Source organism: Pimephales promelas, chromosome 11 (assembly GCF_988280905.1).
Source record: "Pimephales promelas chromosome 11, fPimPro1.hap1.1, whole genome shotgun sequence".
NCBI classification, from domain to species: Eukaryota; Metazoa; Chordata; class Actinopteri; order Cypriniformes; family Leuciscidae; genus Pimephales; species Pimephales promelas.
Genome location: NC_142779.1, coordinates 37,184,446 through 37,307,308, shown reverse-complemented (window position 1 = coordinate 37,307,308; position 122,863 = coordinate 37,184,446). Strand labels below are relative to the sequence as shown.

The 122,863-nt window shown below is 44.5% G+C and overlaps 3 protein-coding genes and 4 long non-coding RNA genes across 13 annotated transcripts in view; all 7 read right to left on the bottom strand.

The window, feature by feature from the left end:
- Positions 1–4,416: 4,416 nt before the first annotated feature.
- Positions 4,417–9,346, bottom strand: LOC148977264 (uncharacterized). Its single transcript, XR_016145625.1, has 3 exons — positions 8,488–9,346; positions 8,296–8,347; positions 4,417–8,194 (listed from the first exon to the last, which is right to left on the bottom strand). It is a non-coding gene; the product is annotated as an uncharacterized LOC148977264 (long non-coding RNA).
- A 25-nt stretch (positions 9,347–9,371) lies between these two features.
- Positions 9,372–10,413, bottom strand: LOC148977263 (uncharacterized). The gene is made up of 3 exons (XR_016145626.1): positions 10,221–10,413; positions 9,975–10,158; positions 9,372–9,847 (listed from the first exon to the last, which is right to left on the bottom strand). It is a non-coding gene; the product is annotated as an uncharacterized LOC148977263 (long non-coding RNA).
- A 1,390-nt stretch (positions 10,414–11,803) lies between these two features.
- Positions 11,804–12,287, bottom strand: LOC148977262 (uncharacterized). The gene is made up of 3 exons (XR_016145661.1): positions 12,154–12,287; positions 12,008–12,056; positions 11,804–11,911 (listed from the first exon to the last, which is right to left on the bottom strand). It is a non-coding gene; the product is annotated as an uncharacterized LOC148977262 (long non-coding RNA).
- Positions 12,288–14,267: 1,980 nt separating this feature from the next.
- On the bottom strand, positions 14,268–14,761 carry LOC120486172 (uncharacterized). Its single transcript, XR_005624133.2, has 3 exons — positions 14,618–14,761; positions 14,472–14,520; positions 14,268–14,375 (listed from the first exon to the last, which is right to left on the bottom strand). It is a non-coding gene; the product is annotated as an uncharacterized LOC120486172 (long non-coding RNA).
- A 25,628-nt stretch (positions 14,762–40,389) lies between these two features.
- LOC120471986 (von Willebrand factor A domain-containing protein 5A) lies at positions 40,390–80,783 on the bottom strand. Of its 6 annotated transcripts, none has more exons than XM_089117392.1 (23): positions 80,659–80,783; positions 80,241–80,292; positions 75,549–75,751; positions 70,953–71,175; positions 56,632–56,792; positions 56,429–56,543; positions 54,714–54,889; positions 54,451–54,539; positions 54,221–54,365; positions 54,061–54,140; positions 53,859–53,973; positions 53,621–53,779; positions 53,095–53,198; positions 49,641–49,858; positions 48,826–48,873; positions 45,028–45,069; positions 44,849–44,893; positions 44,669–44,710; positions 44,522–44,551; positions 44,346–44,393; positions 40,947–41,083; positions 40,747–40,870; positions 40,390–40,575 (listed from the first exon to the last, which is right to left on the bottom strand). In XM_089117392.1, the coding sequence occupies exons 2-23, from the start codon at positions 80,281–80,283 to the stop codon at positions 40,496–40,498; spliced, it is 2,427 nt and encodes an 808-aa protein (XP_088973518.1). In that variant the 5' UTR covers positions 80,284–80,292; positions 80,659–80,783; the 3' UTR covers positions 40,390–40,495. The 6 variants fall into 6 exon arrangements, with proteins under 6 accessions (XP_088973518.1, XP_088973517.1, XP_088973521.1 ...); XM_089117391.1 differs by having other exon boundaries at positions 80,596–80,723; XM_089117395.1 differs by having other exon boundaries at positions 44,678–44,710; positions 80,596–80,723.
- A 2,578-nt stretch (positions 80,784–83,361) lies between these two features.
- On the bottom strand, positions 83,362–116,491 carry LOC148977261 (TFIIA-alpha and beta-like factor). Its single transcript, XM_089117390.1, has 9 exons — positions 116,210–116,491; positions 112,743–112,844; positions 112,480–112,600; positions 109,456–109,502; positions 109,075–109,168; positions 104,514–104,995; positions 96,736–96,897; positions 90,660–90,749; positions 83,362–84,052 (listed from the first exon to the last, which is right to left on the bottom strand). Exons 1-9 carry the CDS (start codon positions 116,231–116,233, stop codon positions 83,945–83,947), a joined length of 1,230 nt encoding a protein of 409 aa, XP_088973516.1. The 5' UTR covers positions 116,234–116,491; the 3' UTR covers positions 83,362–83,944.
- Positions 116,492–117,319: 828 nt separating this feature from the next.
- Positions 117,320–122,863, bottom strand: part of ston1 (stonin 1) — an 11,405-nt gene continuing 5,861 nt past the window's right edge. For both annotated transcript variants that reach the window (XM_039679307.2, XM_039679306.2), the window contains exons 3-4: positions 121,116–121,318; positions 117,320–118,097 (exon numbers count right to left, since the gene is read on the bottom strand). In XM_039679307.2, coding sequence (XP_039535241.2) covers positions 118,032–118,097; positions 121,116–121,318 — 269 coding nt within the window. In that variant the 3' untranslated portion in view covers positions 117,320–118,031. The remainder of the gene's footprint in view (positions 118,098–121,115; positions 121,319–122,863) is intronic.

Here is a 122,863-nt window from a genome sequence, read left to right as displayed (position 1 = left end):
ACTTGCATACAAAGCTTTACAAGATAAGAAGGGGCAAACAATGGCATAAAAGGTAACAGATAATGTAAGAAACAAGTTAAAACATATTTATTAACAATAAAAACAATGCTTTAAAAATAAAGAACACAATTAAACCCAGAACAAAATTTTCAAAAAGTAACTTTTCAAAAAGTAACTTTACAAAAAGTAACTTTACAAAAAGTAACTTTACAAAAAGTAACTTTTCAAAAAGTAACTTTTCAAAAAGTAACTTTTCAAAAAGTAACTTTTCAAAAAGTAACTTTTCAAAAAGTAACTTTTCAAAAAGTAACTTTTCAAAAAGTAACTTTTCAAAAAGTAACTTTTCAAAAAGTAACTTTTCAAAAAGTAACTTTTCAAAAAGTAACTTTTCAAAAAGTAACTTTTCAAAAAGTAACTTTTCAAAAAGTAACTTTTCAAAAAGTAACTTTTCAAAAAGTAACTTTTCAAAAAGTAACTTTTCAAAAAGTAACTTTTCAAAAAGTAACTTTCCAAAAAGTAACTTTCCAAAAAGTAACTTTTCAAAAAGTAACTTTCCAAAAAGTAACTTTTCAAAAAGTAACTTTCCAAAAAGTAACTTTCCAAAAAGTAACTTTCCAAAAAGTAACTTTCCAAAAAGTAACTTTCCAAAAAGTAACTTTCCAAAAAGTAACTTTCCAAAAAGTAACTTTCCAAAAAGTAACTTTCCAAAAAGTAACTTTCCAAAAAGTAACTTTCCAAAAAGTAACTTTCCAAAAAGTAACTTTCCAAAAAGTAACTTTCCAAAAAGTAACTTTCCAAAAAGTAACTTTCCAAAAAGTAACTTTCCAAAAAGTAACTTTCCAAAAAGTAACTTTCCAAAAAGTAACTTTCCAAAAAGTAACTTTTCAAAAAGTAACTTTTCAAAAAGTAACTTTTCAAAAAGTAACTTTTCAAAAAGTAACTTTTCAAAAAGTAACTTTTCAAAAAGTAACTTTCCAAAAAGTAACTTTCCAAAAAGTAACTTTTCAAAAAGTAACTTTTCAAAAAGTAACTTTTCAAAAAGTAACTTTCCCACCAAAATAAAAAAAAACATTAAAAGTCAAATCAAAATCAAAAGCATAAATACAAAATAAAATATAAAATAAACACATTAAGTCAATCAACAGCATAAAAATAAAAAGGAGCATTTAGTTACAACTAAACTTACAAAGGAAATAGAATTATACAAAGGAAACAGAAATATACAACAGTACTAGAAGAAATCAAAAGAAATTGAAACAGTATTAAATAAGAGACAGAGGATGATTGACATTTTGATATGGAGCTTGAGAGAGCTGTGACCAAGGGAGGTGCTGACAGAGGGAACCACCACAGAGGAGATAATGGAGGGAATAGGGAGGCAGAACATGGCAGGAAGCCCCAACAAGGTCACCAGGATGTAGGGCCGTAGCACAGTCAATAAAAGGATAGGTGGACCTTTGGTAAATGGACCAAGCAGAACCCGGGGGACAACAAAATGAGATGGAGCCATTAGAGATGAGGATTTAGGCAGAGCTGAAGACCCAAGACAAACCACTGCACTGCAGGGCAGAGGCAGAACCACAGAGGTTGAAGGAATAAGGCAAGACCCCCGATACAGCTTGAGGGATAACTGCCCATGGTGGAACAGATAGGTCGACAGAGTGAAAGTTAAGTCCGGGGCTTGGCACAAAGACAGAGGATCAACACCTAGGCGGAGCTGGTAATCTGGAATACAAAGGTTGACCCAAGGTGCAATGAAGGATGAGCCAAAAGGCTGCAAGGAGCCAGCGGACACAGGCCCCATTAAATAGATGACATGGGTAGAGGAGGCGGGAGGAGCATCAATGAGAGGCTTCATGCTGAGTGAGAAGGACATCAGACTGGACTGTTTAAACAGCTGGAGGGACCGGCCAACACAGGATAATGGGTTATAAAAAAAAAAAAGATTATAACCCGACAAGTACTTTACAGTCATTTTGAAAATGTTTAAAAACTAAAATGAAAAACAACACAAAGTGTAACAAAATACAAGACAAGTTTACAACTTTCATACAAAGCTTTACAATATAAGAAGGGGGCAAACAATGGCATAAAAGGTAACAGATAATGTAAGAAACAAGTTAAAAGGTATTTATTAACAATAAAAACAATGCTTTAAAATAAAGATCTAAATATAAAATAAATGCAAAGACAGACAAAAGGGTCATAAAATAGAAATTCAAATGGAACAAGAGGAGAAACCATAGTTTGTCTGTCCCTTTTTTAATTAAGATAAATACAAGATTAGTACAATGTAACTAAAACACTTAAGAAAAAAAAAGTGTCTGCACGGGAGGCATCCCTATATATTGCGTGGGAGGCATCCCTATATATTGTAGCTTAAGTGACTTTGATTTGCACCTGCAGTTGATGTACTTCAGTGGGTGGGTCTTGTCCAAGGTTGATTTTTCACCCTGCACCTCATGAGTCTAACACAAGTCCCACCCACCCAAGTCCAGCAGCTGAACACTTGAAAAGAAAGATCTCCAGTTTTCCAGAAGTTCATGAAAATGAATCAAGTACCCAGAAAACTCAACCATCCCATCGGGGGGAACAAAATTCAAACAGGCTGAATGAAATAGCAGCATCAGGCACAAATAAAAATCAGCACAAGAACATAGAGATGAATCAAAGCAGAAAAATGGTGTAGTAAGACAGCCACTAATGCTAACATACAGAAGGCAGTCAGAATATAAACAGGCACATACATTTACAAAACACACAAACAGTAAAGGCAAACCTTTTATAAAGTACATTTAAATACAAAATACAACTGTTCCAGAAAAATAGGAACGGGCATAAAAATGGTCAATGGGACTGGGCCATAAAACAGCACAATGGCTTACAAGGCAAGGAGCATAAATTAAAGATATATAGAAAACATTCATCATAAAAAGCCAATAAAACTAAAATAGGCTAAGGGAAAATGCAAAGACAAGAGCATTGAGGGTTCAAATGCAAAGGCAAGAGATCAAAATACAAAAGATGGGAAAAACGCACAAATACAAAAAGTGCCATTGAGACCATGAGAAGGACATAAGTGCAGAGACAAAATTTAAGGAGCATTAAGGCATAAAGGGTATTACAAATTTAATCTAACACCACAAGGAACAGGTGATGTAAAAACCATCACTACAACAGGGCACAAAAAAGGGACTTAACTGGCAGAGGCATAAAAGGCAAACAGCAGAAATACAAACACTAAAGGGCAATAAGAAGAAGAATCTGAGACATGCAGCTTTTATGCTTCACAACTTTATTTTGTTCTGTCTTAGAATAGCTTAGACAAGACCATTAAGGGCACAGAACAAAGTTTAAATAGAAGTTAGTACATAAAATACTGTACAAAAGGAAAAAAGACAGACTGATTGAAATATAGAGGGCATAAAAAAATCCTAAAATAAAAAACCTAAAATGTGCTGAAATACAAAAAACAAGGTTAAACAATACAAAGTAGCAAAAATAAGTCAAGTGGACAAAGCTGCTTTAGGGATGGGCTGTAGAGCCAAAACACAGTCAATAAAAGGATAGGGGGGACCTTTGGTGAATGTGCCAGTTACAACTCGGTGGACAACCAACTCAGATGGAGCCATTAGAGATGGGGACCTGGGCAGAGACAAGACCACTGCACTGCAGGGCAATAACTGCCCATGGAGGACCTGATAGAGCATCAACCTAACTTTCACTCTGTCGACCTGTCTTGGGCCTCAGATTACCAGCTCCGCCACAAGTCTGGGGCTTGGCACAAAGGTGGACTCAATGTGTAAAGGGTAAATGAAGGATGAACCAAAGAGCTGAAAGTAGCCAACAAACACAGGCCACATTAACTAGATGACACAGGTAGAGCAGGGGGGGGAGGAGCAGCATCAATGAGAGGCTGAGTGTGAAGGACATCAGACTGGATTGCCTATCCTGTGTTGGCCAGTCCCTCCAGCTGTTTAATGGGAACACAAAATAAACCAAAACAGATTATAAACCTCACAAAAACTTGAAGCAATTTTGAAAATGCAAAAAAAGTTACGATTCACAAAATTATTCCAAAATTAAATTCCAAACGATTCCAAATTACACAATATGGGCACAAGTAAAGTCATAAAAGAGTAGAAACACGGTTTATGGTCCATATTTGTTTCCATGTTCTGTTTAAAGCCTTTTGTTAACCCAAGTAAAAAAACAAACAAAAAAAAACAAAGAAATTAAAACAAAATCAAGTGCAACAAAATACAAAAAAGTAAGTTTACAACTTCAATACAAAGCTTTACAATATAAGAAAGGAAAACAATAGCATATAAGAAAGGCAAACAATAACATAAAAAGCAGACAGAAAATGTTAAAAACCAGTGAAAGATATATAATTTAAAAAATGCATTTATGGTATATTTAGGTTTTTAATTTTATTGTTTATGTTATTTAAGACAAAAGGGTCATAAAATAGAAAGGGATAATAAAAGGACAAAATTGATCTTAAATGGAACAAGAGGCGAAACCATAAATACAAAAATTACATTTAGTACAATATAAATAAAAACAAAAAAAAACTGAAAAAAGAAATTGTCTTTGTGAGTGGGATACACCCCTATATATTGTAGCTCAAGTAACTTTGATTTGCACCTGCAGTTGATTGATGAGGTGAAGGGTTGAAATCAACCCTGGACAAGTCAGTCTAACACAAGTCAAGATCCACAAGTCCTTTGACGAGTCTCTTGTCTTTACAAGTCCCACCCACCCAATTCCAACGGTTGAACACTTAAAAAGAAAATTAATTTTCATTAACTTCTGTTAATGTGGAGAACTAAGTACCCCATGAACCCGATAGCCATACCATCAGGGGAAGAACAAAATTCAAACAGGCTGAATGAAATCGCGCATGAAATACAAGTGATCACAACAACAGATGAACCAAAGCAGAAAATTGGCATAAGACAGCCACTAATGCAAACATACAAAAGACAGTAAGAGAATAAAAACAAGTGCATAATTATGCAAAAAGTACAGACAAACCATTTGACGCAGTTCCTTTCAATACAAAATAGAACAGGGTAAAGCCTTTTTATGCCCATTCCCATTTTTCTAAAAGCGTTCAATGTCCCTGTCCCATTGACTAAGACAAGGAGCATTAATAAAAGATGGAAGACATTAAATCAAACAAAAAAATAGGCTTAGGAAAAAAAATGGAAAGACAAGAAAAAGGAATGAAATTAATACAAAAGATGGGAAAAATGCACCTATACAAAAAGTGCCATTGTGACAATAAAAAAAAATCTTAAATACATGAGGTTAAGGCATAAATACAACAGCAGCAGTTTCAGGACTGTGTTGTATAAAGCAAATTACTTGTACAGATTTATAAAAGTATAAATAATAAAAGGCATTAATGTAGTGAAGATTTGCAGTGACTGTACATACAAGAATGCCATGTTCCTTCTCAGAAAGCCCACAGTCTCTCTCTGAACAGTAACATTTAAGAAGTTGGAGATATTTAATAATTTAATTTAATTAACCTAAAACTACAATGCATTAAAATGACCGTACAGTTAATGCATTTTTTTGTTAGTTTCAAACCATTTATGTATAGAAGAAAATGATTGCCTGTTGTATTCCCTTACATTTGTAAATGTAATACATTCAATCAACAGCATAAATACAAAACATTTCTACAAAAGGGAAAAAATGAGCGTGAAGCAATGGGGGAAAAAAATAGGGACTTTTTACAAAAGTGTAAAAATACAAAATTTTAAAGACAATATAAAAAAAACCCACAAGAAATAATGAACAAAGGCCATCATTTGACAATCAAACTTAAATGAGGGATTCGAACAGGATACTAGAACAAATCAATATAAATGATGAAAAGGAACACAAAGGCTAAAATTAAGTGGCATAAAGAGACTTTTAAACTATTTTGAGAAGCACTATACAACTAAAATTGACTAAAACAAATAGGACAAGAGCATATTTACAAGCAGTTTAAAGGGAAAGGTAACAGAGGTATGGAAGTATTAAAAGATTAAATAAATGCAAAGAATAGCAAACCAAAAGCACAATATCATCAGTGCAAATAGACCAGACATAAAAATGGTCATAACACAAAATGAGTATTAAGAAGGGGGAAAGGGGCTTAAAAATGGTATAAGTGTCCAAGCCATGAATACAAAAGCAAATGGTGTCAAATCAATTTCATGACATTAATAAATTCTCTTTTTTTAAAAAATGCTCCTGTGCTACAGAGACAATAGAAGGCATTATCCACAAAAGTCAAGACCCACACAAGTCAAACACAAGTCAAGACCCACACAAGTCAAACACAAGTCAAGACCCACAAGTCAAGACCCACACAAGTCAAGATCAACACAATTCAAACACAAGTCAGGATCCACACAAGTCAAACACAAGTCAGGATTTACAAAAGTCAAGACCCACACAAGTCAAACAAGTCAAGATCCACTCAAGTCAAACACAAGTCAAGATCAACACAAGTCAACACAAGTGAAGATCCACTCAAGTCAAACACAAGTCAAGACCCACAAGTCAAGATCAACACAAGTCAAACAAGTCAAGATCCACTCAAGTCAAACACAACTCAAGACCCACACAAGTCAAGATCAACACAAGTCAAACACAAGTCAGGATCCACAAGTCAAGATCCACACAAGTCAACACAAGTCAGGATCCACACAAGTCAAACGCAAGTCAGGATCCACACAAGTCAAACACAAGTCAAGATCAACACAAGTCAACACAAGTGAAGATCCACTCAAGTCAAACACAAGTCAAGACCCACAAGTCAAGATCAACACAAGTCAGGATCCACACAAGTCAAGATCAACACAAGTCAAACAAGTCACGATCCACTCAAGTCAAACACAACTCAAGACCCACACAAGTCAAGATCAACACAAGTCAAACACAAGTCAGGATCCACACAAGTCAAACACAAGTCAGGATCCACACAAGTCAAACACAAGTCAGGATCCACAAGTCAAGATCCACACAAGTCAAGATCCACACAAGTCAAACACAAGTCAAGACACACAAGTCAAACACAAGTCAAGACACACAAGTCAAACACAAGTCAAGACCCACACAAGTGAAACAAGTCAAGATCCACTCAAGTCAAACACAAGTCAGGATCCACACAAGTCAAACACAAGTCAGGATCCACACAAGTCAAACACAAGTAAAGATCAACACAAGTCAAACAAGTCAAGATCCACACAAGTCAAACACAAGTCAGGATCCACACAAGTCAAACCCCATCAGCATAAAATAGTCAATTGGACAGGAACATAGAACAGCATAATTACTAACAATTAAAATAGCATAAATGAAAGATGGAAGACATTTAATCATAAACAAAAAACAACGGGCTTAGAAAAACAATTGGTTTAGAAAAAAAAAAGCAATGAAATAAAATAAATGCAAACGATAGGAAAATGCACAAATATAAAATTGTAGATTTTGAAAAAGTACATGTCACAGGGTGACAAAATCCAACTTTGTCCCTAACAAAGCGGGAACTAATGTTCGCCGTGATTGCCTCCCGCCGGACCCAAAAAAAAGGAACACCGGGTTAGTTCCAGGGTAGCGCAAAAATCCCCAAAAATGGGGTTATCAGCCAAACGTCGCTGGCAGCTGTGCATGGGGAGTAAAGCTTCGCGATTGGGACACGTTGCGATTAGAGGAGTATAAAAGGAGGAAGTACAGACCAAACGGGGCATTGTTTTGGGAGAAGTGCTCTCAGAGAAAGTGTGAGCCGTGGTGAAGAGGAAGTGGGGCCGGCGAACGGGCACGGTGCTGTGAGTTGGGAGAAAGAGCAGGCTGATTCAATGAGAAGGAGGTAACCATGGGACAGAAGATCATTTGTGAGAGATCATGAGTAGTCCAAATCAATTTCCATCCTCCTCTCGTGTCTGTGGGACCTCTTGATGTGAATGCCAGTTCAGAAGAAGGGCGACGGCCATATATGAGTATTTCCCACTGAGTGCTGAATTGTTGAGTTGAAGGGATGTGATGCACTGTTTGCTGTGTGAAGTGTTAACCTAAACCCCTGGATGTCCACGTCTTACCGGAGTTTTCCATCACATTCTGACTGCATAAGAAGAGGCTAACATTGCTGTACTTCACAGACCATTGAGTGTATTTATCTGGCAGCCCACTGTGAAGAGAGACACGTGGTGAATGCTTAACTGACTGCTTTGCAGTGAAACCTCCAGCCGCAAGTTCTCTGTCTGTCACTTAAAGAAGAGGATTACGTACCTGTCTGCTTTGCAGTGAAGCTCCCCCGCTGCAAGCTCTGTGTCTGTTGGCCCTGCAAGTGAATTCAAGTTTGTTTGTATAGTCCTTTCACAATACTTGTTTCAAAGCAGCTTTACAGAAAGTGCATTACAGGAAAGTACATGGAAAATTACATTTAGTTAATCATGTTATATTAAGGGCATAACATATCACCAGCATTGAGTCATCTCTCCACAGGCATCGAGTCATCTTTCACAGGTGTTGAGTCGTCTCTTCATAGGCATTTAGTCTTCTCATCGCAGGTGTTGGGACATCTGAAGTCTCCATGAGAGGCTGGATACAAACTGGAGCTGACGAACGCCATTTTTCTCGGGACAAGCGTCCCGAGATAACGGCAGAAAACAGATGGGAAATAATTAGCATAGCTGATGTTCATAATGATTTCCATTACACAGGAGTAGATGTTAAACAACTCTCCACAACCCAACCATACGCGCCAACCCGTTTGACTAAGGCTGTCGAGCCCCACTGTCGCGGTAATGCGTTTCATTGGCAACGGTTCCGTATGGCATACCGCCTACCGCAATAACACAATATCTGCCCAACCACCCATCATTCACACAATACACACAGGAAAAGTAATGACTGTAAATACTATGCAACCTATACAAGTAACCTACAGACTCTTCAAGTTTTAAAGTATTAAAAGCATTCGACCTGATTCAGTCTTTAGTCTAGTTTTAAACTTTGACAGCGAGTCAGAGCGTCAAACCATATTGGGAGGATATTCCAGAGTTTGAGCGTAAATAATTTAAGTTTGAGCCCAACTTTTATTTCTGGAATATTTACATTAATAAATAACTAATGTTAATTACAAGCAATTGTTTAGCAGTGTCGTTAATAATCCTTAAGCAAGAACTGACCACAGAGAAGTCATCTTAACAAATTGTAAGTACCATTCGAACGCTTATAATTTAGGGCAGATTTGACTTATTCGACCTAACCTGAGGATAAAAAATAATAATGTTAAAGGTGTTAAAATTAAAGCGCACACACACCGTAAAACACGGCGCACAACGTGGGGCTTTAACTGTTCAATTCTGGCCAGTAATTGAACAGTTAAGTGCCTTCTAAATAGCATGTCTGTGGATATCCATAAGTATTAAAAATGTATTTTCTTTTTTTGGGAAAAAAAAGAATCAAATAGAAGACGACTAGACAAATAATCTTTTCTAGATTAGTATCTTTTTTTCGACTAAGTTTAACACCCAAAACAGGTTAGATGTGCACATAAGAAATAAGTTGAAGGGTGATTGAAAGTCTAATAAGTCTATTCCAAAGAGGCTAAGCTATGGCAGCAAAAGCCCAGGAAAAATCCAGCATGACTTTTATACAACCATGTACATGGGGTGATTCTCGTATATTAGGATGGCAAAAGATAGCCTTACAGACAGAGACATCAGTCCAAGAGATGGAACCAGGAGAAACATTCCTTTCAAAGGAGCGACTTTGACTTACTAGTCATTAGGTGTGTAACGTCTTGGAGATGTCAGACAGAACAGCCGCTCCGATTCTGCTGAGGTGAAGCATAATAGAGCCTAGGTCTCTCCCAGAACAGATTCCAATTATTTACAAAGAGCAGTTTCTGTTCATTACACAATGACATTAATAATTAAATTAGTGCAAATAGACTACTGAACCTTTCCTGTCCTTGTCTGTAAGAGGGAAGCAGTTCAGACACGATGATCGTTGCTTCAGGCGATGTGTTGCGTACCATCTCGATCAGGCTCCTGTAGTCCTTCAGAACCTCAGCCTGATGTCGTTCGCTCCCACGTTCAGCACAACAGATCCGACGCGCTCATCACCGTTCAGGATCTCGGAAACCTGTGCAGCAACATCAAGAACATGAGCACCAGGAAAGCAGTGAGTGCGCACCTTATCCTTACCTGAGGTAGCACGGACATGACGGATAATGGATGTGCCCATGATCACGGTGGCGTCGCGTTCCGACTCGAGAAGAGTGGCGAAGCAGTTCCGGGCGGCGGAGAGGTTCTAGCTCTGGTCCTGGCTCACGTCTTCCGCTGTGTGATCCAGGGTGTTGTGTCGGTGCCGGACTGAATGAAGCCAGAGATGATCGCGTCCTCCTGGGCAAAGAAACACATGAAGTAGACGAAGTCAGAGTCAAAGAGCAACTAACCACTGACTTGTGAACATCGGCGTGTGATGTTTCAAGCGCTGACCGCCGATCCAGCAGCTCACAGGCAGAGTCGTCTCTCCACAGGCGTTGAGTCGTCTCTCCACAGGCGTCACTAAACAAGGAATAGACAGTTTCAATATAATGTTCCACACTAAGCATATCAATTACGTTTGGACAACAAAGACTGTGATTTGGACTTTGACTTACTATTTATTAGGTGTATGCAAATAATCTACTGAACCTTTCCTGTCCTTGTCTGTACGTGGGAAGCGGCCCAGACACGATGATCGTTGCTTCAGGCGATGTGTTGCATACCGTCTCCATCAGGCTCCTGTAGAACTTCTTCAGAACCTCAGCCTGATGTCGTTCACTCCCACGTGCAGTACAGCAGCTCCGACAAACTGAAGTTGACGAACGCCATTTTTCTCGGGACAAGCGTCCCGAGATAACAGCAGAAAACAGATGGGAAATAATTAGCATAGCTGATGTCCATAATGATTTCCCTTACACAGGAGTAATTTCAGAGTTTGAGCATAAAGAATTTAAGTTTGAGCCTAACTTTTCTTTCTGGAATATTTACATTAATAAATAACTAATGCTAATTACAAGTAATCATCTAGCAGTGTTGTTAATAAACCTTAAGCAAGAACTGACAACAGAGAAGTCATCTGAACAATTGTAAATACCAATCAAATGCTAATGATTTAGGGCAGATTTGACTAATTCGACCTAACCTGAGGATAATAAATAATAAGGTTAAAAGGTGTTAAGTTTAAAGCGCACACCGTAAAACATGGCACCCAGCGGGGGGCTTTAACTGTTCAATTCTGGCCAGTAATTGAACAGTTAAGCACCAGCTAAATAGCATGTGCATGGATGTGCTTAAGGATTAGAAATATATTTTCTTTTTTAAAGATAAATCAATTAGAAGACGACTAATGAAACTTAGTCAAAAAAAAAAAATCTAGAAAAGATTATTTAAAGAAGACCCAGAAAGGGATAGATGTGCAAGGCTCGTTGCTTCAGGCGATGTGTTGCGTACCGTCTCGATCAGGCTCCTTTAGTCCTTCTTTAGAACCTCAGCCTGATGTAGTTCGCTCCCACGTTCAGCACAACAGCTGCGACACGCTCATCACCGTTCAGGATCTCGGGAACCTGTGCAGCAATATCAAGAACATGAGCACCAGGAAAGCAGCGAGTGCGCACCTTATCCTTACCTGAGGTAGCACGGACATGACGGACCATGGACGTGCCCATGATCACGGTGGCGTTGCGTTCCGACTCACCAAGAGGGGAGAAGCAGTTCCGGGTCGAGATCTCCAAGACCGGGAGGGGCGGCGGAGAGGTTCTAGCTCTGGTACTGGCTCGTGTCTTCCGCTGTGTGATCCATGGTGTTGTGTCGGTGCCGGAGTGAATGAAGCCAGAGATGATCACGTCCTCCTGGGCAGAGAAACGCATGGAGTAGATGAACTCAGAGTCAAAGAGTAACCAACCACTGACTTTTGAGCATCGGCATGTAATGTTTCAAGTGCTGACCGCTGATCCAGCAGCTCACAGCCATCGAGTCGTCTCTCCACAGGAGTCACTAAACAAGGAACAGACAAAGTTTCAATAGAATGTTCCACACTAAGCATATCAATTAAGTTTGGACAACAAAAACTGTGATTTGGACTTTGACTTACTAGTCATGTCTGTAAGTGGGAAGCAGTGCAGACACGATCGTTGCTTCAGGTGATGTGTTGCGTCTCGATCAGGCTCCTGTAGTCCTTCTTTAGAACCTCAGCCTGATGTCGTTCGCTCCCACGTTCAGCACAACAGCTCCGATGCGCACATCACCGTTCAGGAGCTCAGGAACCTGTGCAGCAACATCAAGAACATGAGCACCAGGAAAGCAGTGAGTGCGCACCTTATCCTTACCTGAGGTAGCACAGACATGACGGACCATGGACGTGCCCATGATCACGGTCGCGTCGCGTTCCAACTAGCGAAGAGGGGAGAAGCGGTTCCGGGTCGAGATCTCCAAGACCGGGAGGGGCGACGGAGAGGTTCTTGCTCGTTGATTCGCTCCCACGTTCAGCACAACAGCTCCGACACGCTCATCACCGTTCAGGATCTCAGGAACCTGTGCAGCAACATCAAGAACATGAGCACCAGGAAAGCAGTGAGTGCGCACCTTATCCTTACCTGAGGTAGCACAGACATGACGGACCATGGACGTGCCCATGATCACGGTGGCGTCGCGTTCCGGCTCGCTAAGAGGGGAGAAGCGGTTCCGGGTCGAGATCTCCAAGACCGGGAGGGGCGGCGGAGAGGTTCTTGCTCTGGTCTTGGCTCGTGTCTTCCGCTGTACGATCCATGGTGTTGTGTCGGTGCCGAAGTGAATGAAGCCAGAGATGATCGCGTCCTCCTGGGCAGAGAAACGCATGGAGATGGAGTAGACAAAGTGAGTTAAAGAGTAACCAACCACTGACTTGTGAGCATCGGCGTGTGATGTTTCAAGCGCTGACCGCCGATCCAGCAGCTCACAGGCAGAGTCGTCTCTCCACAGGCGTTGAGTCGTCTCTCCACAGGCGTCACTAAACAAGGAATAGACAGTTTCAATATAATGTTCCACACTAAGCATATCAATTACGTTTGGACAACAAAGACTGTGATTTGGACTTTGACTTACTATTTATTAGGTGTGTGCAAATAATCTACTGAACCTTTCCTGTCCTTGTCTGTACGTGGGAAGCGGCCCAGACACGATGATCGTTGCTTCAGGCGATGTGTTGCATACCGTCTCCATCAGGCTCCTGTAGAACTTCTTCAGAACCTCAGCCTGATGTCGTTCACTCCCACGTGCAGTACAGCAGCTCCGACAAACTGAAGTTGACGAACGCCATTTTTCTCAGGACAAGCGTCCCGAGATAACAGCAGAAAACAGATGGGAAATAATTAGCATAGCTGATGTCCATAATGATTTCCCTTACACAGGAGTAATTTCAGAGTTTGAGCATAAAGAATTTAAGTTTGAGCCTAACTTTTCTTTCTGGAATATTTACATTAATAAATAACTAATGCTAATTACAAGTAATCATCTAGCAGTGTTGTTAATAAACCTTAAGCAAGAACTGACCACAGAGAAGTCATCTGAACAATTGTAAATACCAATCGAATGCTAATGATTTAGGGCAGATTTGACTAATTCGACCTAACCTGAGGATAATAAATAATAAGGTTAAAAGGTGTTAAGTTTAAAGCGCACACCGTAAAACATGGCACCCAGCGGGGGGCTTTAACTGTTCAATTCTGGCCAGTAATTGAACAGTTAAGCGCCAGCTAAATAGCATGTGCATGGATGTGCTTAAGGATTAGAAATATATTTTCTTTTTTAAAGATAAATCAATTAGAAGACGACTAATGAAACTTAGTCAAAAAAAAAAAATCTAGAAAAGATTATTTAAAGAAGACCCAGAAAGGGATAGATGTGCAAGGCTCGTTGCTTCAGGCGATGTGTTGCGTACCGTCTCGATCAGGCTCCTTTAGTCCTTCTTTAGAACCTCAGCCTGATGTAGTTCGCTCCCACGTTCAGCACAACAGCTGCGACACGCTCATCACCGTTCAGGATCTCGGGAACCTGTGCAGCAATATCAAGAACATGAGCACCAGGAAAGCAGCGAGTGCGCACCTTATCCTTACCTGAGGTAGCACGGACATGACGGACCATGGACGTGCCCATGATCACGGTGGCGTTGCGTTCCGACTCACCAAGAGGGGAGAAGCAGTTCCGGGTCGAGATCTCCAAGACCGGGAGGGGCGGCGGAGAGGTTCTAGCTCTGGTACTGGCTCGTGTCTTCCGCTGTGTGATCCATGGTGTTGTGTCGGTGCCGGAGTGAATGAAGCCAGAGATGATCACGTCCTCCTGGGCAGAGAAACGCATGGAGTAGATGAACTCAGAGTCAAAGAGTAACCAACCACTGACTTTTGAGCATCGGCATGTAATGTTTCAAGTGCTGACCGCTGATCCAGCAGCTCACAGCCATCGAGTCGTCTCTCCACAGGAGTCACTAAACAAGGAACAGACAAAGTTTCAATATAATTTTCCACACTAAGCATATCAATTAAGTTTGGACAACAAAAACTGTGATTTGGACTTTGACTTACTAGTCATGTCTGTAAGTGGGAAGCAGTGCAGACACGATCGTTGCTTCAGGTGATGTGTTGCGTCTCGATCAGGCTCCTGTAGTCCTTCTTTAGAACCTCAGCCTGATGTCGTTCGCTCCCACGTTCAGCACAACAGCTCCGATGCGCACATCACCGTTCAGGAGCTCAGGAACCTGTGCAGCAACATCAAGAACATGAGCACCAGGAAAGCAGTGAGTGCGCACCTTATCCTTACCTGAGGTAGCACAGACATGACGGACCATGGATGTGCCCATGATCACGGTGGCGTCGCGTTCCAACTAGCGAAGAGGGGAGAAGTGGTTCCGGGTCGAGATCTCCAAGACCGGGAGGGGCGACGGAGAGGTTCTTGCTCGTTGATTCGCTCCCACGTTCAGCACAACAGCTCCGACACGCTCATCACCGTTCAGGATCTCAGGAACCTGTGCAGCAACATCAAGAACATGAGCACCAGGAAAGCAGTGAGTGCGAACCTTATCCTTACCTGAGGTAGCACAGACATGACGGACCATGGACGTGCCCATGATCACGGTGGCGTCGCGTTCCGGCTCGCTAAGAGGGGAGAAGCGGTTCCGGGTCGAGATCTCCAAGACCGGGAGGGGCGGCGGAGAGGTTCTTGCTCTGGTCTTGGCTCGTGTCTTCCGCTGTACGATCCATGGTGTTGTGTCGGTGCCGAAGTGAATGAAGCCAGAGATGATCGCGTCCTCCTGGGCAGAGAAACGCATGGAGATGGAGTAGACAAAGTGAGTTAAAGAGTAACCAACCACTGACTTGTGAGCATCGGCGTGTGATGTTTCAAGCGCTAACCGCCAATCCAGCAGCTCACAGGCAGAGTCGTCTCTCCACAGGCATCGAGTAGTCTGTCCACAGGAGTCACTAAACAAGGAATAGACAGTTTCAAGATAATGTTCCACACTAAGCATATCAATTAAGTTTGGACAACAAAGACTGTGATTTGGACTTTGACTTACTATTTATTAGGTGTGTGCAAATAATCTACTGAACCTTTCCTGTCCTTGTCTGTACGTGGGGAAGCAGCCCAGACACGATGATCGTAGCTTCAGGCGATGTGTTGCGCACCATCTCGATCAGGCTCCTGTAGAACTTCTTCAGAACCTCAGCCTGATGTCGTTCGCTCCCACGTTCAGCACAACAGCTGCGACGCGCTCATCACCTTTCAGGATCTCGGGAACCTGTGCAGCAACATCAAAAACATGAGCACCAGGAAAGCAGTGAGTGCGCACCTTATCCTTACCTGAGGTAGCACGGACATGACTGACCATGGACGTGCCCATGATCACAGTGGCGTCGCGTTCCGGCTCACTAAGAGGGGAGAAGCGGTTCCGGGTCGAGATCTCCAAGACCGGGAGGGGCGGCGGAGAGGTTCTTGCTCTGGTCCTGGCTCTGGCTCGTGTCTTCCGCTGTGTGATCCATGGTGTTGTGTCGGTGCCGAAGTGAATGATGCCAGAGATGATCGCGTCCTCCTGGGCAGAGAAACGCATGGAGATGGAGTAGACAAAGTGAGTCAAAGAATAACTAACCACTGACTTGTGAGCATCGGCGAGTGATGTTTCAAGCGCTGACCGCCAATCCAGCAGCTCACAGGCAGAGTCGTCTCTCCACAGGAGTCACTTAACGAGGAATAGACACAGTTTCAAGATAATGTTCCACACTAAGCATATCAATTAAGTTTGGACAACAAAGACTGTGATTTGGACTTTGACATACTATTTATTAGGTGTGTGCAAATAATCTACTGAACCTTTCCTGTCCTTGTCTGTACGTGGGAAGCGGCCCAGACACAATGATAGTAGCTTCAGGTGTTGTGTACCATCTCGATCAGGCTCCTGTAGAACTTCTTCAGAACCTCAGCCTGATGTCGTTCACTCCCACGTGCAGTACAGCAGCTCCAACAAACTGGAGTTGACGAACGCCATTTTTCTCGGGACAAGCGTCCCGAGATAACAGCGGAAAACAGATGGGAAATAATTAGCATAGCTGATTTCCATAATGATTTCCCTTACACAGGAGTAGATTCCAGAGTTTGAGCATGAGGAATTTAAATTTGAGCCTAACTTTTATTTCTGGAATATTTACATTAATAAATAAATAATGCTAATTACAAGTAATCGTCTAGCAGTGTTAATAAACCTTAAGCGAGAACTGACCACAGAGAAGTCATCTGAACAATTGTAAATACCAATCGAATGCTAATGATCTAGGGCAGATTTGACTTATTTGACCTAACCTGAGGATAATAAATAATAAGGTTAAAAGGTGTTAAGATTAAAGCACACACCGTAAAACATGGTGCCCAGCGTGGGGCTTTAACTGTTCAATTCTGGCCAGTAATTGAACAGTTAAACGCCAGCTAAATAGCATGTGTGTGGATGTGCTTAAAGATTAGATATTTATTTTCTTTTTTAAAGATAAATCAATTAGAAGACGACTAGTGAAACTTAGTCGAAAAAAAAATCTAGAAAAGATTATTTAAAGAAGACCCAGAAAGGGTTAGATGTGCAAGGCTCGTTGCTTCAGGCGATGTGATGCGTACCGTCTCGATCAGGCTCCTGTAGTCCTTCAGAACCTCAGCCTGATGCCGTTCACACCCACGTTCAGCACAACAGTTCCGCCGCGCTCATCACCGTTCAGGATCTCAGGAACCTGTGCAGCAACATCAATAACATGAGCACCAGGAAAGCAGTGAGTGCGCACCTTATCCTTACCCGAGTTAGCGCGGACATGACGGACCATTGGCGTGCCGATGACCACGGCGTCGTCGCGTTCCGACTCGCAAAGAGGGGAGAAGCAGTTCCGGGTCGATATCTCCAAGACCGGGAGGGGCGGCGGAGAGGTTCTTGCTCTGGTCCTGGCTCGTGTCTTCCGCTGTATGATCCATGGTGTTGTGTCAGTGCCGGAGTGAATGAAGCCAGAGATGATCGCGTCCTCCTGGGCAGAGAAAAGCATGGAGATGGAGTAGACAAAGTGAGTCAGAGTAACTAACCACTGACTTGTGAGCATCGGCGAGTGATGTTTCAAGCGCTGACCGCCAATCCAGCAGCTCACAGGCAGAGTCGTCTCTCCACAGGCATCGAGTATTCTGTCCAAAGGAGTCACTAAACAAGGAATAGACAGTTTCAAGATAATGTTCCACACTAAGCATATCAATTAAGTTTGGACAACAAAGACTGTGATTTGGACTTTGACTTACTATTTATTAGGTGTGTGCAAATAATCTACTGAACCTTTCCTGTCCTTGTCTGTACGTGGGAAGCGGCCCAGACACGATGATCGTTGCTTCAGGCGATGTGTTGCGTACCGTCTCGATCAGGCTCCTGTAGAACTTCTTCAGAACCTCAGCCTGATGTCGTTCACTCCCACGTGCAGTACAGCAGCTCCGACAAACTGGAGTTGAGGAACGCCATTTTTCTTGGGACAAGCGACCCGAGATAACAGCAGAAAACAGATGGGAAATAATTAGCATAGCTGATGTCCATAATGATTTCCCTTACACAGGAGTAGATTCCAGAGTTTGAGCATAAAGAATTTAAGTTTAAGCCTAACTTTTCTTTCTGGAATATTTACATTAATAAATAACTAATGCTAATTACAAGTAATTGTCTAGCAGTGTTAATAAACTTTAAGCAAGAACTGACCACAGAGAAGTCATCTGAACAATTGCAAATACCAATCGAATGCTAATGATCTAGGGCAGATTTGACTTATTCGACCTAACCTGAGGATAATAAATAATAAGGTTAAAAGGTGTTAAGATTAAAGCACACACCGTAAAACATGGTGCCCAGCGTGGGGCTTTAACTGTTCAATTCTGGCCAGTAATTGAACAGTTAAGCGCCTACTAAATAGCGTGTGCATGGATATGCTTAAGGATTAGAAATTTATTTTCTTTTTTAAAGATAAATCAATTAGAAGACGACTAGTGAAACTTAGTCGGAAAAAAAAATCTAGAAAAGATTTAAAGAAGACACAGAAAGGGTTAGATGTGTAAGGCTCGTTGCTTCAGGCGATGTGTTGCGTAGCGTCTCGATCAGGCTCCTGTAGTCCTTCTTCAGAACCTCAGCCTGATGTCGTTCGCTCCCATGATCAGCACAACTGCTCTGACGCGCTCATCACCGTTCAGGATCTCAGGAACCTGTGCAGCAACATCAAGAACATGAGCACCAGGAAAGCAGTGAGTGCGCAGTGGATAAGTGGATAAGCCTTACCTGAGGTAGCACAGACATGACGGACCATGGACAAGCCCATGATCACGGTGGCGTCGCGTTCCGGCTCGCTAAGAGGGGAGAAGCAGTTCCGGGTCGATATCTCCAAGACCGAGAGGGGCGGCAGAGAGGTTCTAGCTCTGGTCCTGGCTCGTGTCTTCCACAGTATGATCCATGGTGTTGTGTCGGTGCCAGAGTGAATGAAGCCAGAGATGATCGCGTACTCCTGGGCAAAGAAACGCATGGAGTAGATCAAGTCAGAGTCAAAAAGCAACTAACCACTGACTTGTGAGCATCGGCATGTGATGTTTCAAGCGCTGACCGCCGATCCAGCAGCTCACAGGCAGAGTCGTCTCTCCACAGGCGTCACTAAATGAGGAAGACACAGTTTCAAGATAATGTTCCACACCAAGCATATCAATTAAGTTTGGACAACAAAGACTGTGATTTGGACTTTGACTTATTATTTATTAGGTGTGTGCAAATAATCTACTGAACCTTTCCTGTCCTTGTCTGTACGTGGGAAGCGGCCCAGACACAATGATCGTTGCTTCAGGCGATGTGTTGTGTACCGTCTCGATCAGGCTCCTGTAGAACTTCTTCAGAACCTCAGCCTGATGTCGTTCACTCCCACGTGCAGTACAGCAGCTCCGACAAACTGAAGTTGACGAACGCCATTTTTCTCGGGACAATCGTCCCGAGATAACAGCAGAAAACAGATGGGAAATAATTAGCATAGCTGATGTCCATAATGATTTCCCTTACACAGGAGTAGATTCCAGAGTTTGAGCATGAGGAATTTAAATTTAAGCCTAACTTTTATTTCTGGAATATTTACATTAATAAATAACTAATGCTAATTACAAGTAATCGTCTAGCAGTGTTAATAAACCTTAAGCAAGAATTGACCACAGAAAAGTCATCTGAACAATTGTAAATACCATTCGAATGCTTATGATTTAGGACAGATTTGACTTACTCGACCTAACCTGAGGATAATAAATAAGGTTAAAAGGTGTTAAGTTTAAAGCGCACACCGTAAAACATGGTGCCCAGCGTGGGGCTTTAACTGTTCAATTCTGGCCAGTAATTGAACAGTTAAACGCCTACTAAATAGCGTGTGCGTGGATATGCTTAAGGATTAGAAATTTATTTTCTTTTTTAAAGATAAATCAATTAGAAGACGACTAGTGAAACTTAGTCGGAAAAAAAAATCTAGAAAAGATTTAAAGAAGACACAGAAAGGGTTAGATGTGTAAGGCTCGTTGCTTCAGGCGATGTGTTGCGTAGCGTCTCGATCAGGCTCCTGTAGTCCTCCTTCAGAACCTCAGCCTGATGTCGTTCGCTCCCATGATCAGCACAACTGCTCTGACGCGCTCATCACCGTTCAGGATCTCAGGAACCTGTGCAGCAACATCAAGAACATGAGCACCAGGAAAGCAGTGAGTGCGCAGTGGATAAGTGGATAAGCCTTACCTGAGGTAGCACAGACATGACGGACCATGGACATGCCCATGATCACGGTGGCGTCGCGTTCCGGCTCGCTAAGAGGGGAGAAGCGGTTCCGGGTCGAGATCTCCGAGACCGGGAGAGACTGAGAGGTTTTTGCTCTGGTCCTTGATTGTGTCTTCCACAGTATGATCCATGGTGTTGTGTCGGTGCCAGAGTGAATGAAGCCAGAGATGATCGCGTACTCCTGGGCAAAGAAACGCATGGAGTAGATCAAGTCAGAGTCAAAGAGCAACTAACCACTGACTTGTGAGCATCGGCATGTGATGTTTCAAGCGCTGACCGCCGATCCAGCAGCTCACAGGCAGAGTCGTCTCTCCACAGGCGTCACTAAATGAGGAAGACACAGTTTCAAGATAATGTTCCACACCAAGCATATCAATTAAGTTTGGACAACAAAGACTGTGATTTGGACTTTGACTTATTATTTATTAGGTGTGTGCAAATAATCTACGGAACCTTTCCTGTCCTTGTCTGTACGTGGGAAGCGGCCCAGACACGATGATCGTTGCTTCAGGCGATGTGTTGTGTACCATCTCGATCAGGCTCCTGTAGAACTTCTTCAGAACCTCAGCCTGATGTCGTTCACTCCCACGTGCAGTACAGCAGCTCCGACAAACTGGAGTTGACGAACGCCATTTTTCTCGGGACAAGCGTCCCGAGATAACAGCAGAAAACAGATGGGAAATAATTAGCATAGCTGATGTCCATAATGATTTCCCTTACACAGGAGCAGATTCCAGAGTTTGAGCATGAGTAATTTAAATTTGAGCCTAACTTTTATTTCTGGAATATTTACATTAATAAATAACTAATGCTAATTACAAGTAATCGTCTAACAGTGTTAATAAACCCTACGCAAAAACTGACCACAGAGAAGTCATCTGAACAATCGCAAATACCAATCGAAAGCTTATGATTTAGGGCAGATTTGACTTACTCGACCTAACCTGAGGATAATAAATAAGGTTAAAAGGTGTTAAGATTAAAGCACACATCGTAAAACATGGCGCCCAGCGTGGGGCTTTAACTGTTCAATTCTGGCCAGTAATTGAACAGTTAAGCACCTACTAAATAGCGTGTGCATGGACATGCTTAAGGATTAGAAATGTATTTTCTTTTTTAAAGATAAATCAATTAGAAGACGACTAGTGAAACTTAGTCGGAAAAAAAAAATCTAGAAAAGATTATTTAAAGAAGACACAGAAAGGGTTAGATGTGCAAGGCTCGTTGCTTCAGGCGATGTGTTGCGTACCGTCTCGATCAGGCTCCTGTAGTCCTTCTTCAGAACCTCAGCCTGATGTCGTTCGCTCCCACGTTCAGCACAACAGCTCAGACGCGCTCATCACCGTTCAGGATCTCGGGAACCTGTGCAGCAACATCAATAACATGAGCACCAGGAAAGCAGTGAGTGCGCACCTTATCCTTACCTGAGGTAGCACGGACATGACTGACCATGGACGTGCCCATGATCACAGTGGCGTCGCGTTCCGGCTCACTAAGAGGGGAGAAGCGGTTCCGGGTCGAGATCTCCAAGACCGGGAGGGGCGGCGGAGAGGTTCTTGCTCTGGTCCTGGCTCTGGCTCGTGTCTTCCGCTGTATGATCCATGGTGTTGTGTCGGTGCCGAAGTGAATGATGCCAGAGATGATCGCGTCCTCCTGGGCAGAGAAACGCATGGAGATGGAGTAGACAAAGTGAGTCAAAGAATAACTAACCACTGACTTGTGAGCATCGGCGAGTGATGTTTCAAGCGCTGACCGCCAATCCAGCAGCTCACAGGCAGAGTCGTCTCTCCACAGGAGTCACTTAACGAGGAATAGACACAGTTTCAAGATAATGTTCCACACTAAGCATATCAATTAAGTTTGGACAACAAAGACTGTGATTTGGACTTTGACATACTATTTATTAGGTGTGTGCAAATAATCTACTGAACCTTTCCTGTCCTTGTCTGTACGTGGGAAGCGGCCCAGACACAATGATCGTTGCTTCAGGCGATGTGTTGGGTACCGTCTCGATCAGGCTCCTGTAGAACTTCTTCAGAACCTCAGCCTGATGTCGTTCACTCCCACGTGCAGTACAGCAGCTCCAACAAACTGGAGTTGACGAACGCCATTTTTCTCGGGACAAGCGTCCCGAGATAACAGCAGAAAACAGATGGGAAATAATTAGCATAGCTGATTTCGATAATGATTTCCCTTACACAGGAGTAGATTCCAGAGTTTGAGCATGAGGAATTTAAATTTGAGCCTAACTTTTATTTCTGGAATATTTACATTAATAAATAAGTAATGCTAATTACAAGTAATCTTCTAGCAGTGTTAATAAACCTTAAGCGAGAACTGACCACAGAGAAGTCATCTGAACAATTGTAAATACCAATCGAATGCTAATGATCTAGGGCAGATTTGACTTATTCGACCTAACCTGAGGATAATAAATAATAAGGTTAAAAGGTGTTAAGATTAAAGCACACCGTAAAACATGGCGCCCAGCGTGGGGCTTTAACTGTTCAATTCTGGCCAGTAATTGAACAGTTAAACGCCAGCTAAATAGCGTGTGTGTGGATGTGCTTAAAGATTAGAAATGTATTTTCTTTTTTAAAGATAAATCAATTAGAAGACGACTAGTGAAACTTAGTCGAAAAAAAAATCTAGAAAAGATTATTTAAAGAAGACCCAGAAAGGGTTAGATGTGCAAGGCTCGTTGCTTCAGGCGATGTGATGCGTACCGTCTCGATCAGGCTCCTGTAGTCCTTCAGAACCTCAGCCTGATGTCGTTCGCTCAAAAGTTCAGCACAACAGTTCCGCCGCGCTCATCACCGTTCAGGATCTCAGGAACCTGTGCAGCAACATCAAGAACATGAGCACCAGGAAAGCAGTGAGTGCGCACCTTATCCTTACCCGAGTTGGCACGGACATGACGGACCAGTGGCGTGCCGATGACCACGGCGTCGTCGCGTTCCGACTCGCAAAGAGGGGAGAAGCAGTTCCGGGTCGATCTCCAAGACCGGGAGGGGCGGCGGAGAGGTTCTTGCTCTGGTCCTGGCTCTGGCTCGTGTCTTCCGCTGTATGATCCATGGTGTTGTGTCGGTGCCGAAGTGAATGAAGCCAGAGATGATCGCGTCCTCCTGGGCAGAGAAACGCATGGAGATGGAGTAGACAAAGTGAGTCAAAGAGTAACTAACCACTGACTTGTGAGCATCGGTGTGTGATGTTTCAAGCGCTGACCGCCAATCCAGCAGCTCACAGGCAGAGTCGTCTCTCCACAGGCATCGAGTATTCTGTCCAAAGGAGTCACTAAACAAGGAATAGACACAGTTTCAAGATAATGTTCCACACTAAGCATATCAATTAAGTTTGGACAACAAAGACTGTGATTTGGACTTTGACTTACTATTTATTAGGTGTGTGCAAATAATCTACTGAACCTTTCCCGTCCTTGTCTGTACGTGGGAAGCAGCCCAGACACAATGATCGTAGCTTCAGGTGTTGTGTCAAGTACCATCTCGATCAGGCTCCTGTAGAAATTCTTCAGAACCTCAGCCTGATGTCGTTCACTCCCACGTGCAGTACAGCAGCTCCGACAAACTGGAGTTGGCGAACGCCATTTTTCTTGGGACAAGCGTCCCGAGATAACAGATGGGAAATAATTAGCATAGCTGATGTCCATAATGATTTCCCTTACACAGGAGTAGATTCCAGAGTTTGAGCATAAAGAATTTAAGTTTAAGCCTAACTTTTCTTTCTGGAATATTTACATTAATAAATAACTAATGCTAATTACAAGTAATTGTCTAGCAGTGTTAATAAACTTTAAGCAAGAACTGACCACAGAGAAGTCATCTGAACAATTGTAAATACCAATCGAATGCTAATGATCTAGGGCAGATTTGACTTATTCGACCTAACCTGAGGATAATAAATAATAAGGTTAAAAGGTGTTAAGATTAAAGCACACACCGTAAAACATGGTGCCCAGCGTGGGGCTTTAACTGTTCAATTCTGGCCAGTAATTGAACAGTTAAGCGCCAGCTAAATAGCGTGTGCGTGGATGTGCTTAAGGATTAGAAATTTATTTTCTTTTTTAAAGATAAATCAATTAGAAGACGACTAGTGAAACTTAGTCGAAAAAAAAAATCTAGAAAAGATTATTTAAAGAAGACTCAGAAAGGGTTAGATGTGCAAGGCTCGTTGCTTCAGGCGATGTGTTGCATACCGTCTCGATCAGGCTCCTGTAGTCCTTCTTCAGAACCTCAGCCTGATGTCGTTCGCTCCCACGTTCAGCACAACAGCTCCGATGCGCTCATCACCGTTCAGGATCTCAGGAACCTGTGCAGCAACATCAAGAACATGAGCACCAAGAAAGCAGTGAGTGCGCACCTTATCCTTACCTGAGGTAGCACAGACATGACGGACCATGGACGTGCCCATGATCATGGTGGCGTCACGTTCCGACTCGCAAAGAGGGGAGAAGCAGTTCCGGGTCGATATCTCCAAGACCGGGAGGGGCGGCAGAGAGGTTCTAGCTCTGGTCCTGGCTCGTGTCTTCCGCTGTGTGATCCATGGTGTTGTGTCGGTGCTCGACTGAATGAAGCCAGAGATGATCGCGTCCTCCTGGGCAGAGAAACGCATGAAGTAGACGAAGTCAGAGTCAAAGAGTACCTAACCACTGACTTGTGAGCATCGGCTTGTGATGTTTCAAGCGCTGACCGCCGATCCAGCAGCTCACAGGCAGAGTCGTCTCTCCACAGGCGTCACTAAACAAGGAAGACACAGTTTCAATATAATGTTCGACACCAAGCATATCAATTAAGTTTGGACAACAAAGACTGTGATTTGGACTTTGACTTACTATTTATTAGGTGTGTGCAAATAATCTACTGAACCTTTTCTGTCCTTGTCTGTAAGTGGGAAGCGGCCCAGACACGATGATCGTTGCTTCAGGCGAAGTGTTGCATACCGTCTCGATCAGGCTCCTGTAGAACTTCTTCAGAACCTCAGCCTGATGTCGTTCACTCCCACGTGCAGTACAGCAGCTCCGACAAACTGAAGTTGACGAACGCCATTTTTCTCGGGACAATCGTCCCGAGATAACAGCAGAAAACAGATGGGAAATAATTAGCATAGCTGATGTCCATAATGATTTCCCTTACACAGGAGTAGATTCCAGAGTTTGAGCATGAGGAATTTAAATTTAAGCCTAACTTTTATTTCTGGAATATTTACATTAATAAATAACTAATGCTAATTACAAGTAATCGTCTAGCAGTGTTAATAAACCTTAAGCAAGAATTGACCACAGAGAAGTCATCTGAACAATTGTAAATACCATTCGAATGCTTATGATTTAGGACAGATTTGACTTACTCGACCTAACCTGAGGATAATAAATAATAAGGTTAAAAGGTGTTAAGATTAAAGCACACACCGTAAAACATGGCGCCCAGCGTGGGGCTTTAACTGTTCAATTCTGGCCAGTAATTGAACAGTTAAACGCCTACTAAATAGCGTGTGCATGGATATGCTTAAGGATTAGAAATTTATTTTCTTTTTTAAAGATAAATCAATTAGAAGACGACTAGTGAAACTTAGTCGGAAAAAAAAATCTAGAAAAGATTTAAAGAAGACACAGAAAGGGTTAGATGTGTAAGGCTCGTTGCTTCAGGCGATGTGTTGCGTAGCGTCTCGATCAGGCTCCTGTAGTCCTTCAGAACCTCAGCCTGATGTCGTTCGCTCCCATGATCAGCACAACTGCTCTGACGCGCTCATCACCGTTCAGGATCTCAGGAACCTGTGCAGCAACATCAAGAACATGAGCACCAGGAAAGCAGTGAGTGCGCAGTGGATAAGTGGATAAGCCTTACCTGAGGTAGCACAGACATGACGGACCATGGACAAGCCCATGATCACGGTGGCGTCGCGTTCCGGCTCGCTAAGAGGGGAGAAGCGGTTCCGGGTCGAGATCTCCAAGACCGGGAGCGACTGAGAGGTTTTTGCTCTGGTCCTTGATTGTGTCTTCCACAGTATGATCCATGGTGTTGTGTCGGTGCCAGAGTGAATGAAGCCAGAGATGATCGCGTACTCCTGGGCAAAGAAACGCATGGAGTAGATCAAGTCAGAGTCAAAGAGTAACTAACCACTGACTTGTGAGCATCGGCATGTGATGTTTCAAGCGCTGACCGCTGATCCAGCAGCTCACAGGCAGACTCGTCTCTCCACAGGAGTCACTAAATGAGGAAGACACAGTTTCAAGATAATGTTCCACACCAAGCATATCAATTAAGTTTGGACAACAAAGACTGATTTGGACTTTGACTTACTATTTATTAGGTGTGTGCAAATAATCTACGGAACCTTTCCTGTCCTTGTCTGTACGTGGGAAGCGGCCCAGACACAATGATCGTTGCTTCAGGCGATGTGTTGTGTACCATCTCGATCAGGCTCCTGTAGAACTTCTTCAGAACCTCAGCCTGATGTCGTTCACTCCCACGTGCAGTACAGCAGCTCCGACAAACTGGAGTTGACGAACGCCATTTTTCTCGGGACAAGCGTCCCGAGATAACAGCAGAAAACAGATGGGAAATAATTAGCATAGCTGATTTCGATAATGATTTTTCTTACACAGGAGTAGATTCCAGAGTTTGAGCATGAGTAATTTAAATTTGAGCCTAACTTTTATTTCTGGAATATTTACATTAATAAATAACTAATGCTAATTACAAGTAATCGTCTAACAGTGTTAATAAACCTTAAGCGAGAACTGACCACAGAGAAGTCATCTGAACAATCGTAAATACCAATCGAAAGCTTATGATTTAGGGCAGATTTGACTTACTCGACCTAACCTGAGGATAATAAATAATAAGGTTAAAAGGTGTTAAGATTAAAGCACACACCGTAAAACATGACGCCCAGCGTGGGGCTTTAACTGTTCAATTCTGGCCAGTAATTGAACAGTTAAGCACCTACTAAATAGCGTGTGCATGGACATGCTTAAGGATTAGAAATTTATTTTCTTTTTTAAAGATAAATCAATTAGAAGACGACTAGTGAAACTTAGTCGGAAAAAAAAAATCTAGAAAAGATTATTTAAAGAAGACACAGAAAGGGTTAGATGTGCAAGGCTCGTTGCTTCAGGCGATGTGTTGCGTACCGTCTCGATCAGGCTCCTTTAGTCCTTCAGAACCTCAGCCTGATGTCGTTCGCTCCCACGTTCAGCACAACAGCTGCAACGCGCTCATCACCGTTCAGGATCTCGGGAACCTGTGCAGCAACATCAAGAACATGAGCACCAGAAAAGCAGTGAGTGCGCACCTTATCCTTACCTGAGGTAGCACGGACATGACTGACCATGGACGTGCCCATGATCACAGTGGCGTCGCGTTCCGGCTCACTAAGAGGGGAGAAGCGGTTCCGGGTCGATATCTCCAAGACCGAGAGGGGCGGCGGAGAGGTTCTAGCTCTGGTCTTGGCTCGTGTCTTCCGCTGTATGATCCATGGTGTTGTGTCGGTGCCGAAGTGAATGATGCCAGAGATGATCGCGTCCTCCTGGGCAGAGAAACGCATGGAGATGGAGTAGACAAAGTGAGTCAAAGAATAACTAACCACTGACTTGTGAGCATCGGCGAGTGATGTTTCAAGCGCTGACCGCCAACCCAGCAGCTCACAGGCAGAGTCGTCTCTCCACAGGCAGAGTCGTCTCTCCACAGGCGTCACTAAACGAGGAAGACACAGTTTCAAGATAATGTTCCACACTAAGCATATCAATTAAGTTTGGACAACAAAGACTGTGATTTGGACTTTGACATACTATTTATTAGGTGTGTGCAAATAATCTACGGAACCTTTCCTGTCCTTGTCTGTACATGGGAAGCGGTCCAGACACGATGATCGTTGCTTCAGGCGATGTGTTGCATACCGTCTCGATCAGGCTCCTGTAGAACTTCTTCAGAACCTCAGCCTGATGTCGTTCACTCCCACGTGCAGTACAGCAGCTCCGACAAACTGAAGTTGACGAACGCCATTTTTCTCGGGACAAGCGTCCCGAGATAACAGCAGAAAACAGATGGGAAATAATTAGCATAGCTGATTTCGATAATGATTTCCCTTACACAGGAGTAGATTCCAGAGTTTGAGCATAAAGAATTTAAGTTTAAGCCTAACTTTTCTTTCTGGAATATTTACATTAATAAATAAGTAATGCTAATTACAAGTAATCGTCTAGCAGTGTTAATAAACCTTAAGCAAGAATTGACCACAGAGAAGTCATCTGAACAATTGTAAATACCAATCGAATGCTAATGATCTAGGGCAGATTTGACTTACTCGACCTAACCTGAGGATAATAAATAATAAGGTTAAAAGGTGTTAAGATTAAAGCGCACACCGTAAAACATGGTGCCCAGCGTGGGGCTTTAACTGTTCAATTCTGGCCAGTAATTGAACAGTTAAACGCCAGCTAAATAGCATGTGTGTGGATGTGCTTAAGGATTAGATATTTATTTTCTTTTTTAAAGATAAATCAATTAGAAGACGACTAGTGAAACTTAGTCGGAAAAAAAAAATCTAGAAAAGATTATTTAAAGAAGACCCAGAAAGGGTTAGATGTGCAAGGCTCGTTGCTTCAGGCGATGTGATGCGTACAGTCTCGATCAGGCTCCTGTAGTCCTTCAGAACCTCAGCCTGATGTCATTCGCTCCCACGTTCAGCACAAGAGCTCCGATGCGCTCATCACCGTTCAGGATCTCAGGAACCTGTGCAGCAACATCAAGAACATGAGCACCAGGAAAGCAGTGAGTGCGCAGTGGATAAGTGGATAAGCCTTACCTGAGGTAGCACAGACATGACGGACCATGGACAAGCCCATGATCACGGTGGCGTCGCGTTCCGGCTCGCTAAGAGGGGAGAAGCGGTTCCGGGTCGAGATCTCCAAGACCGGGAGCGACTGAGAGGTTTTTGCTCTGGTCCTTGATTGTGTCTTCCACAGTATGATCCATGGTGTTGTGTCGGTGCCAGAGTGAATGAAGCCAGAGATGATCGCGTACTCCTGGGCAAAGAAACGCATGGAGTAGATCAAGTCAGAGTCAAAGAGTAACTAACCACTGACTTGTGAGCATCGGCATGTGATGTTTCAAGCGCTGACCGCTGATCCAGCAGCTCACAGGCAGACTCGTCTCTCCACAGGAGTCACTAAATGAGGAAGACACAGTTTCAAGATAATGTTCCACACCAAGCATATCAATTAAGTTTGGACAACAAAGACTGATTTGGACTTTGACTTACTATTTATTAGGTGTGTGCAAATAATCTACGGAACCTTTCCTGTCCTTGTCTGTACGTGGGAAGCGGCCCAGACACAATGATCGTTGCTTCAGGCGATGTGTTGTGTACCATCTCGATCAGGCTCCTGTAGAACTTCTTCAGAACCTCAGCCTGATGTCGTTCACTCCCACGTGCAGTACAGCAGCTCCGACAAACTGGAGTTGACGAACGCCATTTTTCTCGGGACAAGCGTCCCGAGATAACAGCAGAAAACAGATGGGAAATAATTAGCATAGCTGATTTCGATAATGATTTTTCTTACACAGGAGTAGATTCCAGAGTTTGAGCATGAGTAATTTAAATTTGAGCCTAACTTTTATTTCTGGAATATTTACATTAATAAATAACTAATGCTAATTACAAGTAATCGTCTAACAGTGTTAATAAACCTTAAGCGAGAACTGACCACAGAGAAGTCATCTGAACAATCGTAAATACCAATCGAAAGCTTATGATTTAGGGCAGATTTGACTTACTCGACCTAACCTGAGGATAATAAATAATAAGGTTAAAAGGTGTTAAGATTAAAGCACACACCGTAAAACATGACGCCCAGCGTGGGGCTTTAACTGTTCAATTCTGGCCAGTAATTGAACAGTTAAGCACCTACTAAATAGCGTGTGCATGGACATGCTTAAGGATTAGAAATTTATTTTCTTTTTTAAAGATAAATCAATTAGAAGACGACTAGTGAAACTTAGTCGGAAAAAAAAAATCTAGAAAAGATTATTTAAAGAAGACACAGAAAGGGTTAGATGTGCAAGGCTCGTTGCTTCAGGCGATGTGTTGCGTACCGTCTCGATCAGGCTCCTTTAGTCCTTCAGAACCTCAGCCTGATGTCGTTCGCTCCCACGTTCAGCACAACAGCTGCAACGCGCTCATCACCGTTCAGGATCTCGGGAACCTGTGCAGCAACATCAAGAACATGAGCACCAGAAAAGCAGTGAGTGCGCACCTTATCCTTACCTGAGGTAGCACGGACATGACTGACCATGGACGTGCCCATGATCACAGTGGCGTCGCGTTCCGGCTCACTAAGAGGGGAGAAGCGGTTCCGGGTCGATATCTCCAAGACCGAGAGGGGCGGCGGAGAGGTTCTAGCTCTGGTCTTGGCTCGTGTCTTCCGCTGTATGATCCATGGTGTTGTGTCGGTGCCGAAGTGAATGAAGCCAGAGATGATCGCCTCTTCCTGGGCAGAGAAACACTTGGAGTAGATGAACTCATAGTCAAATAGTAACAAATAGAATTTCAGCCCATAAAAATACAAGCCCTAACAATACAATGCCTGCACTTTTTTTGTTTTACAATTAGTGTAATTAAGCCAGCTTCTTTGTTTCACACACATTTGTCAATAGTCTTCTTCTCTACATAAATTAGGAAGTACAATAGGCAATGTAATAAATCAAGTCAATTCACATAGGGCTGTGTAATCTAATCCAATCTAGGGCTGTGAAATGATAAATCATGATTAATTGCATCCAAAATAAAAGTTTGTTTACCTAATAGGGTTAAAACAGTGTGAGGTGCAAAAGAAAAGGTTTAAGAGAACATGAAGTGCAGAGAAGAGCACATGGAAAGAAGAATAAGTCTCACGTCTCCACACAAGGAGGGCTTCAGAAGATATGCAGAGGATCTGCTAATACTCCATTTAAGAGCATGTGGAGGTCCTGAGAAACACTTACAACGGACAAGCATTTAAACAGCAAATTACAAAGTATAGTATTGATTATGTTGGCAAAAGAGGCAATTTAACAAATTGACATTAACAAGCGGTCATCGGTGACCATGTCATTCTTTGAGTTATTTAGGGTGCACATTGATGAATGGATCTCACCTGAACTTCACCGCTCACTACATGTGGTGACCCTCTGTATCTGAAATCTGACTCACTCAGGTGCCTTTATATCCCTAAACAGCTCCTGCAAAAACACAAATCATCAGATCACACACACATGCAGTACTCGTTCCAATCAAGAGCTCATTGGAGCAAAAATCATCAAATTAAGTTAATTCATTAGAGCAACGGAGGGCATTTCAGGAATACAGGTGTTTAAAAAACAAAGAACAGATTGTAAATGGATCGTTGGACATAAAATAAACACACGAACGATCCGATCTTAGCGATAGAGTTCACATCAGACTCATTTATATCTCAGATCTACAGAGGAAACAGAACAGTTAACATGATACACCAAATTAAAGAAACAATAATAATTTTTAAAAAAATCCAAAAAAATCAATGTGAAAGCAGATTAAATCCATATTAAGTGAATGACAGTCAATAAAAGATGTGCCCATAAATGTCACTTACAAAATGGTGGATTTATTAAAGCGCCCGACGATGGAGAAAACTACAGGAGACATCAATAGACCAGTGAACAGACGAATCCATGAGGAGAACCACACACATCAACTAGAACTTAAAGTAATGCAAATCAACGACCAGGGAGAAACAGAGGGCTTAAATACACAGAGAACAGATCAAGGAAACGAGACACAGCTGGGGTAAATTAACCCAACCACAGTAACCATAGTAACTAACTGGGAGAGAACGAAGAACTGACTAGTTCATGAGGTTCAGCTGTGTTGGGTTAATGAAGACGGTGAAACTGGGATCAAGGAGTGGCACAATTTGATGAAAACCTAAAAATGTTTCAGTATGCCTTGGTTTACAATCACTACATTTGTACTGCATTAAAAGTTTCAAAAATGAAAATACAAATATACAGAAAGGGTAGAGACCTATAAGACCAATTAAGTACAAGTGAAGAATAACCAACAATAAAAATAATTGTCTTACCTTCAGTTCAGTTCAGTTCAGTTCAGTTCAGTTCAGTTCAGTTCAGTTCAGTTCAGTTCAGTCCAGTTCAGTCCAGTCCAGTCCAGTCCAGTCCAGTCCAGTCTTCCCTCTCCAAACTACATCCCAGACTGGAAATCCTGCAGGTTCATCCTGTGGGCCTTTATAATTATGGGCAAAACCACTGACAGGAACACAAACAACAAGGAATTCAATTCAACAAAGAACCAAATCTCAATATAATAAACTTTCTGTACATGGCCTAATTCACAAATTATTATTTAAAAAAAACATGAATATGTTTCCTCATTGAAAAACTGTTACATTTTTATACAAACATTCCCCTTCATCTTCTACACTTGGTTTCTCCCAGTTCCCAACATGCACCTCAGCACAGATATAAAAGCTCATTCCCGGAGCTGTTCTGGTTTTTCTAGCAAGCTGTCGCATTTGACGGGTTTCTCTGTTAATTAAACTGTGCACAGTAAAACATGCTGTAGCAAAACTCATCTGACTCTACAAGGATTGTGTTCAAGTTGAAATTGAGAAAGATCCATAACCTGATTTATGTAAAAAGGTTAGGAGTATTTTTATCTACTATAGTCAGGATGATGTGACAATGTCTCCAGATCTGCTCGTCTGTCATGAGCTTTATCTGCCAGGATTCATAGAAAGATGAAAGATGGGTTGGAGATTTCTTTTAATTAAATGTTTAGATAAATGGATGTTTGATCATGTATCAGTTTAAGTCCATAGTGTGTTTTGGATGAACTATAACATAGAAAGCATTAAACATATCTTGTTGAGCAGCTGATAAGTTTCCCTGTAGCCCTTTCCCTGTAGTCCTCCGACCTTACAACAACATTGGGGAGTTTTTGTTATTCACAGCATTCAAGCACTTCGCATGTGATGCTTGGGTAAAAAAATTGGGAACAACTGTAAGTCTCGTTTTTATAGATCTTTTTATTTGTATTTGTAGATCTGAACCTTCACAGATATTGATATCACCACCATCCAGCAGGTAACTGATCAAATAAAGAGGGCAATAAATCAGTCAATAAATGGTCAGTTACCCGCTGAATGGCAGTAATATAAGTCCGTAGGAGGGCAACAGGACCGCTACCTCCGTCTTTGTGTGAGGAGGAGCAGGAGATGACCTCTAGCAGGCCACAAATGTGCATGTGTCTGCTCAAACGGTCAGAAACAGACTCCATGAGGGTGGTATGAGGGCCCGACGTCCATGGGATGTTTGGCATTATCCAAAGAACACCGAGATTGGCAAGATTAGTAAATTCGGCACTGGCACCCTGTGCTCTTCACAGATGAAAGCATGTTTACACTGAGCACATGTGACAGACGTGACGGAGTCTGGAGATGCCGTGGAGTCCAGGTCTGAGAGGAGATCCCTCAGGAGACCATCCGCCACCTCATCAGGAGCATGCCCAGGCATTGTAGGGATGTCATACAGGCACGTGGAGGCCACACACACTACTGAGCCTCATTTTGACTTGTTTTAAGGCAGTGTTTTCCAACCCTGTTCCTGGCGGCACACCAACACAGCACGTATTCTTTGTCTCCCTTATCAAACACACCTGATTCAACTCATCAGCTCATAATCAGATGGGTTAATGAGCTGATGAGTTGAATCAGGTGTGTTTGATTAGGGAGACAAAGAATACGCGCAGTTTTGGTGTGCCGCCAGGAACAGGGCTGGGAAACACTGTTTTAAGGACATTACATCAAAGTTGGATCAGCCTGTAGTGTGGTTTTCCACTTTAATTTGGAGCTTGAATCCAAATCTCCATGGGTTGATAAATTAGATTTCCATTGATAATTTTTGTGTGATTTTGTTTTCAGCACATGGAGGGTCTCATGAGGGCAAGAGGAGATTCACAATACCTCGGAGATGTTTTGTGCTCACTAAACAGCCATGTTTACTCAAATTTGAAAACACCCGCAGCACTGATCTCCGTGATGCTCAATTCTTCTTCTTCATCTTCTTGACAAATCTTCTCCCGTGGCCCCCTGGGATAGAAAAGTATTCGTTGATGGATGCTTCAGAATCTGGGCAGAAGCATTAGGTCATGCAGAAACTTCTCGCCTACTCTTTATGAATATTGATGTATCAAACATACTACACTCAAAAAAAATTATATGTTGGCTTTAAATAATTTTAATTTGTCAACAGGTTCCACATAACTGGATTACGTTAAACAAACATAATTGTTCATGTAACTTCAACATAATAGAATTATGTAATTTTAAAATACGCAATTTAAGTAGTCTCAACGTGAATTTTTAAAGGCTTCCTGACATGATTCAAATGCATTTTATTATATTCATTCATCCATTTATATTTCATTTGATTCAGTGACATTTTATTAAATTTATAGACTTTAGCTAGCTATTTGTTAGCAGAAGCACATGTTAGCATCTTAAATGCTAAGATATACATGGTCCTTCATTCAAAGCAATTGAACATAATGAAATCAGTCGACAGCCAAACAAAATGCTCCACTCTTCTCCACAATGGTAACCCACTGTAATTTAAATGGTTTAATAATTCCAATGTAATTTAACATTAAACACTATTACACACTATCAAGTCTTCCCCTTTTCTAAATTTCTCAAAAAAAACATAAAATATCACTTAATTTTAACATTTATTTTCTCTTAATTCAACCATATGCAAAGCATGCTGGGAACTAAAAGCACTGCCCAGTTTCAGTTAAGGCAACACAAACGGATTAAGTAAACTTAAGTTGTTCGTAGATTTAAGCAGATTGAACACAATAAAATTAAGTTCGGGCAAAATGGCAGTCGACTCGCACTATACTGCCACCCTCTGGATGTACAATTTTTTACTTAACATAAATCATTTGTGTTTAGACAACACATTAGGATTTTGTACTGTCAGGTTGAGACACAATTACATACTGTAGACATTAATAGAAAAAACATGTAAAGTCAAAAAACACAATTATTATAAGTAAACTATATATAAATATATTATGTAAAGTGCACAACCTCCCTAGTTCATTTTTTGAGTGTACTAGGTAATAGGCTTATCCTCCTGAGACCCAGATTTTTTATTTATTTAGTTTTTTCATGTCATCACATTGTTGAGAGCATAATAAACAAAATGGTAAAAAAAAAAAAAAAAAAAAAACATTTTTGTAAAATTATATTCATATGTTATACTATATCCTCTGTAGTGGACACCAGGACTCAGTTGTAAAAACAATTAAATTGCATACAATTATATCTGTAGGCAAAAACAATGTGATTTTTTTTCAATCACCAATACATTTTGGGGTTTCAGGATTTTTTTAACCCAAATTTTGTATAAAGATGATTCTCAACTATGTTATGAAAGATAAAATGGAATTAATTGATACACCATTTTACTTTATGCAATATGTGGGTGAAATTAGCATGAATTAATATTCCCATTCAATGCAATGTATCTTTACACTGTATATAATTTCCACATTAATGTTTTCTTGGAGCAACATTTAATGAAAAAAGAAGTGTAAGAATTGGAGTAATAATGAGCAACATTTTAATAATAATATCTTATATGTCATACGAATATTGATGTGTAATTTATTTACATATTCACTTGTTATGTCTCCCAGAATGCCTGATAAACATGATTTATGTCCTGATACAGTGGACAACATGTATGAAATCAATGCCCTGTTCTGTAACGGAAAGTCAATTTTTCATTTGAATACTCATAACATTTTCCTGAGATGTTGGTTGATGAAACACAATTTGAAAAGTACTTAGATTTAAATCATAATTACAATATATTATCATATTTCTATAAGAGTGCTACATTTCATCACTAAATTAATGTTAGACATTTTTAAAGACCAAGGAGAAGTTGTTTTCATGGTGAACCTCCGAACATTTGGTATCTCTGTGTTGCCCTGAATGTGCTCTTTACAGGACATCCAGAAAAAAAATGTGACATGCATGGTGTCAGAGAAATACACTAAAATATAATGTCCTCTACAGTGGACAAAAGTCTATTCCTGGGTCCCAGGAGGATATTCGAACGCACTATAGGTATACACACGACCGAATCTAGCAGGAGGTGGAGTGGTCCCTGTAATAACAGACCGGCATGCATCTAATAAACTATTCATTGAAGAACATTGTGCAAATTTTCTGCAATGGTAGCCGCAAACTTCACATTCTTTCTAACATCCAGTGTGTAGTCGATCCTAATAAGTAGCCTACTCTCTGTCATAGTTGTACACACAACAGCTTTCTTCTTCCATGAGGGGTTTTGGCGTCACACATTTGTTTCGAGGCGGACTGATAAAGAACGCGACACACACGTCTCCCAGACATCCTGTAGAATTCAGCCAATCAGATCGCGACTTCGAAACTCCTGAAGTGTTTACAGAAAAGTGTGCTATATAGATAAGATGTTCAGCTAATGGTCTGTGGCCATGACGTCTGAGGCCGAGACTAGTTTAGACCCGACTGAAGTAGGAGTAAATTAGTTCCTCCAAAAGGACTTCCTTGAATTAAAATCATTCCTAGTTCCTGTGGTGCGAACACGCCTAAATCCAGGAACTTCCCACAAATAGGAACTATGAAAATGGTTCTCTGGTGCAAAAAAAGCCCTTATATGCTTCCTTAATTTAGCACACCGTTATCTGTTTACCTGCAACGTCTGTCAGTGCAGCGCGTTTCCTCACTCAAGTCACGTCACATTTATTTATATAGCACTTTTTTACAATAGATTGTTTCAGAGCAGCTTAACAGAAATAACAGAAAAATAACGCAATAAAGTTTGTTTCCAGAAGAAAATAGTGTCGTAGTCCAGCTTAAATAAGTTCAGTTTTGCTATAATAGTTATTAATTTAGTTCATTTTTATATATATGTGTATATATATATATATATATATATATATATATAGCCACTCTGGACAAAACTGTGATGTTATCGTCCAGCTCAGTTCAGTTCTCTTATAATGGTGTCAATGCAGGACATCAATATTTTTGTTGAATATTAAATGTAATGTCGCCAATTAAGCAAGTCAAGCCAATGGCAACAAAGGTGAAAAAAAGGAGTCAAAGGCAACAGTGAAACTCCATCAGGTGGCAGGATGGAGAAAATACCTTTGGAGAACCCAGGCTCTGTCGGTTCCAGACTTCTGGAAGCATCTCTTCAGTAGCTTAGTCGGTATAGGATCTAACATACATGTTGTTGATTAAGATGATTTAACGAGTTTAGACAATTCTCTCTTTCCTATAGCAATGAAGAAATCTAATGTTTCCTGAGGGAGACTACAATACACTCCCTGGTGCGATACTTAAGTAGACGATTGCATAGTTTTAATATTTTCTCTAATATTTTCAATCTTGTAAGTAAAGAAGTTCATAAAGTCATTACTGCTGTGCTGCTTGAAAACTTCAGAAGTTAATTTAGTTACTGTATCAAATAAAAACCTAGGATTTTGTAAAGAGCATGTGGATATTGTTTTGCTCAACATGAACATGTGAAACAATAAAAACACGATAACCATATGCTGACTCGAGTGTACATATGTTCTGTACGATAACTGCACAGTCTGCTTTATTAGCTTTTTTCCCTGTTGCCGCTGCTTGCGCTTAAATACTTTTGTTCTTTATATTTTTTGTTAACACATTTTATTTAATGTTTTCAACTAAAAGAAAACACGTTAGGGTTAAGACATGTTATGTCGTAAAACTGACCGTAAAGGGATAGTTCACTTTGAAATTAATTTTTGATATGTTTTATCTTACCTCAAGGGCATCCAAGATGTAGGTGTCTTTGTTTCCACAGTATTTTCTATTTTGACATTTTTCAGTCAAACCGTTGTTGTCTGTCAGTCATATAATGGAGGTCTATGGTCACCACCTCAAAGAGCAGCACAGAGAAGTCCACATTAAACATGATTCAATGACTCGTAAATGTAAGTACACACTAATGGCCTAAGACACGAAACGAGCGGTTTGTGTGAGGAAAACCAACAGTATTTATATCGTTTTTACCTTGTGTCATCACAGTCACGTTTAAGTGATCTGAACCAGTCGTCCAATGTCCAACTGAACCGAACTGAATCATGTTCACTGTTCCGCCGGAAGTGATCGCTTGCGTGTGACGTCACTCATTGTTTACACAGAGATTTCGGAAGTTTTACCTTTCACAGTGAAGATCTAAACATATTTAGATATACAGGAAAGGCCATCAATGTGTACTTACATTTACGAGTCATTAAATCATGTTTAATTTGGACTTCTCTGTGCTGCTCTTTTAGAAAATCCCCATAGACTTCCATTATATGACTGATAGACAACAACGGTTTGACTGAAAAATGTCAAAATTGAAAATACTGTGGAAACAAAGACACCTACATCTTGGATGCCCTTGAGGTAAGATAAAACATATCAAACATTCATTTCAAAGTGAACTATCCCTTTAAGACATAACGTCAGCTGATTCAGATTTTGAAGATCATTTCATTTCTGGACTTTCTCAAGAGTTTTGTGTTGGCGTTTTTTCTGCTATGTAGCAAGACACTGCCTTAGCTGAGCCCAGGTTACCGTTCTCTTTCAGCTCTCCTCCTTTCTTACCATCTGAGTCATTTCTATCAGCATAGTCATGAGCAGAACGCTTAACCTCTTTCCTGAGTAAAGCTTTTACCCAAGCTCACAATTCATATTTAATCTGGGAACATTTCTCAGTATATGCATTTCTGTAAAATGCATAGACAAAGGATTAAAATGATCATCATTGGAAGATAAATATTCTTAATTGTAATGCACTCAAAATATCAGCCAGATAATTATGGCTAGGGAAGAAAAACTTTAATAAAATAGTTTGGCAAAGACACACTGACACAATCTGCTCACACACAGCAGAATAATGGATTCTTGATCACACAGAATCATGATAGTGAGTTCAAAACACAAAGTACCATAATGCCTGGTTCAGATTACACGATTTTTTTAGTTTTTTACTATAGTCACTGTCAGATTATGTGATTTTGACTCCTATAAACTTGTTAGGGTTAGGGTGGACAAGAAACATGTCAGGCTACACGTTCCTTCCTGACCAGTCATCGTGTGCCGTCTTTAGTAATAATAATAATAATAATAATAATAATTCATTACATTTATATAGCGCCTTTCTGGACACTCAAAGCGCTTCACATAGAGGGGGGGGGGGTCTCCTCAACCACCACCAATGTGCAGCTCCACCTGGATGAGGCGACGGCAGACGACGCGCGTGATGTCATCGAGAAGGCGAAACTAGCGAGTGACTTCCGGAAACGAACATAAACAAACACTGGATGAAGAGGAGAGTGTTGTATTGGCTGTCCTGTGTTCAGAAAGAAGTAAAAAAAGAAAGAAAACCCGACGATGGACACGTTCCTGGATTGCTCGAAGAGGACAGTATGGGCTGTCAATCCTCCAAAGAACTTGAGGTAAAATATTGTTTTCTTATATATTTTTTACTTTTAGTTTAAACGTTAGCACCATTGTCTCTCTTTTGTTTCGCCATTTTTGAAAGTTGTGTAAGGAAAAGCTTCTGTGCTCCTATAGGTCAACCTATTGGTCAACCATGTGACTGAACCCATCGTGGACGACGGTTAAAAAAATAAAACATGCTAGTCTTTTTGTCGTGATGGATCGCAGATGCGACGTTGGTTGTCGCGTGTGCGATGCCATACGAGATGATATGATCGAATCTTGCGTCCCGACGCATGTTGTCGTTTACGAATCCCCACGACACCATTCGTCAAACAGATCGTGCTAAAATGGTGTAATCTGAACAGGCATAAGATGATATATATTTATAATCATATTTAAAGCAACAACATTCATTTAGGATAGACACTAAAGCTAAGATGAAATAAATCTGTTAGTTTTATTCTTTAAAAATATTAAACACAGGAGTGTGTGTGTTTTATGATAAAGAGCGAGTCATTTGTTTTCTGACAGCACAAGTTTCTTCAGTCTTCAGATTTCCAAAGCGTCTTCAGTCACATGACCTCCCAACAAGAGGTTCCCGTCACACACACACTGAGACAGGCCGTCCGCTGAAACACACACACACACACACACACTCAATCAACACTCACCTAAACATGTACAGCACTGACTGGATCTGTCAATCTTTGTAAAGTACTTTAACTACTGTTTCGTCAACACAACATCACCGCATGAACGAACGAACGAATGAACGAACGAACGAATGAATATTGTCTCACGTTTCTGAGAGCGGATCCACGCCGCCGCCTTCATGGCCACAAACTGCCACTCGACCTGGTCCTCTGACCTACAGGTGTGCAACCAGATCAGAGCCAGAACCGTGGCCCACACTGACCCGTCCACCTGGAACACACAACCTCACGTCACACACCGAACCAATCATGACGTATCTGAGGATATGACGTATCATGTGCCCCACCTGTGCTGGTCTGCGATTCGCCAGCTCGTCCTCAGTCTTCCCAAACACATCAGCGAGTGCCGCTTTGAGTTCCCAGTGTCCCGAAGCCTTCTGGAGAGACACCAGCTGGAGCAACGGGTCCGCCGGGGGCAAGGGCTCTGATGAACACACACACACACACACAGTTTAGGGCTCTGATGAACACACACACAGTTTAGGGCTCTGATGAACACACACACACACACACAGTTTAGGGCTCTGATGAACACACACACAGTTTAGGGCTCTGATGAACACACACACACAGTTTAGGGCTCTGATGAACACACACACACACAGTTTAGGGCTCTGATGAACACACACACACAGTTTAGGGCTCTGATGAACACACACACACACAGTTTAGGGCTCTGATGAACACACACACACACAGTTTAGGGCTCTGATGAACACACACACACAGTTTAGGGCTCTGATGAACACACACACACACAGTTTAGGGCTCTGATGAACACACACACACACAGTTTAGGGCTCTGATGAACACACACACAGTTTAGGGCTCTGATGAACACACACACACACACAGTTTAGGGCTCTGATGAACACACACACACACACACACACTGTCTCTCTCTCACACACTCTATGCTGTCTGATTAGAGTAATGTTGGTAACACTTTACGGTAAGGGTACATGAATTATCATAAATTCATGTATAAATTAATGCATCAATTATGCATTCATTCATGCATTAATATCTCTTGAATCATCAGGAACTAACACAAGTTCAACATTTTTCATTCATGACTTCATGAATGAACAACACCTTAATTAAAACATTAACTAAGACGAGCACATCATCATGAATAATGATTTATTACCCATGATCATGATGTTTTCTTTGTTCACAGTTATGCCACCATTAATAGCACATTGTTCATCAGTGTTTCAAAGGACCTAGTCACCACTTTAGTTAAGGGGCCACACACATGATGAAGTCATTAATAGATAATGCTTAGTTAATGAGGACCACTGTATTGGACAGACACCATAATAGACCAATCACAGCTCATAGCACACACATTCTGTAAATCAAATACAGTGGTCCTTAATTAACTAAGCATTATCTATTAATGACTTCATCATGTGTGTGGCCCCTTAACTAAAGTGGTGACTAGGTCCTTTGAAACACTGATGAACAATGTGCTATTAATGGTGGCATAACTGTGAACAAAGAAAACATCATGATCATGCGTAATAAATCATTATTCATGATGATGTGCTCGTCTTAGTTAATGTTTTAATTAAGGTGTTGTTCATTCATGAAGTCATGAATAAAAAATGTTGAACTTGTGTTAGTTCCTGATGATTCAAGAGATATTAATGCATGAATGAATGCATAATTGATGCATTAATTTATACATGAATTCATGATAATTCATGTACCCTTACCGTAAAGTGTTACCGTAATGTTTTCTGAATCTGAGCCGCAGTGTTGTAGTACTCGAGACTCGGACTCGGTCTCGAGACCATATTTTAATGGTCTTGGTCTTGTCATGGACTCGTGTGCATTTGGACTCGGAATTGACTCGTACTCGAACATTTTTTTTAGGACTCGGACTTATTCCCGAGTCCACTCGAGTTCAATTCAAAATATTTTTAATGATTATTAGCCTAATGTATGTTAATAAAATATTTCTTTAAATTGATTGACATGCCCAGTGATTGGTGATTTTCTAGTGCGCAACTGCGCATGACAAAATGTAAGAAAATTACTTTTAACACCACCTCCTATGTGGCCTTTTTACCCTAAACTGATCATATTTTTAAACTCTAAGTAAATTCAGTAAAAAAAAAAAAGGATTTCTCTAAGTAAATAAAAGTAAATTAGATAATCAACCCTCACTGGACTCGGTCTCGACTCGGACTCGAGTGAGGTGGTCTAGACCAGTCATTCCCAAAGTCGGGGTCCCGACCCACACGTGGGTCGCGGGAGATTTTGTCTGGGTCGCCAAGTCGAGCACTATTTTTCAGTGTGTTGTAGGCTACTCTCTAGATATGGGCTACTCAATTGGCGGCCCGCGGGCCAAGTGCGGCCCGCCAATCATCTCCATACGGCCGAGGGCACCCCAACCTCCCTCTCCTCCTATTTTCTGGTGGTGCCGCGCGGCTAAATTTGGTTAGATATGCGCGTGGACGCAGTGGCGCGTGCAGCTGGATGACTATACGCACGCACTGTGTGTGTACCATGAGCACTCCGACTGACCTGAGAGAAAAGTTTACAGTCCGAATATTTCAGCAGTTTTTATGTGTGTCCCGTATTTCTGTCGACTGAACCAGCGATAATAATCATTCGTTGGTTTGATTATTTCCTTTCCATGAATTGGCCATTGGCCAAACGCGCGTGCATAACGGTCTGAAACGATTCGGATTTGTTCACCTGAAGCGGTTTCTCGGTAAGTAACAACAAATAGAGAACAAAATAGCGCTGGTTTCAGTCGTTTCACTAGTTTACTTTGAACTAGGCAGCACGGCCCAGTGGATAACGGAACGCAAAGCTTAAAGGAGTTGCGTTTACTCCCGGTCCCGGACACTATTATTAAACAACGTTGCGCGACATCCTTTAAGAAGCGTCGGACACGTACTCCTCTCTCTTACAAACCACACATCACTCAATGATTTTAACTAGTTTTAAATCGGATGAAACAGTCTTAACATTCCCAACACTACTGATGAGAAAAATAGAAGAAACATGAATAAAGTTAGAAGACTAAATGCCCTAATCACCCCCCTTACAAACATTTACCATGTAATAGCCTGAATGTAATAATTTACCATGGTTTGGGCATAAATGTGGAATATTTATATTGAATGCTATGTTATAGTCATTTATATTGCCTTAGATTTATTAGGGGGGTAGAGGAATATGTATTTAATCGTGTGTGTAGTTTTTTTTTTTTTTTTGTGCCTGTTTAGGCATTTTTATGCAGTGGTAGTGAGCCATGCATGGTTACAAAGTCTCAGTGTCAGAATATTTTAATTTAAGCCTATAATAATTATTATAGTAAATTATGTACACTGCAACTATGATAATATGAAAACAATGAGATGTACTGTCAACTTTTCCTTTCTCATTTCACCTCTGCATATTGTCAACAACAGGTTAAACAAAAAAAGTGCTTTGTCAAATATCTGTATCTCTTTTAAATAGTTAACTGGAAGCTTAAAAAATGACCTTAAAAAATGGTCATACATATTTTGTTAATGCATAAATTCTCTTCGTGATATATGAACTATGGGCCTAATGTTTTTTGGGTCACAAGGATTTATCGACTTTAAAATGTGGGTCGCCAGAAAAAAAGTTTGGGAAACACTGCTCTAGACTACAACACTGCTGAGCCGGATGTGTTGATTTACCTGGATCTGGTGCTGAGTAGGATACGTCCATCATGAGTTCATCAGACACTGATTCAAGAGCACATGATAAAACCAATCAAACAGTGACATTCAGAAACAGAGAATTAGATTCATAAAAAATGTATATATACTGTAGTATATATTATCTGTAGTATATAAAGTATATCTTGTCTTACTCATTGCAGAATCAGATTCCATCATGGGAGCTCGGGTAAGAAAACAGAGAGAAACGGATAAGATCATTCAAACAGAGACAGTGAGATGACAATACACATCTGAAAAACAACAAGAAAAGTTTAGTGAAGTGTCTGTTAGCAGTGTACTTCTCTTACTCCTTGAATCAAGTGCGATCTTGGAAACCTTTTCTAAGAAAACAGAGAGAAACTGATCAGACCATAAAACAATCATTCAAACAGAGACATCCAGATATGGAGAAATAGACAATAAGATGAAAATACACATTTAAAAAAAGAACAAGAAAAGTTGAGTAAAGTGCTGTGTACTTTTCTTACTCTTTGAATTACATGGCACCTTGGGAGCCGCCCTTACTAAGAAAACAGAGAAACGGATAAGATCATTCAAACAGAGACTTTCAGATATGGAGAAATCTGAGATGACTACACATTTCAAAAAGAACAAGAAAAGTTTCGTGAAGTGTCTGTTAGCTGTGTACTTCTCTTACACATTGGCATTGCACATCGTGCCATCCTGGGAGGCGACATTGCTAAGAATAAAGAGAAAAGCACATGTATAAAAATAAAAGACATTTTAAGAACACATAAAACAGAATCAAAATCAATCACACTAAACCAGCAAGAGACAAACACGCACACGGCTCGAATCAGTCTCAAGAAATTCAAACTCTGTAAAGTTGCATTCTTTATTTTCCTATTTTAGTGATTACCTCGATGTATTAATGTTCAAAAACCATCCGTTTTGTATTTTTATTTACTTGGTTTCTCCAGAGCGGCTGTCTTTGTATCACGGCGCACAACACATGTTCATTACTGCACATGAACATTTACAGAAACCTCAATATTTGAGTTCAGGACAGTTGTTCAAACTCAAAAAACTGACCTTCACATGGTTTACGAGCAATTAGAAATATTTCCCATTCTTGTTCCTTAGACTTATTGAAGGTCAAAGGTAAGGATCAGGATTGTTTAGGGTTTCATAGTCTCAGCTCTGAGTCTCTGTTCAATATAGTGAGCATACTGAACATTTCAGGCTTCTCATTATATTTTAAGGGACCATAAAAGTATGAGGGTGCAATTTCTTTTCAAATCCCTGACTTTGGGTTTGATTCTCTGGACCAGATAGACTAGAAAGCTGAAATTTCCCCAGATATACTGTAAGTCGGAGTATCTGCTGCACACAGAGATGGAGTGGGGAGAAATCTGAGGAAACGCTTTATTCATGTGCTTGGAGAAATGTAGAGATGTAACAAAAGCATAACAAATAATAAAAATGCATTACAGAACTTACATCTGTCAAAATGTCCTAGCTAGTCCCAGGGGCGGAGCTAAGGGTGGACAAGGGCGTAGCTATGAGCTTACCATGGGCGGAGCTAAGGGTGGACAACAGAGAAGCTAGGGGTGGCCGGGGGCGGAGCTATGAGCTCACCATGGGCGGAGCTAAGGGTGGACAACAGAGAAGCTAGGGGTGGCCGGGGGCGGAGCTATGAGCTCACCATGGGCGGAGCTAAGGGTGGACAAGAGAGAAGCTAGGGGTGGCCGGGGGCGGAGCTATGAGTTGACATTGGCGGAGCTAGGGGTGACCAGGGTGGGGTTAGGGGTGAGCAGGATTAGCTCACAAATGATATGCTCTTATCATCCGATCGTGGTTGTATCTCTATGCAGTGCGTTGTCAACTCGTGTAGTGCGTTACCTCCTGTTGTGGATCAATCACGTTGTGTTGTGTGAACAGCTAAACAACTTGAACACTCCTGATTTCACTGAGAGCAAGTGTGAACCGCACAGTTCAGCCCGACGTTTTTAAATCATGTAGTGTGAACAAGGCTTTATGGTCTGTTTGGGGGAATAGTTCAGCTCTCCTAACCCTAATTCATGTGAGCGTCCCCTAATGCTGCTGCTGTCTCTGCTAAATCCACAGTGCTCATGAATGGTCAGGAGACTCATCTGAACTGAAACATATTGCCAACTATTTATTCATAAGATTTCTAAGCATTTTAAATGTCTAATTCCATCTCCTTTCTTATTCACAAGAGGTTGCCTGGTATGGTTTGTTTGCGGGCAATAGTTCTGTGAGCGTTCCCTGATGCGGTCCTCGGACTCTCTGCCAGTCGCTCATGAAAGGTCAGAGGACTCCCTGAACAGAGCCATACCGACACATTTTAATTATCAGCTTGATTTGCAATTTATTCAATCCAATTCCTAATCATTTATTGTCATGTGTGTTCTTGACTTAATGGACCTGACAGAATTGTGTCTCTTTAAGACGTTAATTCAAACGAGTGCGGAAATGTGCCGACTGAGTATCAGCAAAACAACAATGATAGTGAATATAGAGTCAATGTTTCTCAACTGGTTGGTTTCAAGACCGGTTTGAGTGAGTCGCATAGTGTGCCATCAAAGAAACAAAAAACAAAAGTAATTCTCTGTTTTTCTGATACCACATTTATTTTAAAGATGTGTATGAAAGTTGGTGACCCTATGCTGAGAAAAGCCCCTGTCCTGAATCAGTAAGCTGTCTGCGGTTAACCCTAACGAACGAACTTCCCAGTCCTGTCAGCCTCTGTACAGTGCTCACGGCGCCCTAGCTGTAGTTCTGTCGTCAATTAACTCATGAAACAATCAAAAAGGCGATTAAAGCGGTCTCTGAACAGCATGTATTTATTATATACTGTATATATATATATATATATATATATATATATATATTTATAACACATATCTCTGGATTAAAATATTCAGTAATGTGAGATTACAATAAAGGCACAAACTGATATGTAATTTTCTAATGCACAAATAAATGGGAGCACTGTGCATTTGTACTAGAAGATAAGTAGTCATTTTGCATTCATTTGTAAAGTACAAACAAAAATGGATCATATTTAATGTTCATATTTCTTGTCCATATTTAATTTTTGTAATTCATATTTTAATAATTTCTGTGCTGTGGACCTCCGCCTTGTTCACATTCTTGCACAGGGAGATTCAAAAGAGAGCACATTTTTCCTTTGGAATGAGTTTAATTTAGTTATGATAGAACTGTTGCAATTATTTATTTTGACATCTAATATAGAAAGTTAAACACTCAATGTTTACTTTTTCAGATGCAAGTTTCTTTGAATTGGTTGAAGAGTTAATTATATAGTATTCAATGAAAGTGGAATAATCTTTGAACTACAGTATTTATCTCATCCATAAAGATGAGAGCAAGCGTGTGGCGTTTAGAGAAGCAGAACTGAGCAAGATGAACGAGTGTGTCCCCTTTATTAACCCTAAAACCTTATTCTAGACAAATGTGGGCAAAATAGTTTTGATTTATTTTTTAAAAATACTTGCCTTCATCTGAGCGGTACAAGACTTGGCTACTTTTCCTAAGTTGTTTCTGAACACACACACTTTTTTTTTGACTCAATTCTACAATATTAAGTGGGTGAAAAAAAAAACTCCTTAATCTTGTATTTTGGGTCAAAAATGGGCACCCATAGAAATGAATGGGAAAAACTGTAATTTAGAGCATTCTAAAATAAGCCAAAATAAGACAACAGGTGACAGCAAAGTCACTTCATCTTTAGGTTTTAGCTCTAAGAACTAATTAGAATGATATTTTAATGTAGTTAAAAAATAAAATAAAATAATAAAACTACATAGTAATTAATTTACATAGAAATAATTTACAGAGAAAATATGGTACTTTTTGAAGTAAATAAATTAAAAAATACCCCAAAAATAAAAAATAAAAACACCATAAATGGATAGACAAAACTTTATCGAAGACAGTGATATTACATTTATAATAAATAAAAATTAGGATCACACCTGAGTCCTCTGTGCCCACATTTGTCCACAATTACAGGATTAAGGGCTGTAAAGTGAATACGGTTTGAGGGTTACTATGCCTGAACAATAAATAAAAGATAAAATTACTCAGTATTCCATCAAACTACTAATTGAGATAGTAATCTAACGCATTTCTATCTCAACTATAATGAAGTACAAAGTTTGTTTGTATTCAGTTTGTTCAGGCTTAGTCAAACTTAGTTTTATGTTAAAATAAAGAGGATTTCTGCCTGGTCCCACCAGGAACATTCAAACCCCAAATTAGGGTTTTTCTTTTTTTTTAATGACCAAACAAAAGACAGGCACTGCAGTTAAACCAGATAAAATACAAATGAATAAATATATCATCAATACATAAAAATCATCACTCAAAAAAAATAGAAAACTAACCCTCCCCTTGAGATTGACTGACCCATATAAGAGGTTAAAGGAAAGAGTGTGTTATTTCTCACCGCGGCACATGCTCCTCATCGGGGCACTAAACATCGGAGCCGCCATTTCTATAAGCAACAGAATGATGAAGATGTCATAACACTGATATTATCACACACACACACACACACGTGTGTCAGGAATCTGCTTCTGAGATCCTGATCCCGGAGAGCCAGTGTCCTCAGCGGAGTTTAGACCTGCTCTACACACACACACACACACCACTCTCTTGCTCTACACACACACGCACACACACACACCACTCTCCTGCTGTTCACACACACACACACACACACACCAGTGACTCACGCTGTACGGGCTCTCTCCTGCTCCACACACACACACACACACACACACACACACACACCAGTGACTCACGCTGTACGGGCACTCTCCTGCTCCACACACACACACACACACACACACACACACACCAGTGACTCACGCTGTACGGGCACTCTCCTGCTCCACACACACACACACACACACACACACCAGTGACTCACGCTGTACGGGCTCTCTCCTGCTCCACACACACACACACACACACACACACACACACCAGTGACTCACGCTGTACGGGCACTCTCCTGCTCCACACACACACACACACACACACACACACACACACACACACCAGTGACTCACGCTGTACGGGCACTCTCCTGCTCCACACACACACACACACACACACACACCAGTGACTCACGCTGTACGGGCACTCTCCTGCTCCACACACACACACACACACACACACACACACCAGTGACTCACACTGTACGGGCACTCTCCTGCTCCACACACACACACACACACACACACACCAGTGACTCACGCTGTACGGGCACTCTCCTCTGCAGCAGGGGGCCGGTGATGGTCTGCTTGCTGTGTGTGTTGACGGCGATGAAGGCTGTGTGAACGCTGCTCACTCCGGCCTGAACACTGAGCTCCACGATCCGGCTCCTGAGGGCCTGTGTGTCGGCTCCTGCGGCTCGCTCCTCCAGCTCCAGACCGCGCAACACACACCGGGCCGCCAGCTGGTGGATCGTCCGCCTGCAACAGACACACACACACCTGTGAGGACAGTCTATGCAACACACACACACACACACACACACACACACACCTGTGAGGACAGTCTATGCAACACACACACACCCGTGAGGCCCGGCGGCTAGTGAACTAGATCTGATAAAGTGGCACTAGTGTGAACGCTGGTCGTCTGATGCCACTCTTCTTTGTACTGTTTCATGTCACATCTATAATACTCTTATTACAGCCAAATAACAATAACAATAACCCTTCCCGCACACACTTCCCGCACACACTTCCCGCACACACTTCCCGCATACTTTTCCCGCACACACTTCCCGCACACACTTCCCGCACACTTTTCCCGCACACACTTCCCGCACACACTTCCCGCACACTTTTCCCGCACACTTTTCCCGCACACACTTCCCAAACACACTTCCCGCACACACTTCCCGCACACACTTCCCGCACACACTTCCCGCACACACTTCCCGCACACACTTCCCGCACACACTTCCCGCACACTTTTCCCGCACACACTTCCCGCACACACTTCCCGCACACTTTTCCCGCACACTTTTCCCGCACACACTTCCCAAACACACTTCCCGCACACACTTCCCGCACACACTTCCCGCACACACTTCCCGCACACACTTCCCGCACACACTTCCCGCACACACTTCCCAAACACACTTCCCGCACACACTTCCCGCACACTTTTCCCGCACACACTTCCCGCACACACTTCCCGCACACACTTCCCGCACACTTTTCCCGCACACACTTCCCAAACACACTTCCCGCACACACTTCCCGCACACACTTCCCACACACACTTCCCAAACACACTTCCCGCACACACTTCCCGCACACACTTCCCGCACACACTTCCCGCACACACTTCCCGCACACACTTCCCACACACACTTCCCAAACACACTTCCCGCACACACTTCCCGCACACACTTCCCGCACACACTTCCCGCACACACTTCCCGCACACTTTTCCCGCACACACTTCCCGCACACACTTCCCGCACACACTTCCCGCACACACTTCCCTCACACACTTCCCGCACACACTTCCCACACACACTTCCCAAACACACTTCCCGCACACACTTCCCACACACACTTCCCAAACACACTTCCCGCACACACTTCCCGCACACACTTCCCAAACACACTTCCCGCACACACTTCCCGCACACACTTCCCGCACACACTTCCCACACACACTTCCCAAACACACTTCCCGCACACACTTCCCGCACACACTTCCCGCACACACTTCCCGCACACACTTCCCGCACACACTTCCCGCACACACTTCCCACACACACTTCCCAAACACACTTCCCGCACACACTTCCCGCACACACTTCCCGCACACACTTCCCGCACACTTTTCCCGCACACACTTCCCGCACACACTTCCCGCACACACTTCCCTCACACACTTCCCTCACACACTTCCCTCACACACTTCACCTCTATAAGCAAACAACGTCATGTCATAAAAATTCATTTATTTGAATTTTATAAATGATCTGAAAAACAGCAACGGCGATGATTATCTTCTCTTCCTTTTTCTCGGAACTAATGTTTTGGTAGGAACGAAAGTTTACATATGTATGCATGTTTCTCCAGAATCAGCCAGCGTGAAGGACGTCTATATTCCGATTGGTTGCTGCCGTTTTGCCGCTGAACCGCAGGGCCCTATGATTTCCGCGATCACGGAATCGCGGACGGAATGGGTTATAAGCACGCATAAGTTCCGCATTTGACACTCGTCAGTTTCCCGTTGTGGAGATTTAAGCGAAGGAGAACGGGATTATGGCAGAGTCTTCAAAATTTACTGTCCTCCCGTCTTTGAAACGAAACGTTCATACGTTTAGATGTAATTTTATATATAGTTATGTTTATTTAATATAATTTTAAAAAGAAGTATAAACACAACGAGGGGTGCCTGTTTTATCTGTTTTTGTGACTAACGTTTCTTTATTATTACCATAGAGTATAAAATTCAATATATATTCTCGTATTGCATTGGACTCTATGATCAGCGGAAGTTATCGAGCATCCTTAATCCTTCACCGGAAATACCGCCGTGCATAGAGCCCATTGCGGAATTGGCCAATTAACGTGGAATCTAGTGTTAACACGGAATTTTGTGGAATTTTACATATTTTGTTTGAAATTCTGTTTTGTGTGGGAGAAGAAGGAAAGTTAAGAAACTCGACGCTATAAGCCGTCGAGCCGAGCAGTTTGCACGTGACTTATGCAGTGTTTCCCACACATAGACTAATTTGCATACTGTGTTTCATTTTTTAACACTCTTTAAAACACGCAACGTATTCTTTCAGTTGTATTTCCCTGCTCTCCCTCTCTCTCTCTCTCACACACACACACACACACACACAACGTGCACACCGTGTCAGTCCATGAGGCGCCGGACTGGACAAAAGCGAAGCGACACTGGGCGAGAGAGAGACAGAGTGTGACTTTATTTAAACTTATATAAAATAATATAAATTTTATTACTGGACAGTTTAAAGCTCATAACCATATTTTGTTATAACTTGGAGAGTGCAGTGTTACGTTGCATCATGCAGGATTTGTCCTGAAAAGGCTACTGAGTAAATGTCTGTATTACCTCAATAAATTTAAGGTCATTCCTAATTTATTTGTATTTTTAATACATTTTAATCATTAACTTTAAAAGCACACTCTTTTTATGACTAAAATAACAGTCAAGGGTAAAAAAAACGAATTCCCAAAAATAAAAATGGAAAAAACGGAATTTGGGAAAAAATAAAAAGGAATTTGGGAAAAAATAAAATGGATTTCATAGAGTCCTAGAACCGCGTCACAGCTCATTACCATAAAGTTAAACTTCTTCAACTTTCTGATTGACACTCAAAACGCTCAAAAGGCGAGGCCGATGGATTCGACGCTCCGTGCAGCCGAGAGAAGCTTCGCTGAAAATTAAAGACTTCCGGCCGCTTTGGAAGCTCAAGTCGGCGGCGGTGTGAACGTACAGTAAAGGCCAACGAAGATCAGAGGACACCGATTCAACAGCAAAACAAATCTGAGGGAGTGTGTGTGTGTGTGTGTGTGTGTGTGTGTGTGCGTGCGTGCGTGCGTGCGTGCGTGCGTGCGTGCGTGCGTGCGTGTGTGTGTGCGTGCGTGTGCGTGCCGTGCGCGTGTGTGTGTGAGAGAGTGTGTTAGCGTGAGTGTATGTGTGTTACCCTGTGTCTTCCGTTGGTTTAAGAGTAAACTGGAGCTGGTTAGTCACTGGTTGATCTTTCAGCCTGTATTTCACAGTAACTGCTCCTTCTGTCTTTCCTGAACTCTATGACGAGAGAGACACAGACAGTAACGTGAGCATCTGATGATTTGACACTCTTCAACTACTTTCTTACAAGGGCCAGTGTTTCATCACATCAAAGGCAACGCAGCTAATTTTCAGAAGAACCACACAGCCGATTAACATTTTACAGTTTAAAGTAGCCCTTGATTTAAACAGTGCGGCCGTGGTCTCCAAAGGCCATGATTTAACCCTCCGAGGACGGATTGGGCGGTACCGCCCAAAATCACATACTTTTACAAATGTGTACTTCTCATAAAAACTGTTCATGATAGAGAAGTGCGGTCTTTTTCCGTCTTCCTCAGATTCTGCTGAAAACAGTGATAATACACGGCGATACACACCGGAGATACACGGCTTGACCAAACAAGAGAGTGTTACATAGGACCCCAATTAAAAGCTTTGACCTGTCCTTTCAGCTGAGCGTAGAGGAGCGCCCTCTGACCCTGGAACAGGGCACTGACGGGGGGAGACAGCATGTCCACCGTAACGCCCTCAGGAACGGTCCAGTCCACCGAGACATTATCCACGGCCGGCTGGAGAGCAAACCGGAGCGACTGCATCACCTGAAGGAGAAGAACAAGAGAGGATGGGGAATAAAAACCCAGAACGTCTCATACTGATGCTGTCCAGGGCAGATCTTACTTTGGGCTGCATGCGGTCAGTGCCTGTGATGAACTGAGCGTGACCAGAACCTTCTCTGGCCATTCCTGTGATGAGAGCCGTACTCGCACCCTCACCAATCCCGAAGGAGAAACACCTGAGGACACAGGACCGTCTGACATGAAGTGAAGCTGAAGTGAAGCGGGTGACCTCAGTAAAGGAGACGTGAGACGTGAGCGCCCACCTGTGAGAGTGAACGTGACTTTTCACCAGGTCCAGCACCTCTTTAGTGTTCCACACCTCTCCATCAGTGAACATGAACAGCTGAGAGAGAATCAGGCTCAGAAACACACCGTGGCAGTGTTCAGGAAGCGTGTTAAATGAGTGTGTGTGTGTGTGTGTACCTGTCGGGGGTGATCCGGGTAACAGCTCTGACTGTAGATGTGTTTCAGAGGCTGAAGGATCTCTGTGCCACCCATGTCTGCCTTCATGTTCTTTACTCTCTTCAGAGCCTCTTCCATTGTGTCCTCGCTGTACACAACACTCTGACTGCAACGACACACACCACAGTCTCTCACTAAACCACCGCTGACCAGCATGAGGTCATTCATGAAGAGCAACTAACGTTACTGACGGGAAGAAGGACTCGAAGTGAGAGCCGAATCCATAGATGTTGAAGTAGCATCCCATGGGAAGACTCTTCAGCAGCAGCAGCAGCGTGTCCTGCAGAGGCACAGTGTGTGTGTGTGTGTGAGTACAGTAGAGACGCATGTACAGTGAATACAGAGGGAGAAGCGTGTACAGTGAGTACAGTAGAGAGAAGAGAGAGAAGCGTGTACAGTGAGCAACAGTGACTCAAATCTCTATATGTGTAATTTGTGAAATCCGAAATCTTACTCTTGCACTTTCGATGCGCATCGGTGCGTCTTTCCCATTATGCATGCTGCAGTCCATACTGCCTGATCTGTCAACCACAAACACAAACTCCCCTTGAGATGTCAGCGATGACATCACGTCTGCAGGGAACTCTGGGTACAAACTGATCATGAGCACAGGGTCGCCCATCAGAGAGCCTGAAACCGAAACAGTGTAAACAGGGTAAGCGGGTGTAAACAGCCTGAATTCTGTTGTGTATGATTCGTGTTTCACTGTATGACAGTCTCTATCCTGCAGAGCGAATCAAACTCCCTGAACTAATAAAGTCCCTAGTCCCAACTCACATACAACCCAACCTAAACATCAGAGATCAGGGCGAGAACATGATAATTATGATAAGAACTACAAACACCATCAAAAATGTGTCTTGCCTACAATTTTCATTTTAGGGTGAAGTAACCCCTTAACTGACACAATAGTACATTTACAGCATACTGAATTGAAGGGATACTTCACCTCTGGAAAGTTGAATGTGTATTTAAAAGGTCATTTATGTAGAAGAAATGTGAAATTATTTTTGAATTTGAAGCTTTCTAGACTCAAAAAAAAAAAGCCAGAAAATGTATTTAGGAGGCCACGCCTACTGGTAACAGAGCGCAGTCGTTAAACAGCAAGTCTAGGCTACTAGTGAGTCTCCGTGATGAGTCGAGATCACCAAAAATATCGGGGATTGGGCTTTCTGTGGCGAGCAGGACGAGTGAGGGCCGCGGGAGAACGGCGCAAGGCCATAATAATCAATTATCAAATAATAATTATTATTTTTATTTGATTACCGATGAGAGACACACGTGAGACGCACCGCTCTCGAATCTCTCACAGAGGAGAGGGAATTTTCTAAAACGCACATTAACTGATCACTTGTTTAGCTTTCATGTAAACACTGAATTAGTTCAGATTGGTGAATCTGAATGTAGTTGGATTGAATCAAAAGGTGTGCATGTAAACAATGAATGGCGACTGCAGAAAGCAAAAGCTGATTCCCAGGCATCGACGGATGGACATGTCCGGGAAGAAGAGGATGAATAGTAACCCCTACTACTCGGCTTTCTCCAAACTATGTGTACGTTCTGTGAGTGAGATCCCACCCTCCATGGATTGAGAACATGCGGGACAGCCCCTACTACTGACTGTAGTCTTTAGCCTCTGACCAAAAAATCATCCGATGACACAAAACGATGATGCGTCATCGGAGGATGTTTTTCAGACAAAAATATATAAATCTCTCATATGATATGAGAGTGGGAAGCATGGTAATTTGAAAATACAAAGCTTGATGCTAAATCCTGAAGTATCCCTTTAAAGTCCCCGTGAACCGGAAGTTGCAAACGATTTTTCTCCAGTGCTGTGACGTATTTCCAAGTGAAAGGGAATATTGAACAGAGGGCAGGGTTTGACTCTAGCGCTCCTCCTCTCCATCTCTCGCTCATAGCAAACTAACGGTTAAGCGTTTCCCCACCCAAACTGTGAAACCTACGTCATCAGAAAAAGAAACCGTTCCAGACCGGAAGTAACTTTTCAGATTTTGATTAAAGATTACCAAGGTAAAACATTTTTTTAATAAATATATACTTGCATGGATTAATTGTTCACCACAAGACTAGTAATATGAGCTAACAAAGTAAATAGGTTCAATTTTGATTTCACGGGGGCTTTAATGTATAAACTGAAGCCTGTACCTGGTTGAGCCGTGGCTGCTCCGGCCTCCACGACAGCTCTGGGCTGGTGGGTATTCTCATAGTACAGAAGCAGCTCAACATCCTTATCGAAGCGGTGACCAGCACTCAGACTCACCTACACACATTACAGATGCTAAGTGCATAAAACCTGTACACAAACACATACACACACTCTCACACACACACACAGACACACACAGTACCGTGGCATGAGTGTGGAGTGCGTCGAGGAACACCAGAGGATCCAGAGGGCAGTTAGACTCAAGCCTGGAGATACGATCTGAAGATCTCACATCAACACTCAGAGACAGTGTGTACGGAATAACAGATGCTGAGGAAACTTCTGGAACACCAGCGGCTGAAGCTGAGAGAATCACACGGACAAACACAGATACTATACAACCAAGAATCAATATAGAGCCGAACTGCCAACCAGAACTGACCTGCGCATCTGTTTTCATGGATAAAAATCCTAAATATTTCAGTATCAAATCATTATATTACAATGGTTTCTGAAGGATCATGTGACACTGAAGACTGGAGTAATGATGCTGAAAATTCAGCTTTGATCACAGGAATAAATTACACTATATATTAATTTATCTGTTTTTACTGTATTTTTAATCAAATAACAGCAGCCTTAGTGATGCAGAAGAGACTCTTTAAGAAACATTTGATCTTTCAGAAAAGGTTTGACTACATCATTCACAATGAATTCTGGGAAGAATAGTTTTATAATAAAAGATGTTATGTATTTATTTTTGTTTTGTTTTTAAAATCTTTGCTGCTTTATATCAAACATAACTGATTTTTTAAAACCATGTGGTAAAACACTTGTGAAGATGTGGACAATTAGTGTTGCAGCCTGTGTGTAAATATGATCATGAGCTCTTTATGGGTGTTCATGCGTGATCTCAGTGTGTGTTTGATGAATCAAGCGAACTGCACCTGTGGGTGTGTATCTGGTGTTGAACCGCACCTGTGGGTGTGTATCTGGGGTTAAACTGCACCTGTGGGTGTGTATCTGGGGTTAAACTGCACCTGTGGGTGTGTATCTGGGGTTAAACTGCACCTGTGGGTGTGTATCTGGGGTTAAACTGCACCTGTGGGTGTGTATCTGGGGTTGAACCGCACCTGTGGGTGTGTATCTGGGGTTAAACCGCACCTGTGGGTGTGTATCTGGGGTTGAACCGCACCTGTGGGTGTGTATCTGGGGTTGAACCGCACCTGTGGGTGTGTATCTGGGGTTAAACCGCACCTGTGGGTGTGTATCTGGGGTTAAACTGCACCTGTGGGTGTGTATCTGGGGTTAAACTGCACCTGTGGGTGTGTATCTGGGGTTGAACCGCACCTGTGGGTGTGTATCTGGGGTTAAACCGCACCTGTGGGTGTGTATCTGGGGTTAAACCGCACCTGTGGGTGTGTATCTGGGGTTAAACTGCACCTGTGGGTGTGTATCTGGGGTTGAACCGCACCTGTGGGTGTGTATCTGGGGTTAAACTGCACCTGAGGGTGTGTATCTGGTGTTGAACCGCACCTGTGGGTGTGTATCTGGGGTTAAACTGCACCTGTGGGTGTGTATCTGGGGTTAAACCGCACCTGTGGGTGTGTATCTGGGGTTAAACTGCACCTGTGGGTGTGTATCTGGGGTTGAACCGCACCTGAGGGTGTGTATCTGGGGTTGAACTGCACCTGTGGGTGTGTATCTGGGGTTAAACTGCACCTGTGGGTGTGTATCTGGGGTTAAACTGCACCTGTGGGTGTGTATCTGGGGTTAAACCGCACCTGTGGGTGTGTATCTGGGGTTGAACCGCACCTGTGGGTGTGTATCTGGGGTTGAACTGCACCTGTGGGTGTGTATCTGGGGTTAAACTGCACCTGTGGGTGTGTATCTGGGGTTAAACCGCACCTGTGGGTGTGTATCTGGGGTTAAACTGCACCTGTGGGTGTGTATCTGGGGTTGAACTGCACCTGTGGGTGTGTATCTGGGGTTAAACTGCACCTGTGGGTGTGTATCTGGGGTTAAACCGCACCTGTGGGTGTGTATCTGGGGTTAAACTGCACCTGTGGGTGTGTATCTGGGGTTAAACCGCACCTGTGGGTGTGTATCTGGGGTTAAACTGCACCTGTGGGTGTGTATCTGGTGTTGAACCGCACCTGTGGGTGTGTATCTGGGGTTAAACTGCACCTGTGGGTGTGTATCTGGGGTTAAACCGCACCTGTGGGTGTGTATCTGGGGTTAAACTGCACCTGTGGGTGTGTATCTGGGGTTGAACCGCACCTGAGGGTGTGTATCTGGGGTTGAACTGCACCTGTGGGTGTGTATCTGGGGTTAAACTGCACCTGTGGGTGTGTATCTGGGGTTAAACTGCACCTGTGGGTGTGTATCTGGGGTTAAACCGCACCTGTGGGTGTGTATCTGGGGTTGAACCGCACCTGTGGGTGTGTATCTGGGGTTGAACTGCACCTGTGGGTGTGTATCTGGGGTTAAACTGCACCTGTGGGTGTGTATCTGGGGTTAAACCGCACCTGTGGGTGTGTATCTGGGGTTAAACTGCACCTGTGGGTGTGTATCTGGGGTTGAACTGCACCTGTGGGTGTGTATCTGGGGTTAAACTGCACCTGTGGGTGTGTATCTGGGGTTAAACCGCACCTGTGGGTGTGTATCTGGGGTTAAACTGCACCTGTGGGTGTGTATCTGGTAGGGGTGGCACGGTTCACGAAACCGACGGTTCGGTTTGTATCACGGTTTTAGTGTCACGGTTTTCGGTTCTGTACGGTTCTTGTTATTTTTTTCTTTTAATCTTTAACACTTCAGAAATGTACTTCATCATGTGATATATAGCTTAATTATCCACACTTTAGGATACAGTATAAAAAAAATTATATTCATGCAATCATGCACAAACTGAATTTGACTCTTTGACTTTAAGCACATTTTGGGACTATCTCAGAGGAAAGCTAGGTGAGATTTTGACACAGCAAGAGAGAAGAAATTGACATGCTTTTCGTTTATTTGGCAAAAAAAAAGGAGAATGTGTATCACTATCTCTACAAGAACTTGTGCATTTTTATCACACAAATCTTATTTACACAAAGAAATTAACTTGCATTTATGAACTGACAACTTTTGTAGCTCTTACAAAAATTCTATCTTTTAAAAGAAAAAAAGAGGAACTACACTGTCTTTTATGAATAAGTCAATATACATGAAACCTCATTGCCTATAATTAGTCTATAGAAATAGCAAAGGCCATAAACATAAAGTGAAAAGTTCAACCTCAACACAAAAAACAGTATCAACAATGCTTCTATTCCCAAAAAGTGAGGGTACCTTATTTTCAGTTTAAATTAAAGTGCAGGATTTGGAAACATTTGACTGAAGCTCTTATCTAAACATAAAGTGCCACTGTAACGTTATATTAAAATACCATAACATGAAATCAAAAATGTCCCCACACACCGGACTTATAGACTTATAGGACGCTGGCGCATCCTCCAACTCCCTCATCTCTCCCACTTGCCATTTCTCCGCGTGCCGTGACCTGCAGCGCTCCATACTCCACTTTTACTGGCTTGTTTACTAACTTGAACCGGCGCTGCACAGAGCGATCGGTAATGACATCAAATACCGCGAAAGTGAGTGACGGAGCCGTCGTTCCCGCTCTAGTGTGATGTTATTCACCGGTCGCTCTGTGCAGCGCCGGTCCAAGTCGAACAAGCTTATGTCGCGCGAAAAGAAAACACACGTCACATACGGGCACGAGGTTACATTGCGCATGCGTCGAACCGTGAGACGCACAGACGCTCCGAACCGAGACAAGCGAACCGAACGGTTCGGGTGTTTTTTCATGTACCGTGCCACCCCTAGTATCTGGGGTTAAACCGCACCTGTGGGTGTGTATCTGGGGTTAAACTGCACCTGTGGGTGTGTATCTGGGGTTGAACCGCACCTGTGGGTGTGTATCTGGGGTTGAACTGCACCTGTGGGTGTGTATCTGGGGTTAAACTGCACCTGTGGGTGTGTATCTGGGGTTAAACCGCACCTGTGGGTGTGTATCTGGGGTTAAACCGCACCTGTGGGTGTGTATCTGGGGTTAAACTGCACCTGTGGGTGTGTATCTGGGGTTAAACTGCACCTGTGGGTGTGTATCTGGGGTTGAACCGCACCTGTGGGTGTGTATCTGGGGTTAAACCGCACCTGTGGGTGTGTATCTGGGGTTAAACCGCACCTGTGGGTGTGTATCTGGGGTTAAACCGCACCTGTGGGTGTGTATCTGGGGTTAAACCGCACCTGTGGGTGTGTATCTGGGGTTAAACTGCACCTGTGGGTGTGTATCTGGGGTTAAACTGCACCTGTGGGTGTGTATCTGGGGTTGAACCGCACCTGTGGGTGTGTATCTGGGGTTAAACTGCACCTGTGGGTGTGTATCTGGGGTTAAACCGCATCTGTGGGTGTGTATCTGGGGTTAAACCGCACCTGTGGGTGTGTATCTGGGGTTAAACCGCACCTGTGGGTGTGTATCTGGGGTTGAACCGCACCTGTGGGTGTGTATCTGGGGTTGAACCGCACCTGAGGGTGTGTATCTGGGGTTAAACCGCACCTGTGGGTGTGTATCTGGGGTTGAACCGCACCTGTGGGTGTGTATCTGGGGTTAAACCGCACCTGTGGGTGTGTATCTGGGGTTAAACCGCACCTGTGGGTGTGTATCTGGGGTTGAACCGCACCTGAGGGTGTGTATCTGGGGTTAAACCGCACCTGTGGGTGTGTATCTGGGGTTGAACCGCACCTGAGGGTGTGTATCTGGGGTTAAACCGCACCTGTGGGTGTGTATCTGGGGTTGAACCGCACCTGTGGGTGTGTATCTGGGGTTAAACCGCACCTGTGGGTGTGTATCTGGGGTTAAACCGCACCTGTGGGTGTGTATCTGGGGTTAAACTGCACCTGTGGGTGTGTATCTGGGGTTGAACCGCACCTGTAGGTGTGTATCTGGGGTTAAACCGCACCTGTGGGTGTGTATCTGGGGTTAAACTGCACCTGTGGGTGTGTATCTGGGGTTAAACCGCACCTGTGGGTGTGTATCTGGGGTTAAACCGCACCTGTGGGTGTGTATCTGGGGTTAAACCGCACCTGTGGGTGTGTATCTGGGGTTAAACCGCACCTGTGGGTGTGTATCTGGGGTTAAACCGCACCTGTGGGTGTGTATCTGGGGTTAAACCGCACCTGTGGGTGTGTATCTGGGGTTAAACCGCACCTGTGGGTGTGTATCTGGGGTTGAACCGCACCTGAGGGTGTGTATCTGGGGTTAAACCGCACCTGTGGGTGTGTATCTGGGGTTGAACCGCACCTGTGGGTGTGTATCTGGGGTTAAACTGCACCTGTGGGTGTGTATCTGGGGTTAAACCGCACCTGTGGGTGTGTATCTGGGGTTAAACCGCACCTGTGGGTGTGTATCTGGGGTTGAACCGCACCTGAGGGTGTGTATCTGGGGTTAAACCGCACCTGAGGGTGTGTATCTGGGGTTGAACCGCACCTGTGGGTGTGTATCTGGGGTTAAACTGCACCTGTGGGTGTGTATCTGGGGTTAAACCGCACCTGTGGGTGTGTATCTGGGGTTGAACCGCACCTGTGGGTGTGTATCTGGGGTTAAACTGCACCTGTGGGTGTGTATCTGGGGTTAAACCGCACCTGTGGGTGTGTATCTGGGGTTGAACCGCACCTGTGGGTGTGTATCTGGGGTTGAACTGCACCTGTGGGTGTGTATCTGGGGTTAAACTGCACCTGTGGGTGTGTATCTGGGGTTAAACCGCACCTGTGGGTGTGTATCTGGGGTTAAACCGCACCTGTGGGTGTGTATCTGGGGTTAAACTGCACCTGTGGGTGTGTATCTGGGGTTAAACCGCACCTGTGGGTGTGTATCTGGGGTTGAACCGCACCTGTGGGTGTGTATCTGGGGTTAAACCGCACCTGTGGGTGTGTATCTGGGGTTAAACCGCACCTGTGGGTGTGTATCTGGGGTTAAACCGCACCTGTGGGTGTGTATCTGGGGTTAAACCGCACCTGTGGGTGTGTATCTGGGGTTAAACTGCACCTGTGGGTGTGTATCTGGGGTTAAACTGCACCTGTGGGTGTGTATCTGGGGTTGAACCGCACCTGTGGGTGTGTATCTGGGGTTAAACCGCACCTGTGGGTGTGTATCTGGGGTTAAACCGCACCTGTGGGTGTGTATCTGGGGTTAAACCGCACCTGTGGGTGTGTATCTGGGGTTAAACCGCACCTGTGGGTGTGTATCTGGGGTTAAACCGCACCTGTGGGTGTGTATCTGGGGTTGAACCGCACCTGTGGGTGTGTATCTGGGGTTGAACCGCACCTGAGGGTGTGTATCTGGGGTTAAACCGCACCTGTGGGTGTGTATCTGGGGTTGAACCGCACCTGTGGGTGTGTATCTGGGGTTAAACCGCACCTGTGGGTGTGTATCTGGGGTTAAACCGCACCTGTGGGTGTGTATCTGGGGTTGAACCGCACCTGAGGGTGTGTATCTGGGGTTAAACCGCACCTGTGGGTGTGTATCTGGGGTTGAACCGCACCTGAGGGTGTGTATCTGGGGTTAAACCGCACCTGTGGGTGTGTATCTGGGGTTGAACCGCACCTGTGGGTGTGTATCTGGGGTTAAACCGCACCTGTGGGTGTGTATCTGGGGTTAAACCGCACCTGTGGGTGTGTATCTGGGGTTAAACTGCACCTGTGGGTGTGTATCTGGGGTTGAACCGCACCTGTAGGTGTGTATCTGGGGTTAAACCGCACCTGTGGGTGTGTATCTGGGGTTAAACTGCACCTGTGGGTGTGTATCTGGGGTTAAACCGCACCTGTGGGTGTGTATCTGGGGTTAAACCGCACCTGTGGGTGTGTATCTGGGGTTAAACCGCACCTGTGGGTGTGTATCTGGGGTTAAACCGCACCTGTGGGTGTGTATCTGGGGTTAAACCGCACCTGTGGGTGTGTATCTGGGGTTAAACCGCACCTGTGGGTGTGTATCTGGGGTTAAACCGCACCTGTGGGTGTGTATCTGGGGTTAAACCGCACCTGTGGGTGTGTATCTGGGGTTGAACCGCACCTGAGGGTGTGTATCTGGGGTTAAACCGCACCTGTGGGTGTGTATCTGGGGTTGAACCGCACCTGTGGGTGTGTATCTGGGGTTAAACTGCACCTGTGGGTGTGTATCTGGGGTTAAACCGCACCTGTGGGTGTGTATCTGGGGTTAAACCGCACCTGTGGGTGTGTATCTGGGGTTGAACCGCACCTGAGGGTGTGTATCTGGGGTTAAACCGCACCTGAGGGTGTGTATCTGGGGTTGAACCGCACCTGTGGGTGTGTATCTGGGGTTAAACTGCACCTGTGGGTGTGTATCTGGGGTTAAACCGCACCTGTGGGTGTGTATCTGGGGTTGAACCGCACCTGTGGGTGTGTATCTGGGGTTAAACTGCACCTGTGGGTGTGTATCTGGGGTTAAACCGCACCTGTGGGTGTGTATCTGGGGTTAAACCGCACCTGTGGGTGTGTATCTGGGGTTGAACCGCACCTGAGGGTGTGTATCTGGGGTTAAACCGCACCTGTGGGTGTGTATCTGGGGTTGAACCGCACCTGAGGGTGTGTATCTGGGGTTAAACCGCACCTGTGGGTGTGTATCTGGGGTTGAACCGCACCTGTGGGTGTGTATCTGGGGTTAAACTGCACCTGTGGGTGTGTATCTGGGGTTGAACCGCACCTGTGGGTGTGTATCTGGGGTTAAACCGCACCTGTGGGTGTGTATCTGGGGTTAAACTGCACCTGTGGGTGTGTATCTGGGGTTAAACTGCACCTGTGGGTGTGTATCTGGGGTTGAACTGCACCTGTGGGTGTGTATCTGGGGTTGAACCGCACCTGTGGGTGTGTATCTGGGGTTAAACCGCACCTGTGGGTGTGTATCTGGGGTTAAACTGCACCTGTGGGTGTGTATCTGGGGTTAAACCGCACCTGTGGGTGTGTATCTGGGGTTAAACCGCACCTGTGGGTGTGTATCTGGGGTTGAACCGCACCTGTGGGTGTGTATCTGGGGTTGAACCGCACCTGTGGGTGTGTATCTGGGGTTGAACCGCACCTGAGGGTGTGTATCTGGGGTTAAACCGCACCTGTGGGTGTGTATCTGGGGTTGAACCGCACCTGAGGGTGTGTATCTGGGGTTGAACCGCACCTGTGGGTGTGTATCTGGGGTTAAACTGCACCTGTGGGTGTGTATCTGGGGTTAAACCGCACCTGTGGGTGTGTATCTGGGGTTGAACCGCACCTGTGGGTGTGTATCTGGGGTTAAACTGCACCTGTGGGTGTGTATCTGGGGTTAAACCGCACCTGTGGGTGTGTATCTGGGGTTGAACCGCACCTGTGGGTGTGTATCTGGGGTTAAACTGCACCTGTGGGTGTGTATCTGGGGTTGAACCGCACCTGAGGGTGTGTATCTGGGGTTAAACCGCACCTGTGGGTGTGTATCTGGGGTTAAACCGCACCTGTGGGTGTGTATCTGGGGTTAAACCGCACCTGTGGGTGTGTATCTGGGGTTAAACCGCACCTGTGGGTGTGTATCTGGGGTTAAACTGCACCTGAGGGTGTGTATCTGGTGTTGAACCGCACCTGTGGGTGTGTATCTGGGGTTGAACCGCACCTGTGGGTGTGTATCTGGGGTTAAACTGCACCTGAGGGTGTGTATCTGGGGTTGAACCGCACCTGTGGGTGTGTATCTGGGGTTAAACTGCACCTGAGGGTGTGTATCTGGGGTTAAACTGCACCTGAGGGTGTGTATCTGGGGTTAAACTGCACCTGAGGGTGTGTATCTGGGGTTAAACTGCACCTGAGGGTGTGTATCTGGGGTTGAACCGCACCTGTGGGTGTGTATCTGGGGTTAAACTGCACCTGAGGGTGTGTATCTGGGGTTGAACCGCACCTGTGGGTGTGTATCTGGGGTTGAACCGCACCTGTGGGTGTGTATCTGGGGTTGAACCGCACCTGTGGGTGTGTATCTGGGGTTGAACCGCACCTGTGGGTGTGTATCTGGGGTTAAACTGCACCTGAGGGTGTGTATCTGGTGTTGAACCGCACCTGTGGGTGTGTATCTGGGGTTGAACCGCACCTGTGGGTGTGTATCTGGGGTTAAACTGCACCTGAGGGTGTGTATCTGGGGTTGAACCGCACCTGTGGGTGTGTATCTGGGGTTAAACTGCACCTGAGGGTGTGTATCTGGGGTTAAACTGCACCTGAGGGTGTGTATCTGGGGTTAAACTGCACCTGAGGGTGTGTATCTGGGGTTGAACCGCACCTGTGGGTGTGTATCTGGGGTTGAACCGCACCTGTGGGTGTGTATCTGGGGTTAAACCGCACCTGTGGGTGTGTATCTGGGGTTGAACCGCACCTGTGGGTGTGTATCTGGGGTTGAACCGCACCTGTGGGTGTGTATCTGGGGTTGAACCGCACCTGTGGGTGTGTATCTGGGGTTAAACTGCACCTGAGGGTGTGTATCTGGGGTTGAACCGCACCTGTGGGTGTGTATCTGGGGTTAAACTGCACCTGAGGGTGTGTATCTGGGGTTAAACTGCACCTGAGGGTGTGTATCTGGGGTTGAACCGCACCTGTGGGTGTGTATCTGGGGTTAAACTGCACCTGTGGGTGTGTATCTGGGGTTAAACCGCACCTGTGGGTGTGTATCTGGGGTTGAACCGCACCTGTGGGTGTGTATCTGGGGTTAAACTGCACCTGTGGGTGTGTATCTGGGGTTAAACCGCACCTGTGGGTGTGTATCTGGGGTTAAACCGCACCTGTGGGTGTGTATCTGGGGTTGAACCGCACCTGAGGGTGTGTATCTGGGGTTAAACCGCACCTGTGGGTGTGTATCTGGGGTTGAACCGCACCTGAGGGTGTGTATCTGGGGTTAAACCGCACCTGTGGGTGTGTATCTGGGGTTGAACCGCACCTGTGGGTGTGTATCTGGGGTTAAACTGCACCTGTGGGTGTGTATCTGGGGTTGAACCGCACCTGTGGGTGTGTATCTGGGGTTAAACCGCACCTGTGGGTGTGTATCTGGGGTTAAACTGCACCTGTGGGTGTGTATCTGGGGTTAAACTGCACCTGTGGGTGTGTATCTGGGGTTGAACTGCACCTGTGGGTGTGTATCTGGGGTTGAACCGCACCTGTGGGTGTGTATCTGGGGTTAAACCGCACCTGTGGGTGTGTATCTGGGGTTAAACTGCACCTGTGGGTGTGTATCTGGGGTTAAACCGCACCTGTGGGTGTGTATCTGGGGTTAAACCGCACCTGTGGGTGTGTATCTGGGGTTGAACCGCACCTGTGGGTGTGTATCTGGGGTTGAACCGCACCTGTGGGTGTGTATCTGGGGTTGAACCGCACCTGAGGGTGTGTATCTGGGGTTAAACCGCACCTGTGGGTGTGTATCTGGGGTTGAACCGCACCTGTGGGTGTGTATCTGGGGTTAAACTGCACCTGTGGGTGTGTATCTGGGGTTAAACCGCACCTGTGGGTGTGTATCTGGGGTTGAACCGCACCTGTGGGTGTGTATCTGGGGTTAAACTGCACCTGTGGGTGTGTATCTGGGGTTGAACCGCACCTGAGGGTGTGTATCTGGGGTTAAACCGCACCTGTGGGTGTGTATCTGGGGTTAAACCGCACCTGTGGGTGTGTATCTGGGGTTAAACCGCACCTGTGGGTGTGTATCTGGGGTTAAACCGCACCTGTGGGTGTGTATCTGGGGTTAAACTGCACCTGAGGGTGTGTATCTGGTGTTGAACCGCACCTGTGGGTGTGTATCTGGGGTTGAACCGCACCTGTGGGTGTGTATCTGGGGTTAAACTGCACCTGAGGGTGTGTATCTGGGGTTAAACTGCACCTGAGGGTGTGTATCTGGGGTTAAACTGCACCTGAGGGTGTGTATCTGGGGTTAAACTGCACCTGTGGGTGTGTATCTGGGGTTAAACTGCACCTGTGGGTGTGTATCTGGGGTTAAACTGCACCTGTGGGTGTGTATCTGGGGTTAAACTGCACCTGTGGGTGTGTATCTGGGGTTAAACTGCACCTGAGGGTGTGTATCTGGGGTTGAACCGCACCTGTGGGTGTGTATCTGGGGTTGAACCGCACCTGTGGGTGTGTATCTGGGGTTGAACCGCACCTGTGGGTGTGTATCTGGGGTTGAACCGCACCTGTGGGTGTGTATCTGGGGTTAAACTGCACCTGAGGGTGTGTATCTGGTGTTGAACCGCACCTGTGGGTGTGTATCTGGGGTTGAACCGCACCTGTGGGTGTGTATCTGGGGTTAAACTGCACCTGAGGGTGTGTATCTGGGGTTGAACCGCACCTGTGGGTGTGTATCTGGGGTTAAACTGCACCTGAGGGTGTGTATCTGGGGTTAAACTGCACCTGAGGGTGTGTATCTGGGGTTAAACTGCACCTGAGGGTGTGTATCTGGGGTTGAACCGCACCTGTGGGTGTGTATCTGGGGTTGAACCGCACCTGTGGGTGTGTATCTGGGGTTAAACCGCACCTGTGGGTGTGTATCTGGGGTTGAACCGCACCTGTGGGTGTGTATCTGGGGTTGAACCGCACCTGTGGGTGTGTATCTGGGGTTGAACCGCACCTGTGGGTGTGTATCTGGGGTTAAACTGCACCTGAGGGTGTGTATCTGGGGTTGAACCGCACCTGTGGGTGTGTATCTGGGGTTAAACTGCACCTGAGGGTGTGTATCTGGGGTTAAACTGCACCTGAGGGTGTGTATCTGGGGTTGAACCGCACCTGTGGGTGTGTATCTGGGGTTAAACTGCACCTGTGGGTGTGTATCTGGGGTTAAACCGCACCTGTGGGTGTGTATCTGGGGTTGAACCGCACCTGTGGGTGTGTATCTGGGGTTAAACTGCACCTGTGGGTGTGTATCTGGGGTTAAACCGCACCTGTGGGTGTGTATCTGGGGTTAAACCGCACCTGTGGGTGTGTATCTGGGGTTGAACCGCACCTGAGGGTGTGTATCTGGGGTTAAACCGCACCTGTGGGTGTGTATCTGGGGTTGAACCGCACCTGAGGGTGTGTATCTGGGGTTAAACCGCACCTGTGGGTGTGTATCTGGGGTTGAACCGCACCTGTGGGTGTGTATCTGGGGTTAAACTGCACCTGTGGGTGTGTATCTGGGGTTGAACCGCACCTGTGGGTGTGTATCTGGGGTTAAACCGCACCTGTGGGTGTGTATCTGGGGTTAAACTGCACCTGTGGGTGTGTATCTGGGGTTAAACTGCACCTGTGGGTGTGTATCTGGGGTTGAACTGCACCTGTGGGTGTGTATCTGGGGTTGAACCGCACCTGTGGGTGTGTATCTGGGGTTAAACCGCACCTGTGGGTGTGTATCTGGGGTTAAACTGCACCTGTGGGTGTGTATCTGGGGTTAAACCGCACCTGTGGGTGTGTATCTGGGGTTAAACCGCACCTGTGGGTGTGTATCTGGGGTTGAACCGCACCTGTGGGTGTGTATCTGGGGTTGAACCGCACCTGTGGGTGTGTATCTGGGGTTGAACCGCACCTGAGGGTGTGTATCTGGGGTTAAACCGCACCTGTGGGTGTGTATCTGGGGTTGAACCGCACCTGTGGGTGTGTATCTGGGGTTAAACTGCACCTGTGGGTGTGTATCTGGGGTTAAACCGCACCTGTGGGTGTGTATCTGGGGTTGAACCGCACCTGTGGGTGTGTATCTGGGGTTAAACTGCACCTGTGGGTGTGTATCTGGGGTTGAACCGCACCTGAGGGTGTGTATCTGGGGTTAAACCGCACCTGTGGGTGTGTATCTGGGGTTAAACCGCACCTGTGGGTGTGTATCTGGGGTTAAACCGCACCTGTGGGTGTGTATCTGGGGTTAAACCGCACCTGTGGGTGTGTATCTGGGGTTAAACTGCACCTGAGGGTGTGTATCTGGTGTTGAACCGCACCTGTGGGTGTGTATCTGGGGTTGAACCGCACCTGTGGGTGTGTATCTGGGGTTAAACTGCACCTGAGGGTGTGTATCTGGGGTTGAACCGCACCTGTGGGTGTGTATCTGGGGTTAAACTGCACCTGAGGGTGTGTATCTGGGGTTAAACTGCACCTGAGGGTGTGTATCTGGGGTTAAACTGCACCTGAGGGTGTGTATCTGGGGTTAAACTGCACCTGAGGGTGTGTATCTGGGGTTGAACCGCACCTGTGGGTGTGTATCTGGGGTTAAACTGCACCTGAGGGTGTGTATCTGGGGTTGAACCGCACCTGTGGGTGTGTATCTGGGGTTGAACCGCACCTGTGGGTGTGTATCTGGGGTTGAACCGCACCTGTGGGTGTGTATCTGGGGTTGAACCGCACCTGTGGGTGTGTATCTGGGGTTAAACTGCACCTGAGGGTGTGTATCTGGTGTTGAACCGCACCTGTGGGTGTGTATCTGGGGTTGAACCGCACCTGTGGGTGTGTATCTGGGGTTAAACTGCACCTGAGGGTGTGTATCTGGGGTTGAACCGCACCTGTGGGTGTGTATCTGGGGTTAAACTGCACCTGAGGGTGTGTATCTGGGGTTAAACTGCACCTGAGGGTGTGTATCTGGGGTTAAACTGCACCTGAGGGTGTGTATCTGGGGTTGAACCGCACCTGTGGGTGTGTATCTGGGGTTGAACCGCACCTGTGGGTGTGTATCTGGGGTTAAACCGCACCTGTGGGTGTGTATCTGGGGTTGAACCGCACCTGTGGGTGTGTATCTGGGGTTGAACCGCACCTGTGGGTGTGTATCTGGGGTTGAACCGCACCTGTGGGTGTGTATCTGGGGTTAAACTGCACCTGAGGGTGTGTATCTGGGGTTGAACCGCACCTGTGGGTGTGTATCTGGGGTTAAACTGCACCTGAGGGTGTGTATCTGGGGTTAAACTGCACCTGAGGGTGTGTATCTGGTGTTGAACCGCACCTGTGGGTGTGTATCTGGGGTTGAACCGCACCTGTGGGTGTGTATCTGGGGTTAAACTGCACCTGTGGGTGTGTATCTGGGGTTAAACTGCACCTGAGGGTGTGTATCTGGTGTTGAACCGCACCTGTGGGTGTGTATCTGGGGTTAAACTGCACCTGAGGGTGTGTATCTGGTGTTGAACCGCACCTGTGGGTGTGTATCTGGGGTTAAACTGCACCTGAGGGTGTGTATCTGGGGTTGAACCGCACCTGTGGGTGTGTATCTGGGGTTAAACCGCACCTGAGGGTGTGTATCTGGTGTTGAACCGCACCTGTGGGTGTGTATCTGGGGTTGAACCGCACCTGTGGGTGTGTATCTGGGGTTAAACCGCACCTGTGGGTGTGTATCTGGGGTTAAACCGCACCTGTGGGTGTGTATCTGGGGTTGAACCGCACCTGTGGGTGTGTATCTGGGGTTAAACCGCACCTGTGGGTGTGTATCTGGGGTTGAACCGCACCTGAGGGTGTGTATCTGGGGTTAAACCGCACCTGAGGGTGTGTATCTGGGGTTGAGTACGGCCGGTAGACAGAAGCGCAGTGCGTGGTCGGCCTGAACGCTGAGCTCCATCACATAGACGATGTTGATGACGGCGCTCTGACCCGGAGACAAACACCCGACACTCAGTTTGAAGACATCTGAACTCTCATCGCTCTCTTCCAGCAGAAACGCCTGCTGACCCGAACTCACAGCATCATCGTACTGATCCCGTGCCTGCAAGAGAAGAAGCGGTCAAGCAACAGGAGAAGACATCAGCTCGTGAGTGTTTCCTTTTCTCACTATATTTTAACATGGTTCTTTGTTGCTAGGATACCTTTGTTTTGTTTGCTGGGTTTACCGTGGTAAAACACGTGCTGAAGTCTTGTTTGTTTGTTTGTCGCACATCATGCGTGGCTTTTGAGTTTCACTTTGCAAAGTATTAGGGCGTGGCCTGCTCTATTCATTAACACAGTATTAGGCATGTATATAATTGGTTAGTGGTTAGGCAGCCCTTGTGTGAAGCCCTCATCGTATGAAGAGCGAAGAGTGTAAAGACCAGCGACTCGACCTGCGCGACTCCACCGAGCAAAGACACCGACAAATCACAGTATTGCTTTCCCCCATTTCTTTCCTTTCTGTACAGCTTGTTCTCATTTGTTTAATTTAGTGAACTGAATTCACCATGTGCTTTCAAATCTTTTATATTACTGCCAACTGCTACATCGCGCTCTGTACATTGGAGGCAGCACAATCCCTACAATCTGCATATTATCCCTATGTCCTCTACTACTTAATCTCCATTCTGGAACTACCAATCTGCTGTAAACTAAGCAGACTTTATTTCATCTCTTGCTACTCATCAAAGTCTCAACCTCATGGCCCTAAATGAGACCTGGATCAAACCTGAGGACACTGCCACTCCTGCAGCACTCTCCATTCATTTCACTTTTCCCCACACCCCTTAGTGCCCTCACCCAACTGGGAGGGGTGGAGGTACTGGTCTGCTTCTCAAATGAATGGAAATGTAATCCTTTCCCATCTCTAACTGGCAACAGTTATTACTGTTGTTAGTAATTACTAACCCAATTAAAATCCACCTTGTAGTTGTTTATCGTACCCCAGGTCAACTGGGTAACTTCTTAGAATTAGACGTGTTAGTCTTAAACTACCCTGTGGACGGCCCTCCTCTGGTCCTACTCGTGACTTCAACATCCAGCTTGATAAAACCCAGGCTGCGGACTTCAACACTCTACTGGCCTCATTTGACCTCAAGCGAGTGTCTAGTACGGCTACTCACAAATCAGGTAACCAACTGGACCGTGTCTACACACGCTGCTGCTGCACGGACAACACGTTAGTTACTCTACTGCACACCTCAGACCACTTCATCATTACTTTTAACCTCAAACTGACTCCTGACACAACATGCACCCCCTCTGCTCCCTGGCTTCAAGCCCAGAAGTGTCCAACCATCACAGCAGTAATGACTTTATGAATTTCTTCACTTATAAGATTGATAATATCAGGGACAAAATTATAACTATGCAACCGTCTACTACAGTATCGCATCAGGGGGTGCACTGTTGTCTCCCTGAGGAAAGATTTGGTTCATTTGCTGCTATAGGGGAGGAAGAATTTTGCAAGCTCGTTAATTCATCTAAATCAACAACTTGTATGCTAGACCCTATACCGACTAAACTACTGAAAGAGATGCTTCCGGAGGTCATAGATCCTCTTCTTAATATCATTAATTCCAGTAAAGATACTGGAAAAAGCAGTATCCTCACAACTGTGTTCCTTTCTTGAAAGAAATGATATCTGTGAGGATTTCCAGTCAGGATTTAGACCGTACCATAGTACAGAGACAGCTCTCATTAGTCACACATGATCTGCTCTCATCATCCGACGTGGTTGTATCTCTCTATTAGTGTTACTTGATCTTAGTGCTGCATTCGACACAATCGACCACAACATTCTTTTAAATAGACTAGAAAACTATGTTGGCATTTGTGGATCTGCATTAGCATGGGTTAAATCACACTTATCTGACCGTTATCAGTTTGTATCAGTAAATGAAGAGATGTCTTATCGATCACAAGTTCAGTATGGTGTCCCACAAGGCTCAGTACTAGGACCGCTGCTGTTCACTCTGTACATGCTGCCATTAGGAGATATCATTAGGAAACATGGAATTAGCTTTCACTGTTATGCTGATGATACTCAGCTGTATATTTCTCCAAAACCTAACAAAACTTACCAATTCACAAAACTAACGGAATGCATAGCTGGTATAAAAAATTGGATGACTAGTAATTTCCTACTACTAAATTCTGAAAAAAACAGAGATTATAATTATTGGACAATAAACTTCCACACATAACAGCCTAGAATACTGTCTAACACTCGATGGCTGCTCTGTTAAGGCTTCGTCGTTGGTTAAGAACCTGGGTGTGCTCTTTGATACCAATCTCTCATTTGAAAGTCATGCGTCTAGTATCTGTAGAACCGCATTTTTCCATCTTAAAAATATATCTTAATTACACCATATGCTCTCATTGATAAATGCGGAACAAGGGTTAGGGTTAGGGTTAGTGATTAAAACCGCCGTGATTATTTCGACTTCCAAACAGATGGAAATGGACAAATACTCTTAATGTTTTGATCCAATTTGTTTTGTAATCACTGTTCCTCCGTTGGCCAGAGGAGAACTGACCCCGACTGAGTCTGGGTTCTCCCGAGGTGTTTTCTCCATTCAGTCCCTGATGGAGTTTTGGTTCCTTGACACTGTTGCCTTGGCTTTTGGCTTGCTTAGTTGGGGACATTTACTATTCAACAATATTATTGAACTGTATTATACTATTTTCATGTTATCACTGTGAAGCTGCTTTGATACAATCTGTATTGTGAAAAGCGCTATATAAATAAAGGTGACTTGAGGATACTTCAGAATTTGCCGCATTACGATTCGATTCATTCTAGATATTTTTACATGATATCTATTAAGTTTAAATAAAAATAAATAAATATCCTTTTATTGCGAATACAGAAACAGCATTTGTGGCGAGCAGGACGCGGGCGACGTGCGAGAATGGCGCGAGGCCGGTGGCGTGAGTGTTAATGAACGTCACCCGTGAGACGCAGCGGTCTCTCGATCTTCAGCTCATCGCTCCTCTTTTTATGCTTCTGCTCCTCCGTGAGAGATGCGAGACCGGTGCGTCTCACAGGTGACGTTCATTATCACTCACACCACTGGCCTCGGGCCGTTCGCTCACGTCGGCCGAGTATTTTATTAACATAATGCATGTATTACACCATAGCAGTCTTCTTTGCAAACGGCGACATCTCTTACCACTGCTCCATCTGTGTTCCTGAAGCCCCAATACTTCCACACCCATGACTAAACGCCGACTGGAGTGTGTAAGATTTCACTTTCATTGCCAGCTCGCTCTAACGGTTCCATCGCTCTTGAAAGTCAGACTCAACAATGTGTGTTGATCTTTTTCAAAAACTTTCACATGAAAAATTAAACACTGAATGTTTAACATTCAATTAGTTGCCAAAATAAATGAACAGCAACAATTCTATCATACTTAAACTCATTACAAAGGGAAAAAAATCGTTTGGATCCTCATGTGCAACAAAGTAAATACGATGAAAGTGGCAGAACATAAAACAAATCCAGAATTTAAAATCTGTAATTTTATACACAGTTAAATGCGATCCATTTCCATTTGTACTTGGCAACTAATGCAAAATGGCGTCTGTTTTTGAGTACAAATGAACAGGACTTAACAGATCAATTACGGATTAAAAAGTAACATTTAAATTGTGCCTAATGTTGTGAGCTCAGATGGCAGCATATACATTTGATGGCAGTTCATTAATGTAATAAAAACATTAAAAATGTTTAAGTATGCAACTGTTCAGAGATTTGTCGGGGGAAACTGCTCCTCCTGGCTGATCTGCACTGAAGAGTCTCCCGTGTGCTGGTCGAAAACAAACAGTTCTACGGCTAAAACTCAATTCTGGTCAAGATAATAAAGAGTTGTAAGGGGGGGGGGGGGCAAGCTTTGTCACTGGTGGCCACACCCCTAGCCCCGCCCCTTCGGGTTTAGTGCCATCTTTTGATTAATATTGCTGTATTTCAGGTAAATCATGATGCTGCAAAAGCCTCATAAGACATTTGACTGGCCCTTTCCAAATCTGTGGGAAAAAATCTAATCTAAAGGGTCACATGGGGGCCTCCTAAACTATAGAAGACACTACAGCAAAGCTGAAACCAGTGAGATGTATTGCAGATTTCACAATCAAGGAGAGAAGAGCATTCATGGCAAAATTCAGCATTAGCACAATCTCTCCAGAATTAAGTGGGTTTCGGTAGACGATAACTTGAACAAATTTTAAAAATCTAAGAAAACCACAGATTCTCATGTATAAAACTTTGCTTAGATTTCCTAGGCTTGTTTGAAAGTGACAGATGTGTGTGTTGAGCCGGTTTGAACTGAACTCCAGCATCTGTCTGGCAAACTGAGACTGATCACATAATGACATTTTCGCAGATATCCATCATGTGTATCTGAATCTGTCCCTCGGGTGTGGAGACTCACGCTCTGCTTGTCCCGCAGCTCCGCCACAATCTCCTGCTCCTCGATCCGGGCGCTGAAGTGGCAGACGGCGGCGTCGGCCGGCAGCGGGAACACGAACACGGCCTCCAGCGCTCCGTCCTCCTCGTTCACATACTGAAGACTGGAGCTGACGGAGACCCCGTGATCCCGAACCTGCAGCTCCACCGAGATGCTCTTCAGAGGAACTGAGAGAAGAGAAACACACATCAGAGGAACTGACACACACACACACACACATCAGAGGAACTGACACACACACACACATCTGAGGAACTGAGACACACACACACACACACACATCAGAGGAACTGACACACACACACACACATCAGAGGAACTGACACACACACACACATCTGAGGAACTGAGACACACACACACACACACACACACACACACATCAGAGGAACTGACACACACACACACATCTGAGGAACTGAGACACACACACACACACACACACACATCTGAGGAACTGACACACACCAGACTAACTGTTTTGACTAGGAGCGCTGTTGCCCCTGACTGAAAATTTTAGGAGCGCAAGCAGAAAATTTAGGGGCACACCTTAAATCAGCTTGCAATGAAATTATTCACATTTCCCCCAAAATAACTGTAATACTGACAAATTCTTTAATAATAAATAGCCTTAACATTATGATATGCTGTTTTATTTTAAGTTCAGAGGGCTCCAGACTCAAAGTTGAGGGCAGCATCACCTCAAATGAGAACTCACAGCGTGTTCTACTACAAAAATAAAAAATAAAAAAAATAAATTCTGGTAGCACTAGGGCTGACAATAAATCACTAAGCTTAATTTAGGGTGTAGATGAAATTAACTTTAGTTATTATCATTTATAATGTCTTAATATTAATTATTATATTAAATAATGTCTACATATAAAATATGTATTTTTGAAAATAGCCAATAAACATCCTGTTTATAATGGTATTATTATTATTTTTTAAGTGTTTAAATAAGAGTTTTCCAACATCTTAATTTTTCGTTTTAGGACAATCTTAAAAAAAAAAGTGTTGGTAATCACATAAAAAAATACAAAAAAATAAAACATTTATATTGATATTATTGAAGTGCTGGGAAAAGATGTGTAGTAGTAGGCTATTTGTAAGCATTTGACTATTTCTTACACATTATCATATTTATGGTTAGAGTTAACTTACTAGGCTACATTAACCTAAATCCATGGTTCTGTTAGGCTGATTTGTGGACTGAAAGCCTTCTATTAGTGTTTCTCCTGGTGTCCACGTCAGCTCTGTTTGATCTGATATGGTTTATAACAGAACTCTGCGCCGAATCGGAGTGTTTCTCACTGGATCTCGTGGTGTTGATGTTATTAATTCTGAGTTATTCAAATTCAATTGATTTCTTCACTGGATCTCCTAGCAACAGTGTTGCGTGAGCGAGATCGGCCCGCGACTGGCAAGTTCGGGGCTTTATTTTATGTCAATGGTTCAAGTCGCTGCTGCTGCTCCGGTCCTAATCAAATATGAGTGGCATATTTTCGTTCCACTTTTATTTTGTTTGCATTCGCTGCTAGGTAACGACTAACGAGTCGATAGATCGCTGATTGCTCAGACGCACATCAGGTTGTGATATTTGTCTCCGTCTCCTTCCCACAGACGTTTACGCGCGCTATTCTTGCCACGGATTCATTGACGCGCTCCTTCCACGCTTTTAACGTGTGGCAAATTTACTGGTCGCACATGTGCGACTGGATGTAAAATTCAGTCGCACACTCTCAAATTTTGGTCGCAAAATGCGACCATTTGGTCGCAGTCTTTAGCCCTGCCACTGCCAAGATCTCCAACACGCCTGCCCATGGCACACATGGTAACTGGTCCCTTGAGGTTCCAGGCTAAGCTGTACGGATCTCGGAGCAGCAGGGGGCCCCAGAGACAACGGCATGGGAATGAGGTCTGCACCATCCTCGCCTTAACCCTAACCCTACCGCACTACCTACTCACCGCCCAGCGGAGTTATGGGTGCCCTAATGCCACTGCAGGATGGAGGGAGTGATGAAGATGGCGGGAGTGAAGAAGACGGCGGGAGTGATGAAGATGGCGGGAGTGACGAAGATGGCGGGAGTGACGAAGATGGCGGGAGTGACGAAGAGTGACGAAGATGGCGGGGGTGACGAAGATGGCGGGAGTGAAGAAGATGGCGGGGGTGAAGAAGATGGCGGGGGTGACGAAGATGGCGGGAGTGACGAAGATGGCGGGAGTGACGAAGATGGCGGGAGTGACGAAGATGGCGGGAGTGACGAAGATGGCGGGAGTGACGAAGATGGCGGGAGTGCCGAAGATGGCGGGGGTGACGAAGATGGCGGGGGTGACGAAGATGGCGGGGGTGACGAAGATGGCGGGAGTGACGAAGATGGCGGGAGGGACGAAGATGGCGGGGGTGACGAAGATGGCGGGAGTGACGAAGATGGCGGGAGTGACGAAGATGGCGGGAGTGACGAAGAGTGACGAAGATGGCGGGGGTGACGAAGATGGCGGGAGTGACGAAGAGTGACGAAGATGGCGGGAGTGACGAAGAGTGATGAAGATGGCGGGGGTGACGAAGATGGCGGGAGTGACGAAGATGGCGGGAGGGACGAAGATGGCGGGGGTGACGAAGATGGCGGGGGTGACGAAGATGGCGGGAGTGACGAAGATGGCGGGAGTGACGAAGAGTGACGAAGATGGCGGGGGTGACGAAGATGGCGGGAGTGAAGAAGATGGCGGGAGTGATGAAGATGGCGGGAGTGACGAAGATGGCGGGAGTGACGAAGATGGCGGGAGTGACGAAGATGGCGGGAGTGACGAAGAGTGACGAAGATGGCGGGGGTGACGAAGATGGCGGGAGTGAAGAAGATGGCGGGGGTGAAGAAGATGGCGGGGGTGACGAAGATGGCGGGAGTGACGAAGATGGCGGGAGTGACGAAGATGGCGGGAGTGACGAAGATGGCGGGAGTGACGAAGAGTGACGAAGATGGCGGGGGTGATGAAGATGGCGGGAGTGAAGAAGATGGCGGGAGTGATGAAGATGGCGGGAGTGACGAAGATGGCGGGAGTGACGAAGATGGCGGGAGTGACGAAGAGTGACGAAGATGGCGGGGGTGACGAAGATGGCGGGAGTGAAGAAGATGGCGGGGGTGAAGAAGATGGCGGGGGTGACGAAGATGGCGGGAGTGACGAAGATGGCGGGAGTGACGAAGATGGCGGGAGTGACGAAGATGGCGGGAGTGACGAAGATGGCGGGAGTGACGAAGATGGCGGGAGTGCCGAAGATGGCGGGGGTGACGAAGATGGCGGGGGTGACGAAGATGGCGGGAGTGACGAAGATGGCGGGAGGGACGAAGATGGCGGGGGTGACGAAGATGGCGGGAGTGACGAAGATGGCGGGAGTGACGAAGATGGCGGGAGTGACGAAGATGGCGGGAGTGATGAAGATGGCGGGAGTGACGAAGAGTGACGAAGATGGCGGGGGTGACGAAGATGGCGGGAGTGACGAAGAGTGACGAAGATGGCGGGAGTGACGAAGAGTGATGAAGATGGCGGGGGTGACGAAGATGGCGGGAGTGACGAAGATGGCGGGAGGGACGAAGATGGCGGGGGTGACGAAGATGGCGGGGGTGACGAAGATGGCGGGAGTGACGAAGATGGCGGGAGTGACGAAGAGTGATGAAGATGGCGGGGGTGACGAAGATGGCAGGGGTGACGAAGATGGCGGGGGTGACGAAGATGGCGGGGGTGATTTTTCATAAACTTCAGCTTTATTGTCAGCCGCGCTCTCCTCTGTCCCCTGAACGACCGGTCGACTTCCTGAGTCTATGAAACCACTCCCTCAGAAACAGGCAGTGGGCTCAGATTGGGTAGTTTGGGCCGGTGTGGGTCAAAACTCCTGACTGGTTTTGACGAAACAAGCTGTTTTTTATACTGCCAAGAGCGTAGCTCGTACCAAGAGCGTGGTGAGCAGAAACGTGCGTACGTCACGAAGTGCGGAACATCCATTAGGAAAATTCAACTGCAGTAGCCACCGTTCAACCTGAAGAGGGCAGCACTAAGACGTTTTTACACCATATATTATAGAAATAAAACACTTTAAACACAAATGTCAAAAAAGTTACTCGAATCAATGACTGGTATTAATAAAGATCCATTCTTACAGATCATTAACTAAAAAAAGTTGGTTTAGTGTTTAGTTACTCTTTAAGCCTTTCAGTTTCCTTCCCTTTGAATGGAAATATAGTGATTTACTTCATTTGTTTAATACGGTGCACTGACAGAAGAGTTTTAATAAGTGAAGATATATGTGAAAAGATCATTAAATGTTTATTTAACTTTTATAGACCCCAAAAATGCTTTTCAGATTACATTACCAGACAAATTAAATATGCTGTCCATTTAAAATGGAGATATAATTTTATTTGCCTTTGAAGATGATACATATTTTTAAATTTCCACTGTGTAAAGACATATTTGGTGTTAAATAAAAAAAAAGAAACAGACAGCACATTCTCATATCACACCAGCTTATAAACAGCACAATAATTCTCTAACATGCTGTCTTAAATAATAGTAATTAATGCAAATTTAATCCCGTGGTTTAAGAATTATAAACAATATAGAGAGTTGTTTGTAATGAGGAAGTGGAGAGTTTAACGTTACCTGGGACATTTTTCTCCGACACGAGACCGCAGCAGTTCACCATTCTGGCTCTCTGAGGAACAAACAAATCAGCTTTCATAAACATTATATTTTATGTGTCTGATTCGACATTCCTCTATTACATTAGGCCTACATTTCATCTGCTGCAAGCGTGTAGTATCAGTACAGAAATATCGTAAACACACACGATTTAAAGAATAGTAAATCTTTACCATTTTAAAGGTGCTAGATGGAATTTTAAAAATAGTTCATAAGAAACTAAAAGAGATTCAATCATTTCTACGATCTCATTTCGCTTATTACAAAGTGAAAGTAAACAGGGAGTGAAGGTAAACAAACAGGAATCAAGTCTTACTGCTTTTATAAATCTTTAGCGATCCCTCAGTCAGTAAATAGGATGAAAATGACTCTGACTGACCGTGTAAAGATGTTTCGGGAAGAATCGGATGACTTGCAGGAAATGAATCAGGCAGTAGTTTTGAGGAAAAGGCGCTCATGAATATTAAGAATGAATGACGCAATGACGCTGTAGGCCGAGTGATAATGACATCATGGCGAAAGTAGTATGCACAGACTACAATCATTCTACACAAAAAAAAAAAAAAAAAAAAATACATTCATTCTACACACACCCATACTATAGAAGTACCTACTCTAGAGAGTGTGAGATTCAGACTCAGCTGTTGTTGTTTAAAGCACCGGACTGGTAATCCAAGCAAAACTGTGTAATCAGTTCTGGGTTATTATTAACACAGTTGTTTAAGACCTATTAAAAGCAACTATTTCAGCTAGTTAACCTGGATGGATTGAGTTTTCAAATAACAGTCGTGAAGATGGTAAAAATGCCAAAGATGTATTAAATGCAATAAACTGTCAAATAACAGACAACAGACTATTGATGTGACTTCTGCTTTAATGTGATGAGTTCAAAGTTCACGTTACAGATATTGGATGTTAAAGGGATTTTACAAAAGGGTTATCATGAAGACCAGAACACTTTACATCCTGCAGATGGTGATTACATTGTAAACATATTTGCCTCATCGCTAGCACTCTTGCTTTCAGGAGAAGAAGATCAGATCCGAATCATTAATGTGATCATCTGTCACGAGCAGCAGGAAAACACCCAGTCTTCAACCTTTATACCTTTCAAGCCCAGAAAAAATGACTCTTTATGATGAGCAAAGAATGCATAAAGACCCGTTGGCTCTAAGAATGAAGAAACAATAGACTCTGTCAGAGGAATGCTTTTGTTTGCTCTGGGTGTGAACGAGACAGATGAAGTAAAACACTGAAACATGAAGACATCAGGAAGATTCATTTATTCAGATACTATACTATTTACAATTAAATATGTAGGATTCAGCAGGAATCAAATATTTTACAATAATAAATGTTAATTTACTGCTAATGTTCAGTTTATACTGAAGTTCTAAAAAAACACACACACACACACACACACACACACACACAGCGAGCTGCACTGTTTAGCTTTTGGCTTTGCGGCCCCTGAAGGATGTGTTCATTTCAGAACACATGTCAAAATGACTTAATCTAACGTCAGTCAGCTGCTGAAAAGTTGCATTTTTGTACCCGATAATACATTCAGAAGGTGGGATCCTAGCCTGACTTCGTCACACTCATTTTCTAATAAGAATATGAGTCTGATATCGCTCCGTTGGGCTTTGATTATGAGGTGTGTCGTAACCGAACCAGGAAAAAAAAACCTCTGAACTCAATTGGATAGTCGGTAGACCTACAACCAATCAGAGCAACGCAGTACGTCAACTTCTTTGCATAGCGCAGTTTTCAACTCCAGAACGTAGCCTAACTTTATTTATTTTAGAAGTTAAATAACGAGTGTTGCTTCTTTTCCTTACTTCTCCATGAGTGCGACCAAAGGAGAAACCACAACGACCACAGGCTTTTCATTACGTCCCATCTTCTTAACGACCGTCAGAGCCAGCTGATAAGTTACACTTTTCCCGAATCATGTAGGAAGGACGCCAAAAATATCTTTCCGATCGGCAAATGCCTTGATCGCAGTTCTCTGTTCGTCTGTTAAAATGAATGCGCTGTCGATTTATTTTACAAAAGACGCGAGAGCGAGATCTATACATCTCAATTCTCCAGCTGCAGTCGTCTTCGACAAGCGCTCTTTGATAACGTGATGATTACGTCCCTGCAGATCATCTGTCCATCATCGTATAAAGCCCGCCCTGGCAATTTGATTGGCCCGTTCATTTCTTGCCTGATCATAATTACTCCTCAATGGATCGAGTCCAGACCGAACTTCCCCACCAAAAAATGTTGTGGGCGGAGTTCGGGCTGGCATCCAGGCTAGTGGGATCCATTTTGAAACGGTGACATAAATTGGTTTCATTACAGGTGAATGACAAACAGCCTAGTGTTTACTTTGCTGACCGTCTTGATAAGTGGCCTGGCGTATAAGGGTTACAGACCCTTTAACATCTGTTGTAAAGATTCATCGGATTCAAACAGTGAAGAGTGATTCACTCGCATGAGGAATTATTTTCACCACAGAGTCTTGACCTTTAACCCCATTGAAAGTCTTTGGAATGTGCTTGATGGGTTACAGAGCAGTTGTCAATGCAAGATATCAGCCAAACATTTACGCAACTCTTGATAAATATTGTGATGTTGCATAATGCTGTCGAAACATTGCCATGATGACGAATGCACACTAATCAGAGAGCGACATGTTTTTTGGCCAGCTTAGAATGAAGTTGCTCTAAACCAGTCTAAGTGTTTATCTAGCTGAGAAACAGAGACAGTTGAACAGCAGCTCATGCAGATTCTCACCCGAGGTCCACGTGTAGTGAAGTTAGGGTCAGTGAAGGGCTTTCCCTGCAGATCTCCCAGTGTTAATACAGGTTTCTTGAAGCTGAAGTTTCCCAGCTCCAGGCTCATGAGGCTTTTGTTGAGCTGAGATCCTGATTCTCTCAGCGCTGATCCTGAGGAGAAACATGGCCTCCACAGTGTCCTTGTTCTCCTTATAAAGCATGAATGCTTCCCAGGGGCTTCAGTGGGAGACAGAGAAGAAGAGATGAAAGACACTAAATGAAAAAGGACAAAATATTTAAGCAGAGACTGAAACATATTACGGAGTTTAATTGCTTGAATTTATTTTCATAAAGAAAACATACATGGTCAATACCAGTAAAGCAGCAGCTATGCAAGGTTACAATATTGATGAAAACAATCTCTGAAGCTCCACGCTGTACGAGGTTCAACATTTACACCATATTATATCTAGAACACTTACAATAATTATGGAAAGTAAATCACTGTCGAGTCATTAGTATAATTCAATATGATCAATATTCCATTTTTTTTATTCTGCCGAGCTCAATATAAATCAAGCAGATTTCCTGATGTGGACGTAAACATCTTTATAACATACAGTGTTCGGGTCCATCACTGTCGGACAGCAGAAAACAAACAAAAACAAGTCCACATTTCAAAAATAACAAAACACATGTAATCATATTTAATGAAAACTACACCTCTACATTTATCTTGTCAGATCTATTGAAAAAAAATTTTCAATAAGCACCAACATTAATTTCTGTATCACAGAATACAGTATTAAATGTCACAAACTTGTACAAAGAAAATCTGAAGATTGTGTAAATTGTAATTATTATGCAAGATAAGGAAAATGAAAAAGTAAATGATCTCCATCACCACTCCGCCTCTCCTACAGCCTTGGAGAACACATAGTCTTTCCCCCCGTAACACATCACACCATCCTTCAGGTAAAACTTCCAGCGGTTTTTGCTACGGTGGATCTATAAAACACAAACAAACAAAAAAGTAAACAATTTAAAACATTAAAATATAATTTCTTTGTAAATAGTTTTGACTGGGAGATTTGTGCCAACTAAAATGACTAAAATACAAATTAATGTAGATTTAGTCCGTTTACACTGTTAAACTGAACTGGAAGATCTCCATCTGTCCAACACAACGAGTGTCATCGCGGGTGACATCATTCACATAATCAAAACCACACACTGGCATTAGCATTTATTAATATTCTCAACCATGTCGGATTCAGGCAAAATGTCTTCCACTCACGGTCAGAGTCATAAAGTAGATTTTCAGTGGCAACCTACAGCATAGGTTGCTCCATATTCACAGTGTTCTCTGCAAAACTAAAAAAATGGCTTTATTCTGCACAGGTTTAACCATGTTCTCGCTCAGAAAAAACAACAGACATAAATAACAACTACCAACACAACCAACAAAGTTTCTCTACATACACACACTAAGTAGTAAAACTGATGAAGCACCATACAGAATGCCTCAGTCTCCTCGCACCCTCAGTAGTCTCACACCCTCAGTCTCCTCGCCCCCTCAGTCTCCTCGCCCCCTCAGTCTCCTCGCCCCCTCAGTCTCCTCGCCCCCTCAGTCTCCTCGCCCCCTCAGTCTCCTCGCCCCCTCAGTCTCCTCGCCCCCTCAGTCTCCTCGCCCTCTCAGTAGTCTCACACCCTCAGTCTCCTCGCCCTCTCAGTAGTCTCACACCCTCAGTCTCCTCGCCCTCTCAGTAGTCTCACACCCTCAGTCTCCTCGCCCTCTCAGTCTCCTCGCTCCCTCAGTCTCCTCGCCCCCTCAGTCTCCTCGCCCCCTCAGTCTCCTCGCCCCCTCAGTCTCCTCGCCCTCTCAGTAGTCTCACACCCTCAGTCTCCTCGCCCCCTCAGTCTCCTCGCCCTCTCAGTCTCCTCGCCCCCTCAGTCTCCTCGCCCCCTCAGTCTCCTCGCCCCCTCAGTCTCCTCGCACCCTCAGTAGTCTCACACCCTCAGTCTCCTCGCACCCTCAGTAGTCTCACACCCTCAGTCTCCTCGCCCTCTCAGTAGTCTCACACCCTCAGTCTCCTCGCCCCCTCAGTCTCCTCGCCCCCTCAGTCTCCTCGCCCCCTCAGTCTCCTCAGTCTCCTCGCCCCCTCAGTAGTCTCACACCCTCAGTCTCCTCGCCCCCTCAGTAGTCTCACACCCTCAGTCTCCTCGCCCCCTCAGTAGTCTCACACCCTCAGTCTCCTCGCCCCCTCAGTAGTCTCACACCCTCAGTCTCCTCGCCCCCTCAGTAGTCTCACACCCTCAGTCTCCTCGCCCCCTCAGTAGTCTCACACCCTCAGTCTCCTCGCCCCCTCAGTAGTCTCACACCCTCAGTCTCCTCGCCCCCTCAGTAGTCTCACACCCTCAGTCTCCTCGCCCCCTCAGTAGTCTCACACCCTCAGTCTCCTCGCCCCCTCAGTCTCCTCGCCCCCTCAGTCTCCTCGCCCCCTCAGTCTCCTCGCCCTCTCAGTAGTCTCACACCCTCAGTCTCCTCGCTCCCTCAGTCTCCTCGCCCCCTCAGTCTCCTCGCCCCCTCAGTCTCCTCGCCCCCTCAGTCTCCTCGCTCCCTCAGTCTCCTCGCCCTCTCAGTAGTCTCACACCCTCAGTCTCCTCGCCCCCTCAGTCTCCTCGCCCCCTCAGTCTCCTCGCCCCCTCAGTCTCCTCGCCCTCTCAGTAGTCTCACACCCTCAGTCTCCTCGCCCCCTCAGTCTCCTAGCTCCCTCAGTAGTCTCACACCCTCAGTCTCCTCGCCCCCTCAGTCTCCTCGCCCCCTCAGTAGTCTCGCCCCCTCAGTCTCCTCGCCCCCTCAGTCTCCTCGCCCCCTCAGTCTCCTCGCCCCCTCAGTCTCCTCGCCCTCTCAGTCTCCTCGCCCCCTCAGTCTCCTCGCCCCCTCAGTCTCCTCGCCCCCTCAGTCTCCTCGCCCCCTCAGTCTCCTCGCTCCCTCAGTCTCCTCGCCCCCTCAGTCTCCTCGCCCCCTCAGTCTCCTCGCCCCCTCAGTCTCCTCGCTCCCTCAGTCTCCTCGCCCCCTCAGTCTCCTCGCTCCCTCAGTCTCCTCGCCCCCTCAGTCTCCTCGCCCCCTCAGTCTCCTCGCTCCCTCAGTCTCCTCGCCCTCTCAGTAGTCTCACACCCTCAGTCTCCTCGCTCCCTCAGTCTCCTCGCCCCCTCAGTCTCCTCGCCCCCTCAGTCTCCTCGCCCCCTCAGTCTCCTCGCCCTCTCAGTAGTCTCACACCCTCAGTCTCCTCGCTCCCTCAGTCTCCTCGCCCCCTCAGTCTCCTCGCCCCCTCAGTCTCCTCGCCCCCTCAGTCTCCTCGCCCCCTCAGTCTCCTCGCCCCCTCAGTCTCCTCGCTCCCTCAGTCTCCTCGCCCCCTCAGTCTCCTCGCTCCCTCAGTCTCCTCGCCCCCTCAGTCTCCTCGCCCCCTCAGTCTCCTCGCCCCCTCAGTCCCCTCGCTCCCTCAGTCTCCTCGCCCCCTCAGTCCCCTCGCCCCCTCAGTCTCCTCGCCCCCTCAGTCTCCTCGCCCCCTCAGTCTCCTCGCCCTCTCAGTAGTCTCACACCCTCAGTCTCCTCGCTCCCTCAGTCTCCTCGCCCCCTCAGTCTCCTCGCCCCCTCAGTCTCCTCGCCCCCTCAGTCTCCTCGCCCTCTCAGTAGTCTCACACCCTCAGTCTCCTCACCCCCTCAGTCTCCTCGCCCCCTCAGTCTCCTCGCCCCCTCAGTCTCCTCGCCCCCTCAGTCTCCTCGCCTCCTCAGTCTCCTCGCCCCCTCAGTCTCCTCGCCCCCTCAGTCTCCTCGCCCCCTCAGTCTCCTCGCCCCCTCAGTCTCCTCGCCCCCTCAGTCTCCTCGCCCCCTCAGTCTCCTCGCCCCCTCAGTCCCCTCGCTCCCTCAGTCTCCTCGCCCCTCAGTCTCCTCGCCCCCTCAGTCTCCTCGCCCCCTCAGTCTCCTCGCCCCCTCAGTCTCCTCGCCCTCTCAGTAGTCTCACACCCTCAGTCTCCTCGCTCCCTCAGTCTCCTCGCCCCCTCAGTCTCCTCGCCCCCTCAGTCTCCTCGCCCCCTCAGTCTCCTCGCCCCCTCAGTCTCCTCGCCCCCTCAGTCTCCTCGCTCCCTCAGTCTCCTCGCCCCCTCAGTCTCCTCGCCCCCTCAGTCTCCTCGCCCCCTCAGTCTCCTCGCCCCCTCAGTCCCCTCGCTCCCTCAGTCCCCTCGCCCCCTCAGTCTCCTCGCCCCCTCAGTCTCCTCGCCCCCTCAGTCTCCTCGCCCTCTCAGTAGTCTCACACCCTCAGTCTCCTCGCTCCCTCAGTCTCCTCGCCCCCTCAGTCTCCTCGCCCCCTCAGTCTCCTCGCCCCCTCAGTCTCCTCGCCCTCTCAGTAGTCTCACACCCTCAGTCTCCTCGCCCCCTCAGTCTCCTCGCCCCCTCAGTCTCCTCGCCCCCTCAGTCTCCTCGCCCCCTCAGTCTCCTCGCCCCCTCAGTCTCCTCGCCCCCTCAGTCTCCTCGCCCCCTCAGTCTCCTCGCCCCCTCAGTCTCCTCGCCCCCTCAGTCTCCTCGCCCCCTCAGTCTCCTCGCCTCCTCAGTCTCCTCGCCCCCTCAGTCTCCTCGCCCCCTCAGTCTCCTCGCCCCCTCAGTCTCCTCGCCCCCTCAGTCTCCTCGCCCCCTCAGTCCCCTCGCTCCCTCAGTCTCCTCGCTCCCTCAGTCTCCTCGCCCCTCAGTCTCCTCGCCCCCTCAGTCTCCTCGCCCCCTCAGTCTCCTCGCCCTCTCAGTAGTCTCACACCCTCAGTCTCCTCGCCCCCTCAGTCTCCTCGCCCCCTCAGTCTCCTCGCCCTCTCAGTAGTCTCACACCCTCAGTCTCCTCGCTCCCTCAGTCTCCTCGCCCCCTCAGTCTCCTCGCCCTCTCAGTAGTCTCACACCCTCAGTCTCCTCGCCCCCTCAGTCTCCTCGCCCCCTCAGTCTCCTCGCCCCCTCAGTCTCCTCGCCCCCTCAGTCTCCTCGCCCCCTCAGTCTCCTCGCCCCCTCAGTCCCCTCGCTCCCTCAGTCTCCTCGCTCCCTCAGTCTCCTCGCCCCTCAGTCTCCTCGCCCCCTCAGTCTCCTCGCCCTCTCAGTAGTCTCACACCCTCAGTCTCCTCACTCCCTCAGTCTCCTCGCCCCCTCAGTCTCCTCGCCCTCTCAGTAGTCTCACACCCTCAGTCTCCTCGCCCCCTCAGTCTCCTCGCCCCCTCAGTCTCCTCGCCCCCTCAGTCTCCTCGCCCCCTCAGTCTCCTCGCCCCCTCAGTAGTCTTGCACCCTCAGTAGTCTTGCACCCTCAGTCTCCTCGCCCCCTCAGTCTCCTCGCCCTCTCAGTAGTCTCACACCCTCAGTCTCCTTGCGCCCTCAGTCTCCTCGCCCCCTCAGTCTCCTCGCCCCCTCAGTCTCCTCGCCCCCTCAGTCTCCTCGCCCTCTCAGTAGTCTCACACCCTCAGTCTCCTCGCCCCCTCAGTCTCCTCGCCCCCTCAGTCTCCTCGCCCTCTCAGTAGTCTCACACCCTCAGTCTCCTCGCCCCCTCAGTCTCCTCGCCCCCTCAGTCTCCTTGCCCCCTCAGTCTCCTCGCTCCCTCAGTCTCCTCGCCCTCTCAGTCTCCTCGCCCCCTCAGTCTCCTCGCTCCCTCAGTCTCCTCGCCCCCTCAGTCTCCTCGCCCCCTCAGTCTCCTCGCCCCCTCAGTCTCCTCGCTCCCTCAGTCTCCTCGCCCTCTCAGTCTCCTCGCCCCCTCAGTCTCCTCGCCCCCTCAGTCTCCTTGCCCCCTCAGTCTCCTTGCCCCCTCAGTCTCCTCGCTCCCTCAGTCTCCTTGCCCCCTCAGTCTCCTTGCCCCCTCAGTCTCCTCGCTCCCTCAGTCTCCTCGCTCCCTCAGTCTCCTCGCTCCCTCAGTCTCCTCGCCCTCTCAGTCTCCTCGCTCCCTCAGTCTCCTCGCCCTCTCAGTCTCCTCGCCCCCTCAGTCTCCTTGCCCCCTCAGTCTCCTCGCTCCCTCAGTCTCCTCGCTCCCTCAGTCTCCTCGCTCCCTCAGTAGTCTCGCCCCATCAGTCTCCTCGCCCCCTCAGTAGTCTTGCACCCTCAGTCTCCCCCTCAGTCTCCTTGCACCCTCAGTAGTCTCGCCCCCTCAGTAGTGTCCGCTATGGAGTTAATTTATATTTCACAATTTGCCCTGCAGCAAAGGTGTGTTGGTGTTTTAAATGTAAAAAATAATAACCCTTATATCAGAGTTGTTCGCAGTGGTGCTAAATTAAACGGTGACATGACAACCGTGTTGCATTGTGGTATATGGAGCTGCCACAGACAGCACAATAATACTGAAGTGAATACTCTTTACTCTTCAAATTATGAAAAAACACCTTTTTACGCAAATATCTAGTAAACGTCAATTAAGTCAATTATATTAGTCAATTAAGTCAATTATATCTCAAATGAACGTAGACAGTATTTATATTGGACCTGTGCATTTAGTCTTAAAGTGACAGCAGTCTAATAACCTGATGCTCTGTTTCAATGCTTATCAAACAGAGGACAAAGATACCACTCACTGCTCTTGACTTAATACCTTTTGTAACTTTATAAAGATTGATTTAATTTAAAAATCAAGTCACCTTCCTTTATGCAGTACTTAACAATGTAGATTCTTTCAAAGCAGCTTTACAGTGATAACTGGAGATAGGAGATTACAGTAACAGAGATTGTTTGCAGAAGCTCTAGAATAAAGTTATTGTCCAGCTAAAGTTAGTTTTGATTTCAATATCCACTGTAGGGCTGTTACCAATCCAATGAAATCAGAATCAACAAAATCTATCTTACTAATTAACAAAATACATTTACAGTGCATTCATTTAATCAATAATTTAATGAAACTAAAGTTTTAAATATAACATTTTTAATACAGAATTGTTGGAAAAATTAAGCAATGCTTTATGAAACTAAACCTGCGGTAGGTGGCGGAAAAATGTATATGTGAACAACAGAATCATTCATTAAACCGATTCGTTCAAACTGTTCAAAAAGCAAGTGACCACTTTTTAAACATGTCATTGAATCATTTTGATTCTCCCGATTCATTAAAAAACACTGAACCATTTAAGAACGACACTTGAAACTCTGGACTTGTCGTTCAACTGTTCTGCTGTTTTTTGAACAATTTCCGTAAGCAAAATCAGTCAAAACTGACAACCGATGCGCTAACCCTAAACCTAACCCTAGCCGATGTGTAGGATTCAGGTATCAGAATCAGATCAGTGAATTAAAAACATGTTTCAGTGAAGCCCTATTTGCAGAATTATAAAAAGTCTTGTTTTTTATTGTTTTTACCAAGATTGTGCAAAATTAAGACTGACTTTGATTACATAGTGATCTCATCTTCTGAACGCTACTGTACATTTAGATCTAATACTCAACACTTATAATTCTACAGGTTTTTTTTATTTTGGACAACCCAATCTATGAACCCATAACAGTAAAGAATCATTCAAAGGACGCCAGCTTATACGTAGCCATCATCTTTATCCAGTATGATTTTCAACTTTTTAAAATCCCCCCAAATAGTTCCTCTGTAGTTTTTACCTTATCATACTGGCAAACGATGACATTCTCTGTGTCAAAGACCTCTGGGATATCTTGATCACTCACGTCATCTCCAGAGTTCAGCGGATCCTGAGAGAACGCATGAGAAGAAAACAGAAGCGTTCATAACAGAAGCTCCTCTAAACTCACACTTTCATGAGGAGAGGATTGGCAGAATCAGTGTGTGAGGAAATCTTCCAGCTCGTCCTCTTATAAGACCTGATTTCATTCATCATTCATGGGCTTTCGATTCATTCAAAAGCAATTTATGGATTTAACTGCATTTAAAGGATTTTTTCTAATACTTACCATTATGTGATCAGCTATTTTGGAGAAAAATAGAAAAATCTGAATAATAATAATAATAATATGAAAGATAATGGCCCATATTCATAAAGAATCTTAATGCAACGGTAGCTACTAGTGACTAGGGATGGGAATCGAAAACCGGTTCCACTCGAGAACCGGTTCTAAATTTTACGATCCATCGATATTGTTTGCGCTCGACGTTAACGATTCCTCTTATCGATGCTCCTGCTCTGAGTCAACCAGTATGTAGGCTTCAGACAGTGAACTAACAACTGTCCCTTTGTCCTTTATTAAGCACCAGTACGGCGTCCAAAGCGATTTTTTGTACCACCAAAGCCTTATTTGATCGGTGAGTACCGGTAAAATTGTCTCTCTCTGTAGTTATGAACCGCTGCGCTCGTGACAGGGCTCGTGTTAAACTGAACGAGCAGGGAGAGAGAGAGCCCCGGTCGTGCGCGCGCGCACCTCTCTCTGGCTTCACTGCTCAAAACTAAGCACTGTCTTGCTCTCTCTTTCTCCCTCGCACATATTAATCAAAATAATCGACACAATGGTAAGGTCGGGAGACTAAAGTTTCATGTGCAGCATTCGGAGATTTGTTTTTCCTGAATTACCGCTGGGTGTGAATTGTGCTAAAATAGGTCTACGTTGCCTTATCTTCTCTGAATAGCGGTCCGCACATTTAGCTGACATAAACCACACTTCAAATAAACGGAAAAAACGACCAAAAGATGAAATGTTTTCTGTGATGACACACATCTTGTGTCGGAACGCGCACACGTCTGATAATGACACGTTCAATTCGCGAACTAATGACTCATTTGAACCGATTCGTTTTAATGAATGGTAAAACAACTGAACTGATCTTCCAACACTGAACTGAACTCAACACTGAACTGAACTCATAAGGTTTCATTTATTATATAAATTACATCAAAAGTACAGTTTACTTAGTCAAGTGAAAGGTTTAAAACAAATAAAACCAATTGTTTCTTTCCCCAAAAAAAGCATATGAGTACTTTTTCCCACACAGTGCTATCAGGAATCGATAAGAGAATCGTTAAAGAATCGGATCGATAAGCAGAATCGTTAGTGGCATCGATATCGATAAAATCTTATCAATTCCCATCCCTACTAGTGACAAAACTCTAAGAAAATTCTTAGAAATGTGGGCGTTTACTCTTAAAATTAAAGAAAAAAATCCAAGGAAAGAAAAAAGTAATTCAGAAAGCATCCAAACCCTTAAAAGAGGTCTTACGGTCAAAATTGTTAGGAGTATGGCTGAGGACTTTTTAAAGAGGCTTGAGAGTTTCTTTAGCAGAGGAGAAAATGGCAGAAAGACGAAGAGGGAGAAGAAATGTGTTGAAGAAAAGGATGGCCTTCTGTTCATCCACTAACTGGGCAAACAGTAAACACTGTCCAGTCGGGCTTTCTCGGCCTTCTCGGTATTGATTCCTTGTTTGTTACTGTGTTGGAACAAGTTTGTTGTAAAATATTTCATATTTTGTTTAATTTGATAACAGATGTATTTGTTATAAGCCTGTGATTATTTAATGTTATTGATGGCTTTAAATTTCCTGTTCACTTTATTTATGGTTTAGAGCTCCACCTAGTGGCAAGTTTGACATTTCTTTAATTCTGCGAATTCTGGTATTCACGTGAACCAAGAAGTATTATACCATGGTCTGGGTGAATACTCGATTCTGATTGGCTGCAGGGTGTCCGTTAAAAAGTGATAGAGGACACCTAGTAAAGTAGTTCTGGTGAAACTGCCTGTTTACCATTCGAAATGAATAAATAAATGCGCTGCCTACAACGGCTGTGAGTAACCATAGCAACAGGCAGTCACATGCTCTATCATCTAACGTTAGATATTATAGCCTAATACAACAATGAGCGACTTCGTGCTATTTCTTTTAACATTTATGGAGAATATGGCAACTTTGACGACTGGTATGCTGCTGAAGAAAGAAAAAATGTAAATAAAACGGAGAAAATTACACCGCTGCTGCTCTGCTCCATTGAACTCTATTGGTAACGACGTAACTTGCGACCATAGTTGGATAACGATGCTTTCGGGAAACGCACCCCTGAATGAGACCCTGCGGGAGTTTTACGCAGCTGTCCAGACAACCAAGGCAGGAGAAGGCTGAACGTTACAGCGTTTCAAGCCTAAGGAGCCTGAGGCAAATGACCCTCTCTTTGATCTGATTAATTTATTGCCCTCTATAACGTTAAGCGCAAATCGCTGGACCTCAGAGCTAATTGTTTTTTTATTGTTGTTTGATTAATTGTTTTATGTGTAATAAAAAAAAAAAAACTATGCCTACCTACCTTTGTGTTTCATGAAAAAAAAAAAGCATTTGTGAACCTGAAGGGATACGAGCTAAGCGGACTATAAATATCTCCGGTTGCTAAATAAACAGTCAGGCAAGGCAAGTTATTATTTGTAAAAACTAGATTTAGCCTAATTAAAATATAAACTAATGTTTTAAAAATGTTTTATTTGGCAAGTGACCATGGTATAAGCGGGTTAATGCCCTCCGAGGTGTCCATTGTCAGGTTTTAATGGACTTCGGCGGAGGCAACCGTCCTCCGCTGCGCGTCGGCCGGTTTACGCCTCGCCGTCGTCCATTAAAACCTGACAATGGACACCTCGTCGGGCATTAACCCTTACGTGAGTGCTCCATGGGCAGCAGTAACCATGGCTCTCGTTAATCGTCACATATTTCTGTAATCTCAAACCTTGCAACAGCATCGCTTGTAAGTATTTATTGATTTTGCAAGGATGTTTATAATACTTGCATATAAATGTGAACTGTTACAGTTAAAGAGAGTTAATAATAATTCTCAATTAGGATATTGCATTAGCCAGATTGTGCTTGTATTCATTATATTTACATTACAAAAATGTCACGTTTAATTGTAATCATATTATTGAAATATGTTTATTTGTTGTGTTTGTAGTTTCACTCTATACCCAAGACCATTAAACCTGTGGACAAACAAACATACTGTCTTCAGAGTCGTGTGAGGGAAGAGTTTTTCTGACTGTCAATATACTAAAATGATGTTGAGGACAGTACAGTTACATTCAAACCACCACTTAAATAGACAGCAATCAGTGTAACTGGAAAGAGTGGAACGATTTTTATCATTCAAAGCCAATCAAATACCTTATAGGAAATTAACAGCATGGTTAATTAAAAAGGATTTATCTACACATATATATAATGTGTGTGTGTGTGTGTGTGTGTGTGTGTGTGTGTGTGTAGAACGGTAAAAGAGGAAAACTTATGCATGTAATTTCAAGGCTTAGAATACAGTCATGGTCAAAATTAATGGCACCCCTGGTAAATATGATGAAAACTGGCTGTAAAAAATAATTCTGCATTGTTTATCCTTTTGATCTTCCATTAAAAAAAATGGCAAAATTCTAACCTTTCATTGAAGTAAAAGAATTGAAAGTGGGGGTAAATCACGCTATGAAATAAATAAATTTTTCTCCAAAACACTCTGGCCATAATTGTTGGCATCCCTAGAATTTTTTATGAGAAAAATATCTCTGAAGTACATTCCCATTAATATTTAATTTTTTAAGCACATCAGGGTGACTAGGAACATGAAATTGTCCAGCTATGACTTCTTGTTTCAAGGAGTTTAAATATGAGGAATCACAAAGGTCAAATTCCCTGAATCATCCATCACAATGAGTAAAACCAAAGAACATGGTTCTGATGTGCATCAAAAGATTGTTGAGCTTCACAAAATAGAAAGTGGATGTAAGAAAATAGCTAAAGAATTGAAAATCCCCATTTTGACCATCAGGGCAATAATTAAGAAGTTATAATCAACTAAAGATGTTACGATTCTGCCAGGAAGAGGACGTGTGTCTATTTTGCCTTAATGGACGGTGAGGATGAAAGTTTGAGTGTCCAAAGACTCTTCAAGGATCACAGATGGAGAATTGCAGAGATTACTTGAGTCTTGGGGTCAGAAAACCTAAAAAAAAAATAAAGACAACCCCTACATCCCCACATGTTGTTTGAGAGGGTTTCAAGAAAAATGTACCTGGCTCCTAAAAACAAACTCCAGCATATTCAGGTGTCAGACACGACTGGATCTTCAAGCGGCACAGGCTTCTGTGGGCAGATGAAACTAAAAAAGGGGCTTTTTGGCAGCAAACCCAGCAGATGTGTTTGGTGCAAACAGGGATGAAGAGTACCCCATGCCTACGGTTAAATATACTGCTGGATCTTGTATGTTGTGGGCCTATTTATTTGCTGGAGGTCCTGGACATCTTGTTCAGATACATGGTATTATGGATTCTATCAAATACAAAAAGATAAAAAAAATAAAAACCTGACGCCTTCTGCTAGAAATCGTATAATGGGCCGTGGTTGGATCTTCCATCAGGACAACGGTCCAAAACAAAAATCAAAATCAACACAAAAATTAGTTACGGAGCACAAAATGAAGCTTCTGCCATGACCGTCCCAGACCCTGACCTGATGAGTGGAGTGAACTGAAGAGATGAAGCACGGTCTCTGATCTCTGGTCAGGTGTTCTCCAAACTCATCAGGAATTATAGGAGAAGACTCAGATCTGTTATCTTGGCAAAAGGAGGTTGCAAAAAGTTTTTAGTAACATGGTGCCAATAATTATGGCCAGAGTGTTTGAGAAAAACATTTATTTCATAGTGTGATTTACCCCTACTTTCAATTCTTTTACTTCAATGAAAGGTTAGAATTTTGCCATTTTTTGAATGGAAGATCAAAAGGATAAACAATGCAGAATTATTTTGTACAGCCAGTTTACATCATATTTACCAGGGGTGCCATTAATTTTGACCATGACTGTAGTTAAAATCAATCTTTTTTCCCTTCTTGGACAACCAACCAATCACAGTCTTCAAAAAATTGTGTCATACATAGCAACAGGGTCATCCCCGCCTCCTCACTGACATGAGAGTTTCTGTCTTCTCCATCCTCAGAAATGCTCTCAGATCGGTCCCGAATCGCTCTTAAGCTAAGAAGACTCATACGTAGTAAGTTTTTAAGCTAAATTAAAAGTTTTCTGAGAGGATTCTTAGAATCTTTATGAATACAGGCCCCAACATTTTAGAGCTGAGCATAACTAGAAAATGTCATTTCTAAAGTCTTAATTCCCAACATGACATCATGACTTTTGCGTAAACATACACGCCAATTTCGAGTCAAGTGGCGTGCTATCTCAATGCATTTTGAGCTATCCGCGTGTATGCGTGTTTGCCTACGCCATTAACGTCCGCGTCATTCCGCGTGTCTGTACACGCCGTCAAATGTCCGACCAAAACAAAGCAAAATGTAGATCTACATCTGGGGAGCTATGTTTTTTTTCCTAGGATGGTAAGGGAACAGTCATAAATGCCATTAACCCCAGTGACGGTTAGGTTTAGGGACACACGCTACTTCATGGGATCAGTCTGTAATTCCATAATTATTTAAAGTTCTCATATTTTCAGGTTTTACTGAAAATATTACTACATTAAAGTAACAATCGGATTACAATCAACTTCCTCAAGGTCTATATATATGTAAATGTAGAAGCAAAATGCAAGATCAACTCTGATTTAAGACTCCTTAAACACGTGCCAGAAAAATGGCTGCTTTTATCTTCCAGAAAATTCATGTAAAAAGTAAAAATAAATAAATAGTAACCAACATCTTGCCTATTGAGAAAGAAAAACAGCTTTTCTAACCCTTTAACTCTCCATCTGAATGCTTACCTCTTCCTCTTCCAACTCCTCCTCCTCATTGCTGTTGATCATTCCCAGAAACTCTTCCTCTCCAACCAGCTCCAGATCTTCCTCATCATCCTCTTCCTCCGTGTCGGAGCTGCTGTCAGCGACTCCATCCAGTTGTGTGATGAAGTCCAGCTCCGTCTCAAGCTGATGAAACAGCATCAGTATCATATTCTGTTTGAAACCACAATCTTTGAGCAAAACATTTATATGGCGTCATTAAAACTGCAAGGCTACATGAAGAAAGAGTTTTTTCAAAAATGAAAATGGTTCCTGATCTCAAACACACATGATTTAATTTCTTCCACCCTCAAATCTCATAAAAATTAACATATTTAAACTGAAGAGCCATATTCAGTTACAACCCATTTTACATTCACATTTTTAATGGATTATTAAAATACAACTATATAGAGAAAACGCGCAACACCAAAGATGGCGGTTGTACACACATGCCCCGCCCCTCCCGCTGGACAGCCAATCGCCTGCTTTTAACAGTCAAGCCGGGAAACATGTAAGCCTATCGTCTGGTTACACCGACGCATGCGCACGGTTGAGGTTTGCGACAGCGGGAAATACGTTACTGTTTGAAAAGGCGGCAGATTTGATGCGTGTTAGTTGTGTAAATGTCAGACATCCCAAGTCTCCCGGAAGTTCCCCGAGTCTCCCGCAGATTGATAGCGTCTCCCTGATGACCACAAATTAGTTCAAATCTCCCGGAATCTAGAGCGAGCGAGCAGAACCCTTGCACAGGCGTAGTAAACGCATAACCTGTGGGGGAAAAGGCGTTTTAAACCTTATTTTGGGGAAAAGTCAACAAACTTTTTCTATACAAGCGGTTTTTATGTCCCGGTGACCAGTGAAAGTGCAGTTCTGACTCTCTGCCCATTCATTCAGATAGGAGCCTGGTCTTGTTAGTCCGAAACAGCTGCCCGGAGGCGTTGCCAAGATGGCGGCCGAGTGGCTGGACTTGACTAAAAGGGCTTTGGCTGGGGAACAAAAGCAATTCGCCAAACTAGATTTGATATAATTCATATCCAATTGCTATATTTTAGTCTTTGCTTTGGTTTTGTTACAAACTGTGTCGCTTTGCCTTTTTGATTGTAGATTCTTCACCATTCGTAGTTTCTTTATTTTTATAACCGGTGATTCCCCGCAGGTTTGTAGTTTTGCGTGGTCCGTCCATGGTCACGCTTTCTCACTTGTAACAGCTAACCTGTGCTCTTCACACACTAAACTCAAGCTACTTTTCTAAGCACCTTGAACCCACTACCTCTGGGTCAGAAGCCTATCACTCATCTCATTGCACCACTGGGAAATTGTGTTTTTGCTAAGATAAAGAAGGCAGTTACGCTTGTTTGGATACAAAAGTTTTTAAAACAGTTTTGATTTCTTTTGTCATATTGTTTTGTGCGTTATCTATGTGAATGTTAAAATCTCCAGCAATGGCAAAACAGTCAAACTCAGTGGAAATTGTTGATAGCAGTTCTATAAAGTCCTCAGCAAAGGCTGGAGAGTATTTTGGAGGCCTATAAATAATGATAGGCAAAATTTTAACACAATACCCAGATATTCGAAAGACGGGTAAATCCCAAATGATATTTGCTTACATTGATAAACATCTTTAAAAAGAGCAGCTAAACCCCCGCCTCTCTTACCCGCTCTGCAGACACTCATATAAGTGAAGTTAGGAAGGGATGTTTCGTTTAGGACTGTTGCACTACAGCTGTCTTCTAGCCAATTCTTTCATTTAGAAACATGAAATCCAGGTTGTATGTGGTTACCACAGCAATCTTAGTTTGGCGTGTAATAGGCACCAGCTTAGATGGGTTTGCTGTATGGTTGTTGAAGGCCTTAGGCTGAATCCCAATCCTCTGTCTTACCCCTTCCCCTTAGTTTTGCGCGTTCACGTGAGAGGAAGGGCTATGCCAATTCTCATTTTGATCTAGGGGTAGGGGAAAGGTGAATGGGTATATACCCCTTAAGACCAAGAATTTTCGCGAGCTTACTTGAAGTTTTTTTTGCTTAAATGATTGATAAAAAAAATATGACCATCTTGTTTTGTGCTCTACACAATTATGTACATATATATTTGCAACTATGTTGTTTATTGAAACGTTTTTAAAGTTTTTAAAAATCGCTACTTTGCTACGCTAGGCTATGCTAACGTTACAATGCTGATTTGCACAATCAGTCCCACATTTCAAGATCACCCAAAATGTCCGGGATTCAGCTTTTGCTTTCTACAGTCGCCATTCATTATGAGTACATTATTTGACACTGACACGTAGGTGATCAGCTTCTCAGATGATGCATTCAGCTTCAAACGGATCCCGACTGAAAACACGGGAATATTAGATCATCAATACATTCAGATTCACCGATTTAAATGAATGAATTCAGTCCGATTGAAACAACACCTTGTGCATGTAAACATAACGAATAGTGAAGACGGAAAGCAAAAGCCCAATCCCGGACATTTTGACGGCATCTTGAAAGTTGAGAAGTTTGTGATCAACACTTGTTGCCCCGGGTGACACAGACGCCAGTTAAGGACGATGTAAGATGACGTAACGATGAGTGGTGTCTCATTTCATAGGGGTATGTTTGCACTAGCGCTTACCACTCGTTTTCGAGGGACAAGGGCTAGGGGTCAGACGAAGGGGAAGGGGTAAGACAGAGAATTGGGATTCAGCCTTAGACTTTCTATCATGTAATTGAACAGCAATAGAGAGAGAGATACAGACGCACTGGGTTCCCGCTTGTTCTGTAAACATTTGAGAAAGTTACTGTTTTCATAGCGAGGACCCGACACATATCACTGAGAGCTGGTAATAGTGAATCAGGGCAAGACAAAAACACACTTTAGGAGACAGACTAGACAGACTAACTGACTGATCAAACTAAGCCTCTTAGGGCTAATGTTTCATCAACTAAAAGAGGACAAGCCCTGTTTAGTAGGAAATACTTTCATAATGGTGTCGACATGTATTGTTCCAGGATGCAAGAAGCCGGAGTAAAGTTCCAGTGCATTGTAGGCAGCAACTAAAGGCTGCAAAGAATCGTAAATACGGAGAGAACGCCGTGACGGAAAAATCTGGAAAATCTCTCTGTTTGTAGTCATATCAAACTGGATGATCACGAATGGTGTTTTAGGCCGAACACAAGGGAAAAACTCAAAGACACTGCCATTCTGTCTGTTCTGCCCACAACAGTGTTGTGTACAGGTGAGAAAGCTGTTGCCATAGTGATCCGTTTTACCATAATGCTACACAAAGTAAAAAAATAAATAAATAAAAAGTATAATACAATTTCAGTAATAAACCCACTCTTACAAGAGGCAAGCCGCTGAACCATCTGAACATGCTTATGGACAAACTCCACCTTCATTGTGGCTGAGTCTAGAGATTCTCTGGCTAGTGTGTGACGACCCCTGCTGTTGGTATTGAGCATTGCAGTTGGTAACTGAGCCCACTTGCAGAGGAAGCTCACACAAGAATGTGCTTTTTAATGTGATAATCTTTAAGGACTGTTTAGAATCATTTTGAAAGTGTCAGGGTAACTTGTAATAATGTCTCATTTCTAAAGAAGTAAAAGAAAAGGCAATAAGGTTTTAAGAATATAGAAATATCTTGCACACAGAAGGGTGTGTCTTTGAGTTAATCACCTTCTACCTTTTGTCTGAATGCAAATTTTCCTTCCCCCAGTAAACATGGTGGGGGGATTGAGTCCATTGTAGTTTGGTGATTGGATCAGGTAATTTTGCTGATTAGATCAGGTAAGGTTTGGCTCTATTTAAGGGAAATGCACAAGAGTTCGGGGCTGCTATTCTGTATCAGATCAGCCCATGATGCTGTGTCTTCGAGACTCAGCTCATGTAGTTAATATGGTGGGTAAAGTTCCTTTGTCCTAAAACATTTGATGGTTTGCTCTGATTATCTTGTGGAACTGTAATAATACATTTACCTGACATAATAAATTGTTATATTTGGCTATTCTAACAGACTTTGACTTTATTTTCATTAGAGTTAAAAGGAATAGTCAAGCTTTAACATATTAAATGATGCACAGATATCATTGATAAACCTTCTTCATTTTATGGAGTTAGATGAAACGAGTTAATACATAAGATTAAATGTGTTGCATTTAATTAAAATTCACTTTGCCATTGAAAAGACGGAACACGCTTGGAACCTTCACCACGATTTTGTGGCCCTTTTTACAACATTGTTAGTGTATTTTTGATGTTTGTCTTCTAGGTCATTTATGTATGAGAGTTGTACCAAGACAAATTCCTATCAACTTGTTGACATGGCAATAAATTATTGAAATGAAATGAAACCTCAACATTGCATTACACTTTCAACCATGCACTGTGCTCTACACACTGATTTTGCTGATAGCTACAGAAATACTTTTATTTTCTTTAACTGTTTTCATTTCATTATTTTGTTTTTGTCTTATCATTTGTAGTTCAATAAACATTATTTTTGAGCCTATAATTGGGTTTGCGTGCGTCCCTTGTTTTTGTTCGTAACAAGGGTCGTAACAACTGAGACCATGAGCTCTTGGCTACATTCAGTCTGAGTCCTAGGCATTACAGATCTGTGAGATATTCTTCCTCCGACTGGGCCAAGTCGGCTCCCCTTCGGTCTCAGCGGGGAAAGCTCTGCGTACATGCACTTTGTAAACGTGCGTGGGGCCAGACAGTCCGAATGGTAGGACTGTATACTGGTATGCCACCCCTTCGAACACCACGAACGGTCTGTGATGGGGTGGTCTGGATGTGAAAGTACGCATCTTTCAGATCCACTGAGGAAAAAACAATACCCTGGGCATACTAGCTACTAGTTCAGACGTCTGAGGTCTTGTATGGGCCTTCTTGGGGAAGAGGCTGCAGAAGCCTGACTCGCTGTGTCAGCTTATAACTTTGAGGATGTGAGCCATGTTGCTCTTCACCAAAGAATTGACTATGTAACAATCAAATGGAACATCGCGAAAAAGCCCCGTTTTAGGCACATAAAATGATCTAACATGTTGGTTAATTGGACAGCAACAACCATGTAAAGAGCTACAAACACCCTTAACCTGGTCTCACTGCCCGCCCTAAAGCTGCCAGCCATGCAAGGGTACTTGGATAAGAAAGAAACGTGACTGGGTTTTTCAACAGAAGTGCTGCAAGACTCAAAAATAGCTTGAATGAGTCAGATATATCTAACGCAGAGAAGTTAATTCATCCAGTCCCTGAAAACTGTAACTCATTTCAGACTGCCGAGAAATTGACCAGTTGTAGGTGCGGGATTCATACATTTTGGGGCATCTCGCCCGGGGGGCGGGGTTACGTCCTGCGTCACGTCTCTCATGCGGGTTCTCGTCGGCCAGGGTCAGCGCGGCTGAGCGCGCACCAGCGGGGACCCGTCAAAGATTCTAGTTTTTCCAACCGTCTCTCTGGACTCGTCTGTTGAGTGGGAAGTACGTTACCGGCCTGTGTACATCTTTTTGCACGATGGAAGGTAAGTTTTTAATCATGTTAGTTTGTTTTCCTGTTTAATTAAGATTTCGACTGTTAGATACAGTTAGATAGATTAGCTAGATAGAGTAATCTTGACCAACTTCAAATCACGTGGTGCAAACCTGTCCTCTTTTGGTGAAAATAGTTAGTGTGACTTTTGTAAAACTTTTTTTTTTACTCTTCACCCGTAGTCTTAAGCCTCGTTTGGTTTGCACCCCTGGTCTGTGTTAACGAAATATTTCATTTAACGTTATAGATCTGCCTTGGATGCCTCCACATTCCCAAGTTGTCAAGAGAGATGGGGGATACATTTCCGTAATTGTAAAGTCGAAAGAAGGATCTGACAACTCTGTTGGACTAGGGCTTCTTCACCCATCTCTGGCAATACACACAAGAGTTGCTTTGTAAATAGGTGTTTCTTTTTCTTTTTTGTTTCTTTCTTTTTGTGTGTGTTTATTTTGTATGATTACGTCACCCATGTATTTGTACTCTGCTGACTAATGTTGATCCACACTCTTAGAAAAAATGCTTCATTGGGGTTCTATATATGAAGCATAGGGTTCTTTACTCAACTCCAAAGGAACGTTTATGCTAAAAAATGTTCTATAATGACAAGAAAGAACCCTTTTGGCACAAAGGTCCTTTATAGGCTATTATTCATTCATATATTACATTATTCTGCAACATTTTTTAGTTGTAATTAAGTTATTGTTTATTTAACTGTTGTAGTAACTTAATGTCACATTTTAATCATGCTGATTTTTGGAGGATAAAAACGGAAATGTCACTCTTCGTGTGATATTGATTTATTACATTTTTTAACCCCCATATCTTGAATTTTGTGATCATTCACATGCATTGCATTTTAGGGGTTCCAAATACGTAGCGCTTTAGAACCTTTTAAGGTTCTATATAGAACATTTTCTTCTAAGAGTGGTTGTTGGTAAAGGGGTGGGGGGGTTAAGGTGAAAATTTGACAAATGATGTATATATTTCCCTGTTGAAAACATTGCATCACAAAATTGTGTATAATCATGTGTATTGACATGATTAAAATCTTGCATTAAGGCCTGTTTCTATTTCATAATTCCACCTGTAATATATTGAGTCTAATTAGTCGTTACTGCTTGAATCACCCAAAGAAGAAACATGAACTGGTTAGTTGGAGTTTAATGGAGGTTTAATTTTCTACAATACAATAAGTAGGCCTAACTTTATCGAGGTAAAAGTTTCCCCGCTGTCACCAGACGTAGGTCTCGGAGTGGAGAGAAGAGTGACAAAATCACGGTAAGGCAGTGCAAACAAAGCAAGTTAGGCTATCTGTCTAGCATTGCCATGTCAGTGTATTGATTGATTCATTGTCCCTTCATAGTTTTTAAGAGACATTTCAGGTTGGATGTATTTAATAAACTGAGCGAAGCCTATTCATCTGTTAGTATGAAACGCACCTTGGCCATTGTAATTAAGGCTACAGCACATCTTGTACAACTAAAACCCATGGTAGCTAGGTAACGATAAACAAACTGAAAGACAGCAATTCCAGATTTCACTTTCGTTCACTAAACAAAGACTATGGAAATTAAACATCACTTTTCCATCAAAAAACATGTTGTAAAAAAACATAACTCATTATATTTAAGACCTAGGTTCGCTAGCTAGTTCTGTGCCTGCCTGTGTACGCTATGGGGCGCGCGCTCACCCTGGTCGACGAGAACCCACATGAGAGATGTGACGCAGGACGTAACCCCCCCTCCGGACGAGATGCCCCAAAATGTATGTGCAGGCAGCAAAAAGCAACAACATACAGAAGAATAAAGTTCCTATTAAGAATAGAGAACGTATTAAAAAGCTGCTGTTTTCCTAATGGGCTTTATGCCCAGCTGCACTACTTCCTGAACTTCAGCCAGCTCCTTGTTTCCTGTCTGCCATTAGTGGCCAAATTAATTAGTTCAGGTGTGCTTGACCTCAGTAGTCACAGCAACAATAATCAGACACACCTGAATTAATCAATTTGGCCAATAATGGCAGACAGGAAACAAGGAGCTGGCTGAAGTTCAGGAAGTAGTGCTGCTGTGCATGAAGCCAATTGCACGTAAAACATTTAATTCCAGAAACTTGTCAGATAACACTTACCTTCATATTGTTTTGGGGCTTTTATTTTGTCTGCCATCTCTATTTGGAGGTAGAAATGACTAGTACACAACACTGGTTTCATATTTATCGTTGTCTTGCATGTTGCATTGACGTTTACCTTAATGTCATGATTAGTTTCAGCCTTCAAGTCTGGAAGAGGAGTTGATGCATCAGCTGCTCCGTCTGGCTCTTTTAAGGCCGTCTCCATCACATCCCGGGGATAATCCGAGCGCGGCCCCTGTGCCGGCGGAGTGAAGAACGACGAGGCGCTCATGTCGAGGGGCTGCGGGCTGAACTCGATGTCGTCAAGGTTGAACTCGCTCTGACTGTCAGAGGCTGATGGGGAGGGTTTGTCGTCGGTTTGTTGGCAGAGCTGATGGTGCAACGGTTGCGGCAGATTCGGCAGGGTCTCAGGCGCTACACACCCAGACGGCTCTGGAGGACAGGGAACGGACAGACGGACCGGGATGCTGCGAGCAACGGCCATGGGCCGAGACACCGGGTTGGAATTCTGCTCAATGCGGGTCGGAGCGGGTCGGGTCAGGACATGCTGAGCTCCTCGCGTGACCATTACAGGAACATTGACTTTGTAGAAATGTCCTGAAGGTGAGAGAGGAACAGGGAAGAACATCTAAACGTTATTTCAGCTCATTTACATCCAGTGGTTGGAATGGGAGATTCAAGGTCTTACGCCACATCTACACTAAGCCAGAGCTTTCCCTATCTGATCTTTTTTTCACATTCTAAACTTTAAGGAATGGACTTAGCTATAATATTGATAATCAATAATAATATACAATATTACAATAAACAATAACTTGTTTTGATTAATTATGATTTTTTTTATTAATTATGGTCCTATACCGGATTAACTTGACATGGCTAAATTGATATTAAAATCAATTAATCAGTTCATCCAACAAACTCTTTTGATTATTATTACTTTATTCTAAGGAAAGGGTATCTTCCATGGCCTCAGAAGAATAATTATTTCTTAGCATGTACAACATTGAACATGTAGCAAAAGAGAATTTGTTTGCAAGCAGTGAATCAGAACCAAATACATAAAGTGTACAAGTTTTATTAACTAAATCATAAACATGAATTAACTAAACAGACAAACATAAATACATTTGTAGGAAAAAGGAGTGAGAAATGGAATGATGTAACGATGAAGAAGATCCATCTGACTGAGAGGAATCAACAGCATTTCACGTTCACATTTCATTGAATTGAATACTTGCATTTGTAGTGGGAACAATTCTTGAAGTTGTGGAAAATTGAAGTCGTTGAGGGTTCCGGTAGTGGCAAGTGGAAGTTATTTGAAAGTAATCTTTCTCCATGAGAACATGGCTGGTTGGCTCAAGGCTTGGGCCCTGTTGAGGCCACAACAAGCACCTAGAAGTGAGGAAGTCGGAGGAGTGGGTGATTGGAGTCCTGGTTCCAAACTCTTGAGATTGTTCTTGGTTCTTTGTAAAAGAGTCTTCTCTCTCCTGCATGAGCCCATATCTGGTTAGATTAAGGCCTGCTGGGCTCTCGGGCCCCCGTGGAGGGGCTTCTCCAGTATCACCAGAAACAGTGTTGCAGCTGGATGAGAAACTAAGAGAGGGAGGTCATATGTGGACTGTCTCTTATTAAGCCTGAGAAAGATCCAACCCCTAAAGGTTGACTGGACCAATAAGCACAATGAAATGTCAGAGTGGGAAGGTTGCTCTAGTTAATTTACGAGTCTTTGTCCCAAGCATGGTTATACCTTCATTACTGCTCAGATATAACATCCACACTGCATTCTAGAAGGTGATGTACATCAAAGTGTGAGTCACTAAATGAGGATTAATTAGGTAGGAGGCATGATACAGGTGAGGTTACATTGATCGTTAGTTGCCTGCATACCAAGGTACATACAGGGCCTTAGACAGTGGTCTTCTTCAACTAGGTCTTGTCTGTTTAATCACATGATTTTCTAGCGATTAATTGCATTGTTACAAGCAAAATTGAATAATGAATTCTAAAATAGTGTATTGTTAGCCTGATATGGTTAGGCACAATTTATGGTTAGGCTAAAGTAAATCCTCTGGGGTCAACAAACGTGCCGGCGCATTTTGCTGGATTTTTTCACAAAATATCAATATGAACATATGCCTACAGAGTGTGCGCTATAGAGATCAACTCGACAGAACTCAACAGATGCGGGAGTTAAGACCGCAGTTTGAGCCAGCGGCTCGAATGGATTTGGCCCTGTGTTCACAGACAATTCACCTCCTCCACTTCAGGTGAAGGTGGGGGAGAAAAGTCCTCCACTTCAAACGGCCGCTCTGTTGCAAAGCTACTTGCGTCACTCCAGTCACTCTCCATTTTAGAGTCTGACAGCAGCGGTCACTCACTGCGGGTCTCAGGTGCACCCCCCCCGCTCAGCCCATTTTTTCAGCATTTTTCAAATATTGCAAGTGGGTGGAGTCAGGCTCTGACCAGTGGTTTACTTACCCTTTAAATAGAAGTGTTATTAAACAAATTAAACAAACATCTTCCACCATGTATTTTTCCCATGACTTTTTCCTCATCCACAGTCGGTGATGCAGGGAGTCTTGTGATTGGTTTTCAAGCAAGCTAATCAGAATTTAACAGCCTCATCTCTGATTGGCTGGAATTATGGCATATTGTAACGCTGGGTTGTGTTGAGCACGCGAGCCGTCTGCGCTTCGAGAGCGCTTATGGCTGGTATGAGAGGAGCAAGAAGGTGAATCTTTGCACATGCGAAAGAGAACGTCTATACTTATTTTAAATGCAAAGTTGATTTTCGTTCGCTCGAAATATTTTCTTATCAGTGAGATGAACATTTCTCCACAAAACTCAGTCCATGTGCGTGCGAAATGGAAACGCAGAATTGTGACAGAAATCTAACCCCATGGTGTTGAGCGCGGTATTGAAAGTGTTGAGGGCGGTGTTGAAAGTGTTGAGGGCGGTGTAGAAAGTGTTTTGAGTGTTGAGCGCGGTGTTGAGAGTGTTGAGAGTGCTGTTGAGTGTTGAGTGTGGTGTTGAGCGCGGTGATGAGAGTGTTGAGGGCGGTGTTGAGAGTGTTGAGCGCGGTGTTGAAAGTGTTGAGCGCGGTGATGAGAGTGTTGAGGGCGGTGTTGAGAGTGTTGAGGGCGGTGTTGAAAGTGTTGAGCGCGGTGATGAGAGTGTTGAGCGCGGTGATGAGAGCGCGGTGATGAGAGTGTTGAGCGCGGTGATGAGAGTGTTGAGCGCGGTGATGAGAGTGTTGAGCGCGGTGATGAGAGTGTTGAGCGCGGTGATGAGAGTGTTGAGCGCGGTGATGAGAGTGTTGAGCGCGGTGTTGAGAGTGCTGAGCGCGGTGTTGAGAGTGTTGAGGGCGGTGTTGAAAGTGTTGAGCGCGGTGTTGAGAGTGTTGAGCGCGGTGTTGAAAGTGTTGAGCGCGGTGTTGAGAGTGTTGAGCGCGGTGATGAGCGTGATGTTGAGCGCGGTGATGAGAGTGTTGAGCGCGGTGTTGAGAGTGTTGAGGGCGGTGTTGAAAGTGTTGAGCGCGGTGTTGAGAGTGTTGAGCGCGGTGATGAGAGTGTTGAGCGCGGTGATGAGAGTGTTGAGCGCGGTGATGAGAGTGTTGAGCGCGGTGATGAGAGTGTTGAGCGCGGTGATGAGAGTGTTGAGCGCGGTGTTGAGAGTGCTGAGCGCGGTGTTGAGAGTGTTGAGGGCGGTGTTGAAAGTGTTGAGCGCGGTGTTGAGAGTGTTGAGCGCGGTGATGAGCGTGATGTTGAGCGCGGTGATGAGAGTGTTGAGCGCGGTGATGAGAGTGTTGAGGGCGGTGTTGAGAGTGTTGTTGAGTGTTGAGCGTGGTGTTGAGCGCGGTGTTGAGCGCGGTGATGAGTGTTGAGGGCGGTGTTGAAAGTGTTGAGTGCGGTGATGAGAGTGTTGAGCGCGGTGATGAGAGTGTTGAGGGCGGTGTTGAGAGTGCTGTTGAGTGTTGAGCATGGTGTTGAGCGCGGTGTTGAGTGTTGAGGGCGGTGTTGAAAGTGTTGAGCGCGGTGATGAGTGTTGAGCGCGGTGATGAGAGTGTTGAGCGCGGTGTTGAAAGTGTTGAGCGTGGTGTTGAGAGTGCTGTTGAGTGTTGAGCGCGGTGATGAACGTGGTGTTAGGCGCGGTGATGAGAGTGTTGAGCGCAGTGATGAGCGTGGTGTTGAGCGCGGTGATGAGCGTGGTGTTGAGCGCGGTGATGAGCGTGGTGTTGAGCGCGGTGATGAGTGTTGAGCGCGGTGTTGAGAGTGTTGAGCGCGGTGATGAGAGTGTTGAGCGCGGTGATGAGCGTGGTGTTGAGCGCGGTGATGAGCGCGGTGATGAGAGTGTTGAGCGCGGTGATGAGAGTGTTGAGCGCGGTGATGAGAGTAGTGTTGAGCGCGGTGATGAGAGTAGTGTTGAGCGCGGTGATGAGAGTGTTGAGCGCGGTGATGAGAGTGTTGAGCGCGGTGTTGAGAGTGCTGAGCGCGTTGTTGAGGGGGCTGAGCGCGGTGTTGAGGGCGCTGAGCGCGGTGTTGAGGGCGCTGAGCGCGGTGTTGAGGGCGCTGAGCGCGGTGTTGAGGGCGCTGAGCGCGGTGTTGAGGGCGCTGAGCGCGGTGTTGAGGGCGCTGAGCGCGGTGTTGAGTGTCGGGTGTGGTGTCGAGTCTCACCTGAGGCCGTCTGCAGTGTGACGCCAGCAGGAATCTGGACCGGATACGTTATTCCAGGTGGCAGAGAGAATGTGGCAACAGAACCACAGCTGTTCTGAAAGTCATGGAAAACACATTTTCATTCACATTCACAATTTCAAAAGAGCTTTAACTTAGATCAACATTAACAGTTTCATAAAGGGAACTTTGTGTGTGATACATATTAAGATTGAATAATTGGACAGATAAAGACGTTACAATGCTGATTAATGAACACAGACGACCTTACTATATTAAACAGCAAGGAAAGTGGATTTAAATCAAATGAAGGAAAAAGAAATGTACTGGTATTCTGGCAATGGCCACATATTTAAGCGATGAGGACAGTGTTTGTTGACTTACTGTTTTGGAGGTGAAGTTCTGCACATTCTGAGCAGCTGGAATGACGACTGAGAAAAGAGAAAAACATCAAGCACACGACCAGAGAAAACAGTGAAAGTGTCCTAAATGAAGTGGACATAAGTGTGAGTAAGAGCATGCAGTGAGACGTGACAGTGCTCGTGATCGGAGACTGAGAACACACTGAAGCGGTCAGTCGCATCACAACGTCCCTCGGCTCTGACGCCTCAAAGCACTGCACACAGAAATCATTTTACACTTTTCCTGAGCCTAGGATATTGCTTCAGTTGTTTGCAATGGGATCGCCACTATTAAAATGAGTTAAAAACTTTGGGTAAAATAGGTATTAATGCGGAAAAAACAGCTAGGATGAACATTTCGTTGGCCTTGAGTCCGGCGGGTAAGCAAACAGACAAAAAATAACTAAAGAGCTGGACAGCCGTCATCAACAACAAAACCCTCTGGTGGTCAGGCGAGCTGACGTGCGTTTACACTGCTGTGAAGTGGGCGTTTCCAGATCCTTCTGTTGAGAGCTGAGCACTCTCGCTGGAGGATTGTGGGATTGACGACGGATCTGAGCATTGCAGTGACGTTTGTCATAAGCATTAAACAGGAGTTTATGCTGGATTTAGAGTGTCTGTCATTTCATTTACATATTAGATGCTTTCATTTTGCTTTCCAACAGTAATTATTTGTGTATACATGTTGGTTGCACTGGCTGTGCACTGAAAAAAATTATTTAACGCACAATGGCAGGCCGTTTTAGTTCACAATCTTCCCAGTGTTACTCTCCGTAATCACATTTTTGGTACATTTTTTTTTTTACTTCTTGGTGTCACCAGCTTTAGCGGGATTCGGTTAACTGTTCGGTCCACACAGTACTTGAGTTTCTCCAAGAACGCTTTGCATCAGGCTATGTGGCGGCCATTGTGGCTTTCCACGCTTTGGTGGGTGGTACATCTTTGGGTCAAAACCCCCGATCAAGCGTTTCCTTCGTGGCACCTTGAGGCTGCGTCCTGCAACTCGCACAATGGTGCCGGCTTGGAGCCAGGCGATAGCACAAGAAGGCCTTTCTGGGGCTCCCTTTGAGCCCTTAGACTCAGTCTCAGAGAACTTTCTAACTTTTAAGAATTATTTTTCTGCTAGCCATTTTGTTCCTCAAAAGAGTCGGAGACCTTCAGGCACTTTCAGTTTCTCCCACCTGCCTTGAGTTTTCACCGGTGATGGTCAAGGCACTCTTATACCCTAAACATGGATATGTTCCTAAGGTGCCTACAATTATTCCGTGGCCTATTGTGCTTTCTGTCCTCCTCCGTTTACTTCGTCAGACCAGGAAAAGCTGAACCTCGCGCCCAGTGCGAGCCCTGGACACTTATGTTCATCGGACAAATCGGACCAATTATTTGTTTGCTTTGGATCACCCAAGAAAGGTCTTCCTGCCTCTAAGAAGACATTGAGTAAGTGGATAGTTGAGGCTAATTCTCTTGCTTAACAGTCCCCTGACGAGCCATGCCCGGGGTGGTCAGACCTCATTCCACTAGGAGTATGGCGGCTTCTAAAGCCTTATTATCTGGAGTTTCTCTCCAAGACGTTTGTGATGCGGATGGCTGGTCCTCACCGCTCATATTTGTCAGGTTTTATAGCCTGGACCTGGACGCTGCCCCAGGGCCTCAGGTGCTTAGTGTAATACTGACAACAGGCTGACACTCAGGCACTTGAAGGTTTGGGTTTTCTCGTTCCCAAAGTGTAATCGAACCATCGCGAGTTCTCCCGAAAGGGAAGGTCTAGACTGTAACCATAGTTCCCTGAGATAGGGAACAAGATGATGTTTCGCCCTGCCATACTTCCTGCATCCCGGTGATCGTCTTGCTTCGGCAATTTTCAAAGTTAATCCTGGTTGCACCGGATGCGCTTTTATCTCTTCCTGGTCATGATGTCACCCGCCCTGGTTTATTCCATCCATTGGACTAGTTGACGCTTTAGACGTATTCACACTGGAAGCGTTCCCATTGACGCATCGTCTCGTTCCCTATCTCAGGGAACTATGGTTACAGTCGTAACCTGAGACGTTTTCTCGTATCTTGTTTCACCAACTCAAGATTACACAACCCTGTATATTTATATAAAAGTCTATAGAGACACCTAGTGACTACAGTATGTTTTTTTCATTTTATTTCTTAAATAATAAATACTCATAGGAAACAAATTCGTAGTTTATACACAATATTAAAAAAAAGTCTGCACCATCTACATATTAGTGTATTTTAAAATGCATGTTGATCAAGCGCGTGATCTTGTTCTTTCCTTTTTCTTCTTTGAAAAGAAAATAACTGTGAAATTTCCAGGCATGAAATCATATTCCCCACGGAAAGCATCATAATTTAGAATTTGTTATATAATATTTTATATATACACACACTGAACAGAACTATAAACGCAACACTTTTGTTTTTTTGGATTTAATAAAAATTCATTTTAAAACATATTTTGTCAGTGACGACTAGCCTACATATAGCTCAACTTCTGCATTCATTACAGTGCATAATAAACATCAAAATAAGATGATATTTATCCTATCAGACGTGTTGACCCGAAGCAAGTTACTGGTGTGCTTTCTTTGCTCTTTAATATTTTCTACAGTATAAATATGTGAATGAATCTATTGATTAAATCTTATTTTTCAATAGCAAAACATATCCAAGATGTCATTCTGACTAACACAATGACAATTAATTCATTCTAACAGGGCTTTTATTTTGAAGTGAAGCACTTCTGTTTTGGATCTAATGTATACAAGTTTTTACTAGTAAGAATACAAGTGTAGAGCGCCATAACTGGAATTTTTAACAGAAAGAGTTGAATTGGAGAGCTCTCTAATTTAAGTGAAAATGCCATTACGACGAGTAGCGCTGGGACGATTGTGAACTGAAGCGTCCCAGACTCGGACGAGCTTGAGTTTTGAGTTCAGTGTAAACGCACCGCACCTCTACGAAACAAGACTTTCACAGACTTCAGACCAGGACCGACCGGTGGGTTTATGGAGAGTCTGCGTGAAGTTTGCTGGCAGCTGCAGAACAAAGTTGGATGGATTGTTGTCTTTACTGAAACCCTCCACAGCTTTAGACTGAACGACCTTCGACTCCCAGAGCTGAAAAACACACACACACACACACACACACACACCCCTCTATCTCTGTGCACAGTGATGATAATCACCGTCAGAAATCAGTTCAACTGGCAAGTTTGTTTAATGCATCTTATTCCTGTGGTGTTTGCTGTGAGACACTGACCTGTCTGAGGTTGTCCAGCACTCCTTCATCCACTCCTTCATCACAGAATAACTCTCGGAGACTCTCCATCACATCCTCGATGACGGACAGATACAGCTTCGGCTGAACAATCACATTCAAACATCTCATCCTCTACTAAGGTGGACTCAAACTGAAGATTACGAGTTAGTGTGAAAGTAGAGTCAAAATTGAGTCTTTAACCAATCGAGTCCAACTAAACATTACTAAATTTCATCAAGTCAAACTTTTTCTTAAACCTTAACTTATAAAAAAACATGCGAGTTTTAAATGTAAGCTCTATTGCATCTTGCGTTGTATGCTGCTCAACTGCAGGTCATGCAACGGAAGCCGCTTGATCTCTGTACTGTGGGAACAGCTTGTGAATGTAAAGGGTTTGACCATCACATCTGTTACAGGATGAACTGGTGAGCGATCGGGGTGTAACGGTACATGTATTCGTATTGAACCCGTACAAACCGAACGATTGCTTGGACCATTTTTCCTTCCTACAAAATCCGCACTGGCACAGCCAACACAACGTTGCGCAACATCAAATGGCAAGCGTAATGAAAGCGGAACGAATCTGCACTACTCATTATGTGCTTCACGGATCGTTTATCAGTTCAGACCAGCAACATCTGTGCAGCGCGAGCCGATCTCCATCAAGCGACACTGTTACTACACAGCGCTAAGAGATCCGGTAAAGAAAACATTTGAATTCGCCACTGAGGTAATAACACCAATCTAGTGAGAAGCATTCGCATTTCTCCGTTATTAACTGTAGATCTCTATTAGATCAAACAGCGCTAACGTGGAAACCAGGAGAAACATTGTGCCGTGAATGAACTAGTAATATTTACGTCCACAGACCAGCAACATTCACCATGGATTTAATATAGTAACACTAACTGGAACCAGTTTGGCTGAAATAGTGAAATGCTTTCAAGTACTTCACACATCTTTTCCAGCACTTCAAAACTCAAATAATATATAAATGTTATTTTTAATGCGATGACCAAAACAATATTTGTTCATCCTTCAAAGATGACTCCCATTTATAAACCTGAAAGTTTCAAGATGTAAGAAACTCTTATTAAAAAATATTTTTTTCTTTTAACAAATAGTTTAGTTTATTAGTTTTTTAATAACGTGGACAGTCCCTTTTTGAAAGAAAAAGAGCAGCTTTAGCCTCTACGGCTAATTTCCAGCTGTAGACCCCGGCCAGTTGTGAATGGACATACATCAATAAAATACATTACAATTATATTTACAGCAGGACTTATAAAAAGGGGACAGACAAACTAAACATGTGACACTCAATTCAAACAAATAAGCAAGCAGACACAGATTGCAAAGGCACAATAACAATTCAAGCAGTAAGACAATACAACACGACACACAAACAATAATCATACAGAGGCCACATTAAGGCACATACTGGACATAACATCGAGACAGGCAGCAGAAACCAAGTGGCAACAACATGATCATGTCACATCAAATACACAACACATCTGTCAAATTAGTGTGTGCTGCTGTAATTGTCAGACAGCCAGTTTTTAAGATGTATAATAAAATTGGAATACATATGTATATCTTTGATTGTAGTGGGCAGTGAATTCCAACATTGTATCGCTTTAACAGAAAATGACAATTGACCAAATGTGCTTTTCCTAAATGGGATAATGAGATCACCTCGTGTGGTGCTTCTGGTAATCTGACTGTTGTTATGACGTTGGATTATAAATGAATTGAGAGGAGCTGGAGTGGCATTATGCATAATTGTGTGGACCAAACAGATGTTTTTGTATTTAATTACATCTTCCCAACCTAGCAGTTTATGATTTTTAAGGATTATGCAATGATGGAAACTATTAGGCTTCTGGTCCAAAACTTTGAGTTTTTTTTTATAAAGAGTTGATAACGGTTTTAGAGATGAACTATTAATTTGACCCCCACTTGTCAGACAGTATGTTAGATGTGACACAATCATGGTATCCATAAATAATTTGGCAGCATGAAAACTTAGTGCATTTCTAATATGTCTAAAATTAGCTAAAGTAAACTTGACCCTTTTGCACACGTTTTTAATATGTGTTTTAAAAGAAAGATTAGAATCTATAATAATGCCCAAATACTTAACTTGGGGCACAATACTAATATTTTGACCAGATATTATATTTGAAACAGTATTACATTAGTGTCTCTTAATGAAAAACACTCCCACAGTTTTATCTATGTTTAGTTGAAGGCACGAGCGATTTAGCCAATTGGTGATTTGATCCATAGTTTAGCAGCAGCCAGATGTTCTGTCTTGGCATTACAGTGTCGTCCGCATACATTAGTGTATTGACATCCGGACAAAATGACGGCAGTTCGGAAATAGGAAATTTCTCTGGCATTTCTTTATTTTTGCTGTATCGAAAATGTACCGAACCGTGATTTTTGTGTACCATTACACCCCGGGCAGGGGCACCCTCGGGTGATGGGGGGACTGAAAACCGCCTGTTGAATATTACAGGTTGTATTTTTAAACAGTTTGAATATTTTGGAAGTGAAATATGAAAGGTGAACATGGATTATTGAATTTTTACTACTGAAAACAGGTTTGAAATGTTTTGAATTTACATATTCACAGCTTAAATATTCAACCATGCTAAATTTCAGCCCATAAAAATGTAAGCCCTAAAAATACACTGCATTAAATTACAAGCATTAAAATACTTTTTTTCCCAAGTAGTGCAATTCAACAGGCTTTGTTTCAAAAACATTTGGCATTATTTTACTTCCATAAAGTTCTCAAACTTGCGGAACACACGTAAACAACAATCAAACACACGTCTAACAATCTATTAGAAGCAAAAGGACAAATACATATATTATTATTAATAAAAAATACAAATGAAATAAACCGTTTTCATGTAGGTCTATATTTCAGGCTTCAATAGAAACTACAGACATTTAATAATGTGATAAATGTAACAAATGAAACTGAATAATATTTGCTGTATGCATTAAAAATGAATTATTATTAACATTACTTAGTCAAGAACCTTGAGTCATTCTCTCTGTTGTTGTTAGATTCTCATGAAGACAGACGGTCCCTTTAATGCACACTGACGAGTCCGGGTTTACACACAGTATTTACTTAAACATGTGTTTTTAAAAGTGCAGAAACACAATAAGACACCAAAGAGACATTCATTCAGCATTACCGACTGATGGTTAGTGTTGCACAGAAATTCTCAGCTTACATCGAATTGATTGTAAACAGGCAAAACTTAAAAACACGTGAATTGAATTTCGTGATTCAGTTTTGACCCGATCTGGCCAATAATTCCTCAACTGTCCCGATATATAGACTCTCTAGTACCACAACTCGACTAACATTACAAAGTTGTGTTAATGATTTTTTTTATACTAAAGCCTTAAATGAGGAAATGGTAAATAAAGTGTTATTCACTCACCAAAATGTTGGCGTTAGAGAGCATGTCTCCTTCACTCGTTGGTTATTGGCACCGGTACACACACACACACACTCCAGCACCACTGGTCGCCAATTAAGAGCTTATTAACCCCACTTTGATTAAATTAATTTACAATGGACCGTAAGTAAGACGCTGATGTATAAATCCTAAAAGATTACGCAACGAGATGAAGAAAATATGATTATAACGTTACTGAAACCAGAGTTTTTCAACGCGGCTCTGACTGAAACACTAACTCGAGCGTCTTCCACACGCAGTGACGTCACTGCCAGAGCGCGTTAGGAGGTTACGTCATGTATTTTTATAATCTTGTTCCAACCATCAGTTTCAGTCTTCAACTTTCAATTGTTTCCTTAATAAATACAAGTGTATTATCACGCTTTCATGAGTTCTGGTTCTGCTCTGGCAGTCAGGAGCGTTTGAGCCAGTCGTACACCATCAATGATCACGCTGGCACAATCTGTGACATTGAAGACAACAGACAGGAAAAATAATTCTTCAATAGACCTGTAATATAAATATAAAAGTGCTGCTGAATACAGAGGCTAATACAATGCTAAATCAGAAATCAGATGTACACCAATATTGATATCCAGCAATTGATTTAAATAGTGCATTGTGTTTAATTTGTCGTTTAATGAGATATAAAATGTGTTGGTGGCGAGGATTTTCACTTGAAGAAATACAGACCCTACCCTGACACACATGCACTTTCATGGTCCAGTGACAGAACTTTTGCCAAGCGAGTCAGAGGTTCTGGTTTCTAATCCGCACTCCTAGGTGTATATATATATATATATATATATTTGTTTAATCCGATTATGTTTATCAGTGGTTGTATATCAAGCATGGACACGTTTGTGTGCATTATAGTTTGTGTTTTCACTTGGACGAATAGAGTGTCTCCACAACAGATTAAAGCGCGTGTCCTTGTGAAGACTGTGCATCTTCCCTGCGCACATTAATTCAAACTGAATAGTCTGAATACAGTATATAACAGGGATGAACTGAGAAAAGAAATGACAGCGCAGAACACTCGTTTTCTCATCATTTAGCAGTACAGAAACTCTTTCTTATCCACACTTTTCTTGAGACAATATAATTTTATTAAACCACATAAATAACAGTAAATACATAGACATATGCTAATAACCAGTTTAGGAAACAAACTACAGATGCCCTAAAGTGACTTTTGCAGTAAAAAAAATCCCTTAGTCTTTCATGTGCACATTTTACTAAAGTTTTTACTTTTGCTAAAGTTTCTTGCAGGCACACAAATGAGGAAGTTTCAGCGTTTTTATTTATGAGTAAAGTGTATGTCTTTGCAAACATTTGACAGACAAATGCATATTATCTGTGGTCCCATATTGTTTTGTCTCAGACACACACACACACACACACATACACATATACTGTATATATATACACATATATATATATATATATATATATATATATATATATATATATATGTGAGAATTGTAAAGTGCAGTAATACTATAACTTGCTGAATAAGACCATTATAGATATATTCAATATATATACACACACACATATATTCTCATGGTTAATAAACATTTGTTTACCTAATGGTACCAGATGTGAATTCTTAATGAAAAATGGCAGTAAAAATAACACTATATCTTGCCGAGCTCTTCTGCAGTCACAGTAATCTTCATCCCAAAGCCTGAGGTTTGATTCTCTCTTCTGTGTGTAATGAGCAACACCACCATCATCATCATCATCAACATCATCAGAGCAGGTGAATCTTCTTCATCATTATCAGTCCCGTTCCTCATCATCACTGTGTTGCGCAGCCCGAACGCGTCTGACACTCAGTCACAATCAACTTCTTCTCCATTTCCACCTGGGGATGAAAAAAGATTCATATTTTATGTTTGTAATATGTTTGTAAAAAGTGAGTGTAACGGCGTTCCCCGCGAGTGTAGGACCGTTCCCCGCGAGTGTAGCAGCGTTCCCCGCGAGTGTAGCGGTGTTCCCCGCGAGTGTAGCGGCGTTCCCCGCGAGTGTAGGGGTGTTCCCCGCGAGTGTAGGGGCGTTCCCCGCGAGTGTAGCTGTGTTCCCCGCGAGTGTAGCAGCGTTCCCCGCGAGTGTAGCGGCGTTCCCCGCGAGTGTAGGGGTGTTCCCCGCGAGTGTAGGGGCGTTCCGCGCGAGTGTAGCTGTGTTCCCCGCGAGTGTAGGGGTGTTCCTGCCGTGTTCCCCGCGAGTGTAGGGGCGTTCCCCGCGAGTGTAGCTGTGTTCCCCGCGAGTGTAGCAGCGTTCCCCGCGAGTGTAGCAGCGTTCCCCGCGAGTGTAGCGGCGTTCCCCGCGAGTGTAGGGGTGTTCCCCGCGAGTGTAGGGGCGTTCCCCGCGAGTGTAGCTGTGTTCCCCGCGAGTGTAGCGGTGTTCCCCGCGAGTGTAGGGGTGTTCCCCGCGAGTGTAGCGGCGTTCCCCGCGAGTGTAGGGGCGTTCCCCGCGAGTGTAGCTGTGTTCCCCGCGAGTGTAGCGGCGTTCCCCGCGAGTGTAGCGGCGTTCCCCGCGAGTGTAGCGGTGTTCCCCGCGAGTGTAGGGGCGTTCCCCGCGAGTGTAGCTGTGTTCCCCGCGAGTGTAGCAGCGTTCCCCGCGAGTGTAGCGGCGTTCCCCGCGAGTGTAGGGGTGTTCCCCGCGAGTGTAGGGGTGTTCCCCGCGAGTGTAGGGGTGTTCCCCGCGAGTGTAGGGGTGTTCCCCGCGAGTGTAGGGGCGTTCCCCGCGAGTGTAGCTGTGTTCCCCGCGAGTGTAGCAGCGTTCCCCGCGAGTGTAGCGGTGTTCCCCGCGAGTGTAGCGGCGTTCCGCGCGAGTGTAGCTGTGTTCCCCGCGAGTGTAGGGGTGTTCCTGCCGTGTTCCCCGCGAGTGTAGGGGCGTTCCCCGCGAGTGTAGCTGTGTTCCCCGCGAGTGTAGCAGCGTTCCCCGCGAGTGTAGCGGCGTTCCCCGCGAGTGTAGGGGTGTTCCCCGCGAGTGTAGGGGCGTTCCGCGCGAGTGTAGCTGTGTTCCCCGCGAGTGTAGGGGTGTTCCTGCCGTGTTCCCCGCGAGTGTAGGGGCGTTCCCCGCGAGTGTAGCTGTGTTCCCCGCGAGTGTAGCAGCGTTCCCCGCGAGTGTAGCTGTGTTCCCCGCGAGTGTAGGGGTGTTCCCCGCGAGTGTAGCGGTGTTCCCCGCGAGTGTAGGGGCGTTCCCCGCGAGTGTAGGGGTGTTCCCCGCGAGTGTAGCGGTGTTCCCCGCGAGTGTAGCGGTGTTCCCCGCGAGTGTAGGGGTGTTCCCCGCGAGTGTAACGGTGTTCCTGCCGTGTTCCCTGTGAGTGTAGGGGTGTTCCCCGCGAGTGTAGCGGTGTTCCCCGCGAGTGTAGCTGTGTTCCCCGCGAGTGTAGCGGTGTTCCCCGCGAGTGTAGCGGTGTTCCCCGCGAGTGTAGCGGTGTTCCCCGAGTGTAGCGGTGTTCCCCGCGAGTGTAGCGGTGTTCCCTGCGAGTGTTAGCGGTGATCCCCGCGAGTGTAGCGGTGTTCCCCGCGAGTGTAGCGGTGTTCCCCGCGAGTGTAGCGGTGTTCCCCGCGAGTGTAGCGGTGTTCCCCGAGTGTAGCGGTGTTCCCCGCGAGTGTAGCGGCGTTCCCCGCGAGTGTAGCGGTGTTCCCCGCGAGTGTAGCGGTGTTCCCCGAGTGTAGCGGTGTTCCCCGCGAGTGTAGCGGTGTTCCCCGAGTGTAGCGGTGTTCCCCGCGAGTGTAGCGGTGTTCCCTGCGAGTGTTAGCGGTGTTCCCCGAGTGTAGCGGTGTTCCCCGCGAGTGTAGCGGTGTTCCCCGCGAGTGTTAGCGGTGTTCCCCGAGTGTAGCGGTGTTCCCCGCGAGTGTAGCGGTGTTCCCCGAGTGTAGCGGTGTTCCCCGCGAGTGTAGCGGTGTTCCCCGCGAGTGTAGCGGTGTTCCCCGCGAGTGTTAGCGGTGTTCCCCGCGAGTGTAGCGGTGTTCCCCGCGAGTGTAGCTGTGATCCCCGCGATTGTAGCGGTGTTCCCCGTGAGTGTAGCGGTGTTCCCCGCGAGTGTAGCGGTGTTCCCCGCGAGTGTAGCGGCGTTCCCCGCGAGTGTAGCGGTGTTCCCCGCGAGTGTAGCGGAGTTCCCCGCGAGTGTAGCGGCGTTCCCCGTGAGTGTAGCGGCGTTCCCCGTGAGTGTAGCGGCGTTCCCCGAGAGTGTAGCGGTGTTCCCCGCAAGTGTAGCGGTGTTCCCCGCGAGTGTAGCTGTGATCCCCGCGAGTGTAGCGGTGTTCCCCGCGAGTGTAGCGGTGTTCCCCGCGAGTGTAGCGGTGTTCCCTGTGAGTGTAGCGGTGTTCCCCGCGAGTGTAGCGGTGTTCCTGCCGTGTTCCCCGCGAGTGTAGGGGTGTTCCCCGCGAGTGTAGCGGTGTTCCCCGCGAGTGTAGCGGCGTTCCCCGCGAGTGTAGCGGCGTTCCCCGCGAGTGTAGCGGAGTTCCCCGCGAGTGTAGCGGCGTTCCCCGTGAGTGTAGCGGTGTTCCCCGTGAGTGTAGCGGTGTTCCCCGCGAGTGTAGCGGTGTTCCCCGCGAGTGTAGCGGCGTTCCCCGTGAGTGTAGCGGCGTTCCCCGTGAGTGTAGCGGTGTTCCCTGTGAGTGTAGCGGTGTTCCCCGCGAGTGTAGCGGTGTTCCCCACGAGTGTAGCGGTGTTCCCCGCGAGTGTAGCGGCGTTCCCCGTGAGTGTAGCGGTGTTCCCTGTGAGTGTAGCGGTGTTCCCCGCGAGTGTAGCGGTGTTCCCTGTGAGTGTAGCGGTGTTCCCCGCGAGTGTAGCGGTGTTCCCCGCGAGTGTAGCGGCGTTCCCCGCGAGTGTAGCGGCATTCCCCGTGACAGTAGGGGTGTTCCATTACCTGGCAGTGATAGTAGGCTCTGCTGCTCAGGTGTTTCCGAGGCTGGACGTCACACTCGATGCCCAGTGATTTCACTCGAGTCTGAGAAGCCGTCACACCTGCCACCTCACACTCCACACTGACCGACGGCATCCATCCCTCGGGAAGCACCTGATCCGAGGACAACTCCAGCTTACACGCCAGTGACTGAGGCTGGTCCACAGCTGACACACACATCACACACACAATTACACGCCAGTGACTGAGGCTGGTCCACATGTCAGTACTGACGCACAATAACCCCCCTTCCATTACTGAGCGAACATGAGGCTGGGCTGAGGCGACCAGAAATCTGTGGACGAACGGTCAGATCCCTCTAGAACTTTTTTGTGAGTTCAGCAGTGAGTCTGCATACACATGAGTTTTATATCGGCGCAAGCAGTATCTGTACTGCTTACCTACAGACTTCATATTTAAATACCTGGGAGTACATATAAACGACAACCTCATCTGGGAAACAAACTGCAGCAGCCTGGTAAAAAAGGCTCATCAAAGGCTGTACGGCTAAACAGGCTGGCCTGGGAACTGCAGTCCTGACATCTTTTTATAAGTGCGTGGTGGAGAGCATCCTCACCTTGTGAGTTTATTACGAGAAGTGCTCTGTTTCAGATAGGAAGGCCCTGCAGTTGCAACTCAACATGAGTTGCAACAAATTTTTTTTAAAGAAAGAAAAGAAAGAATTAGACAGAGCCCATTGACTCGGTGTCAAAACTCTACCCGTGTTACATGTAGATAAAATGTCACGAACTGTGCAAAGCAACATTTGAAACCTGCTAATTCATTGTCTTGTCATGTTGCTGAAATAGTGTTGTGGCGAGCAGGACGAGGCCGAGGGACAGGGATACGAGAGCAGCACGAGGCCGGTGACGTGAGTGATAATGAACGACACCTGTGAGACGCACCGGTCTCGCATCTCTCACGGACGAGCGGAGGCATAAAGGAGGAGCGACGACAGCAGAGAGGAACAGGCCTGATTTTACGTTGTGATTTTATGTTCTGTTTTGTGTGTTGTCCGTGATGGCTTATACTTTTATTTTGTATTTCTTTATTTATTATTAAACTTGTTGAACATTCGCTGGTCCCCGCCTCCTTCACATAACAACTGTACCCGGTTACAAATGTTCTAGCAAACCTTATCTAGCATTGGGCCTCCATATTGCTAGAATAATAACTTGAATTACTTGAATATTAAATATTTTAAATGTTACATTAGTTATCATTATATTATCTCACTAGCAAAATTTTGGGACCAAGTTTGTAGTCAAAGTATGGGCAGGCCTTAGTCAATGTAAAGGATAATGTTGAGGTTTCGTTCCTACCAGTGAATGTGCCATAACTGTTTATTTGCCATCATCAGCGGCCCTGCTTACTAGCTTGCGCGTTCACAGCAGGCTTCACTGTGGGGGGAGGAGCTGTGGATGGAGGAGCTGTGGGGAGAGGAGCTGTGGAGGGAGGAGCTGTGGGGGGAGGAGCTGTGGGGAGAGGAGCTGTGGAGGGAGGAGCTGTGGGGGGAGGAGCTGTGGATGGAGGAGCTGTGGGGGGAGGAGCAGTGGAGGGAGGAGCTGTGGATGGAGGTTAGGGTTAGGGATAGGGAACAATACTGTATGTATGTGTGCTCATAATTTTAGTTTTTTTAAATAACAACACTCAGCTATTTAAGTTACTTTTTGAGTTCTCCGGATCAATCCCCCCACAGGGAGGAGTTGTGG

Excerpts from the sequence above, each read along its gene's own strand:
- LOC148977261 (XM_089117390.1), bottom strand. The coding sequence starts at position 116,233 with ATGCTCTCTAACGCCAACATTTTG. Across the intron at positions 109,503-112,479 it reads GACTCTCCATAAACCCACCG|TCGTCATTCCAGCTGCTCAG; the intron begins GTCGGTCCTGGT and ends CTCTTTTCTCAG. Across the intron at positions 109,169-109,455 it reads AGAACTTCACCTCCAAAACA|AACAGCTGTGGTTCTGTTGC; the intron begins GTAAGTCAACAA and ends CATGACTTTCAG.
- LOC120471986 (XM_089117392.1), bottom strand. The coding sequence starts at position 80,283 with ATGGTGAACTGCTGCGGTCTCGTGTCGGAGAAAAATGTCCCAG. Across the intron at positions 49,859-53,094 it reads AAACCAACGGAAGACACAGG|GCGGACGATCCACCAGCTGG; the intron begins GTAACACACATA and ends TGTCTGTTGCAG. Across the intron at positions 44,711-44,848 it reads TAATTCAAAGAGTAAGAAAA|AAAAGGTTTCCAAGATCGCA; the intron begins GTACACAGCACT and ends CTGTTTTCTTAG.